Source organism: Nipponia nippon, unplaced genomic scaffold (assembly GCF_047370975.1).
Source record: "Nipponia nippon isolate SJK-2023a ecotype South Korea unplaced genomic scaffold, ASM4737097v1 scaffold_7, whole genome shotgun sequence".
Lineage (NCBI taxonomy): Eukaryota > Metazoa > Chordata > Aves > Pelecaniformes > Threskiornithidae > Nipponia > Nipponia nippon.
In genome coordinates, this window is record NW_028262391.1 from 50195968 (window position 1) to 50309306 (window position 113339).

Below are 113339 nucleotides of genomic sequence, written 5' to 3' on the forward strand. Positions count from 1 at the left end.
ATACCTCTGTTTGCTGAACACACTTTTCTGTTTAGCTTTTTATATATGGTTTTTGCATATGTTAGAACTCTCTTTTTTTCTGTCTTTTGTGGTGAATGTAGAGTATCCAGGCCAGCAGGGTGGAAGAATTTAAATATTTAGTATCATGAATATTTTAATATCGTCAGGATTATATTTGAGTTTGAAAGGAATGAAAAGGAACATGTACTTCTCATCTCTCAGACTGTTATGAGCCTGGGTCCAGCAGCTACGGGCTTGCTTAGCAAAATAATCAACATTTTAGAGATTATACTATGAAGGGATGTTTATTTAACTGTAAGCAGTTTTAGTCATGTAAGCCATAGTGTCTAAGATTATGTGACAATGTGTATGTCACATATGTGAATGTGTTACATATATGCGTGTTTTTTAAAGCGTAAGCCCAGTAAAGCCGATGGAAAACTTTTATTGACTTCAGGACCACTGAGAAACTGGAGGTGACTTTGTGGCGCTTCTTGGATGGGTTTCCCTGACCAGGGCACAGCCGCGCTTTGTACTGGTGTTCCTGCCATTTTTCACCCTGTTACCGAAAATGTGTGGAAGAAGGTATTTCACCTTCCAGACCTCCCTCCCACCACAGTTAGCAGTAGCCTAGGGCTTCACTAGGTTGAAGATACGCTTTTTGGGGTACTCCTCTTGCCCCATCCCTACCGGGGACCTCAGTGGAGGTGCTCTGAGCATGTTGTGGTGACCGCAGGTGTGAGCCAGCGCCTCCAGGACCCTGCGCTGCACCCGCGTTATCCAGCACCGATCAAGACAAAAAACATTTTGAGGCATTTTAAAACATTCCCCGTGGTTTTTATTATGTAGCTTTTGTAGCTGTCTCTCTTTAAGACACAGAACAAATTGGTCACAGGTTTTAAATTTTAAAACAAATTCAATAACTTCTTTATTAAAAAAAGTGTCATCTGGTATATTATCATTTTGAGGGTTAGAAGCGAGTTAATTGCGAGAAAATCTCTGCTCATCTAAAGCTGTTGTTCAACCCAAGAAGGACTGCAATAATGAGACACTTCAGAGCCAGGTTGTTGTTCCAAGCGTGGATATTCATCAAGCTGCCATCCTCTTAAGTGGGGTTGTCTAAGTATTCAGAGGAGAAACAAACTTTACTGGTGCATTTATTCTGATTTATAGTGCTCAGAGATTTCTAATGATGGTAGCAGTCTCAGGAACAGCAGAATAGTGAGCAAGGCAGAAGTTAATTAATGAAATTACTCTGTCAAGTTCATCAAACTGCTACAACTGCCATCTCTCTCTTACAATAAGTGACATAATGAAACACGGTTTCTGGTCTGAATTCAGAGTTCTGAGCAGCATTGCAGTCCATTTATGTGGTAGCTATAATACTAAAAAAAATGCTAAAAAATACTAAAATACTAAAAAAAGCCTTTGCGATAACTTAAGAATATGTTTTATTTCTTAGGGGTAATTTTTGTTTGCAGTTGGGAGAAGGGGGTATATTTTTAACTGTTACTGTCTGCTTAAGATCTGTAAAGGAAAAAGGAAAAGCAGATGTACAAGCAAACTCTAGCTTTCGAAGCAGGGAACAAGACAAGCTGTGACTGCACCGGTAAGTCCCACAGCTGCTCCGCTGCAGCCTGGCTTTACGGGGCAGGGAGCTGGCTTCACGTTGCTTGCTGCCTTCTGGTGACCCGCGTTGTGTGTGGAGCTGATCTCTAGATTGGTTTTCTGTATACCTGACACTGGCAACACAGCGCTCATTAAGCAAAAAGAAACTAACCGTTACCTTTCTCTATGTCTGACATGTTCTTCTGACAGTTCTCTGCCATAATTAAATACAAAAGCATTTGTTTCAATGACAAGGAATAATAAGGGTGCCCAGGCATTCATTTGCAGTTCCGTATATCCACAGGCAACGCTTACTGCAGGTTTTTGAATGGAGTTGTGTGACTACAGCTTACTCTAAGAAGTATAATTACATCTGATACCTGATTATGCCACTTTCTTACCTGTCAGCAGGCTTCTGCAGAGCATGATTCAGCCAACACTTTTCGTCTCAAGTACGTGGTGTTCTTGCAGCATACTAGGATTTAAGTACTTACAATACAGGGTATGTAACAGTCTCCCAGCACTATACTACTGCAAGCATCCATACTGCTCTGTCCTTAATAACTCTATTCTGAAAGACCAACTGAGAAACTTCAGCTTGCTCCGTTAACAGAACCGTGAAATACCCGTCTATGCCTCTGTGCATACATGGGTACCGGAGAGAGTTTTATAACCAAAGCCATCTGTAGCATCTCTTCTGATCCGTGTAACAGGGGCACAAAACTGGTTCCAGTGGTCTTGTGTCGATCCCACCAGCTTATGGCCACCCAAAGCATTCACTTCTCTCACGGCAAGTTTGCAGTGAGATTGGATTTTGTTGTGTCTGTTCATGTATTATATCAAGAGTAAATAATGAAATTGTAAAACAGAAAGAAAGAAGCAGGCAGATCAAAAGTACGTTGTCTGCTCCAGTAATGTGCTCCAAATAAAAAAAATAATTGGGTTTTTTTTTCCCCTCCTTCATTGGATGTCTTTCTAAAATAAGTGACATAATGGAGCAAAACGAAATACCTAGATTATAATTTCAGCCTAACGTGAGTACCTCAGAAGGACAGAACAGGGGGAATATGATAAATTTTGAAATGCCAGCAGTCTAGCAAGTACCTAGATCATAAGCTACACACTGGCAAAAAATACACAAGCTGGGGAAAAGTGTGCATGTACTGTAGTTGTTTTCATTAGGATGGGGGACAGTGTGACTGTGGAGGTTTATAAACATCAGGTGGGACTGAAAATTATTTGTGGATTGAAAGAAGTAGGAGATAAGTCTAATTGTAAAGCATTTTAGTTTTAGACTGTCCCACAGACCCCTGAGTACCTAACAGTTTGCTTTTACCACAGCCATTTTTATTAGGAAACGAAGGGAGGAGGTACTTAATGCTGCATTTTACATGAATTACTTCCTTGAGGAACACAGGAGTAGTTAACACAACCCATAGATCCGCTGTTGCTGGGTGAGACCCTCCTTGGGAGAAATACTGCTGCCTTTGAGCAGTCGCAGAATCATCGCTGCCTACAGGGACTGCAGAAATCTTCCAGCTATACTTAACACAGAGTAATAAAAAATAGGGAGGGAAAGAATTTCTAGAGGCCACATAAGCCTGATCTCAAAGCAGGCTTAAACTATTTCTATCCCATTCCTAACAGATGCTTGCCTAAGTTGATCCCCTTGCTGTCCATTCCCTCTCTTGCCATAATGGCAAATTGGGAACGTCCCATCTTGATCCATTCCTGTGCTGCCGGTGCTGAACTCACTCTAATAGCAGAAAGACAGGGTTTTTTTTCTAGTTTTCAAACTCCCTTCTGCAATTCAAGCCCGCTCTTTCTTGCCCATCACCAGTGGATATGGAAAACTGCAAAGAGAAGAGCAGTCAGCACAATCATAGCTTAAGGCTGTTATAACTTCTTTTAGTGTCCGGACTAAACATTCCCAGTTCCACTCTTTCCTTGTAAGTAGTGTTTTCCAGCTCTCCCATCAGCTTTATTGCTCTCCTCTTATTTCAAGAGACACGCTATAATATTCTTTACACCCCTGGGCTACAGATACCAAAATAGTTCAGCTTGTAAAGATGGGAACTTGTGGTGTTGTGCAGCACCTTGCATAGCAGTCTGATCGGGGGCCCACAACCACAAAAGTAGAGCTTTACCCTTCACTTTCAGAAATAATGGAAATTTTGGTACCAACTTAGGGAAGGATCAGACCCTTGAGGGCGTTTGCGTAGTGTTTGCCACAGTTCAGGCAAGCCAGCAATATGCTGAGTCTGCAAAGCAGGGATTGGCTTGCATAATACATAATAATGTATTATTGCGGTTAGGAATAGATGTAATAATTTCTGAACTCAGAGTAGCTGGCAGGAAAATGCCTGGATTGTAAATGATCCTTATAAAATTAACTGACCCCGGTCCTATTGAGAATGTGTGGTGTGACTGTATCTGGAAGCACTCTCAGGGGTACTCTTAATTCTCAATTTCCCAGCCTCAAAGGCATTAACCTGCATATTGTTGCCAAGTATTGTATATGGAAGACAACATAAAGCATCATTCATGCATTTCGTATGTCAACACAACTTTAATGTGAGCACTGGAGTCATCCTTTCTGGAAATATAGCAGAAAAACTTAACTTCTAAAGCTTTTCATTTAAAGTGTACAATTTTTAGAGTGAATATTTTCACACATGGCTGGCTCCTGTGGAGATAACTTGAACACCTGGGTAGTAACCTGTGGGACCTCAAGAAATGGCATTTTACGTTTCAGAACTGACATTTCTTCAACTGCATTTCTGTGCAGAGCACATGTTTACACGGGAGCCTGTGAACCTCAGAAACATGAAATCACCCTTTACAAGAAACATTGCTTGTGGTGTCTCCTAAAATAATCATTTTAGAAATTCATGTCCAATCTTTTCTCTGAATTACCACAATTTTATTGCTGCAGGTTTAAATATTAACTGTTGTAAAGTAATACGGGCTATCTGTATCTACTGCAGGATATTATTTCTAATAGTGCAAATTCGAAATGACTCATCACTTGCTTTACCTAAGGAGGTGCTCGTTCACATATATATTAAATGTTCATGTATATATATTAAATGTTGAGTTGAATTTTCTGCCTTTATTGTAGGAAAGTAGTTAAATACAGGCTTAATGTCCATTATATGAGTTGTTTCTTGGGCTTCGCTGCTACTACGCGTGTTTAAAACCAGCAGCTCGCTCACATGCTTTGCTGGATCCAGGCTAAGGCGCTCGGTGCCTTTGAAGACTGAACCCTCAGCGAGCAAGCCACAGATGGCAATTTGTGCCAGAATACATGGGTTTATTATTTAACATCTCAGATGGCTATTTAATTTGTTACCACTTTTGGCTGGAAAACTAGCTGTTAATGTAATCAAACGCCTGCTTTCTGTCAGGCCCAAGGCATTTATTTTCATTACTGCGATTGCCTCAAACAAACTAGAGGACGGGTGTTGGAATTAACATCTTCGGAGATCTGTATGTCCATCTGGTGTGTCAGTTTGGAATAAATAATTTCTTCATTGTGGAAACAGGGCCTGATGCATCCTTCAGGAGGTGTGCGAGCAGGATACTTAATAACAGTGGGAAGGTTGCCTGTCTGAGGACCACAAGATTTAACTCAATTTGAAAGGATCTTAAGGGAGCGAGGAGTCCAGGAGGCACTGAAATTAAATGGGAGTTTTCACCTTCAGCCCCCTCAGTTTCTCTGGTTATAAATTTTAGCTATGTTTTTGAATTACATGCACAGCGTGTTTGTTTCTCCAGGCTGTTGTCCCTCACAGTCCTCGGTCGGATTGCCCACCTCTGGCTCCTGGCTTCCCTCTTGCTTCCCAGCGCAGACTGCAGGACTCTCATCCCTCCTGCTTTTTTGCTGGCTGTGGCTGCAGGGATTTGAAAAACAAAAGCAGCTGGGAAGGACTGGGGGTATTGCAGGGCACCTGCAGCTCAAGACAAAGGAGAAAGATAAAGAAGACAGAAAATCAAAGGAAACAGAGTAAAATGAGAGCAAGAGGAGGGGAAAAATCACATGGGATAGAGAAAAATGAGGGGAAAAAAAAAAAAAAAAGAACATTGAAAGTGTTTGAGGGATGCGGTAACCTTTTTGCAACATCTTTTCCGTAAGGCACTGAGCAAGGTACTGCTGATCAGGGAATGAAAAACAAGACAAGGGAGACAAAATCTGTTAAAATATTTGTTATTTCTTAGCTGAAAAGGTAGTTCTGTGACATTATGCTAAGTAACCCAATTAAAAAGTATTAAAAAATCAGTTTGGATAGAAACAAGGGAGAGATCTGCTCATGTTTGCCTAAGGCTGCAAAAGTCTATAGCCGTGCAGGTTCAACAAGGCAACATTACAAAATAAAAGCCAAAAAGCAGGCAGGACATGGGGAGGAAGGTAGATGTTAGCACAAAGTCAGTGGTGGCCAGAAGAAAACATTTTCTATTTGTTTCTTTAGGGAACAGTGCCTATCAGGTGCCAAGCATCTGCTGCACAGGCGCGGACCTCCCTCTCAGTTCCTGGAGCACAGCTGGGGCCCGTGGTTTGTCACGAGATACTAAGGATCACACCTGTATCAGCATGTCCCAAGCCCTTGCACTGAAGATTGGTTGCCTTTTTTTTTTTTTTGCCTTTCCTTCCATCCAAACATGCTGGAGGCTTCGGACGGATGAGTGTGCTTTTCTCATGTAGAGCAGTGACTGTTAGGCAGGGGCGGACAGCATGACGAATGCCACTTTGTAGATGTGGACAGCAGAAGTATCTGCTCATCTATTATTGTTATTATTATTATTACTATTATTATAACTAGGAAAGTTACCTAGGTGAGTCCAGTCTGTTGGCTCTAATGGCTGAATGCTTTATCTGTGGGAAACTGTCTCTTGTTTACAAGTATTGCGGACAAATGTAATTGCCCTAGACTTGGAAAGCAGTGAGCTGGGATGAGATTTGGCTTCATTAAGCTCTTGAGAGCTTTGTTGCCTATTTCAGCAAAGTCGAGACTTGAGAGTCTTGGGCTGAAGTGCTCAGCAGGGATCGGTCTGCTAAGATCAGCTTCAATTCTTGTCTTGTGTGCATGACCAAGACGGGAGGCAGCTCCTCTGGGGACGGCCCCTGACTTCTGTGGAGAAGGAGATTGAATTGCACAACGTTACCATTCCTGTATTTAATCATCTACACAAGACAGATGTCTTCCATAGGGTTTGGGGAGCCTGTGCTAACTAACTCAGAGAGGATGTCTGTAAGGTGACATTTGAAACATATAAACACTGTGGTCTGGATTTCACTGTAATTAAGAGAAAGTATCTAGCAGGGAGCAGAGTCTCATCGCCATGGCTTCCTCAGTGGGAAGGGAGAGTGGTATCGAGACGCTGCAGCAGCCTTTCCCGGCACGGAGCTGCAGGCCTTGCCGGTGCTATGGATGTGCTAACTTCTGTGCCACGGGTCAGAGAGCTTAACATATGTAAACAGACCTTATTTTGAAAGGAATCAGCCTCTGAAAAACTAGAAGGAAAAATGTCTTCCTTCCACAACTGATCCCACTTAACTACCACAGTAATATACAATGAGAGATGAAATAGAGATGAAACGCATCTCTATTGCCCCCAAAATCTTTCTGCAAGACTCGTGCCAACTTCGCCTTTCCTTTTTGTCTGACCACAAAGATGAAAGATTAGACCTGAGCTGCACAAGCCAAGCACTGTGTTAGAATAGGGATCAGGCCATTCCCTGCCATAGTTCACTACATTATTGCTAGTTGTTGACATGTCCTGTGTAATTTAAGAAAATGACTGGTTTCTCTGGCAGTAAAGTCATATGGGTGTCTGGGATTTTCTATCCTGTACTTGATTATTTCTTCTGTCTGTACAGTAAGGGCCCAATCTGTCACTGAATTACGTAAATTTACTTAGCAGAGAGATTTTAAGACTGAAACAACTGTGTGAGAGCTGTCTGCCAAAATCCTAAGGCCCTTAGGTCCGTGCAAGTGAAATGTTGCTGGGGGGGGCTGAATAATATCTTCTGCACAACACAGCCCGTACACAAGCAGCCAAAGAGCGAAGGCAAGTGACTCGTTCCTTTCTCTCTTTTTCTATCACGCATGTGTGTTATTTTTAATTCAGTGTGTAGATAACGGGGGGTTTAGAAGACAATTTACTGAGGAGTTTCTCTGGGTTGTTTTTCTTTTTACAGTGTAATGCCCCTGATTACTTTTTGAGGTCTGTCATTGGCAAAAGTCGCAGGAAAATGAAAACACTGGGATCCAGAATGAATGTTTGAGGCTGAACTAAAATGCTGGGCAAAATCTTTGGCCAGTCAGGGCAAAGGGTCTTCCCTAACCCCAAAAGCGGTCTGTGTTGCTGCTTGCTGCTCTCGCCCATGAGTTTCGCTCAGGTTGGAGCCTGAGTGGGAAGGTCAGGAAATACTATGCATTCTCCAAATCCGTGATATTTATAACAGCAGAGCTGGAAGCAGCCAGAAAAAGCTGCTGATGGACCTCTTATAGTTTATTTTCTTTCAGAGTAGAAAAATAAGCAAGAAGATGACATGAACATACCGGTATATACAGCGACTGGGGTTGCTTTTATTCCTATTTCATAGTATGGATTCACAGTCAGTCTTCTCTCATCCCCCTCTTAGCTCAGGAAAGTCAGTTAGCTTCCCCCAAACGTGACCCATATCGCCATGATCCTTTGGAGGGGGAAGTGTCGCAAATCGCACAGATGTTTGTGGGATGACTCCGCAGCCAGCGCTTCTCCAAACACACTCGTGTGTTTATGTGGGAGTGCGTGGGTAGCTGTGAGTGACTGCATGGATGTTTTGACCTACCATGCAATGTGACATCTTCCACTGAGCTCTGGTCTCAGTCCTGCTCTGCCTCCGAGTCGTTCTATGGATTTGCTTGTTCTTGGAAGTTGTTAGTAGAGGCACAGAGGTTGGAAAGGGCAAGACCTTGGCAACAGATGGTGGCTTCTTCATTGCAATACACCCAGGAGTTTAGTAAAGCCAAACTAGATGGTGATGCAGCAGATGTTTATGGCTATTTCTCATTTTAAATCAGATTACGGTGAGGTAGTGATTCAGTCCATTAGGGATTGTCCTAAAGTAACAAAGGATATAGTATGTCATAGCTCGTTCAGACAGCACCGTAACAGCAAGAGTCGTGGCGTCTGCTTCCAGCCCTTCCCAGGCCAGGCTTGCTAAGCGGGCACTGATTGCACACCCGTAATCTCTTGCTGCATCTAATAATTGTTTGTTCCAGCCTTTATTCAAATGACATTAAATGCAAAGCATGGCAAAACGTTTTACTTGACCTTTCAAAATTAACCAAATGTTTTAAAAAACGCATGAGTTAAAAAAATGTCCAACTCTGTAATGTAGAGACAATCAAGGACAAAGCACACAGAGCAATCTCATTGCATTTAGCTGTGTGGCTATTCTGCGGTAGCTGGTACCTACATGCCATAGGTTTGAAATCTCTTGCAGTCATTGAAACATGGTAGTGACCAAGCCTGAACCTTCAAACAGAACCACAGAAGTTATGAAAAAAAATCTTAAATTAATCATCTAAAGAAAGGTTGAAGCACTGGTCTCGAAGGTCAAGAGATCAAGGTCAGTCTCCAGTCCTGCCAGAAACCTTTGTTGTATCTTTGCCCAAGTCCTATGAACTATCTGTGATGTAATTTTTAAAATGTGGATAAAAGTAAAATGAGGTTTTTTTCTGACTTAAAGAGTCAAAATAAAAAAAAGTTGTCACTGAGACCAAATTAAATCTAGAGGAAGTAGTTAAATCACTGAATGGACTATTTTCATCAAGCGATATTGCGTTTTCAGGATTTTCTGGTTTCCTAGGAAACACATTTTTGCAATCACCCGGTCTGTCTGTGCACCCTGGCTGGCTGCGTGAACCCAGCGACGGAGTCACGAAGCTTCCACAGCAGCTCCGGGTGGGCAGGGCACGTGTCAGCCTTCTGCAGGCTCTTTTCTGTGGCTGGCGTCAGCAAGGTGCAGGTCACTGCAGAAATACTTGCTATGGGAGAATGGGAAGGGAGGTGCGAAGGAAAGACATAGCATGGGTGTCGTCAAGAAATCACAGAAATGCTTTCCATTTTCAATTACAAAAGTCAAAACCAGATACACATATTTCATTAATGCTTTTGCTTGTGAAATCCCTTGGTTCTTACACTTCTGACTATCTATTGAGTGGGTGTTTTTTAAAAAAAAATCTTTTAGAAAGGTTGTAAAGATCCCACTTTTTTTTTAGATTGAGATTTTAAAGAGTAACAGGAAAAGCCAAAAACATTACAGTCAAGGGACAGCTTTCATCTCTGTAAACTTCCAGATTCCATAAAATAAAATCATGTAGCAGTATCTTCCTCAATTAAACCATGAGGAATATTTAATATTTTTAAGATTCTTGGGTAGAAACATATGTCTACTTCATTAAACAGATAACACAGCCAGCTGCCCTCCACTGTTCCCTGTCTTCCCCTGGACATTGCACTGGTAATACAGTGCCAAGGTTTAGTAGCTCTCTCTGGCTCTTATTCAAGTTAACTGTTTTAATTTGGACGCTATAATACAGGTAACTGAGTCCACAGACCTATTGATTCCTAAAGAAATAGTCACCCAGAGAAATTCCTACCTGAAGGTAATAGATTTTTTCCTGTGGTAAATGACAAATTTTTAAAGGAATTTCTTGGCTTAATTTTTAATGATTTTTAAAATATTTTTCAAAATAAGAAAATTGATGGTTTTCTAGAAGGCATTAGTTTTTCATTTCAATATTTTAGGTAATATCTCCAGCTCGAAAGATGTAAATGCTTCAAATAGGAACAAAATGTTTTCAAATTACAGGAATGAAAATTTTCGGCTGCACAGAACCGATGACAAGAAATCTGATTTCTGTTCCTTGAAGATTTTCAAAGTGTTGATAGATTGTCCTGATGCACAACGTGAAACATTTCCAAAATCTTACAGTTCTTCAGGGAACAAGAAAAATCTTCCCACTCAGTTCTTGTCGCAACGGAGGTATTTCATATCGAACTTTAAAAACATTGACAGATTTCTTCCTTCAGTCAAAGGAAGGCAGTGTGAGTTTATATGTGTCAAAGAAAATTGATATTCTGGCAGACAACATTAATGTCTGTGTGTGTATCCTTCAAAATGCAGTTGTCATCCGATGCAATTGCACAATGAATCATATCCTGAAGAGTTATATAAGGTTTGGGCTATGATTAAAATTTGGGGTTTTTTTCCAGGGAAAAATTGAATCTAGTGAAAAGTTAAATATATTTATTATTTGAGATTTAATTGCAACAATTATTGAAAAGCTGAAAGCCCTAGAATTAGGAGCCTGGTTATCTGAGCTCAGTATATTGCATTTATAACTGGATAAATACCAGGGTATAGTGGGTGAGTTTAGAGAACAGCTTTTCTGGCCTGAATTTGGAAAACACTCGATGGTGATGATAAATAAGAAAGGTCCCCTTGGTTATGTAAGAAGAAGAGGGAAGCGTCTCACTGAATAATCCCGACGGATTATACAGTCCCGGTGAAAGTCCAGTATTAGCCACCAGCCAATAGCTTCACATCTGGAATCAGGAGCCGAAAGTCAGATAGTGGGTAGCACTCATTAAAAATAGATCTGCTGAACGGTTAAGACGATTATTGGTCCTGATTTGCAGGATTAGACACAGGGAGCAGTCTGTCAGGCTATTTCTTCACTTGACTACACAAAAAGCTTCTCCAGGGCTCGGATGAAAATCGATTATATGGCCAGGGAGGGGAGAGGGCGGCGTTTGGGAGGAGGAGAGGAAAGACACCTTCCCTCTGCTCGGCTGGCTTTACGCTCCCTGGCATAGCAATGTTTGAAGCCAGAGCTGAGCACGTAATCAGTCCTGCAGAGATTTATACGGTTTAAACACTGCAGATGTAAATTATTAACGTGATCTCCCCGCCTGATGCTGTGAAATCTTTGCAGCTGGATTTATATTGAGTTTATTGAAATTGCAGGGTAACAGGGAATTTACAGGTTCATTTCTTGGACAATGAGGATGACTGAGGAGAAGGGCGATTTGGATACATGAGGCAGACTGAGAGCAGTGGATGCAATTCATAGTTTGAAATGAGATGTCTCAGCAGGACTACCCAGGATAGTGGCTAGCTGCACAGCAATAATAGTATGCAATAACCTGACTGGGAAACCCATGTTTTGCTTGTTGCTGTTTCTTCTATATGCTTATTTGCAAAAGTGTTCTGTTTTGCAAGAAAACACTTAGCAAATATTGCAGGGGAAGAACAGATTTCTATTCAGGAATGGAAAATTATGCACTTTTTGTGACTAAACATACAGATTGAATAACCGCAAGTATTTATTTCCTACCAAACCATTTCCCTTCGTTTGCTGAGACAAGGACAGAACAAACAATTTAAAATAATAAGCACATTCAGAAAAATTACGTGTGCTCTCTGCCAAGGAGGAGAAGTTTCATTCATCAAAGAAATTATTACAGGTAGTTTGCCCAGATCTTGCTAATTTCCATAGGTACAAGGAATTTCTCATTTAACTCCTGTTGTATGCATTTACTGATGGCAAATGAATATGCTCTTGAATCGTTTGGGCACTGAGCTTTCAACTGGCCATTAATTTAACTGCCGGACAGCCAGACCTGGACCTCAGAAATGCAGATTCAGGCGATTTATTTGGTAATTGTTTCATCAACAGTGCCTGCTGAATTGCTACATGAATTTTGTTTTACCTGGGGTTGTGTCATCCATACTTACAGTTCAGACTAATCTTTCAGCTCAAGTGAGAATCAAAAATGTACTTTTCTAATTGAGTTTTTAATGCTCCCATCGTGTGGCTCGGACAAAATATTTAAAGATCCTTTTCCACCTTCGTTCAGATACCCTCTTCTTACAGGTGAGCGTTGCTCAGAAAAACCTAGCCATCAACAACCGTCAGTTCCCCCATCGCAGAAGGGGGTGGATGCGAAGGGGATCCACATCTCAGCGGCACCGATAATAAAAGAGAAGCCCGCAAGCCCGGTTATTGAAGCCATTACAGGCAACACCGCTTCCTAAGCCTAGTGGCTGCGCTCAGCATGCGATTTGGAGACAATCTCACTCAGTGCTCTCCCTGTAAATAATAATAAGGTACAATGGATCTGTGGGAATTAAGTTCTTAGGAGGCGGTGATGTCATCTCCGCAGATTCAGGGCACTATTCACTTGCTTTTGGGAAACATTTTATAGTTATATAATATTCCTCAATCCATGTTCTCGATCAGCTTTGTTCCATCAGGCTTTTCCCATTACTCTAATAATTTCTGTCCCCAGCTTCACAAGTTTATTTGAAATATGCAGATGGATTTAAAAAAAAAAAAGAAAAAAAGCTGGGGAAGCCAGCATCTTCTAAACCACGAGTGTTGCTCAAATGGATATAAATAATAGGGGCTGTTTAACTGAGGGCAGCTTATTTCTTATCTGCAGTAATATTAATGCCCCCCCTGTTATCTAATTCAGCATAATGTAAGGGGATTTAGTGGAGATTAAGAGAGAAAGTGGGAGAAGGATTTATATTCTTTTGGGCCATGCTTCTGCTCCCAGGAGTTTTGGCACCACTTCCATTAGAAGAGGTGATTGCTCTCCGAGGAGTTAAAAAGAATTGGAAAGAGAGGCATGCTCTTACACTGGAGTGAAAAAGTCCTGCGGAAAAAAGAAGCAATTATTCAAGTTTCAGACTCCCTGCCCTGCTGCTGGAGGGGAAACATCTTTGTTCTCAGACCTGGATCCTGAGAAAAGGCCGGTACAGCAACGGCACTTAATCTTTAACAGCTCTGTTCCTCTGCTCGGAACAGAAATAGGCTCTGCAGATATTCACTCCCTCTGGATCATACAGCCCAGCCAGACAGTGACAGAGTACAATTCTATAATATAATATTATCAAATCAGTAAAATTATAGATATGGCTCCTTGGGGTGCTCCAGGTTCTGGGAAAGAGAAAGGCTGTCATACATACAGGCTATATATTCAGCGTTCCCTGGGTGAATGGATTAAGGTTTATGAATATGTATTGGTTTTATTCAGGAAGAAACCTTATAGATATGTGGGGGAGCTTTCTCAGAAGTATGTCTCTATTTGTCCCGAGCAGTTCGATGCGATTTGTGGCGTATCTAAGGATCAAGTCCCCAAATTTACCATTGCAGTCAAGAATTCAAGGAAGTCTGTGTACCAGGGTGTCTCTTTCTAGTAACAACATGAAATATTAGAATAACATTTTCTTAGCTGCTCAGCAGTCTCAGAGCATAAAGTATCACCTTGTTTTCTGAAGGTTGCATATTTCTAGGAGCATTTTGGAGAAGTGAGATGAGTCTTCTCATTGCAAGCTTACTCTTGATAAGTACTTCCTAAGCAGAAAAAGGCTTATGCAAGGTCAACCCCTGTTCTGTGGTTTTAGTGAGATTTCAGCTGATGCCAATAACAGACTCACGTAAATTGTATGGGAGCCTGATTGAGTTAAATAGCCTACACAGCGACAGAAGTTTTCTTTAGCGTCACTGACAGCATCTCAGATGGTGTGTAAAATGCAAACTCGACTCTTTTCCCTGTGGATGTGACATTGGTTGACGTGCACAATTATACCTTGATAAGGATGAAAGTATGATACCTTCAGGGCAGAATTAAGGCCCTGGGCTATTTATGACATTTGATCTTATGGTTATGCTGAATGTCATTGCTCATTTTGGTTTTAACTGAGCAAAAGCAGGTTAGAAACTCAATACTTCTTGTTCTAGGCTGTATAGTGGAACAAATACCACCTTTCCACACCCCCACAGATATAGCGAAGGATGTTTGAAGGGCAGGAACAATCTTAAAATGTGAATTTTCACTGAGGAAGACTACCTCTACAGTCATCCTTCTGCATCCTGTGAGTGTGGAAGTCCATGAGCGTCTGTCCTTCGGGACTGCAGCAGACTTCTGGCCACGGTCTGTTATCGCTGTCATTGTGACCAGGCATCATGAACATTAGCTGGTTTGAAGCAGGTTGGAGGTAAATCCATCCAGATCACTGGGTTTTACAGCCTACTCATTTTTATTGCCTATTATTCTAAGCAAAAGTAATAATCCTCTGGGAAGTGAAAGAAAAAATAGTCCTGGATAAAATAATACAGCTGTAACTATGCTGTTCACTCGTTTGCATTCACAAGTAGAAACTATTGTATTCTGTGAAAGTGAAGGTTGTAGCCATTCTCTGGTCAGCTTAATCCAGACAGTGATCCCATAATCCATGTTACATTTACTGGCTTCCCCTTCTAATCAGTTTGGAGTCAGCATGATTTCTTCCAAAGGTTAATGAAAACCAGGGAGCACTTACTCAGGAAAGCAAATGGAAATAAAATCCACAGTTCCAGCCATTAGTACAGCTAGTGTCTGACTCTGGTTTTATGTCGCAGTATTATGTCGAGCTCAGCTTCCAGTCTTTGTTCTTTTCTGACCTGGAATATTAAAGGAGTTTGACACGACCAAGAAAATACTTGCTTAGGAAATTAAAGATACAGCTTCCTATGGAATCCTCAAATATAAACAAACGAGTTTTGTTTGTATTTTCTTTCCAAGAAATATGAAAATTATGTGCCAGGTTTCTGAACTTCCTCTGTTTATTACCCCATTTTCCCTCTTCTTTGAATGTGTGCAACCTTCTTGTTGGGCTGATCCCATAAGCATCTTTTGTGCCAGGAATGCCACCCCACCCTGCTGTTATTTATTCCTTCCCTAGTGCGTGGACATCCCTGCATGGATCTGCGAAGCCATGAGGTGGATTCTCACCAGAATCCCTGTTCTGGCACAACCACTGCTGCAACTCCAGTGCAACATCTGCTTCTGGGTGTGTATTCGTACATTCTTATTGCAGCTCAGTGTCAGAAGATAAGTGAGATGCTGTCCTCTGTGCAGTTTCTAATAGCTGGAGGTCCTCAGAGGGGAGGTCTGGCAGACTCAGTAAATCAAATGGGAATTCAGTGTTGTGATAAATGAATATAAGGCTGAACTAGCCTCGCTATTAGGGCTAAGCCAGTCCATCATTTGGACTGAGCAGGCAGCGGTGTGGCATGGCATTGCAGAGTGGGTGTCACCACCTTGGCTTCTGTGGGTCCTGTCTTTAAGACCAGAGGGATGTTTCTGGTGTACTCCCAGCTGCGATTTTCTGAGGGGTGCTCACTTCCCAGGAGCACCGCCTCATTTGGTTTAGCTGAGGACACTGTTGGCAAGAAAAATGGTCTGTGTTCATTAACCTGATGGAAGAAAAGAGGTGTTTACTTTTTGACTAATTTCCTCTTGATTTATTTTCCATCTGAAGGCATGTTCTTGGATGACTTGTGGTTAATCTGTAATCTTCTGTGAAGTACCATGTGTGAAGTAATCTGACTTTCATCGAATCTGAAATGAGAACCCTAAATCAGGCCTCCGGTTCAGTAGGCTGCAGCAGGTTTCTTCAACACCACCTTACTTTAGTCATTCCTGACTGAATTATGTGTGGAGACGCTGAGTTTAATTGTGTTATTCCTGGCAAAGAAGGGGGAAAAAAGCAGAGGAAAACTAGTTCTAACAATCCAATTTGTGAATTATAACTGTACACTCTAATCTAATCACATTTCTCTTTCCCCAGATGTGGAGAATTTTAAGAGTGCCTCATTACCGACCACTAATTAAATCTAATGTGAAAGAAATGTTGGATGAAATCCTGCCAGTGTTGAAGTTTCTGGCAAAGCTCCCATTGGCTTCAGTGGAACTCAAATTTTGCTTTTTGGGTTTTGGGCTCTTCTGAAGATGATCGTGATAATTATTTATTATCTGGGAGCATCTGGGATCTCTAGTTAAAGCTCAGGCCTCATGGCACTGGGCAGGTAACGTGGCTATTTGTTTTTTAGATCATTGCAGTCAATGTGACAAGCAGAAGAAGCCAGGCAAGCTGGAAAGAGGTGGGGAGAGGGAGCTGACCCTGAGACTAACAAAGGTTGTCATAACAGTGAATAGTTTATTGGACAACATAACATAGTGCTTTCCTTTCACTGTGGGTAAAATGTTCAGAAGTGCCTGCTTATAACTAAATGATTTATTCCTGGGGCCAGCCAGCCCTCTTTGAAGACAGAGTCTTTTAAGAATGTGTGTTTGGGTTGAATGAGAAGAATTATCAGTCCCAAATAAGAAGGGCTCAGTGGTTCATGTAAAAGCCAGACATCCTGGGCAATCCTGGCTGGAGTTTCCTGTGTAGGTGTTATCCACAGATATGGATGTACGACAGGAATGGGGGCTCACACAAGAGGGATCGGTAATGACATCCATAACACACGAGAAAGCAGTAAAGAATGTGGGGTCTGGCTTGAGAGGGATGATCTGCACAGGCATCTGTAAGAGCTGTTGCCAGCAATATGTGAAAATCCATTATATTGTCGTACTCAGATCTGTGAGATTTATAACTGTGGCCTGGCTTGATTGCGACTTTCCTAATTCCTTCCTAAAACTCATTTAAATTCCTCACTGGTTTGTTTTTCTCTTCCCTGTAGCACTCCTTGATCTATGTAGTTCAATTAAAAGGCAGCATGAGGGCAGTATCTACAAGAAGTTGTTTATTTCTGCACTTTGTTCCGAACTGAAGTTCTCTTAAATGCTTAGCTTCTAAAGCAAGATATTTTCCACTTGTTTTTATTTCTCTCTCCCCTAAGCTGCTAAAACTTGGCTTTAAAACTGCAGCGTGGGTTAACAAATGTGTGCCCAAATGCCTGCCTGTTGGTATAAACTGCATTTTCCATTAGTGACAACTCACATGATGTGTCAGCCTCATAGGGCAGATACAGAGCGTATCAAATTTGGTTTCTTGATTTTCCACTTTGCTCATGGTAGCACTTCAAAGAAGGAAATTTTTCTAGCTGTGTTTTACTTTTCTCTTTCATCAGCACTTTTGGACTAGATACCTTCTTGTTTCATCTGTAAGGTTAATTGCAGATGAAAAAGGATATAATTAGGTCTCTTTCACGGCACCACAGTGTGCTTGCTGCATTTGTTGGTTTTTTGCATGCAGGTTTCAGTGTGTCCCTATCAGCTGCTCCCATGTTGACTCAGAGATGAAGGTCTCGGGCAGAGTCTCCTTGCTGGCCACGTAGGGCAATGAGGGAACCTGGGAGAAGCAGAGGAGCATTAGTCTGAAGAGCAGATATGTTAGGCTAGGACTACCTTTAAGAATACTCTTGGAAAGTCCCCACCAGCTCCAAGGAGCTTGTAAGAGGGTATTTCCTTGGTGGTGCTGGAAGTCAGACATCTCCCACCAGTAGGTTTCTCCGAGACTTAGTAAATATTTTGTTTTGTACAAGCTCTTTCTGAAGTGCTTTTCCTGTATTGAGTGTACATCATGATTTTTTTTCCGATTACGTTTTAAATATAATTAAGTGCTTATTTACATCATCAGTTGAAGGGATATGTGTGCCCTTTACCTGTAGTGCTTAGTTTGGCTAATCACAAACCTGTTCAGTAACTCCCTTTCATTTGTGCCGACTGTTTATATCTCTGAAGAAAGACTGCTTAACGTGACGATGTCTGCAACGCTCAGCTGTGGAGCATCACTGCATGATCATCAGAAGAACAGTCCTTTCATTTCAGCTGTAGTGTGACTGCTTCATGAGGCTGTTGCAGAAATTTATCCTAAGTAGTTTTCTATGATATTGTGTTAATGCGGCAGCTGTAACTACTATAGGTGTACTGCTGTGTCTGTCATTGAAATGTGGATAGATTTTTCGTTTAATGTAGGGGAGGCCATGTGAGTTTCTGGGAGAAGTCCTTTGTCTTAAGCAGTTCATATATCCAGCTGATGTTAAGAGGTCTCCTAATGTCTGCGTAGTGTCTTCTATTCTCAGATGGATATTCAGTGTTAAAAACGGCAGTACAGCAATATCAGGTTATACGTTTAGAAGAACCAGTATACGACAAAAATAAAAAATCCCATTGCCTTTCATCTGTCCCATTTTCTTCTGTAGAACATGTGATTTGTCTGTGGAGACAAATCTGAATCAGAGCTTGTCAATGGGATGTGAAAATCAGTGCAAAGCTTTTAGCTGACATTAATCAATGTTGTAAAAGGCAGAAAAATAGATGGTGTCCCAGGTACCTCATAGTGTCTATGCTAGCAAGTGGCGCAGCAAAACGGGAGGCAATCTGGAGAGCTGAGCTGCGGCTGAGGACCCAGATGTTGCTGAGGACCCAGTCTCCACGCCATGGCACTTTATGTATCAATTGCCATTTGGAAGCAGGCGTTCTCAGATAGCTCCTTAATCTCAGCTTGTGTATCCAGATGTTTTCACAAGTCATTACATGGTTAACTGTATTCAAGCAGCAAAGACCGTACATCATCTTCCTCCTATTAAGAAAGTGTCATAGGCATGAACATTGCAATATCTTCATTTAAAAAAAACTCTTTATTTTAAATCAGACAGTTGCATTCTTAAAAAAATGACTAAGACACTCTTAAATGCCTCAGCAAAGACATCTCCCAGTCTAATTCTGAAGTGGGTCTGAGCCTCCAGGCCAGTCCCAGGTTGCAGTGCCATGCTTTCAGAAGGTGGAGGGTCCTTGTATTCTGGAGCAAGACTGTTTCGATTGTGGCATTTTCTGCACAATAAAAACACTCATCCTTTCAAGTTAAATCAACAGTTGTAGCAAAATGGCTAACAGAATTGCAGTCAGATTCTCAATTGCCTTTAAAAGAAGAGAAAATGCTATGACATTTGAGGATGACACTAACAGCATCACTAAAATAAATTAAATGAATATTATCTATTTTTCTGAGTGGCTTTTAGAGTCTTTGGAATGCTTTTTGGATTGTTTCTGCTGAGTAGTATTAACAAAGTACCAAACGCCTATTTCCGCGTAATTCATCTTCGGCAATATTTGATAGTCCTGAAGTAATAGAAGAGTCAATTGTAACTGGAAATGGAAGAAATGAAGCATCAGAAAAGATAGGATGCTATCAAATAAGAAAGTAAACAAGTTTCTGATATTAGAAAATGTGAGTTTGCATCTTCCAGTACCTTACTGAAAAAGGTGCGATAATGCTGCGTGGGGTTACAAGAGATTTACCCGTAGCTGTTAAGCTGCAAAGAACTTGTGTAAACAGATTTCATTTCCAAACAAAATCGGACCTCACTCAAAATGAACACTTCCCTCTATGTTCATCCCCAAATGGCAAATTTCTCAAGAAAATTTGAGCCCTGACTTCTAGGCCCTCACTGCAAAAGCTTATGGTTGACATTGCACAAAGCAAGCCTGCTTTTGAGTTTAAAGCTAGAATCTCAGAGCAGGTGGATTTCAGGGAATTTAAGGATTTATTCTGAACTTTGTCTAACAATCTAGGGAACTCTGAAAAAAAGAGGAAAATATGTGTTTTGACTTATGAAAAGGATTAAAAGCTAGAAATGACATAAATCGTCGATAACTGTTTTGAGGAAGGGTTTGATTCTCCAGATATGCTGTTCTCCATCTGCAGTGGCAGAGAGTTAAAGAATTTCAGTGATCATCTTTGGCTAAAAAGGATACACAAGCCCTTGCCCTTGTTCATTTGTCAGACCGCGACACCATGGAGGTACCACGGCATCCACCTGGGATGGTGCAGGCCACATTTCTGTCTGTCTGGATGTGCCTTTTGTGTGTTCAGCAGCAATATGATCAGGAGCTCAAGCAAGCAGAGTCCGATGCTAAGATCCTGTCTCAGCTCACTGATCCAAACTGGAATGGTCGTTCTTGCCCCATTTTATATATGATAGTATAATGCAACACTTTTCAGCTTTTGAGAAGGTCTCAGAAATCCCTGAATGAAGTCCCAGTGAAGGACCAATCCAGCCCTTACAAGTAAGGCACAAGAGTCCCCAAAAAGAGCCTGTTCGTGGAATCGCTGCACTACAATTAGCTCAGCACAATCCTTCCATGAGGAATGACAGGGCCGTATTTGCAGCATCTGTCAGAATAATTGCACCTCTCACTGATTTTTATCCCTCTGTTCTTTGTTTTAAGTATATTCATTAATTAAATGGCTCAGCTTATTTCAACGTGGCCCTGAACTGAAATGAGCAGTACATCACGCTCATTATCCTCTGAGCATATTGCTTTGAACTCGCACAAATTAAAAGGCTTTCTGTCTGCTCATCCTCTTCCTTCGTGCCTTTTCTATTTCTTTGCTTGTTCTTGCATTGGAGACGATACTGTAAATTGAAAGGCTGAATGTTACCTGTTGAGTTGTAGGTGACAGGAAAGCACCAGCACACCAGAGGCCCAGAACTGCAGGGGTGTGGGCACACAAGGTGTCCGGAGGAATGGGGTTTGGAAATAGGTGCGGTTTTCCTTCTGGAGACAGAGGAATGGGATAGATCAGGGCGAGCTAGGGAGCGTTGGACTGGGGAACTGAGGTACTAAATGGAAGTGCCAGGCTCGTAGGCGAGAGGGGATGGAGGGAGCACGGAGTGACAGACCCTGTTGGAAGGGATGGTGTGGGGAGGGCCAGGATGGGAAGGGTTGGCCGGGGAGACGCGGGCGCGCACGGCAGGACAGCGGGACCTGCACACGGCGCTTCTCGGGTGCCGAAGCTCATCCCGTGCTGCTCCTCGGGCATCTCTGCTGAAACCGCTCAGCAGGAAAAGGCAGATGAGCAAAATTGAAATCATCTGCAAAGAAGCAGTAATTGAGGGATATTTTAACGCAGTAGTTTTAATGGCTTCCCATTTCCTGCTAGGGAAATGTGTAACTAATTAAGTCTATGACATTCATTTAACTCAAACAATAAAAAGCGCTTCATGTCATCAGAGGTATTTACTAAACATACATTCTCCTGATGGGTGGAGGGGAGAGTTTGTAAACGAAACATGAAAATATCTGTTTATCACCTTCCTGAATTCCAGATAAAGCTGTTGTTGACACTGCTTAGGACTAGTGGCATTGATTAGTATTAGTGTCTGCAGTAGCAGGGCTTCTTTGAGACTAGGAAGTAATACTTATTTTAAGGTGAGGACTCATGTTTAAAGCTAGTCAGAGGAATAAATCTTGTATCTCCCGTACCAGACGTTGGATAAATGTGTGCTTACTTGCTCTGTTGCTCACTTGTGCCATGAGAAGAGACCTCAACGTACTGCAGGACTGAGTGGGAGGATAGCTGGGATTACCCAGTGCTGTAAGGCAAGTAATCTGTTACTTATTCCTACAGTGACATTTTACGTGAGGGCTGAATACAAAATTACAGCAAAAAATACCCTGTAGTGTGAAGTCCTGGAAGTCTCAGAATAAACAGTCTCAACTGGTAATCTGAAAATTACAGCAGAGTCTAGGATTAAGAGGGGATTGTCCCATTAAACACTCGGAACAAAAAGGTCCTGCTCAGCTCTGTAAACCAGCCTCGGTTATGGATACATCATCCCTCCCCGCGTGCAGTAAGCACTGCTTTGAAGCCCCTTTGCAGCCAGAATAACTCACGACATCGTTTCTGTGCAGAGGAGCTGCTCTCAGATCTTGTTTTGCTTCGAACAAGCAGATGGTTCTGTGCCGCTTGTTGCCACCCAGTACTGATACTGCCAGTACCTCACCGAGGCAAGGAAATTGTGACTTCGCAGAAGGAGGCAGCTGTTTTCCACGGAGCCAGCAGAAAGCTGGGCCCTGCCGGTGTTTGCCCTTAAGACAGTCCCTGCCTTTGTACAAAGCTGAGGAATTTGCTTGGTGTCTCCTCGCGTTGCAAGGCAAGCGTGCCAAGAATTTGACACCTACGCTTCACTGCTGGCCCACATCGCATACCTGCCGGCAAATCTCATCACGCCTAGTCATGCAGAGTGGCAGGGGACCCTTGAGCATATGTTTTGCTTCGTCTGCCCATTTAGCTTCGGTGCTCGGCACTACCCAATTTATGTCTGGTTTCCCAGCAGAATCTGTTGTGTCTAATTGGAGATTATTCCAAGTGTCACAACAGCGACCAAATCTGACAGTTCAGCTGAGCACCGAAGTAATGAGTTAAATAACGCACCTTGGAAAAGTTAATCCTTAAAAATCCGTTAGACATATCTTGTTTTCCAGGTCAAAGCAGAACTACGTTTAACCTTTCAGAGGAATTCAGGAATTTGGGGATGGGGGACAAACAGAGGATAGAGCAGTTGTTCTGTGGAGTGTGCAATCTCATGGTGCAAAACAGACTTGCTCCTACTGTGGAAGATGCACCAAAAATTGGATTTTGTTTCACTTCTCCCAGATCTTGTCCCAGCAGATGACAGCCAGACACAGAAATAAAACAAAGTATCATACTGAAGAGATATTAAATCCTGCTGCCAACAATTGGCTTCATTTTTCTAGTTATTGATTGCTGCCAAGGTCCTGTCTGGGGAAGGATACAGAATCCTGGTTTATGACAGCTCACAGAAACACCGCATCTTCACGTTCTTGCTCTGAGCACATTTCAATCTTGCTGCTTAAATTCTCCCACAACACTGTTACTTTATTCCCTAGATCAAGCGGTCCAGGTAGGCACAAAGTTATACCCTATCTCCTCTGGGACAAGAAGGCAGGCTGATGGAAATGTCCTGCTGGTCAGGCCATGTCGTCTGGAGTTACGCTGGGAGAGCACGTGTCTGTGACTCCTTTCTGCGAGGAGCCATGCAGCATGTCACAGGCCTGCGGCAGAGACACTCCACGCAGATCAGAAGCCTCAAAGCCAGCTTTTTCCTTTACTCTTTGATTTCAACAGCGACCTCGGAGAGCCACACAACTTGTCACCTAATTCCCTAAGCCCTTTGGATTGTGCTATGCCATATATGCCATACAGATGTTGGGAATATAAAAGCCATCCCTTCCTCTCCCATCCGGAATCACTTCTGCCTAACCACTTCTCCCAGGAGGCTAAAAGAACCCGTTTTCTCCAAGGAGGTGAAAGAAGTTGGCAGCAAACTACTCAGACCAGTAGTTGTAGCAGTTCTGGGGGTTTGTCTGAAGCAGTCACAGGACAACAACAGAATTCCTGCATTCCCCAGTCCTCGCTACCAGCCAACAGGCAGAGTCTCTTTACCAAGTGTAGGAAACCTTTCATAATTTGAAACCCCATTCATTGTTTTCTTACATTTGTTCCATTTTTCTCCATCTATTTCACACATGGAGACACAAGCTAGTCCAGTCTACAACTGTTTCTTTGATCTGTGCACCAGAAAATCTGTATCAAGTCAGCTGCACATTTCTAAGGAGATTAAATCTGCCCTTGTGGTTCATCTGAAGCCTGGCAGATCTCCTTTGTGTGTTTTGTGGTCCAAGATCCCAAACCAGCAAAACCCTACAGCCCATCTGTGATTTTAAGCATATGAGCCCTCCTTCTATGGGACTTACTTATTTAAGGTTAAGCATACGTTTGAAGCCATGTGCAAATGAAATGCTCTGCTTTTATATGCTTATGAGTGACCTTCACCTGAAGATTACTGAAATGTTCTGGGCTTGTAATTTGATTTTTTTTCTTGGGACTGCTTTAGAAAAGTGAAAAATGCCTGATGTCTTCACATGGAGAGGTGGAAGCCCTTTGGCATTTATGTGTGATGGAGACATAAGGACCTAAGGTAGGACATTAGTTCCAAAGGCGAGACAAGGACATAGCTAAGAGTTTTTGAGAAAGTTGTAAGAAATTGCGTGTGGCAGAATATCTCTTCTTTGGGTCCATGAGGTTGCAGGTTCATTTTCTCTTTCCGTGGCTCAGCCAAAGTTCAACGGAAGGTTTGTAGCCAAGTGAGGGACCTGAGGTGCAGGAAAGTGCGAGGACTTAAAGGAGGATGTTGCCAAGGGTCAAAGTGAGGATGTTGCCAAGGGTCAAAGTGACGCGGGACTTGTGGCCGCGAGCAAAACAGACTGCTTTTCCCAACAGGAATTGGGGGAGGTCCGTTTTGGGGATCTAACACCTACCCCCAGGTTCCAGGAAGCAGCTTTACCACAAAAACAACTTTTGACAGAGGTAAAGGCTCTGAACCAACTCTAGGTCTACTGGGCTCAGCTCCCTCCCGTAATTAACAACAGAAATGCAGTGTTCTCTTCCAGATCTGAGCTATTTGCCCACATGGCAAAGAAAAGAACTAGAGAGACCATGTAACATTGCCATCCAGTGCTCAACATCATAAGAAAGTGTTTATCAACTAATTTGTCCAAACTTTTTCTTGATTGCAAAACAAAGCTGAAAGGCTGTCATGCCTGGTGAAACTGATGTCTTGGTACATTTTTATAAAAATAACCTTTTTCGCTTTAGGTTGCTATATTTAGCCAAGCGTATCCTGCAAGCTATATTTGAGTGTCATTCACAGTTGAAAATAGTCTTGTGAGGTCAGCAGCCAAACGCAGAAGGGAACCACCCTCAAAGGCGTTCTTCTGGACTGTGCACATCCTCTCTCATCAATGGAAATGTTCCCATTTTGGTGCACATCATTTATCTGTTAAATAGCAAATGTCAAGGTAAAATATTATGAAAGGAGTGGGAGCAAGAGGAAACTGTGGCTAGTTTTCCTCTCCTTTTGCACTGTTTTGTAGTCTTTTTGAAAGCTGAAAGTTTCCAAAATGTGTTTCCTCTGAATAAACTGCATGTTTATTTATGGTTTCTGATGAGAATCTAAGACACTGATAGCTTGGATTTGCATATTTATTTGTTTTTTGCAAGAAAAATAGAGCGCGGTTGCTTCTGTGAATCTGAAATCTATTACAAGCATGCCAGTTCTTGACTAGAAGGTGTTCGGTGAATACTTTATCTGAAAAATGAATTGCTCCTTCTCATCTTTTCAACCTACCAGGAAAAAAAGAAGAAAAAAAGAAAAAAAAAAAAGAAAAAAAAAAGAAATGAAAGGCAACAAACCAGTTTGATTCAAATGGGACTGAGGAACATGTAAACTGATGGGGGAAAAATCCTGGCTGGTGTTATTTGTGGGATCTGCAACCTGAGAAAGCTGAGAGAGATAATCTCAAGGGACATCTTTGATTTAGGTCCTAGGACTGAGGGGATAAAGGGATCTCTCTGCTAGCATAAAGTTAGGAATGAGCAGGGATTTTATATTATTTTGATTATATTGATAAAACCATTTTGACTTCTTGTGCCAGTGACTTTAATTGCTGGAGTAAGACAGCCCAGAGGGCTATGCTAACGCAGTGCCTTCAACATCGATCCAACCGTGATGCTTCAAAACCCAGGTCTAACCTCCCCGTCATCCCCTGTGCCTCCACTTCCATATTTATTCGTTGCACTGAAGTAAATGGCACTGTAGCTCTGAGGAATCAGGAGATTTGTGCTTGCTGCCATCAAGGGTACATTTGGTATTTAATCTTCAGCCCATAAAAGTTGCAATCCATACATCCAAAATACACTCACAGAAGCTGAACTGATCGAGCCATCGCTGCCGCACAAAGCTAGGAAGGAAGAGAGGCAAGTTGCCATGTTTTTTCAACCTTTCCTCGTAAATAGCCTTCGCTTTGATGTTTCAGATGGCCTTAACATCGATCAACAGTTACAGCCCTCGATGGCTTATTCAGTAAGCTGATGTTTGTAAATAAAGCAGAGGTTTTAATCCACCGTAGCAAAAGGTGAGCTTGAAAAGGAGGAATGATTTGCACATGGATCCCGTCTCTGCTCTCACAGAAGAACGGGGCAGCCCCTCAGGCTACAAAAGTCACAAACATTTTTTGCACAGAATCAGAAAAAAATTAATATAAGTAGATTGTGACATATTGCTATGATATCAAGGAACCAATGGTGGTGAGGAATTTCTGGCAATTTGGGTTCTCTTTTTAGTAAAGCGTCTTCTGTAAACCACTTCCATGGTCTCTATTCACAAGCCTTTAAAAGTCTGGGAGCCCTCCTCATCCCCGAACGTCTCTGCCCTTGCTCTCGATGACCTCCACATGGGAGCTAGCTCGTGCGCTGAAATGCCGTTCTTCCTCACTGATTCCCTGCCAGAGGTGGAGGTCACGGCAGGGGCCCCGCAGGGAGAGGTGCTCTCGGCAGCTGCCTTTTCTTTCCCTGAGCCACAAGCTCTTTCCTGACAGTTTTCTAGCTTTTGTGATCTCTGGAATTCATCACTTTCAGAAAAAAAAAAAACCAAAACAACAGCATCTGTGCAGGAAACAAGTCCTTGGTAGCTCAGCATTGAAGGACTGCGTACACATAAACCACGGATAACCGCAGTAAGCAGCCCAGAGCTTTCCTCCAGCTCTAGCACTGATGACGGGAAAGGGAAATCTCCCATAAATTACAGCTGTGCTTTTAGAAGTTTGTGAGCAAACAGCCATGAACCTCCTTTGTTCTTCACAAGGGCCTGCTCGCGCTGTGTGCTGGATGGCTGCTGTGTGGGGAGGGCAGCCCTCGAGCAATGGAGGATGCCCCATTCAGGGTCTTCCAAGAATGCCACAGCTATGGGGCAAACAGACGTCTCCCCAAAACCAAATATTGTGAGGAAAAGGGAAATGGCAAACTTTCTTAAACCAGGCTGTTTAAGAAAGAAGCCTGCGGTTTGCAAGAAGCTGGTTTGTGAGGATGAGCAGTGAGCCCAGTGTTTTGCTGGCAAATTCAGAAAGGTTTGCATTGGTTTGTAACGCAGCACAGGCCAGCTGAAGGAGCACCGGGCCCCCTGCGTGCCAGTGGCATCTGCCGGTACATCTGGCCTCACTACCAGAAGTTTTATGCTGATTATGTCTCCTCCAACGCTGAATGGCCGTAATGTCCTCAAAGCCCATGCGACTGCTGATGCTACGGGTACCCAGCACTGCCCCGTCGTTTCTTTCTTCTCGTACGTGTGTCAGCAGCCGCTTCACTGCTGGTTGTGAACGGCGAGGAGGAGCACGGAGCTGTCTTACTCCTGGAGACTCCTGCAAATGTGATTTAGCCAGCTCTGAAGCATGGGAACTGGAGGGCCAGATCCACACCATGCTGCCCGCGTGGATGTTACAACACATCCCTGCAGCTCTCTCCGCTCTCAAAGAGGAAACTGCTCTAGCACTGGCTGCTAAGCTCATTTAAAAAAAAAAAATCATTATTTTAAGCAGTGGTTATTTCATTACTGTGGTAAAAGAGATTGTGGCCATTTAAAGGACCATGATAGAGTCTGTAATATAATTAGATGATCCTGAAAAAGCAATACTGGAGTTCAATCACTCTGAGCAATCCGCATGCACTTCCTGAAGGTAATCAATCCCTCTGTCAAAGGAAGCCTATTGTTCTCCCTCCCCCAGGGTCTCCTTCTCCTACAAGGTACAAAGGGCTTTTTGGTCAGGACCAACAAATCTACTTCCCCAGCTTAGCTAAAGATAAGAAAACAATGCCTGACCTATCCAAACAATTTGTCTTTCTTTAGGCCCTTTGCTTTTCTCTTTCTAGGTTTCACTGTTTCCCTGTTTTGGAGATTGCTGACGTACAACTGATAGTACTTTCCCTGGGGTAAGGCTCTGCTGATCTTTACACCAGTGTAGAACTGAAAATCAGTGAAAATCATTCTGCGTTCAGAACAAGGTACTGAAGGGCAGCATTCACATCCCAAACTCCATGGCTCATATAAAATTGATAGAAAGTTATTAAAAATATAAGCCAGCATCCAAGCTCTTCCTTTGGTGGCCCTAATGTAGAATTGGGCTTTTTATTGTCCCTTCCCACCTGTGTACTGTCAGATTTGATTTGTAAACACTGGCCCAGGATTCGGCATTCATTCATTAATTCTACCAAGAATGTTCTGTTTTGTAACCAGAAAATTGAATTACTTCCTCTACTTAATTTTAGTACTTTCCACCATTTGGCTAGGAAATTGAATTATCCAGGTTGGTTTTCTTTTTCCACTGTGCAATAATACACAACTCTTCTGTGTTGAAATATATACGACGTCCTTCCAGCAGGTAAAATTCCACCTAATTCATCCCTGTCCGAGCTTGTTGAGGTTAATAGGAGTTACGTTAGTGAAACTGAAGCCAGAATTGAGTCAGTATCTATCTTCTGTGGAAGGCCTCGAGGGCTCAGACAACCTGGGAGAAGTAAAATGAAGTGTCTGACTCCATGAAGCTACCGTTAGCTAATGGTTCTCGATTGCAATTGATGCAGTTTTTCTAAAGGGAAAAATTTCCTTAAGAATCACAACTCCCCAGCAGCAGTGAGAACCCCAGTAGACGCCCTCCATAAACACGCAGTGCCGCAGCAGTCAGAAGAGATTAACGGCATTTCCCCAAGGCTTCCCAGTGGAATCAATGCTTGCTAATCTTTAGAAAATTACACTAACAAGCTCCAGGCCTGAACTGCAGGAGTTCAGCGCACCAGGCTCTGAAATCACGCACAGGCCATTAATGTATCAAGGCTTTAATGAACCAGAAAATCTCTACTAAGCAGAAGCCAGAGGGATGCTTTAAGGTTCCCACCTCTCCTAAGCTGGTTTTATGACAGACAGTCAACTCCAAAAGCAAAAATGCTACTTTTGGGACTGATCCAATCTGGGGAGCAGTGCCAGGTCCTCACAGGTATTTAGGCTTTGAAGTCCATGCAGGTGACGATCAGCAGCTCTTGAGAATTCCTGAACTTCAAAATCCTCGAATGGCAAGTTCAGGAGAGACTGCTGGTTGTTGTGCTATGGATGCTGCCTGTAGTTTCAGGAGAAAACCTTTTTTCTCCTCTTTCAAACCACCAGGCAGAACTAGAAGGTGTAGATGGCTAAAATGCGATTGCTAGAGAGGCTGGCAGCTTGAATGAAATCTTGCTATAGCCTGCACTAAAAAAAAAAGCTTTTTTTTCTATCAGTCATAAAATCTGCTTATTTCCTGAGCAATGTACTGATTTACTTGATGCTTATGAGATATATTGCCTGTTTTCTACTCTGTTTCCTATAGGGCAGTCTGCAAGGTTGTCTAATCTCTAAAAGAAATAAGCATCTGTTTCCTTCATGGTCTATGTCTGATTTAAGGTAATTATACTCCTATTACACTCCTACGCAACATATCCTAGAGAAAATAAGAACAACCGATGTTTTTTTTTCTCGAAAGATATTTTAACTTGCAGTCCAAGAGGAATGCACATTGGATTGTTCTTTAAAAGAAACAGCCTGCAAACTTTTGTCCCCAGTCCGGGGAAGAGTTTGGTGAGCCAGCTCCATATCATTGCCACGGAACAGGGGCTGATGTCTTTGCAGAATTGGCACCCAAGGGGTTCCTGCCTTTAAAGTTCTCACCACAGGCTCATCCTTCTCTGTCCTGATGCACCAGCAATTTGAGCAGCCCAGGGCTGTGAAGGTAGAGATAATAAAGCTCTTTTTTCAAGGGAGGGGAGAAAGAGTGACAAAAAAGCAGGAGGAAAAAGCAAAATGTTGGGAAAAGGACAGAGAGCAGGAGGCAAAGTCTTGGAGCTACTCACATCACCCTGTGGAGGCAGGCGAGGTATTTTCTCTCACTCCCCTGTATTTTGAAACACTGTGAGTACAGTTCTCTGGATGTGTTGGCACTGACAATGAATGGCCCATCCGAGGTTTTTGCGGAGCATCAGTAGGCAGGCTACCACGTCTCCTCATCAAGAAAGCCACGTGAATCTGCGTCTTTATGTGTGGTCCTTATATTTGCAGTAATTAAAAAAAGATAACATAACATCTTTATGTTTGTTCTTTGGGGTCAAGGATTTGACTTTCGAATCCCTAGGGGTCAGTTCCTCCCAAACAAAAGGCACTCGGTGTCTCCGCTGCCCTGAGGTGGAGTCTCAGTTCCACTTTTGTTCTCAGATGTGGGGCTTTTCTTCATCTCTATCAGCAGCCATGGTTTCCATTCTGCAAACCCTGTCACTTAAAAGGCTCAAACAAAGCAACTTTCCCATTCAGACAAAAACAACCAGACATGCATCTTAAGGATTTCTGTTTTCCAGAGCTCCTTAACCTCTGTGACCTCACTTCTCAGATTTTAACAAGAAATCTTTTGTCAGTTTTTTTTCATATTGCTGATTCTGACATGGGGAAAGGGTAAGTATTAACTTAAATTTGGCTCTGAATTAAAAATGTTGCAGAACCAGCATTTTTTTAATGCAGCCTTTGAACAATTGGAATGTTTCCTTGTATAAAATCCTCAATGAAAACTGCATCTGAAGCCAATACTTGCCCCCCTGCAGAGTGTGAAACCCACAATTTCAGCACAAATGCTGCAATCCCTGTACTATGAGAATCAATAGCAATTTCATTTGTAATGGGAACAGGATTTCATCCTAAAATACAATAGTCCCAGAGCAGTTCATCCCAGCTGAGGATCTGCTACTAAGTGCAAAAATTAAAGCAGGAGGGACATAACTTGAAACCTCGCCACTTGAAAAAATGAATTAGAAATAGTTTCAGGTTCTTCTCTCCCTGTTGTCAGTTTTCTGACTTTACGCTCCCCACATTCCTACTTTATAGCGTCAGGGTTTTTCTTTTCTCTGTTGTTTTCTCCAACATACACCAAAACAACAGGGGCAGTCAGTCTTAAATGAGAATCAATCCCAAAATATTCCCCATGTACGAAGAGGGAGGCCAAGCACAGACGGTTGAATGTAGAGCCCTCTGATGAAGTTCAGTTTCTATAAACTAGAATTTCACTCGTACCCTGCTGTAAACCCTTGCTCCCTATCCCAGTGGGATGGGGTGGGATTGTGTTACATTGCAGAGTATCCTGACCCAGAGAAGCCTTCCGAGCCTGTAAACACAACCCTTGCTCATCCCTGCCTCTTGGAAACACTCATCTGCTGTCAACACTGGTCTGCTGTCAACCATCACTGCTCTTCTAGCCTTTCAGTGCTTTCTACCAGTCCGTGACCCCACCAAGGGTCAAGACTTGCAGACTGGGGAGCACAGGATAACTGCAATTCCAAGTGTTAATTGTGCTTTGGGGTGGGGACCATCATGGTGTTCGTTTTGTACAGTAGCTGGAACAACAAAGTCTTGCTCTGCAACGGGACCTCCCCAGTGTCACACTCATACTTTCAATGTCAACAGATAAAACATTTTCACAGGGACACATTTTGGGGTGTACTTTGGCAGTGCCATCCATTAATTCTCAAGGTCCAGGCTGACTGAAACATAAAAACCATCTGCTTTGATTTGAATTGCTCACATATTAATGTTTTTCCTTGCCTCATTCTGGACCTAGTCATAAAATCCTCTCTTAGTTTTTCTTCTTTCCTTAAATAGGAGTTTCAGCCCCTCTGAGGATAGATGCAGATTCCAGGATTTGCCCTCATCTCCCGACCTTGGGCTCCCACTGCCTCCCGGCACGGTGAGAGGGAGGCAGCATGCACCGTACAAGGACAAACAGCAGCAGCAATGGGCCGGTCCACCCCTACTTCGTTCAATGGAAAGGCTCCAGCTGGCTCCAGTGGGAGCTGGATCAGTCCCATACCGGGAAGGGTAATGATCTAGCCATTTAGCCTGGCATTTGTTAGACCAGAGCAGCAGCAGAAGTGCAGACATTACTCATGTCCCAAGATATGCAGGGCTAAGGCCAAGATTTCGTGTGGATCTGTAGGCTCAGTGGGGCTCCTTGGGGCCCTTTCCACGTCTCAGTGGCTTTGCCAGTAACCCCTCGTCTTCTGGGCAGCGCATCAGGGCACTCGCTAATCTCTGATAAGCAAGTCCCTCTTTTCATGGTGGCCCCAAACCTCCAATCTGGAAGGAGCTAGTTTACAAAGGCCTCAGTCAAAAATATGCTGTTCATGTTTCAGAGAAACCAGAAATTATTCTCTACATCTGTTCTCCACTGAGTATGGAAATTTAAACCACTTTGAGCTACTATATAATGAGGAGAAGGCAAAACTGGCTGAAATGTCTCTCAGTGGAACTGGTCGGCATGCTCTCAGCCTTTCTATTTGAAATCCCCATTCCAGGCAAACAGAGTTCAAGTCCATAGGATTTTTTTTTTCTGAAAATTTGGAAACTGATGAAATGTATTGGCATTTGGGTTTGTGATATACCTGGCAAAAAGATTCTTATTGAGAGTGAGTATTACTACCTAAAGTATACATGTTTAGGTGGTCGCTTTATGAGTAGTGACAACTTACAATAATTGCTCCCCTTTTGGGGGGAAAAGCCATTAATTATTCCTGTGTCGAACATGGTTTTCCCATGTTTCCAGAAGCTGCTTTGTTTAATGAATCCCTGCTCCAGTAGATGTATTGTGTCTAATGCGTTTGCTTGTGCATTCCTGAGACTTCGCATTTGTCCCAGCAGCCGCTTGGAAATTGCTGACTGCGGCTCTCACTAACGGGCTGATCTTGCAAATATTCACTTGAAGGAAGTTGTTTATATTCTCAGTTATTATCTGTTCTAATCTCTTAGCAAACAATGACTTGCAAAGCAATCAGGATGACACCGTTACATGTAATTATAAATCTAAGTAGGTATTGAGGAGGGAGAGCAGCACGCTTTCTTCCTAAGAGAGAGAGGAAGACTGTGGGAGCTTGGCTGCTGTGCCAGGTCATGTGTGACCTGTGTCTAAGTTATGGAATTTCTGACCTAAATTCCAATGTTTTCTCATGGTGCCTTCCTAGAGCATAGACTGCAGGAGTGGTTTATTAGTCTTCATTCTCCCTTAATTTGAGTAACTTCCTTCTATTGATTCAAACAACGTTTAAATCTGTTTTCCTTGATAGTTCTTTGAGGATGAGGAATTGCTTTGTAATAACTCACAATTATTGTATATAAGCTGATTATTGAAATGTTTAAATATGCCATTTTAGGTTAATAACAACAGTGTGCCTCTCCTTGAGGCAGCTCAGCAACGAATCCTGAGCTATTAGTTGGGAAGAGCCTACTTCAGCCGAGTTTTGCGGCTTTGTCAATGTTGGCGCAGAGATGACTACGGAGAATGAAGGGTTCTCTGCTCAAGCAATTGCTGGGAAGATGTTTGAAGGAGGTAGAGAGCTGCCTTGGAGTTCCTAGAAGCAGGGCTATCCAGTCATCTAACTGGTAATTGTCCAATAAATATCTATGCAGAGGGTGCTAGTTGTTACTCACCCTTTAGAGCCTTATGTTCAGATTAAATAATACTTTGATTTGCAAAGGCTGCCTCAGACTTAGTGCCGGCAACAAGCTCCCGAAGGAAAGAGCTAGAGGAATGGGCACCTAGATGGAGCTACATAGGTTTTCTACACAGCTAATTTGTGAGAAGCGTGATTTCACCCCTTGAAACAAAGACAGAAGACCTCACATCTGAGGGACATGCACCCAGAGATGAAGAGACACAGCTAACCCTGCTGCTGTTACATTTGAGCTAAGAGTCTGGAAAAGCTCAACTGTAAATGCCATAGCTTTTCAGTTACAGTCTGAAACAGCTGTTTAAGTCTGCACAGAAAAGAAAATCTGCCCTGCTGCAAACAGCATGTCCTGGGTTTCTTTGGCAAAAGTGTTGAGTTAATTGAGACAGAAAGTCTGTAATAACTGCAGGTTCTGCTGAAATGAAACCTCAGATGAAAGGGGTTGTACAGCATTTGTCTCCATTACCTTGTCATGAGAAGGATTTTCCCTCTATATATGCATACATGCTCAGCAAAATATGAAGGTGGTGGGACTTGCAAACCTCAGTGCCCCCAAAATGTCGAGCAGGCCCATTGCTCCAGTGCTGACTTTTGACATTGCAGTGCATCCTCCTTACAGGGATCCTTCCCATGCCTACAGCTACTCCAGGGAGCCATGGGAGGTGTCCTTCAGCTGTCAGCTGAATTAGCCTTGCCATTTTAGCTCTGCGGGACTTGATGGAATAAGAAATGCTTTGAATCCTCTATTCCAATAGCTGAGTCTCCACTTACTCCCAACACATGGACTTTAGTCTGCATCACTCCTTTGACATAAAGTCTGAAGGGAAAAAACGTACAGTGGAAGAGGATTTCACTCTAAGTGGAAGAGATAAAGTTCAGAGCACCCAAATGTATGCAGATAATAAAAGAGCTGGTATTTAACCACACAAGAAGTTATTATTAAATTAATCCACCATTCTCCTTTTTGCAGCTCTTTGGGGGAATTAGATCGAGAAAATAACAAAGGAATGCCACAGTCTGCCAATAATGTAATTAAGGAGTCAAGCCTCATCTGAGCTTTCTCTTGCCAAAGAGCTTGCTGGATGCAAGTTGGAAAAAAAATCAAATTCAAGACTTTAAAGAGAAGATGGAGAGATATTGTGAAAAAGTATTTGGATATTCAGCTATTCACCTCCTCCAGTTCCCTTAATACTCTCAGAATGCAGAAAACATGAAAGATGAAATAATGCAGCTACTTTGGGAAGACTAGGCAGAAAAAAGTGATTTGTTGGGGCTCGTTACACTCAAGAATAGTTAATGGCTTTGAAAGACAGGTAGACTTGGAAGGGGATCTGGAACTCGTGCCAAATTAACTGCAAATGTTTATCCCACACTGTGAAAACGTGCTAAAAGAGTGGTCCAAACAAACTAGCTGTCCTAGTTTGGCCTGGACACTTCTGGAGTGTCCTGATAGTAATTTGGAGGGTCTTAGTTTTTCCCTCTCTTTTGCCTAGGATACAGCGTTTTCCCTTGCTCCCCATTTTGAGGCACACGAGTGGGAACTTCAGCAGACGAGGAGAAAGCAGAGACCTTGGCCTGTTTGATGCCTGAACAGACAGTGGGGCTTGAGTGCCACTCATCAGATGCCTCCATGGGCAGACATCTCTCAGGGCCTAATGCAAGGGGCAGGCCCCTCACCTCAGTGCCTGTCGCAGACCATTCAATGTAGACTGGCAAAACATTTATGATTCCACTGACAAAACCAGCACAAACTCCACCAAAACCTAATTGGCCCACGGGACTAGTGTGTTCAGAGGTCTCTATGATACTTCAAGAACGTTCTCCTACTCCTACTAATTCCGTACTTGGTCACAGAGAACTTAGGTTGTGAAGTTTCAGGCTGGACAAAATATACAACTACTTGCTCAGTAGAAATGATTTACATTGGAACATGTCCAGAATTGCTGAACACTGGAAATCTCAGATAAATGAACCCTGAAAAGGAAAAAAGTTACCAAGTGGGGCAAAACTTGGGTGTAAATCTGAACTCAAACTCTGGCAAGCCCTGCACCCGTGCTGCAGGTATTAAGCAGCCTGCATTAGGAAGAGCTATAATGTACCAAGCAGAGAGACTCGATGATGTTGCTCCGTTACTTTTTGAGGGGGCAGGCTGGGAGGTTATGAACAAACAAGAAACATGCTGGAGATTAAAGTTTTTATATATATGTAAACATAGATAATTATATAGAAATATATATAAAAATTATTTTTATATAACATATATAGTTACATGATATATAATATTTAACTAGGACATTGAACCAAAACTGAAATAAGCATTTTCCAGCATACAAAATCCACATGGTGAATGGCAGAAGCAGCTGTCTCCTGCAGAGCTGGGAGCGTGCCCTCACAAGCATTAGAGATGTGACCATCTTCTGTAGCCCGTCTGGTTTTTAGCACTGCTTTTAATCTCTGCCTGGTGCTAACAGGGTGTTCAGAGAGTTTTTGCTTTGTGCTTAGCTAACAACGTCCAGATTGTTTTGCTGCAGAAGTAGGGACGCCCATTGCTGAAGCCTCCGTGCAATGTGCAAAACATTAACTCTGTAATGGAGATGTCACCATTTCTCACGCTGTTGTTCTCCTATAACGTAAACAGACTTCCCTCTTCTCCTTTCTCTGCCTTGCCCAAATGGTTTTACTGCAGCTGCAGGAGAGCGGAGCGTGGAAGCGAACTGAACGTGGCAGCGAATGCAAAGCATCGATGGACTGCGGCTGAGGCACAGCGCATCCAAAGTACCTTCATGTTTCCCCTTTGTGTCAGAAATGGGAAACGTTGTAATAGGCAACATCTGTGGCAAAATGCAAGTTAGTGTCATCCTAAAAATGAGTGGCTCACTGGAGGACAATAACTTTCCCATTAAAGAGACTCTATTCAGATGGAAAGTTTTGTGCTGAGATAAAAGGTGGAAACTCTCCATGTGTCTCTCCCAGCCTGCTGAATGATTCAGAAGGAATTCAGCTGGAATACTAAACCTTGCTGTTCAGGACCTCACACGGAGACACAAGGGGAGGAAACCCCTTCTATTATACTTCTTCCAGCACCTTCAAAAAATTAAGTTATGTCTGACTGCTAAAAGAAGACCCTTGCTCAGCTGAGGAATGAAATCTGCCAAGATATAAGCTATGAGGTGCATCCTCTTAATTAGGGGTACGTAACCAAAAAAGGACACTAGCTGAGGGCTCTTGTGTTTTCCTGCCGTGTCAAAGCTTGTAAAAGCTGTCTGTCTGCCCAGAAGGCTTTTGGAGAAGGCTTATCCCCAGGTGTTCGTGTGAATATCGGCAAGCAGTTTTCAGAACTCTCTTGCAGGAATTTTTTGCTTTGCAATGCCAGTTTTGCATCTCTTGATTTCTGATTTTGAAATGACATCTAATTATATTCAACGCCCAAGCCAAGGGAGGATTCAAAACAATGCCTAGGGAGAGTGCAAGGCTGGAAGCCAGAGTCTGAGCTGCGTCTGGGCAGCAGGAGTCAGTGGTGAATGAGATCCAGCCCACTTAGCAGAGCTGTTGGACAGGAGAGAGCCTGCACGTCCCCTTCAAAGCAGGTAGATGATGGAAACACATGTACTGACTTCCAGACACTCTGCTGAAGGACATGAAAGGGAACAGCCTCAGATAAGCCCAGTCTGCAACAGCTCAAAATACTGCTGTCTATCTTCAACCAGCTTTAGATAAGACCTTTATCAAGAGGTCAAAGGCAAGTGGGATTTTCTATAGCTTGTTTAACCCTGCTCCTCGGATAAGAGAAGATGAGAAAAACTATCTGCCTTCTCATAGCGAACTCCTTAAGAGCAATGGGATGATACAGCAAATGTGACTCTCAGGCTCCAAAATCCTTGGATCTCTTCTAAGCAATTCTGAAGCAACATTACCGACTGCAAGTCTTAATATCCCGGTATGGCTGATGAGCTGCAATGATGCTCCCTGCCCTGCCAGGTCCCTGCACGGCTCCTGGCTCCCACAGAGCGCTGAGGCTGGGCTGTGGAAGAAGCACAGCTCAAGGTGCACATCACCAGCTATTCTGGAGAGAGCTGACATCCTCAGAGCTGACGTAAGGAGCCGTAGGTTTTTCAGAGCTTTTAAGACATTCGCCTTGTGGTTGGACCTGGGAAATCACTTAGTGTCCTTGCCAAAATACTCATTGCCTCAGAGCAGCCACAGCAAAGAGTGAGGGAGTTCACTTGTAACAGTATGTGGAAAGCGGAGGCTAAAGGTTTCGTAAAGGAAATCATATGCAAGCACAATGCTGATATACATCTGGCCCTTCATCTGCCTTGTTCAGTGTTTGCAGGTGCTACTGACAGCACTTTATCTATTAAATTGCTATTTCTGGATGTAGGCAGGACACTTGTGTTATGGGACACCATCTGTCTCTGCGGCTACAGGCAGGCAGATTCCAAACTCAGAGAGATGCAGCCCCCAAAACAAACTGCTTGGCCCTGGCCAAATCTTTGTGGGGCAGTGCAGGGAGTCAGCCACCAAATAACCCCTGTTTCAGTGTCATGTGTAAAATTGTGAATTTGCTAATGGCACGTGCCTTTTACATGGTTTTATTGGTGTCCGTGCTGACATGACTGCATGGTCCCTGGCTCTGCCTTACTGTGGTCCAAGCAAGATATCATGTGCCCCAGCCTTCTTTGGAGCCCGCAGAGCACAGCTCTGTTTTTTTAGGGCCGGGGGTCCCTGGGTGCAGCCTTGCTGCCCCCAGGGAATTCAGTCTGGCTGCTGTGCAGAGCAGGGTAAAGGGCTGCGGATCTGCTGTAAAATCCATGTGAATCCACAGAGACACTAACTGCCCATGTCTTTCATTTTAGGGTGAAATCTGTGCTCCAGGGAGATTTCTCTGAGGTTTCCAGTCCGTGACTCGGCTTCTGTCGGCAGTCACAGTGTGGGAGCTTCACGGTATGTCCCCCCATCCGAACCATGCAGCAATCCCCACTGGCCTGAGAGGGAAAGGGCCCCCACTCCCCGCCAGCCCCTCCGACCTCCTCTCCCGCCTCCCTGCAGACGCTAACTGCTCACAGGGGCGTCTTTGGAGACAAAAGACTTTGGGACAACAACGCCCCAGAGGGAACTGGCACAAGGGAGCATGTGGGCAAGAACCGCAGCTCTGGCGGTCCCACCCAGAGAAATTGTTTGGGCTTGGCAGCGGTCTCCCCGAGGCACGCAGCATCACAGCGGAGGCACGGCCGCACGCTGCACCCCACAGGCGAGCCTCTCCCCCAGACTAAGTACCTTTCTGCCTCGTAATTAATACAATGTTTTGATCATGTATTTGAAGACTTCCTGCTAATTTTGTTAGTGAGCTGTAGCACTCATGGGAGTGCTTCTCTAATAACATTCATCTGCTTAATTTATATCTCATATGCAATAAAGCTAGTTAAAAGTAGAGACACTTTATATTCTTCTTTATAGGCCTTTCCAAATGGATAGGGGCCACTTAACATTGACCTCTGCCAGGCTTTGCGAGGGCTTGAGGCCAGATGCTTGAAGAGAATCACCTGTCTATGTTTTTAATTGCTTTTGATCTTTTATTTCATCCTATAAATTCCCAGTGGAGTTCACTGGTAGCAAACATCTGGCACAGACACAGTAGCCACCTTTTCCTGCTCAAAGAAGGAGTGAATCCATACTGAAAACCCAGATTTGGTGTCTTCCTGTAGAGCTGGCCGTAAAATAGCTCCCTTGGTGGGGGGGGGTCATCTGCATTCAGTGTCACCCCTCAAGAGATGCTGCAGGTTCTTTTATTTGGTGATTATCACATTCGCCCGCCTAATGGGCACATGTAAGGGACTCCTTTTCCTGCTAGTCTGTGCAGTGAGCAATCCCAATCACTGGCTGGGCTCTTAGGCAAGAAAAAAAAGTAACAATTATAATATTGCTGCTTTAGGATATCTTACACAAAGCCCAGGTTGGAGGGGTGACCATACAGATAAAAACGATGCCATCTATCATTGCTGGGAGCCCAGGACTTCCCATAGGTTTCCCTGAATTTCACGTGGCAGGTTTAGCTGAGGGAAGCTGAATCAGGGCTATGGTTTTTCTGTGCTCATATTCACAACAAAAATATTCTGCATTTACTTGTTTTTGCTGATTTCCTAAAACTGAGTGGAAGTCTGATTGGTAAGCCCCCTGTGCTGAGCCTTCACAAGGCAGCTGGGAGTAGCAGGGAGGAGCGTTAGCTTGGATTTTTGTCACTGTGATCAGTGGAGTTGTTCTCCTGATGTATCTGACCCATGAGAAGCCCTGGGAAGTGCTCTATCACCCTTTGCTGATCCCAGCACACAGCTGCAGCTCTCCCCCAGGCCACATAAACCCCCTTCCCGAGTGGTACGTCAGGCAGGGCCCCCCGGCCAGCCACCCCATCTGGCCGTGCAGCAGACGGGGGGAGGCAGAGCAGCTGTAACCTTGCCTTCCCACTGGATCAGGTAATATCAACAGTCTCTAACCTGCTTAACTCCCAGAAAACCATTGTCCTTTGCTCTTGGCAACGGAACCTATGCAGAGCTGGCGAGGAAGCAGCAGGCCTGTAAGCGCCACGGATAAGGAATTGCAGCAGCCCCTGGCATGAAGGTACTGTGATTATATCAAGCTAAAATGAGTCACCTCATGCTGCTGGAGTTGTGTGCTCAGAGGAAACTCTCTCTTTGACATAATCTTTCCTTAAAAGTCAGATCTTTCCTCTGGGAAAGGGGAAGTCTTGGCTTAGGCTGACCTACCTCACTTGTTTTTGGCTGGAGAAAGACATTTTTCCTTGGCTGCACAAACACCCCGTGACTTTCACTCAGAACCTCCCTGAGAACATTTTTAAAACCCATTAGTTAATTCACTCTAATCAGGCAGCACGAATCCTGGTTCCAAAAGTGATTTCATTCTCCTAGCCTGATAAAATGCCCGTCCTTTTATTCAGATACATCTTCCTCGCTGTAACAAATGATGCTGAAGGTTTCACAGGTCCTGGGGAGATGCTCAAGTCTCGGCCACATTCTCCCGCTATCATCTGCCTGCAATTTATGTTACTGCAGAATTTGCCTTATTGAAACCATTTGTGGAATGGAAATTCGCACAGATTCATGCACAGGAGATGACTCTTTGCTCAGTGATGATGTATGAAGCAATCTCATTTAACATTCTTGAAGGCAGCAGGAATTTTGTGGGGGGAACTGCACCACAAATCTTGAAGCAGGGAAATCTTGACTTAGTGATGTTCTGCGTATTCCCTGGACAAGCATGTAGGACAAAAAACCATTTTATTATGAATGACACAACTGAGCACACTGTAAACTTTCACTAGTAGAAAATTTGCTTACTGCTTGGTTCACGCACGTTTTGCAGATGTGCTGGTTAGGTGCGTGGCTTTTCACTTTAATGCTTTCCCTGGGCAAATTGCTCAGCGTGGATACAGTTAGGTACGTTCCTATACTTGTTGCCTGCTGAATGCCCAAGATTTCGGACAAGCAGGAGCCAAATCTAGCCAAGACATTATAATAGCCCAAGGATGTCTTATACCAGCATCACTTACCCCACTTACCCCTGGATACCCTACTTACCCCTGGATAGCCAGACAGCAACTTTATATGGATGTAACCATCACCAGAGGGAGTTGCTCCACTTAGAATAAATGACAGTGGCCCAACTGTTGTGTGTAGATAAGATGTAGTTTAAGAGAAAATGACAGTTAATTTTCTCTCTTTCTTGTAATAGTAGTTTTAAAAACATCATACGTCACCAAATACCTAGCATTTAAAGTAACACAACTCAGAAATCTGCTTAGCAGTAAATTTTAAATTTCTAATTATTGCCAGTGGCTATGTTTGCTAAAGATTTGTGCCTGATTCCTATAATTACTTCACAAGCTGCTAAGAATGCTTTATACTAATAGTTGGAGCCATAAATCTGCTGAGAACTGCTTTGCTAAACAAGAAATTCTTCAGAAAGTCAAAGCTGCTGCTTTTTTTTTTCCTTTTTTTTTTCCTTTTTCTTTTTGAATGGGCCGTTCAAAAGTGAAGTTGATAAGACATGAACTGCTCTGTAGCAGGAGCAAGGAGCCTCTGTAACTGAGAGGACTGAAGTCTCTCTTGGTTTAGGTGTGCACCGGGCTCCAAATGGGAGGGCAACGTGGATATGAAATGGGCTAAAGATGGCCTGCATTTGGCCTGTGATGACACAGCCCTGCCAGGGATGACCAAGGAGAATATCCAGAAAAGGTGAGAAATATATTCTTTCCAATGTTGCCAGCTAAAGAAGTGTTTCTTAATCCTATAAAAAGTGTAAAATCCCTTGCCTAGTGTCCAAGAGAGGCTGGAGGTAGACGCATGTGAGGAATGGAAATGGGTGGCATGAAGAATTCCCTATTGAATGTGAGTATAGAGCACTGAAGCACAGAGCCCTGGCCTAGACTGAGCTGTTACAACTCTAGCAGTTTGGTTGTGCAGATGGAAGAAGGTCTAATTTCAGCAAATCACCCACCCTGTGCCTCAGTTTCCCCAGCTGATAGTAGGGATAATCCAGTCCAGGCATTGCATGCAGTACTTTGGGAAGTTAAGGTGAAATGGTTGTGTGCAGGAGGCCTAAGTGTTATAACATCAACGTTCATTTTTATGTGAAGACCATGACCAGCTGTTGAAGTTTGGTCCTGCAGGAGAATGCTCACTTCTTTGGTATACAATCCATGAACTGTAACACACAGACCCTAGTTTCTCCCGGATAAATGTCAAAGCTGTATATCTGCCAAAAGAAAGGTCAGTAAATGGTGTCTGAAGTAGCTAATTAATCTTTAGAATTAGTTGCTCCAATTCCAGATTGCAAGTATATGAAACAAACAACAAAAATGAAATTAAATTAGGGAGATTTGTTGTGAACAGTTGTTGTTTCACGCTGGTTTGGGTTTCAGCAAGAGCACAGACAAGTGAAATATCAGCAAAAAGACATAAATAAAGTAGGAATACTCTTAAGAAAAAATCTTGTTTGTTCTGTGCAGCCAGCCATGTCGTTTGTCACCTTAACAACACAGGAGTCAGGACATTGGTGGGAGCTCCCAGTTGTGCCTGAAAGGTGCTTTATCAAGGTGCAGATATTAATATTGCAAAAAACAGGGAAGATTTGTTTTTAAAAGGAATTGGAGGCATCCTGTTGTGTCAGACAAAGTTCTCTGAGCAATAAAAAAGAAAGCCACAAGTTGAAGTCTTATGGTAGTGATATATATATTCCTCTCTAGATGTACTGAAGATGTCTGAGTGTGCCTTTCACTGACTGCAGCACAGCTGCTGATTTCAGATGACATTTGGATGAGATTTGGGTGGAGATGACTGCGACCCGTTGGTGCTGAGCTCTGCTTTCATCTGAAGGTAGCACTTCAGTCATTAGGGTATATCATCACTTTGCGTAGCCATAGACTGACCTGTGGACATGAGTTATCCACAGTTAGCCTTATTAAATGCAGAAGAGAAGATAGCCTGAGGGAAATGACCTGTTTAAAGGAAAACTGGGATAAATACTGTTTTAAATGGGTGAGTACAGCTTTGGGAGAGAGGAGAACCGGCAGGATGGTGCGAAGCAGGTGACAAGGACCTGGAGCCATGCTTTCTGCTGAGACGGTCTTCTCAGTAGCCTGGTGGAGGGTGATGAAGCCTCTCTGCCGTGAAAGGCTCTCCAGCCCAAATGCACGCTCCTTGTCCCCATCCGTGCCTGAAACAACTGTGCCATGGCATCTCCCCAAATCCTGTCAGCCCCCCAAGACCCCGCTCACACCTTAGGGAGCGACCGTCATGTTATTGCAGGAGCAACCTATGGATCAAGCAGAGATGAAGATTATACAAACACAGAGCAATATACGGTCAGTGCATCTCCACAGAGATCCCCTCTAAGACACTTACCATCAGAGCTCCTTTGGGAGTCCATAGACTCCCCGCAGATACAAGGCAGCTTGCTCTGCCGGTCCCAGGAGGACCTCCTTACATTGCTGCAGCTGGCAGGGAGGTGACCCTTCCCAGTTTAACTCTTCATTCTCTTTCTCCGCCCTTCTTTCTCTACTTTCCTCCCATAACAGCAGTCCCTGCTTGCCTTTTCTTACCAACTAAATTCCCTGGTGTGAACTGAACAGGTTTTGTTGCTAGAAGCTTTCTACAGCAGTAGAGATATGGACAGGACTGTCCCAAAGCACAGTTACTGCTAGAAACCCTGTAACCCCCTTATCTCTGAATAAATCAAATATATTCCATTAAATACAGAGCTTTTAAAACCCACACCTCACTTGTTCTTCAGATTCCCATCACCATATTTTGGCAAGCTTGGAGGTGAAATCCTTTGGCTACCACCTACATGCAGCTGTTGACACTTAGGCATGGATCAAAGTGACTTGCCAACAGCTTTCAGGTATAAGGAAGAATCGGAAGATTTTTTTTTTATTTGTCCACGGAGTCTTAACACTCCTGTGCAGACCCATTTTACAGCAGATATAAAATAAATTCAGTGCATCCAGCAAGCCTCCCTCCGCTTTACCTCGGCTGTAGAGCAGGGCTGCAGTCAGGGTAAACTGAAGGCAAGCAGGGCTTAGTGCTTGTATCTGGACTAGCTTTGTGGTTCCATTTCTTCCTTCCTTCCAGGTGGAGGCTGGACAAGCTGCTGAGGAGAAGTTCATGGAGGATTATAAAATAAACAGCCCCCACATTTGGCTCAGGAAGTCCTGAACATCATTACTGAAGGCTGTGAAAGTATATGCATGCATACATATACATATGTATATATGTATCTATACTCATGTATATCTAACAGTTGCCCTGTTGTCATACTTTTTCTTTGGCACCTGCCTCTGTCCCCATCCTGGGCGGGATGCTGGGATGCTTTCAGCCTGATTTCATAAATCCATTCTTGACCTTCAGGCATCTGGGTGCCTGAACGTCCATCCAGGTGTCCAATACCCCACGTCCAGCCTCTCCGTCTCTCCCATTATGAGGCACAGCCTGACTCACATCCCCTTCCTTGCTTTCCATTTGGTCATATCATTTCTAAACCACCTTCCTTCCCTATTCCCCACCCATGCATATGGATTTATTTTTCCCCAATGGCCACGTCTTCCCTTTCTTCGAAATCATTTGCAGAAAGCTAACGTCAACTTAGTTTAATTAAAGCCCCTGCATGTTTATCATGTCTTGAAATCATTTCCTTCAAGCAATCTTCATATGAAGTTATCACTTTGTCAAAACATGATCCAAAACCACAGCTCAGGGCACAGTGGGAAGCACACAAAGGGAGAGCTGAGTAGCTTGGACAGTTTGGGTGAGCTGTTTGCTAGAAGCTGCCGAGCCCACCCCTCCAAGACCTTTATTTCCCCCTGCGGCAGCTGTCATCTGATCCCACGCTTTGGCTTTGAATGGGGCTCTCTGAGGATGCCAGATGTTGGGAACAAAGGTCTAAAAATAATCTTTCCAAATAATCTTCCCATCTATCATTCAAGGAGAGCATGTGCTTTGTGTGAACATGTGAGCCGAGAACCTGATCTAACTTTGAGTAAAGAAGTTCAACAGCAGCTCCTGGCTTCTGCTTGTGGGCTCCTTTGTTTTTTTTTCCCCCCTTTCCCTTCCCAGAAGCTGCGCAGCGAAAAGCGGCTCTCACCAGCGATCAGCCCTCGCTCTCCCTCCCTCCCCATCTCCCTCCCTCCTTGCCAAGACTCTGAATTGTCTGGATCCCGAAAGCTGGGCTCCTTATTTCATCTCTCTTTGGGAAAACGGATTCCAGGGTGCTGTCAGAGATGCATTTCTGTAAAAAGGTCTTCACTGCAGCCTTGTGTGTCTTAGTTTTGCTGCCAGATTCGGGCTGTGCAAGGAATCTCTGGAAGCGTGCTCTACATCTGAAAATGACGGAGAAATATGATGTGAGTAAACTGCAGCGGGGTGATTTTGGGGGAGCTGGGTATGCTCACCGTGAAAGGGGAGTTTTCTTTACGCATGTGTAGCATTTTAGAATAAGAAGTATTTGAATCTGCACGCTGTCTCTTTATAAAAGGGTTGCATTAAGTTTCCCAGGCTGTACTAAACTTTTGCCACCTAGCTGCTGCAATGGGAAGCTTGTAAAGCACGCTTGGAACAGTGAGAAGACGTTGGTACAGCAGCCGTCGCTGCTTTTCCTGGAAGCTTCATAGGGCAGCGAGGGAAGCGTGAATGGGGAGAGAGGGAATGCAAAACCTATGTGTCTGGGGATAGATTTAGTGAAAAGAAGATAATGGTGTTATTCATTGCTTAGAGCAGGGAGGAGGGTTCCCTGCCCAGTTCCCCCACCGCCTTTGGGGGTAAATGGGGACATATCTCCAGCTCCTAGTGACAGCGTGTACTAGAGGGATGGTGACATTGCCTAGGGTTTTGTAAATCACTGGAGCACAGAGACCTCCAGATCCATGGTGTCAGAGTAGCGTCCCAATCACACGTTAAGCTGCCTTCTTATCCTCAAGCCATCCCAAGTAAGAACAAACCGGGGAAGGCAGGAGACTCTGTGCAAGAAAACACAGCATGGAGCTGCAGAGGCTCCCGTGTCCCCTGTGCACCCAGGGAGCACTGGAGCACTTGCTGTGTCTGCCCAGGGCGTTACAGGGGATAAAGAGCCGTGTGGTGGTTCACCGGTGGGGTACTGAGCACAACCACCATTTCCAAATCTGTGGCGGTACTTAGAGCACTAGGTACTTACTGGAATTGAAACTGAAGCAGCAACAGGTTACTGTGAGTGGATAAAAGGATGGTGCTAGGTCTTGTTCTGGTGTGTCTGGGCCAAAAGACTGTTAGAAGTGGCCATGGAGGAAATTTAAAAAAAAAAAAAAAAAAGGAAAATAATGTGATAGCTTGACTTTTAGGACCTGCTGTTTAGGAAGAAAAACAATATGAATTTGAAATTTTTACTTACTCTATTCAAGTCCCCTTAGAAACCAGCACTGACCCAAGGCTTCTGCCCCTTGGATTGCTTAGGTGGAAGCCCCAGCCAGTCTGTTCTCTCACGCTCGGGTCTGATTGCATCTTTCAGCCATTGCATGTGCATAAACAGCTCCTTGGTGTCACAGAGGGATCCCTCCACCTGTTTTCTGTAGCCACATACAAAAACTTTTAATTTGAAGTGGATGCTTTTTTGCCCATGACATCTAGAGTGATGTCTGGGGACAGCTACATCTGGTTTGTGCGATTGCTGACTCAGAATGTGCCACACGTCTTTTGCCCGTGCTGAATGAACTGAAATAAGGTGCTCTTGTCTCCTGGAAACTTTGCAGAAAACCTTGTGCTAATATTTGAAAGGCACCCCAGTATTTTAAAATAAGAAATTTTCTTCACTGTAGCCTCCCTTGGGACAGGGTGTCATCTAGTTTGCACTTTAATTGGAAAATGGTGATGTGAAGAGCTGTGTTCCCTGCAAAATCACTCACTGGAGCGTGTATTTATTAGCATGTTTTTCTGTCATATTTCAATGCAAAGCCCAAATGCAATAGGAGCAGTGAAGTAAATGACCCAGAGAGATAGGACAGGAGTAGAACAGGAATTTACATGTTGAACTTCCGATAATGTGCTCTGTAGAAGCACGGAGCCCACTCCCCTGAGGATATATCCTCTTCTTTCAATCTGCGGTTCTTCAAAGGACTGTTTTTTTCTGGCAGCCGTGAATCCAGGTGCTACTGATCTGGCAAGCTCAGCTAGAATTGCTCATATTGACGGAAACATCTTATCTAGGAAAAACAGAAAATGCATTTCTTTTTCCTTCTCCTCAAAGCCTTGTAAGGAGGAAGGTGTCTGCTCTCCATCCTCTTATCCACCAAGAGACTGTTTTGGCAGCCCCTCTTGTTTCTCAGAGAGATGCTTTCTTTTCTACCAACTGCTGTGTGTTCCCTACAATTTGAAAATCACAGGCTGTGGGTGGAACAGCTGATTTGTGAGTCACTCGGATAGAGGGGTAACAGATGGAGGTGCTCACGGCAACATGGAGCCATACAAGAGATGGGCCATAGACATCCCTGTGGGACCCCCCAGAAGGACACAGGCAAGGTCTCTAGGGCAGAGAGGCGGTGAGGGGTAGGGAGTTGGCTGAGAGTGATGTTGTCTGAGTCCAAAAAGTCTGAGTCCGCAGCAGGAGCAATGCATCCACCAAACAGCTGGCTGCAGAACGCCGAGCAGGTGTTACGATGAGGAACTGGCTTGAGGTCTGGCCAGGAGTTTTTCATGATGGACTCTGAGGAAGGGTGTTGGTTGGCAAGGAGGGGTCAAGTGGGAACAGAGAAGGGAGAAAGAGGAGAGGGGATGCAGTGAGAAGAAAAAATTGGCAGTCACAGTGGGATGGAGGAGCTGGGCTTGCACCTTTTAGCAATTCCATGTATTTTGTAGCCAGAGGGACACTCCACTCATCAAGTTTAGTGATTTGCAGCTGGTGTTCTGCAGCCCCCGCAGAGGCTGTGGACTGTTCCCAAAGGGCAGAGGGAGGGAGCTACCTGGGGGTGCTCTTCAGTTCATTATCGAGACACCCACATGTCTATTGGAAGAACCTGGGGCAGTCTTGATTTTATTCCAGTGTCAACTGCATCAAGCATTTTAGAAAAAAATCCAGCCTTCTTTTAAAGATTTCCAGAAATGAAGAATTCCTCACAGCTGCTGTAATGTTCTTCCAACAATTTATTTACCCTCCAGCCAGCTGTCATAAATCAACACTGAGATACCCTCTCCGTCTACCAGATCAGCACACACCTCCCATGAGACGTCTGTTCCGCATGTGCCTTAGAGTAACGTATGAGCAGAGCTGCCTTCAGCCCCCGCATTGAAACCTGCATACGCACATACGAGCCTTGCACTGTATTCCCTGCTTTCCAGTCCTCTAATCGCTGTCGTGCATCTTCTTTGAGCCCACCCGAATTTTGCAACAATCTTCCAGTGCTACAGACACCAGAACCAAAACTACTAACCCAGAGTCAATAGCAGGAGAATATTATTCCTATTGTTTTGGTCTTGTCCTTCAGATTATTTAACCCTCCTTCAGTCTGATATTTGCAACTTTGATCTGTGTTTTTCCAGGTCTTTGATAGAAATATTGGAGGGCTCTAAATTCCTCCTAAGTGTGTATTGTTTCAGAGATATGGTGGTTTATGTTTGGAAATACCTGCCAGGGACAGAACTGGTGACTGGAGGCTGGGAATAAACCTCACGCGTGATCTCAGGGGCGGCCATGCAGAATATGAATTAGCAGAGAATTGTGCTTTGACACAAGGCCAGGGTCCAGTTTCAGGCACAAATAATGGAACAGATCTGGGATTTTTTGGAGGCAGACTGCATCCCACAGTTACTGTTGAAAATAGGGATTGAGAGTGAGTGAGTGCATTCAGGTTTTTCCTAGTCATCTTTACTGACCTCCAGGGCTCCTCAGCTGAACTCTGAACTTTTCCCCTTACTTTGTTTCTGGATATGTCTAAGGCAGATATTGTAATTTAAGTGATTTACTAAGTCTCCATGGGAAACAGCAGTTTGCCTCCTGCATTGAAAAATATTCTTAAAGGAAGAAATTTCGACTGTTGTCACAATCTGTAAAAATAATAAATCTGAGCTATGCTCAGAGCCAAACTGTGAATCTTGGGAGAGCTTTTAAAAAGACCTTGTAACCCGTACCTGGAGACATCCTTAACCCGGCTATTTTGGGAATGAGGGAATCTTGTTTCCCACTGGAATGGTTTATGCATACATAAAGCAGTGGCAATGGTTTTATTAGATCAAATGCGCAAAAAATATTTTTTTGACCGTGAGGTTTTGAAAGAAAGGGGTTCAGAGCAATAGGTGAATAGAGAAAATGGGCAGAGAGGTCATGAGGTACAAAGTTAATTGGCTAAAAATGTTATATTGTTCCCAAAAGGAAATCTCATTCATTGAGCCAACTGTTCATTGCAATGTTGGCTTCTTGGTTTCTGAATCATCTGTGAAGCAACGGCAGTAATTGTTTGGGGTTTGGTTTTTTTTTCATGTATCCATGAGTTGCCGGTATTATTTTGGTCACATTTCAGTCTGCAGCTGACATTTCAAATAATCGAGTAGTAAACTGTGACCTTCCAGGAAGAACGCTCCCTCCAGCAAGGAGACCTGCTAAACGTTTGGAACTGCATCGTTTTACTGTTAAATGCTCTCTTATATCCCAAAGTTATACTTGGTCCAAGCATTTTCTCTATTTAAAATCCAACAACAGCAAAAAAAGTTGAACTTGCAATATCTTCGATTCAAAAGCATGTTATTTCAAAGCTGGAGTGTTTTCAGCTTTTGAGGAATGGGGTGATGTGATAGCTTACACATTGTTTTACACTTTAACATTGAAAACATCATCAAAATTAGGAAATATTTTTTTTCAAACTTATTTTATGGTTCAAACAGCCTATCAATTCATGGGAAAACAACCTCATGGAAGGGTTTTTGAGCAGTTTCTTGTTCACTTAATGGAAACAGCTAAGGAAAAAGCAGAAGGAAATTGGTTTTTGATATTGAGAACAGGGCAGGCTGATACTGGGAACAGGGCAGGAGGCTGTCATTTGTGGAAATACTAGGAATTCACTGTCTCTCACACACAGACACACATACACATTATTTAACCAATTATAGATATAACCAGGATATGGATTTTCTTTAATGTACATCTTCTAACAGAAATTAAAACTTTTAATCATCCTGACTTTTCTCTGTATTTCTACATGGGCTGACACTCAATCGCTGTGCAGCCAGGCAGCAGAGAAACTTCGCTGCTCTCCGTTTCGCCCTAGCTATGGCTCAAAGAAAGGAGGTCAGCTTTGGTGTAGAAACCACCACCTTATCGATATGATTCTCTGCTATGTGCAATATGGAAGTAAACTTTCTGACATCAGTACCACATCGATGTGCATTGTTATTTCTTTTGGTGTCCCTTGGGATTGCCTTCATTCCCTACATTACAAATTATCCCAAGGGAGTGAGGATGATGTTGTTTCCACCGTTACTGATGCTTGCTGCTCAGTCACACACAGCAGCAGAGGCCGTGCGGGCCAGCGGTCAGTCCGCGGGGCAAGGGACCTCCTGGGGCCTCTCCTAGGACATTTTTTTGGACAGTGCATGTGGGGACATGGTGTTTCGCAAAAGGCACACGTGCTCCACAGAAGCTGTTGGGAGGTTTCAACAATGAGGATGTAGCAGATGTAGCTAAAGAGGGATATTAGTCTCACCTCAAATTTCTCCATAGCCTGATGGTGAAATTTCCTAGAGACCCCCTCAGGGACAGTTGCACCATGCTGTTTCTTGGAATAACAACCCCAGTTGTTCGTCACTGATTTCATAACACAACAGTGATCAGGCCAAGTATATGTAGGACTCTTAAACTCAACAGCCTGCTAGCGAGCGCATGGCAGCGCTCACTTCATACCTCTGGCTAGATGCTAGTCTCTTTTAAAAGTGCAAATCCAGAATCCATCTTTTGATGTGATTAGAGCTTATTAATGTTTGTTAATAAATCTGAGAACTGATTGCCCTTCCTGAGTATTTTATGCTGCTCTGGGGAGCGGAGCTCAAGCCCAGAGATGAGTAGTTCAGCCACAGGTGAGAAAGGAGTGGGCTTGGGTGATTCACCTCTCTGTTGGAGGGAGTTGGCTTCTTGCTAAAATGCCACCAGCGTGAATAACAACCTGAATGCTGCCTCTTATAAATGGTTCTGGTAAAATCCTGTGCCTGTTAATCCACTTCAGATCTCCCTTGTCCTTTCAGTGTGCAATGAGCAGCTGGGCTCCTTTCTGCTGTAGTCAAACACAGCCTCATTTTCTTCAGGATTAAACTGACATCACCTACACAGATCTCACCCAGATCATCTCATGTTTTCAAAATGGTCTCTAATGTAACAAGCCAGTGGATAAGCTTGAAAGACTCCCCTGTAAGTTCTGGTGCAGAAGGAGGTGATGAAAGTAGAAGGAGCCTATTGAGGAGACAGGTGCTACCTGGGACATTAGTTCCAGGTCCCATTTGGGGACATAACCTCAAAACAAAACAGTGCCATCATTTCCACTGCTTTACTATGAAAGTGTTTTGGCGTGCTCGTCGTGAGGATGCCTGGAGTGTTTCTCTCTGTTTCCCAGACAAGTATAAAAGACCTGAAAGGATTTTTTTTTTCTTTGCCTCCTCATTGTCATTACAATAAGCTTAATTATAAAATGAGTTCCACACAATAATTTGGTGGTTTGGTGTTTCCAAAGCAGTGGGCTAAGGTGATCATACAGCTCTCTCTTCAGTGTGCTGAAGACAGGGCTGGGGGAGCTGAATGGTTAATTCTCCTCTCTAATGAATATTTGAAAACCACTTTGAAATTCCCTCTTCTGTTTCAACTGATGGGATGTTTGGTATTCACCTTATGCCAAACCTTTGTTTCCTTTTCTTTTCTTTGCAAGGATTATGAGTACCCTCTTCATTCTCACAGTTCCCACTACCAGAAGAACGACCGCTGCCCCCCACCGCCCCAGACTCTGCCTGACCGAGCCTGTGAGGTGCCCAGCTGCCGGTCGGATTCAGAGTGCGAAAGGCACAAGCGCTGCTGCTACAACGGGTGCATCTACGCCTGCCTGGAGTCTGTACAGCCACCGCCAGGTAGAGTAGACCCAGTGATCAAATTACGGTAGAGAGAAGCATGCACAAGTCACGGTAGTCATCCCCATGTGCATTGGGTCTCAGGAGCGAGGCATGGTTTGAGTGTGAGTTGAGGATAAAGCTTCGGTTCCACACTTCTGATTTCTGGGATGACTGCTGAATCCAGGAATTATCCAAGGTCAGCTGGTGTTGCAAAATTTCTACCAGCACAAATGATAGAAATCGTTTGAGGCCAGTTCTTTTCCTGGGATTACATGTTCAGGAAAAGAAGTAATCCCAATCTGAATTAGTGCTCACAGAAGCCAGGCAGCCATCTCATCTGATCCATGCCATGGGATCAGAGGATGGGAAACAACAGCTGGTTTGGCCTTTATCACAGCAGGTTCTTGGGGCCCTGGATAACATCCATGGCTCTCTTGCCACTGCGACAACAATAGCATGAATATAAGTATCTTGCTGAAAACTCAAATCCATCTTTCAGGAGCCGGGCAGCCTCGTCACTGGCTGTTAGAGGAAGTCTGTGACTTTTCCATAACTGTATGCCCTATGGCTACTCCACCTTCACTCTGTGGTTTCTTGTTCCTGTCTTTTACAGTTTTAGACTGGTTGGTTCAGCCCAAACCCCGCTGGCTGGGAGGAAATGGGTGGCTTTTGGATGGCCCAGAGGAAGTCTTACAAGGTACAGTACCTTTCACTGTCTTCTCTGTGAGATCAGTAATTATACAAAAGGCACTAAATAATATATTCACCAAACACAGGGCTTGGCAAGGTTGTTGGGATGCTGGGGCTGCTGGTATTTGTCTGGAGGTTCCTTAAGAATAACGCTGTATTGTGCAGCAGGCTAGTTTCTGGTGCAGTAAATTGGTTGCTTTTTATGGATATGGCTTATCCAGCAGAGCACTAGGAGTACTCCAGAGAACTGGATTTGTATCCATTCTTGAAATAAGTAGAAATGTATAATTTTTTAGAAAAAGGCTTTGTCAGCATACACAGATTTTCTGCCAGCTGCCTGAAAGACTGTGGGCGGACTTGGATTAGGAGACCTCTTAATCCAGAGTGGCCTCACCACACAGATGCCTTGGGCTGGGGCTCTGGCTCTTGGGTCTGAAGGCTTCTTTGAACGAGAGCCCTGGCAAACTGCTGCAGACTTGTGTCGAGCTGACATGGAGCTGGGAGCATCTAAGCTTGGGGACTGCTAATGAGACTGGGCTTCTCAGGTTAATTCCACAGAGAAAGGTCTTTTCATTAATTTTTTCCAATACCTCAAAGTCAAACAAGGAGGGAGTGGGGAGGTGGGAAGAGAAGTTTTCTTCTACGAGACATCCCCAGATGTATGTATGCCTGAAGTTCTTAATTTCCTCATGGAAAGGCTATTCCAGCTTTTGATCAGCTTTAGTCAGACACAGGTAGTGCCAATAAATTACCCTCTTTGGTCTTACACAGATGGTATCAGACTTGCCGAATTCTCATCTATTATGAAAATTCCTAGTTCGTCAAGAGAAAATTCTGCCTCCAGCTCATTGGAGTTGCACTGCTAGAAATAAGATAAAATAGGTTCCTCCTCATCTGTCCCTGTCATGCTAATATTATTTGTTCTTATCTTAACACCTTCATCTCAGCTTGAGGGAGTAATTAGTGAAATAAGAACCATCAGTCATGGCATGAGAATTACAGCAGGGGTCCTTGAAATTAAAATCCTGGCAAATGAAAGGGTGGAGTGTCCCTGCATAGCCTGTACATTGAATGGACACAAACACCGCCTGTGAGTCCTGCTTCACTTTCTTATTCTGCTCTGCACTTGTTGAAAATCCAGGGTCAAGGTTAAAGCCTCCGTTTGTAACAGGGAGTAGTACTGCCTTACTCCATAGTGAGTCACATCTGAGGTTGAAATTCATCAGCAAGTTAATGGGTGTGGAGCAAAGAACAAAGCAGCAAACTGCCGGCTTCTTGGTTACGTTTCCCTGATTCCTCACCCAGCCTGAAACACTGGCTGGAACAGACTTATGGCTGCTCGGAGGAAAAAGATGCATGGAGCGACCACCTATCAGTGCAAGCATGGTGGTCAGTGGTGGTCTGTCTTCACCACTCTCCAGCCCTCACACAGACCCTGCGCAACAGGCTGTGGGCGGAGTGTCGTTACAGGTAATCGGGCTGACCTGCACTCCCCATACCATGCTAGACACGTCAGTTTTTTGTCTAAGGTGTGAAGTGGATCACGGGCTCTGCCAGGCTTCTTTGGAGGTGTTAGCTCCTGGATACCCTTGCATGGGAAGTAGTCTGAGATGCTGTCTGGGAGGAGATACAGAAGAAGGTGGACGTGTTGTCATATTTGGGTTACCTGTGGGTGTTAAAGCCATGATTTGTGACCTGCAGGCTTCTTTTGCAGCTGAGGCCTGCAGTACCACTGAGGATGGAGATGAGCCTCTGCATTGCCCCACAGGCTATGAATGCCATATCATCAACCCAGGTAACACAGCTGAAGGAATCCCTAACAGGGGCCAGTGCATCAAGCTCCGTGGAAATCCAGGTTAGTTGACTGGAAATCTCCTTTCCTTTCTTGTTCTGTCCTGCAAACACCAGCAAGGGACGGTATGCGCTCACTGGCTTTGAAGGACATCTGGCAGTACATCTGCTCTCATGGGCTTCCTGGGTTTTCTGGGCAGCCCAAGGCCCCAGGGCAGTGCGTGACAGCTGGGCTGGGCGGCAGTCCGCGCTCCGCAGCGATCTCAAGTCTCTATTGCCCTTGATGTTGGCTGAGCTATGTAGAATACCCAAAGCAGGGGACACACTTCTTGTTTGCTCTGTATGCCAGTGTCCTCTGGGATTGTGTAAGCAGAGCAGGCAGTAACCTGCACGTGCCATTATTACGCAGCACAAAAAATAGCACTACACACTTAACTAAGAGCTATGAGTTTCAAATGCCAGATTTCACTTCTGACTCTGCTTTCTGCATCCAAAACATAGTTTCCTTTATTCTGCTGACACATTTGCCCAACCAAGGAACTTATATAGGCCAAACTATTTTCCAGGAAAGCTCGTAACATGTCTAGGTATATGTAACTTCATTGAACAGTAGGATATGTATGTCTCCACTGGGCTACAAATCAGCTTGGTGTAGAGACATGAGACATCAGTTTTGCCATTTGGTCACTGCAAAAGCCAGGGGAAGCGTCAATCCACATCTCTGAACTGCTTCCAGAAAAGACTAAGATTTTTTCCAGGGCTTTTTGATCATCTCTTTTATTCTTTTATAACTTTTTCTTTAGTAACATCCATAGTAACTAATGTAATGTATAGCTGTATGGCTCTTAGACACAAGGTATTTCTAAGAGCTTAAATAATTATATAAATGGCAAACAGAAAAACCTGGCTGGAACTTGAATTATGTAAAACACTAATAGATAGTCTGAAATTTTACCCAAATTTTCTTTCATTTGAGAAAGTCTGCGATTCCTTGACTCACAGCTACTGAAAAGAATATAACATGCTAGTGGCCAGCAGTTAACCACTCTCAGGGAAAGTCCACATAGTTCAATAATCTCAACAGTTTTATAAGAGGTTTATAGCTGCCTACACTACTTCAGCTACAGAGATCTTTTATTTTCCTGTTTGTGAGGTTCTTATTTCCGTATCTATAATTTCTCTGTGCTGTACACAGAAGGCCGGAGTTTCACACAAAGAATGAAGGCTGCCTGGGTATGTTCTCATTACGTGCCTTCTTTTGCAGATGGACGCAACCTGAGGCATAAGTATTACAAGGAATATTTTGGTAAGCCATTGGCACGAAGTGTTTGCTATTATTAAGCTTTATAGTTATTGCCTTGCTTGCAAGAAATTTGCTGCTTATGAAATGAAGGTTTGTACATAGCAAAAAGAGATTCTTTAGCCTCAACTGTCTATGTTTTGGTCAAAAGATCTTATTTTAAGATCTGCAATGCCCCGACTAGGGACTCTTGAGTGCCTCCAGCTGTTACACAATGTGTTAAATGGTGCAGCCTTCTGCCAGGGGTTCCCACCCAAGGGATGAGAAACACCCAATCCAATAACCTTTAGTTATTTTTAAGTATATTTTTGAAGCTTTCCTCATGGCCCAGGACTCCTTGCAGATGAACACAGAACTTTGTCAAAAGCAGGGTCTTTTGCCAAGAGCTTGTATTGTGGTACGTGATAAGAGATGACTGGAGCCTGAGGAATCAGTCCCTTCTTGTTATCTGCAACCACAAGAGGTGTCAGGTCCCTTGCACAAATTGATAAATACGTGTCGCAAAGAAAGCAGGAGGATCTTCCAGAAGATCGCTTTTCTCATGGCTTCAAAGCTCCTGGTTTCTGCTAACTCTTGGATCTAGAGGGGGACAGTCAGATCAGATTGGAAGTGATATTCAGATATAACATCTTTGATATGATAAGATTTACAAGCAGCCAAATTTGGCCAGTTTAGCTGAAAAAACTATGAAAGGATCAACTTTCCTCTGTCCAGCAGGCTATCGCAGCTCTCCCAGAGAACTGCTAAATAATGAGACCAGGAAAACTGTACTGCTTAGAGAATCTTGGGAAAACATTTGCCACAGACTAACTTGAAATCTAACTTTGCTGCTATTTGTTTTACAGGAAGCAACTCCAACAATGTCGTCGGCTATGTGAAAAACCAGCAGAAGCATTTAGGCTAGTCAATGGTGCGTCTGGGTAAGTGTCCTGTGAAGAAAGGGAAAGCTGGGTGAAGATAGATGGTGCTTAGTATGCAATTATTTAAAGAAATGGTTGGTTGAGGGTGAAATTACCTCTCTTACACCAGCATAAGGACAGCACCTTAAAACTACGTACAGGTGCATACCTCAGGCTCCATGAATTGAGCTGAAACACCTATGCCGACAAACAGATGGTGCTGTAAAAGTATCCCAAGAACCTGTGGCATTGGAGATTGAACTCTGCAAACTGTCCATGGAGAAGTTAATGTCCTTCCCAGCTCTCGCTATACCCCTCCCACTTTTTACTCTAATTTCACAAGATGCACCTGATTGCTTTGAAGAACCTTTGCCTTGTAGGTGTTGAGAGGATGGAGTGATTTTCAGGATGAAAAATAAATACTGCAAAACTTTGTGAGCCTTAAGAGTTTAAACTTTCTGTTTAGGGGCTTCTTCTAGGCTCCTGCAAGACAAATTAAAAAGCTCTTTATTTTGGACTGATTGCAGTAAGCGTCAGTCTTGCAAATACTTAGGCATATGGGTGATTTTGTGGGGTAACTTTATGTGTGCCAACAGTTGCACTGAACAGTATGAGCCACTCGTGGGAGTAAATGTATCTGGCCAGAGCGAAGCCAACTGAAAAAGCTCCAATCATTTTATCAGGCTTTGAATTAGGCAAGAGTGAAAATATTTATTATACCAAAGGTCTGTCCCAAGATGGTTTTCTCAACACCTTCAGCTTCACTTTAAAACTAACTTGAGCTTAACTGGCAGTTATGAAAACAAAGCAGTTCAGTGTGTCTTTTATGTACCTGCGTCAGACTGACTGTTAAGATTACACAGCTACATAAGGACAAGTTCTGTGCAAACATCCCAGGAAGGATAAATATTTTAATTCCTTTTTTTTGTTTGATTTTCACGCAGCTGGACCACTCTGTTAAGCAGCTGTCAAGGAATGCTTTACCCAACAGTTTTCTGGTTTGGAAGAATTCTGGTCCCAAATCATCACGAGCACATCTCCAGCTTTACCCCGATCCCTGCCCACCAGTGATAAAAAGATTTTGCTATTCAAGGAACAGGATGAGTCTAGATGTTAAGCCTATCAACAGGGGGAGAAATGTGATCCACTGAAAGAAACCCCACCATTTATCTGCTGCCCTTCGACCGGTGAAATGTAAATACCTCCGAGCGGATCCCTATAAGCCACGGCACCATTCTCAGGCCGCTGGAACAGAGCCTGCCCTTTATGTGCGTGTTATGTGACCGATGCGGATTTCACGACCATGAACATAACTCAGTATTATAAAAATGAAGTGACGTCAGAATTGTACCTAAATATATCTAAGTTGCATTAGAATAGGCAAGAATGTAAGACTAAAGGGGCTCTCTGGATCAAATCCAGTGCCTGCCTATCTCGAACAACTACTTTAAATAAGCCTTTTCATAAGTTACAGTTCGAAGAAACCTGCAGGTTTCTTCTTTTCCTATTTATACCTCGGGTTCACCATGTTTGACACCCAGTCTACAAGCCTAAGCCTGAAATCTTAAGAATTTGAAGAACTCTGAGCTAGGAGCAAAACAGGTTTTATAAATGTTTTTTTTTTTAAGTTACTTTCCTTTAGCTTCTCAGTCTGGTGAGCTGCAGATTGAGAGCTGATGACGGAATAGATTTCTTTCTGCAATATTTAAGGAGACACACATGCGTGCCAGTCTTTTTAAGTTGGTTTTTTTTAGCCAGAACAGTTAATACTCACAGAATGTACATCTGCGTTTTTGTACCTGCAAAACCTCAGCAAGAAGGCTGAAGTCTGGATTATTTGTTGCGCGTATTAGAAAAGAAAAAGCAGGATAAATTTGTGTGATTAAAAGGATTGTCTGGCAGATGGGCAACTGCTTTTTAGAAGTCCTGTACCCTTAGGCTGACTTTCATAAATCCTTAAGGTCAAGTTATTTGTGTTTGGGCCTTACAGCTTCTTTTGGCTGTTTAGCATTATAAAATGGAAAACACATTTTCTATGAATGTTTCCTTTTCTGTGGCAGTCCTAAAGGGACAGTTGCATTTCATTTTGACAAATCTGCCAGAATTGCTAGGCAAAAGAAGCCATGTTTGGTCCCCTGTTCAGTGCGTGTCCCCATCTGCATGCATAAAATTAGCATTTTAATCTGCAGAGTAGTAGCAGTGCATATAAATACCCAATTCACAAATACAAGTGCCTGCTTCCACCCACGAGCCATGGGACTTTTTCCACTCACCAAATGTTTTAAGCCAAAGCTCAGACGCCTATAAAACACTTGATACTTTGCGTATGACATTTGCAGCTGGAGAGGTGAAAGATGCCAAACTGCTCTTCTGTTTCCTATCATAAACAGGCACACTCCTCCGTGCTTTAGAGAGCAAGGGAACAGATGAAGGGCTCCACGTTTTCCTAAAGGTCTTCATTTGTTGAACTCCATTCACTTCTTTGTGCCTTTATTCCAAGTTTTAGCTATTAAATGCAACACCATACTTGGACAGATCTATTTCTAAAATTTTATCATATACAACTTCATACCATGATATCTTAGCTCCTGCGGAGAAACAGGAGTCCATCCATATATATATATCCATCCATCCATAGTTCCAATCTCAGTTTAGGCCAGAAACTTGCCGCTTTGCCACTGACATTACTTGACAACTTAAAGCAACACAGCTCATAATGAAAGTCTTAATGCAGCCTTGCTCCTAGGTGCTGCTCGGTGAAATGGGCTGATTTTTTTTCAGCATTACTTTTTGCAGAAAAATCAAATTCTGATTAAATGAGCAAAGCGCTTCAATGGCTACAGCTAAGTCCCAAAGAGTAAATGCCAAATTTTTCTATTTTAAAATAAAAAATTCAGTGCCTAAAAACATCAGAGGATCCAGTTGAAAAACATGTCTTTGAGTATTAACAAATTTGCAAGATTAAAACTTCAGATCTCAGCCTAATCATGCAAAGCATCAGCAAATATGCTTAATTTGAATGGACACATTCACTTCAGTGGCTGCTTTTTTGTGGCTACGAAAGCACGTACCGGCCCCCCTTGCTGGATGGGATGGTAAAGGTATTTTCTGCTTGCAAAAAGAATTTTTAAATAAGAAAATTGACAAATTAATAATTTGTTGATGAATTTCTGTTTACTGGGTGTTATCAAAGACATCACCCTTCCTCATGGTGCTATAATGCTTGAACTTTTTTCAAGTTCATTCTTTTAAAGTTATTAATTGTCAAATTCGGAAACAAAAGCCACAGAAGAGACTTGTCTATGTGCTGTGTTTTCAACGCCGACGTCCATCACATGCTGAAAAGAAAACACAGACCAAATGAGTTGTCCTCGGCTTATCTTCTCTCCAAAGACACATGGCTCGACAACAGTCTTGTGAAGCACAGTAGGAAATCACTAATGTAGGTTGTTTTTAATGTTCCCATGTACACTTTAAAGCATGTTTGGTGCTATAATAACCTTTACGTGTATCACTGTGTGCTAGCAATACTCATGGCCTTCGGGATCCTCAAGCACTGCCGGCGGTGCCGGGGGAGCTGCTCTGCCTTGCAGCGGCTGAGGATCTGCGGCAGCTCCAGGCAGAGCCGTCCTGGTTTGTGCCCCTGGTGCTTAGGCGTGTACAGGTTCTGCTACTTCGGTGCTCAATAAAAAGTGACCAGTATATTTTTCAACTCTGCCTAGTTTCAGTTGTGTGTTCTTGACGTGCGCTTGGCTTCGAATGATGAAAAAAAGGACAAATCTTTTAAATTTTAGTTGCTGGGAGAGCTCAGAAAACATAGGCGCAGGGAGACGAGAGTCGTTTTGTCCACTGGAAGGGAGGTGACAGACCCCCAAAACACATCGACCACCAGTGTCCCCTTTCAGAGGGCCACCTTGGTGAGTCAGACGCTCACTCAGCTCTTGGCGCCTTCATTTCTATTGCTCAAAAGGGAGCTGATGGACAGCACCGTAAAGAGGATGGTGATGGTGACCCAAGTAGAAGGTGACCGTTTTATTTGACCAGGCATTTTCCTTGTTGATTCAGAGCTGTTGTTCGCTGCCAGCTGGGTTTCAGCTGCCAGGTCAGGCTGCACAAGCAGCTGCTCAGACAGCTTTGCAGGAGGCCAAGGCTTCCTTGAAGGGTGGAAAAGTAAACCAAGTCAGAGGCCAGCGCTGGGCTGGTGCCCACTGCGGGATACCGGAGCTGAAAGAGGAGCCTGGCGCTGAGAGGCTGGGCTGCTGGACACTGCGTTTCCAGGAGCAGGCAAAACTTCACCATCCCACCAGCTCCACCCACACCGGTCTTGCTCTACCTGCTCGTCAGGAGTGGGCAGGAGTCCTTCTGCATTGCTTGCCTTCTGCCCTGAAACCATAACAGAGGAGTCACAGAGAGAGAAACTGCCTGTAATTTAGCCAAGGAGGGAATAGCAGTGGGTTTCATTGCTTCGGAAAGGTTTTCTGTGGGTTTTGAGAAGATGCCGGCTAGCACTAGGTGTCAGGGTAGCTCTTCAGTCTGGCAGTGAAGTCATCCTTGGGATCACTTGAAGTTCTCATGGCAATGGTCATATGGCCTGTTTGGATGGGGAGGTTACGGGATGTGCGTACGTAACTCGGGTGTCCTGCTGTGAAGTGTGAGGTGGACTAAGTACCTTGGCTTTCAAGAGAAGGATCAATTTGGTGAGCACCACAAAATTAGGTTTTGATTTCAACTTGTTTCCATGTTAATGCAAGCAAATGTAGTTTCTGTTGATGTAGCTGGCTAACGGTCTTTGTGGAAAAAACATTGTGTGTCCTAAGGCATCATCTGCAGGTGACACTGAAGTCCTATCGATGCATCCATGAACCCAACAGCTGGAATCAACAGACGGACAACCGTTATAATAGATCTTCAAGAAGTCAGGGGTCTGCCTGAAAACCACAGCGTGCACCTCTAGGTCAGCAACCTGCAGAAGTTGTAAATATGAGAATAAAAAAAAAAAATGCTGTAATTTTGACATGCCTAGTTCAGAGCTCCATTAAGCTTTATGGTGCAGAAGTGTTTTGGTTACCTTCAGGAAGCTGTTCCATAGTTTCATGAGCAGTGAAGAAGCCTACGAGGTTGAGACAATCCATGGAAGAGGCTTTGGAGACTGACAGTTTCTCTTTACCCACTGCATAGCAGGGATTTGCTCGCCCAGGGGGTTGTTTACTTCTCCCACCTCACGCTGTCTACGCAGGCTGGATTTTTCTCTGGAGGTGGTGTCAGGCGAGCACCGATTGTCTGTCTGTGGCAAAAGGATTTACAGCATCTTTTAGCGTCTTTTAAAGATAAATAAAAAAACCACCTTTTGCTGGTGAGTCTACAGAGGTAAGTCCCGTTTCTTCCTATTATTTTCTCCTTCTTGTTACCTTTCTATGTAAGCAAAGTAGCAAGAACCATGGGAGAAGCTGTGCAAAACGAAGACGACCTTTTGACAGTTTCCGAGACGGAGACGTGGCTGGTGGGGCTCATTCCACCCAGCCTGAGCCGCCCCGCCAGATGAGTCTCCCAATTGAAGCAGCGGAGGCTGTGCAAACAGAACCAAGAGATTTAATTAAATTCCCCCTTCCTTCCTGGTGGCACACCTAGGGACAGACCTAAGGCTTTACCTGGCCTTTATCAGTAGCATTGAGAAGATGGAAAGGAGCCCTGGCCCAAAACTGTTCTTTGCTTTTATAACCAGGCGCAGCCGATGTTCCGCCCAGGGGCGTAGGAAAAACCCAACCTGAAAGCAGAGGATTTGGATTTCTGGGTAGCAGAAAACTCAGTAACTAATTTCACCCATGCACCAGAGATTTTTTCCCTCAAGGTGGCACAAGAGGAACAAAAGTGGGACGAGCCCTGGTTACGGCAGGGCAGCAGGTGAAGGAGCTGTGGGTTTTGAACCGAAAGCAGCACCCTGCCCTCACAGCGGCAACCTCTTGGGCCCACGCAAGCTCAGATCTCGGATGCTTTGCTGTATGCGGCTTCATAACAGATATTCAAAAAAACAAAAAAGGTTTCCCAAATAACCTACTTAGAACTGGAGTCTGACCCTGAGCCTTATTATCCAATTAAATAGGAAATACTATAAAGGTACTGTAATTGGGCCGCGTGTTATATATTTATAGTGTGAAAATTATGTTTTATACCAGAATGAAGAAATTCAACTTGTATTAGTGTTGTTTTCTTTACATTATAGTCTTGATTCAGTTTATTCCCAGCATTTTCTGAGCCATGAGATCACAAAATACATGAATTTTCCATTAGATTTCCTAACAGGCAGAAATGAAAAGCAGCAAGAAAATGAAACTCCAGTCCGTTCAGCAATTTTGCAGAATGTGTGGCGAATAGTCAGCAACAACTACTTTTTCTTTCTGCATTTATTCAATTTCATTGGTGCTAAAATTTGATTTCACGTTACAGAAATGTATAAACATAAAGGTGACAGACAGGGCCGTGGTCCTGAGCCCAAACACTGCCGTTTCTCCCGAGCTGCGGGTCTGCTGGATAATAAACCAAAACACACCAATTATTGCGGTGCGTTATCATGCTCATCAACTCGTGTTTCTCCTTTTCTATGTCCTGTTTGTCTCGGTATTTTTGTCGTACCCCTCGCTGTATCGTTCCTCCCTGCAGCCGAGGCTGGGAGAGGGGGAAGGTGACTGCAACGCCGGAGCACAGCGGGTGCCTCCACGCCGAGCCGGGATGTGGCATCTTGGCCCGTGTCCACATTGTCTAGATTCTGGATTTTGTTCTTCTTCGGATTGTGTACACAGCAGCGAGCTACATGTGTTTCCACAAGCAGCAGCTTTTTGTCAAGAGGAGGAAGTTAAATAAGGAAACTGGCAGTGCGAGCCTGTTGCTCAATTAGCCGCGTTGTCAGCAGCGCTTGGCTAACGAGAGCCGCGCTCGGGACGGCACGGTCCACGGAGACGCTGCGCAGCAGAGCCCCAGGAGGACGCCCGGGCTCCTCGCGGGTGGCAGCTCCCTTGCCGGGTGCCGGTTGCATGGATGATGGGCGAGGTTTTGGGATGAGAAAAGCAAGAACAAAACCAAGGAATCTTTTTTCCTACCTGCCTAGAGAGGGGGAAGATATTTTTCTATCAGAGACACAAGGCACGACTCCATATGATCCCAAGGCTACGACTGCTACAAACACACTCAGATGAGCAGAAGAATGTATTTCCTTGCCAGGCGGTGCCTGCTCTGCCTTACCCGGAGCAGGGCAGAGCCAGCTGGCTGTGCTCCAGGTCCTTACAAAAGCTACAGAAGGAGGGGACCAGTTGGAAAGCCTGTGCGAGCTCAGAGATGGTTTGCCACCTAATTCCCATACAGTTTGATAAGGTCTAAATTTCTATATAGCTGCCTTCGAGCCCTGGCTAAGCACCTTACCTAAACCCTGGGCAGGGCCTGGATGTGAGCTGCTTGAAAATCAGCGCCCAGCATTATCCCTGGATATTTTCCCATGGGAAGGAGGGCTGTTGCAGCGATGCAGGAACTTCCTTCACCTGCCTGACGCATCCAGTTCAGGTCATTAAGAAAGCATTTCTCAATCAGGAGCCAAGGGAGTTAGGAAGCCCCAGCTGTGTTTTACGAGAGCCCGGCTACTTGCGGGGTGTTTCCCAATCGCTTCGCTTTCCGCTCGGTCTTTGGAAAGAAGCCCTCCCTCCAGCCCCCTTTGGTGGGACACAGCTTGGGACAACGTGTGTTATCTGTAGCTGCTGGCAGCATCACGCTGGTGGGGTGTCCCACGGGGCTCCGCAGCTTTTGCTAGAGCTGGTGGGACCTGGGAGAAGCAGATAGGCAACACTGAAACGCTCCCTGGGAAAACACCAGTTTGATGGAAGTTGGTCAGGTTTTGGGTACCTTGGCCAGGTTTTGGGTACTGTGGGCTGTCACACAGGTGAGAGTCTGGGGTCTTGGCCCCATCGTGGTCCGGGTGCCACCCCCTCCACTCACTGCCCCAGAGGTAGGAGGCGGCACCTGGAAGTCCTAGGAGAAAACTATTCTCCTGCAGAAAATTGCACATATGTTTTTCTCTGACTGGGAATGACATTTATTCCCTCAATGCAGTTTTTACTGTCAAAGGAGGATCTTAATCTCATATTTTACACCTTAGAGACAATTTAAGCCTAAGTGAATCCTGTAGTCATGATGCCTGGGGGAGGACGTAGGTGTCCCGGTGCAAACCAGAGCACCATGCTCCCTGACAGGCAGCTATGAATCCTCAGAAAGGAGGATTAACCTGTTAACTACAGCCATATGTTGGGATCCTCCATGCAAGCACTCCCCTCTGCCGAATGAAAGACTGTGGGTTTTAATAAAAACATCACAAATATCACAACAAAATAAAAGCATCACAAATTCACACATCACGCATTTATGCCCTCTCCCTGATGTAAATACTTATAAATACCGGCGTTATGCTGACTGGAGCATTTCTCAAGGAGAATTTCCCCAGCCTGGAAGCTTACAAACAGGCTCGGCAGTGTGTGTAACCTGTCTTGCCTCTGCACGCAGCAGCCTCGGCAAAACAACCTCCCTATCTGCCTGCCCGCGGTGCGGCACCCGCCAACGCTCCTCCCGCAACATTTTTTCAGAGGGCAGAGGAAAACACGGAGCTGCAAGACCTCAGCCCGCTCTTCGGGTGCCGGCCGTGCACGCACGTAGGGCCACCTCACTCCTCTATCAGCCACGGTCTTAAACACAGACAGGCTACCCCCGGCAGGGTTTTATGGGCGAAGCACCCTGCGTCGCTGCTGGAAGGGTGCGCAGCCTCCCTCCGGCACCTGCGGCCGAAGGCGTGACTTGGCGGCAGGTAAACGCTGCCTCTCCCTGCCCGTAACCATAGCCCCGCGCTTGCAGGGGAATTCGAGCCAGCGCTGCCGGCAGCGGGTGGCACCGTCCCGGTGGCCCCCGGGGCGCTTCCCACCGCTGCGCAGCAAAGATGGTAGAAGGAGGTTTCGCCAAACTCTTCCAGAAAAGGTCGTTTTTCCGCTTCGCACAGAAATATCAGCCCCTTGGAAGCGGCGAGCCGGAAGAGGAGGTGAGGATTGCCTGTGCCTCTTGCCTGGACCTGCTGAAATAGTTCGTGTAATTGGGGTTAAATTTATCTACTTTGTCTGCTTTGTCCCACCGGTAACTTGATATTGCTGCTGCTTCTCTCTCTGTGCCGAGTCGCTCCCTGTGCAACAGGGACGAGATTAATGCTGTTTACCAGGCAGCAGGGTGAGATGGGGATACTTGTTTCTATGCGATACTCCCAGGACGTATAGCTCAGGCCAAAGTCCCGGCCAGGAACATTGTTCTCTGCACTGAAGAGGTTCAAAATTAACAAAACTCGTAGCAGAGCGACTGCCGTGAGGCCCATGGGCGCTGTGTGAGGCTTTCTGGCGTGCTTGCACAAAATGCAAACGCTGTCTCAGCAGAAGGGTAGATGAGGAGCGGGGCAGACCCTGGCCCCGGGCATACCCCCTGCCACCGGTGCCGGCGCGGGTGGACGGGCTGCGACCCCTCCTGTGTCTTGTTGCTGCAGTCAGTACCGGTAACGAACAGCCGAGAAGAGCTTTAGCTCAGACCTGCAGAGTCCACTCCAAAATAATGCTTTCTTTTCTTGAAAAATGCTGATGTATGAACATTGATTTTGTTTTTCCCCTCCTCCCTTCACTACCTCTCCTCGGTGCACATGGACCAGTGGCCAGTGGTGGTTTAGGTGTCACATTTGCTGTTCTTGTTTTTTCACCACAAAACTGGGATTATTTTATTATCACGTTTGCTCATCCCAGGAATTTCCATTGCTCAAGCCCCATTTTTTTCTCCCACGCGTCAGCTTGGTCGGGTGCCCTCCCACGTAAGCCTGATTTGCACAATTCCTTCAGCATGCAGGCTTAGCCCTTAGTCCTATCCCAACAAGCACCATCCACACACTTTCGAGATAGTCCTGTTCTTTTCCATGACTGTCCGACTGAGGTCTTTTCTCAGATGTTATTTCATCTAATCCTCTGCTCTCTTCTGACCCTCGTCTTTCCAGTATAGGGGTTGGCCAGTCCTACAGGGAGAAGAAAATAAGACATTGAGCAGCGCGTTGTGCAATGTTGCTCTGCACTACTTAAACACAGCTAAAAATCCCAGGAAAGGGAGACCTTGTTGACGTTACAGAAAGCTTCTGTAATCTTGCTTTGATGGGAAACTGAGATTCCTGATCGTACGTGGGCAGGAGGCCACCAGCAATTAGTCTGGCTTGTTCTTTGGCAGTACCATTTCTGTTGTGCCAAAATAAATAATGATACATATTTACTTCCAAATATAAACCCTTTTTGAATTTCAGCTCTGGTCCATGCAGTGTGATACCTCTATAACCGGTCAGGGAAATGACCAGCGTTTTGGCTGCAGGCGTAGGAAGTAGGCAGCAATGCGAAATGACAACAGGGACTTGATAAATGAAGAACATATTCTCAGGTTATGATTTAGGCTGGTAAATGACTCACATTTCCTCTAAGGATGGTATTTGGCTTCTTTATGTGAAAACAGAGCACTTTCAATCTTATAGATCTTAAGTATTTTGGTCAAAGGGTCGTCCTGGGCCTTAAAGATGTGAGTCCGGGTGATCTGACAGGACACAAGCCAGGATAAATACACAAATTGTGGGTTGTGACGGAAGAGCCCCAGCGCTGGTAGCCATGAGGCGATGCCCAGCTCAGAGGCTCTGGCGATGGTGTTACCTGGCGAGGGCAGAACGGTGAACTTTCACAGCACAGCACAGCACAGCCTGTATCTAGGCTCTGCCGTATGCAGTTTCAACCCTTTTTCTACAGTGGCCCATTCAGAATCACAGGGAATTTTTGTGGTGCCAATTTACGGTTTGTGAGAACCATGTGTTTCCTGCAGAAATCTGAAGAACTTCCAAAGATTTTTCTTCTGAGCATCCACGTGCGTGCGCGCGCACGTGCACGAGCACATGTACCTCTCTGCGTATGTGTGTTTGAAAGTGAAAAAACCCCTGTGCGGGGCACATCTCCTTTTCCCTTTGACCATGTACCAGAGTCACCCCCGTGGCACCCAGGGCACCCAATGGATATGGTCATGGGCAGCTTTCCCAGGAGCCTGCAGCCCTCTGCTCCTAATAGTTTTTAACCTGATGAGATGGGTTGGTTTTGTAACACCATCCAGGGCAACGTGTCCATCTCCATGCTGTGCGTGGCCTCCATTTCCACACCCGGTGCTGCTGGGACTGGCGATGCTCAGCCCCGTCCCGCGGGAGCCGCAGGCGGGTGCCAGCGGGAGGGAGCCGTATGTGCAGGCACAGGCCTCCCTCTGCCTCCTTCATCCCAAAATAACTGAATCCCAGGGCAAAATGGAAACATTTAAGGTCTTGGAGTGCATCAGGATGGGAGAAGAGTTCATCGTGGAGATCTGCTGCCAACCCACCAGGGACCTGCTGTGATTTAGGGGGTTTTTCTCTTGTTAGCTTTAGAAAGAGCTGGCTCCTACCCCAGGCATGCCTGGGTAGGAGATTTTAGTGCATTAAGATCTTCAGAGTTTCTTCGGAGCTGCTAGGACTTTTCCTTTGCAATTGTTCCATTTCTCCTCACTAAAACCCAACAACAATGGATCCATTCAAGATCCAGTAGCCATGAGATGGAGTCCGGGTATTTCCCAGCCCTATCCTACGTTTGGGGCTAAATTACTATTCCAATTTGGGTCAAGGCTTTTTTCCATTTCAGTTTTCACACCAATGAACATTTATCTCCTGGAGACTTTCAGAGGCTCCATATCCTCCTGGATATGCAGAGCAACCTTATCAGAATAGTTTTATTATCATGCAGGTGCCTATCTTTTTATATGCCCTCAAAATAAACTAACTAGTGCAGCTTTCCTGCCAGGTGAAAAAAGGAAGACCGTGGGATTGCCTCTGCACAGCAGCCACACAGACCTCTCACACACACACACGTTTTCAGCCCCTTAGAAGTGTCGAGCCCAATTCTTTGCTTCTAAAAAGCTTCCAGCAGGCAAGAAGTTAACTCCCTCCCTCCAGCTTCTGCAGGTTTTTGGGCTGAGGGCTGCAGCACCTCCCTCCCAGGAGACCTTGTATACGAAGTTGCCTTAAACTCTTGGGTTTGGGGGTTTTTTGAGGCCTGGGTGGGACTGGTTTGGGTGGGTGAGGAGGCTCCTCAACTGGGATCGCTGTGGAGCTGCAGTGATGGGGTTGTCCTGCAGGGATGGCAATGCCATCTTTCAGCTCAAGGGGCTTTGCTTTACATTAAAGGGAGCTGGAAGATCTTTTTTTTTTTAATTAAGGGGGGAAAAAAAAAAGCCAAGTTTGAGCAGGAGCAAGAGAGCAGTGCGGGGGGCAGGGTGGGGGGACGTGCAGCTGGGGGCAATGAGCCCATGGTTTGGGCACTGCCCACCCGGCTGGAGTCAGCCCACCAATAGCCCTGGGAGCAACTTAAAATCCAGGGAATAGTTTTCAAGCAGCTTTTCTGGAAAACCCATGGCTTTTTGAACCATCAAAATGTCTATTTTGAGGCTTATTTCTGCAAGCGGGGAGACGAGAGGCTTTATTTCACGTAGAAAGTCTGCAATTCTGAGATCGACATGCGATGGGGGAGCAAGAAACTGTGCGAGAGGAGCTGAAACCAGGGCGGTGGGTGGGAGACGGCTGGGGCCTGGATAACGAAGCCCAGCGAGGCAGCCCCTCGCTTGCAGGGCTGTGGTTTGCTCCTGGTTGGGTTCTGCGTGCTGCCTGCGCCCCTGCCACGCAGCTCCTCCGCCTGCCATGGGCGCCAAAAAATACAATGCAAAGGGCTTCTGGGGGAATGGTTTGATTTATTTATTTTAGTAAGGATGAAGAATACACAAGAAAAGGGTTTCCGCTTAATGTTTTAAAGGGCTTCTTGTTAGACTAAACCTGGCCCACTTTTGACCAGGTTACAATATATTAGCTGGTCTAAAGTAATCTAAGACAGGGGGAAAAGTATGCAACACCTCAGTAAAGGCGGAGGCGGGTGGGAAATCCTGAGAACTCATCGTTTGGGCTGTTTGCCAGAGTATACAGCAAGGGCTCTGTGCTCTGCAGAAAGCCCCACGCTCGCTTCCTTCCCGCCTGGGCCCCACAACTGATGGATGGTATCGGGGCGAGGGATGCGGAGCAGCGGCGCGGGTCCGGCCGTGACGGGCATGCTCCGAGCTGCACTGGGGCAGGCTGCTGCATGGCTCCCAGCCACGGCCAGCTGCTCTTTACAGCCTCCAATATCTCCTGATCTTGCAAAGCAATAGATAAACTAATAATTTTTTTTTTTTACTTCTTCCTGCCCTCTGTATGGAGTCGTGCACTGTTGTGCTTGAGTTATGCCTAAAGGATAAAGGTTAAAAATGTAAATGGATAACGTTGATAAGCCCACATCTGTTTTACAATGTAAATAGAAAAGAAAGTAATGCACGACGAGAGGTTAGCTTATGGAGAGGTTTGCTCAGGCTTGCCTGGTGCCTAACAGACACGGGGTGGGATGTGTTTAGGGGCAAAGGGGCCCTGCACTGGCAGCGCTTTGCAGAGGAGGAGGGAGATGGGCTCTACTGATACATTCCCAACTTGTGCATCTCTGGAGCCGTTCATCTGGCAGGAAAAACTGTGCCACGTTTGTCAAGGGGAAATCACTTACAGGTGTAAGCTAATCAATGCAAATGAACTCCTCCCCATAAAGCTGTTCATTTCACAACAGCCCCCAGCTGTAAGGAGTGGGGAGCTGCCAGGGTCTCTGTTGAGCTGCAGCCAGCGCTGGCTGTGTGCGGCTGGGGCACATCCATACGCTTCTGTCATTTGTTTCCTCCACGCCTTTCAAAGGTAAATATTGGTGATGGAGCTGGGCTCTGGCTTCCCCAGGGGACTGGAGGCATGTCACCCTTGTCCCTGGGTCACTTCCCACCCTGCACCTCCTTTAATTAAAATTTAAACTCCTTCGAGACAAGGCAGTACCTTGATACCTGTGTGTGCCACCGGCAGCACAGAGGAGCCTGTAGAAACTGTGTTAATCAAACTAGCTCAGTAATGAATGTAAGGTATGTTTCTGTATGCGACAGCGCTTTATCTTCTTCCCAGCAAGTCCTTCCATCTCCTTAGATGCATGGGTGGATTTTGGTCTTTAAGTGTCTGGCAGTCAACAAAGTTACAGGGACCTGATGAATTTGTACAAGTAGGACATGCAAGTGGGAATAAATTGTTGGTATTAAACATGGAAGGACATTTTTGTCACTCCCAGGGATGTCTGTTAAGGAAATGGTGAAATAAGGGTGCTGCCCGGTGCTAGTACGCCTCAAAACACTAGAGAAATACTGCGGCTTCTTTGGGCAAAACGTGTTCACCAGTGTGAGGGACTCGTAGAAGAAAGAAAATCCTTGGAAATCTTGGGCGAATTGCTGGGGTTTTGGAAAGGCAGCTTGTCCTGGGGCAAAATGGTTTCTAAATGAGCACTGCATAGACCAAGGGATCACAGCAAACTCTTCTGCGTTTCTGCTGGGAGCAGGTCGGTGCCAGCATCTCACGTGTTAGCAGCTGTACTGTGGGTCAGTAAACAGCGATAAAAAGGGGGCTGCAACGTATGGGAGAGGCAAAAGCCTTTTTAAGGAGCAGGGCTTAGAGGTGCTCCTATCTCATCTGCTACGAGCTCTCCAGAAGGCACAGGACAGAAACCAATTCTGTGTACCGGCATGAGCGAACAGCCGAAGAGGTTTTCTGCATTTATCTCAGGCTTTAGATTGCAAAACACTGGGTGTTCATCGCGTGCCTGGCTGAGATTTCAGGGGATGCTGCCGCTTTGGAAAGAGCGTTTTGGAAAAGGGGACAAGGGATCTCAAAAGGGAAAAGAGGTCAGGGTGCTGAGCCCCTGGGTGCTGGGAGCTCGGCACAGCCCTCAGGCTGCCTGGATGGGGCAGGAGGGGTTTGTCCTGCTCGGAGGCGTTTGCGGAGCCAGCGGTGGAGGAAAACAGCCGTGGAGATGCGAGAGGAGACTTTTGCTTTCTCCCACTGGCTCAGAGATTTTTCTAGCTCACATTTTCTGTTCATTTATTACGTTTTTAATAAGGGGAAAGGTTTTTTTTCTTTCTTCTGAGCATTGAGCGTGCAGTGGGCTGTGAGACATGGAAAAATGTTCACCTCGGGCAGGATACCTGCAAACAGCGGAGCCTGGGACGCTTTTTTCAGCACTGTGGTGGTGTGCACTTGTCTTTTTGGTGATCCAGCTCCTAATAGTCTTTCTTTCCACTACAAGAACGTGCACCTGGCTTGGAGGCTGTAATAAAGATTAATTTGTGAACATTATAAAGTGCTGTGATTTAGGAAGTGTTTTAGCTAACTGAAGTCACACGGCTGGCAAGGTGAGGGAAGGGAATGGGATTAAGGGAAGAAGCAAAAAGATGCTGAAATGCTTTTGTGAACTGTGCTCTTGCCTAACGACTCCTTTATTTCATTTATTTAGACCCATGAGGAGTGTGAGCTGAAAATAATTGAGAAGGAGAAGGAGGTGACAGTTCTGCCCCCAAAAGATGCATGTAAATGCCATAAAGAAGACTTGGCAAAAGCTTTAAATGTAAGGGTTTGTAGAGGTGTTTGTGAACACAGCAACACAGCCTGTGTAATCTGACTCTGGGAAGAGACGGAGCAGCAAAATTGGTCTTTGGTTTCATGTGCAAACTTCTGGACTACCCAAGGCCTCTGCCTCTACGTGGGACAAATCCTCGTGTTGGCCGTGTTCGAGGCTCAGCATTGGGCATTTGTGGTTCGCTTTGTCCTGGCGAAGGATTTCACTGATGTGAGAGGCTCTGTGAGCTGCAGGTGAAAGGGTTCAATTGTCCGGCCTGGAAAACGAAGCACTCGCAGGTCTCTGCCAAGGCTGGCAGAGGAGCCCCGGGTGCAGGCTGCACAGGTTACCCACGCAAATTACAGCAGCTCCTTGGAAAACGCTGTGCAAATGCACACAGCACTTTTCCCCCTGCCTTTCGTAGCAGGTTTCATTTCAGAGGCAAAACTCATCACGTTTATTGTCCTAGATGACTTCTCAAAGGCTTGCTTGCAGCTTGAATTGTTAGATGTAAATTCACCTCACCATCCCTGCCCCAAGCAAACGGCGAAGCCGTAGCCATCGCCTGCCTCGGCTCGTGCTGAGACCCATTTGCCCACGCGGAGCGGGGAGATCAGCGGTGGCGGGGGTGCCTGCGGTGGCGGGGCCACTCTGCCCCAGCCCCACTCGAGCTTCCCCGCAGCCGCAGCAGGGACGTAGCTGGAGGGATGGAGGGACGGAGGGACACTGGGGCTCAGGAAGGAAACTCCGGTTTTTCTGTCTGCACTGGAGTTTGCCTTTGGGAAAAGAAACAATCTGATGGTCTAACTCATGCTTAACCCCATGTATGAAAAATAGATGGCAATTTAGAAAGGCTGAGTCCCCACAATCAGGGAAAGTTATATTGCTATATTTAAAATATATATATATAATGATATTTTGGTGTCTGACCTTGCTATTTTTTTTTAAATCCAGGCAAAATAGATGTTATTCCTTCCCCATTTGTTCTCTTTGAATTTTGCCAGGGTGTATTTATTTTTTCTTTAAATGTACAGTGAAACCAGAAATCAGTTCTTACCTTTACTATTTTAAATTTCTAATTTGTCATCTATTATATGGTTTCTCACTAGTGGAAATATTTTTTAATTAACTTGTGCTTAATTTATGGGTTTCTGTGATGGCTGATGGTAAAGTTTTATAGTTGAACAAAAACAAATACCTAAACAGAAAAACAGTGGATAGATTTATGGTTTTGTGAGGGACTGAACCATGAACATCTTGCCCAGTCTACTTATAGGTTTTTAACATAACTTTGCCTTAAGAAGTTTTCTATAACTATTCTACAATATGTAATGTTTGGTTTGGGTTTTTTTCTTTTCAAATTTCCCTCCAGGTTGACTTACAAACTGGACTGTCTGAGTTTTCTGTGCTACAGCGCAGGTTAAAACACGGCTGGAATGAATTTTCAGTAGAGAACACAGAACCGATATGGAAGAAATACCTAGACCAGGTAAGGAGTTTCTGCACAGATTCTCATTTCGTGGCAAAAAGCCCTGGCTGGGTTGGCCTGAGTGTGTCTCTAGATTGAAATATTCAGGATTTCTGCTTCCATGGATTCAGCCTTGGAACAGGCTGTGCCCGGGATACAGAAACTGTCTGTTCCCTGGGAAAGCCATTCTGAGATTCAGCTGCAGCGTCATTTAATGTGAAGATAACATCTTAAAATAAAAATAAACCTTTTTATCTCCACACAGCCCACAAATCAAAAGCCATAGATCAGTGACCTGATTTCTGGAGCACACTTATTCCCTTTTAGGCAAGTGATAAATCATGAAAGGTTTGAGGAAAACCAGTAGTAGCTGGAAGCCGCTCTGGTTTTGGTTACCTCAGTGAAGGAAAGCCCTAAACCTCCAGCAAAAGCAGAGGCAGTTGTAGAGCTCGGGTGGGTGTTAGTGTCTCTATTAGCGATACATCCGTAACGGGTACACTCATACACGGTGCCACGAGTGGTGAAGAGCCACGATTTCAAACCAGCGGCCCCCAAAAAGCCAGGCAGAAGGTGGTATTTGCTGTCTTGTTTTTCACCAGCTGAGTTATCCCTGAGTTTTGCTTTTATTAACTCGTTCTCAGTATTTAATGCATCTGTCACCTCTCTTTTTAGCATTTTTAACCAAACAAGAATGGTCTTGGTGGTGTTGTTTATTTTCAACCAGCAATTTGACTGATTTTTCTTCTTGCTTAGCTGGATCATGAAGATTTTAGTTGCTTTGAAAGATGTTATTTTTATTTCATGGATTATCCCTTTTTTCCTATGTGATCAATATTCTTTAAGCACTTTGTAATCATCACTAAGTCTCTTCAAGGATTGTTTTATTCTTAGTAAAAAGTGAGATGGTGGGGTTTTTTTCTTGCTTGTCCTTCACAAGCTGTTTCCCCTATGGGGACACCAAACAAACTCCTTAGTGCATCTCTGATCCTTCCACAACCTGTTGGTCTCTGGAAGAGCTGCTGGCAGTCCCATGCCATTCACACCTCTGCCCTTGAGCCTCGTCCCTCAGCAGACATTTGGCGTGGCTTCTTCCAGCTGCTGTTTTTGTAAAGCATCCCCTTCAGCCCAGTGTTTCTAAAGAGAAATGAAGGGACTTCCAGCTTTGGCTTCAGCAAGGAATAAATTTACACCTTGGCTTTCCTGCTGTGCATCACCACATATCTGTTACCCAAAACAGGCAGCCTTGTCTTTACCTGACTTAATTCCCTTACATCAATTCCCACATTAGCTAAATGGAGCTGTAACTTTCTCAGGTAGGAGAAAGGTCCTTAAAATCTGTGTTTAAAAGTGAAAAAAGGGAGGACCTGACTTCTGCAGCCCTGGGCCCAGCACAGAGTTTAGCAGATGAATTAAAGAGGAGGAGAAAAAGAAAGAGGATTTCTGGTTTCAAATTCTAAAAAGACAATAAAGTTTTTGTTTGTATCTATCGTGCCTCCAAGGAGCTTTTAGAGTCAGTCCTGCGCTGTATGTCTGCAAAGGCGAGCCTCCCCTGTGCAAGCAGGGGAAAAGAGGAAACTCGTGTCTTGCGGTGTGAGCCTCTGCCTTGTCCTGCTGGTCCCCGACGCCGCCTGCCCCCAGCACGGGCGCAGGAGCCAGCTTCAGCCCAGCCGCAGGGGCTGCACCCTCTTTGTCTGGGCAGAGCGATGCTGCTGTCATGAGCAAGGAGGGTCTCTGCAGCAAAACCACCTGTCTAATCCTTTCTGAAGAGATCCGAGGCCTGCTCAGCTGCAGCAGTGCCATGTTTAACTTTATATTGCAATTCGTTTATTTTTTTCAGTTCAAAAATCCCCTCATTCTCTTGTTGCTGGCTTCCGCTTTAGTAAGCGTCATCACGAAAGAATACGAGGACGCCGCGAGCATCGCCATGGTAGGTGGTACCTCTCCTGCAACCCAACCTTTCACGCTCTGAAGCTGGTGTGCCCACGCCTGTAACGCCTCTTTGTTCACAGGCGGTGCTCATCGTGGTCACCGTGGCCTTCATCCAGGTACGTCAGCTGGAGCTCGGCTCCGCTGCCGGGGCTGTCATGAGCGAGCCTGCTCGTGTAACTTGGCTTTCTTCTTTCTTGTTTAAAAGGAATATCGCTCGGAAAAATCTCTGGAAGAACTTAACAAGCTGGTGCCCCCCGAGTGCAACTGGTGAGGCACGCCTGGTTCGGTGGGTTTTAGCAGGGTTTGGGTTACGAGGGCAGAACCGACTGGTGAAGAAAATGACTTCAGGTTGTCATGCACGTAATGAGACCCCGGTGCCTGGAGGGGCGGCACCGTGTATGGGTGCAGCTGTAAGGCATGGTGAAAGGGGGTGGAATAACTCTGATATTTAAAGTAGGCACCCAATGGAACTGAATAAATGCTGAGAGACAGCAGGGTCCCAGAAATGTCCCCTCCACACCTGCATAAGTGTCCCTGCAGCCTCTTGCGTGTCGCTGACTCCCTGTGCAGGAAAAACCTCACCTGCATATTTTTTTTGGCTTTAGGGTAGTTTTGCCCTTGGGAGATTGGCACGAAACAGCTTATGATCGGAGGCGCGCGTGGGCTGGCTTTCCTCGCCCACACCTGCCCGTCGCTGTACGTGCGTGCCAGGCACGGGCACGCCAGGCGTTTCGGTGCCCATCAGCCACACGCGAGCGCAGTCACGGCGTTGCCTGTGGAGCAGTGGTAGGGCGTATCAGAAACTGCTTCCCTGACTGCTTTGATGTTCAGTATCAGTGCTTTAGATTACGGGAAACACGTTTCCTATTTATGTCTTTGCAAATCAGTTTTGTCACAGCCAACATAAATAAGCTGTGAGGCTCAGAGAAACCTTGCACTGCAAAAGCAGCGTAGGGTTTTCTGCTGGCCCAAAGTTCACCCAGGTTTGGATCTTACAAACACCACTGTTTGTTCTTTCTTTATTTACTTATTTATGACATGACACCATAAGCATCTAAGCGCTTGAAAGGCTGTACGTTTAATACAATAGTGAAATGCCAGTGGTAATTCTAGCTTGAAAAAAGCTTCTTTTTAGGTTAAAGAATCTGCATTTCATTATTTAAAGCATGAGCCACAGGAAAGCACATCATCTTGTCACTCCTATCTGCTGTATAAGTACTGCTTAAGTCACTTAGTGCTGAAATGCAAGTCTTCCATAACCTGCCCATCTGATTATGAATTAAAACTGAGCCCAAACTGAGCATAATCATCTCTCCTCGTTGCTATGAAGATTTTACGTTCTTATTTACTGTGGAAGCTCTTTGGGGCAGGGCTCTTGCTTTCTTGCCAGTCACATTCCCAAGCCTGTAGCGGGAATAAAAACCTCACAGCCTGGTTTCCTTTCTTCTTTTTCCATTTGCCTAACGTAGCCTAAGGGAAGGAAAACTGCAGCATCTTCTAGCACGAGAGCTTGTGCCTGGAGATATCGTATATCTGTCTGTTGGCGACAGGGTTCCTGCAGACCTCAGGCTGATAGAGGTAAGTACAGCTACACGTACAAGAGCCTGTTTTGGAAAGTTCTTGTCTTAACAGTGCCAGAAATGTGCCTTTTTAATTAGGTTACAGATCTGCTGGTGGATGAATCCAGTTTTACCGGAGAAGCTGAGCCTTGCAACAAGACTGACAGCGTCTTACTGGAAGCTGGAGACATAACCACGCTGAGCAACATTGTTTTCATGGGGACTCTGGTGCGATACGGGAAGGGAAAAGTGAGTCCTGTCAGCCTCGATCTTCTCCTCGACATTACTTACAGAATCTCTAGATTTTTTTTTTCATCTCCCCCTCTCTTTTTTCCTTCTTTTCAGGGCGTAGTTATTGGGACGGGTGAAAATTCACAGTTTGGAGAGGTGTTCAAAATGATGCAAGCTGAAGAGGTAAAGTCATCTCTGTGTCTTCTTGGAAGTGGTGGGTGTTCTGGATGAAAGTTTGTGAGGAGGAGCAGTTCCAAGAGTTATCGCGCTGGGTCCGTTTCTGTTTCTGCTACAAAACGCCTGTGTGACTGAGGGATGCCAAAGTGCTGTAGCCAAAAAAGGAGGTTATAAGCAGGATTTAGGTTTCCAAATCCAGACTTGCGATGCTCAGCTTGTGCCTAACCTGGTAGTCACCCAAACATCATGGTTTCTTCTCCCACTCTCACCCCGCTTTCCACTACATATATAAAATTTTACTTCTGCACATGCCAAAGTTTCATGGGCCAGAGCTCTGAGCTAACACAGATGAGGGTCTAGAAACTAGTTAACTCTCAATCCACTAATGCAAGAAATCACAGCAAAGCAGAAGTAGACGCTTCTGGGTAATGTGTGCAAAGGCTCTGGGACAGGGATGGGGGTCTGGACTCTTTATCCCTGTCCCAGAGGCTTTGCACACACATTATCCAGTCCTGGACTCAATTGCTAAGGCCCCTTTCTGATTTAGCCCTTAGTCTGTCTCTACTGTGGCTCCCCAGCTATAATTGAATATAATTCTTCTTTTTCTCCCACTTTTTGCTTGTCTTGAGTGCACTGAGGGAGAGACTCTCTCCCTGTGGGATGGTCTGTGCCCAGCAGACCCTGGTGGGGGTTTGGGATGGGTAAGCGCTAGGGTACTGGGCAGCTGTAGGGACCGCCGTCATGAGAACCAGGACTGTGTGGGTTGCTTGTTCTGGGCTGAGTGTCATCTTATCTTATGAAACAAGCAAAGAAAATCAGCTATGCTTTGATGTTTCCAGACCCCTAAAACACCTCTTCAGAAAAGCATGGACAGACTGGGGAAGCAACTCACTCTTTTCTCCTTCGCCATCATCGGTGAGTCGGACGCAATATTCACGCTTGCACGGTCAGCTGTGAAAGCCTCTGTGCTCCAGGGCCACTCTTTCTCAAAAGCACTTGTTGATGTAGGTTACCTGGACTTTGGGGGTTCAAGAAGAGACACCTCATTGCATACTCAGTTTTCCAACAACAGTTAAAGCGGGTTAGATATTTATAAATTTCTTGAAGTTTTTTAATCAGATGGTTTTCCCCCACCAGGTTTAATAATGCTTATTGGCTGGTTACAAGGGAAGCACCTCCTCAGCATGTTCACGATTGGAGTTAGGTGAGGACTGGAGAGCACCTTCCCCTTTGATTGCTAATGAAACATGCTCCAGGGAATCCCCTGTTCAAAACAATGGACACTTTACAAAAGGGAACTTCATCAATATGTAGTGATCTTGCACTGGTGAAATTAATGCGAGCTTTACAACAGAGTTTAGTAGAAAAAAAAAAAAAACACCACAAGTTTGAGGGTTTATTTAATTCTGCAAATCAGTATTTTGAAAGTCTTCGCTGGCTTTTCCACCTCAACCTGCTGCGAATGTCCTTTCCTATCTGTAGTATGAATTTAGTGGGAGTGTAGCAACAGCAAATATTAGTCTTTGCTGTTCTTACTGGATTTACGTCTAAAGATAGGAATGCGCATTTTATGCGGCATAAAAAGCATGCACAACCTCTTAATCAAGCATAATAAACCATCTGGTTTTAGTAGTACCCATAAAACCTGTTGTTTGGTGTTGTCATGGCTCTAAAATCAAACCTTTAAAAAAGTTTTCTATGGAAATAGAAACAAAACCATGGATGAGGAGACAAGAGAGAAGCCAAACTGTCTCGGTGCCCACCTTCCTGTCTCCTGGGGGGATGTGGTGGCAAAGAAAAGTGGTTAAGCCTGAGTTTTGGAGAACAGCCTATGGTTTTGAAAGTCCTCCTTGATTACTTTTTGCACATACCTAGAAGTGTTGAGAGTTACCCAAGGAATAACAACTAAGGGACAGATACAGACTGTGTCTGGATTTTTCTAGCATGTCAGGTGTTGCAGGTTTTGATATTGCTCCAATGCAGCATGTGCAGCATGGGGACATCTGGGGAGCTGATTCTGTCCCGGCATAGCTTGTACCTGCACGTAAGAGAGGAGAGGAGGGGCTGCATGTGGCCAGGAGCCAGTAGCTAACCTGTGAGCCACGATGCCAAGGGATATTCAACTTCTATCCTCAGAAAGTTAAATAAATGAAATGAAATCCAACCCCTAAATCCTTATTAGCCAGAGATTAATGCTCTTTGGCAATGTAAAGAAGAAAAGTAATTGCTCTGTCAAAATCATCCAGAAAAAGGTTGGAGGGTTGGATAAATATCCTGCTTTTGTATTTACAGTGTGCCAGGAGTCCCAGTGGTTAGCACTGCACGCTCCCGTTCAGATACGCACATATAAGCAGGAAAACTCCCCCCATGGAAATGTCCCTCTGACACGTTTTCATCCGTACTTGTAGTTTGATCCCTGTGTTGAAGCTGTTTTCTCTCTGCTGTCCCCAGCCTGGCAGTGGCTGCCATCCCAGAGGGCCTTCCTATCGTGGTCACTGTAACGCTGGTGCTGGGCATTCTCCGGATGGCCAAGAAAAGGGTGATTGTGAAGAAGCTTCCTATAGTAGAAACCTTAGGTAAGGCTGCAAAGGGGCCACACAGCTTGGTCATCTGCCAGGCTTTGAAATCTGAACTGGATAGCAACGGGCTGGCCAAGTGAGCCTTGGTCTGATTAAAAAAATTAAATTTGTAATATGCTTACTGGGCCAAAGCAACCCACTCAGACTTAAATATACTTTCTACCCCATGTTTCTCACCCTTTTCCCTTATTTTAGTGATATTAACACAGGCAGGTGCTAGGAATGGTGCAACTCAACCCATGGCATTGGCCCATGGGGAGCAGAGCCTCTCTGCAGACATGCGTGCCCTGCTTGGGTTGAAAGGCTTGGTTTCTCCTTCCTCCCCATTCTGTGGGATCATCCTGCAGGTCCATCCTGTCCGCTTCTTCAGTATCTGGCTAAAAAATCTTGCAGCCCCTCAAGTTGAGCCTGGTGGCATGAAGAAACCCATTTGTCCTTCTGCAGCCTGTGTGGCCATCTCCCTGCTACCCAAAGAGTCATGGAAAAGAGGGACAGAGAGGATCTTGAGAAGGTGTCCAGCCCATCCTCACAACCGTAGGGCAGAATGAACTGTAATGAAATTATTCTTCCACCTCCCCTTATCTTCAAATTGGCCCTTATTCCCAGGTCACTGTGTTCCAGGCTTTGCTGCTCTGACCTTGGTCAGTATGGCAATTATATGAAGGAGAAGACTTGTGTGTTTAGTACCATTCATTAAACAGTACACTAAACGCCAAGCCTGGCCCGTGCAGTCACAAATATCTGCTGCACAGCCGGATCCTTCAGCTAAAATCTGTCTTCCTTGGAAATGTTACTATTGTTTGAACTGCCCTTGTTTGTTCTGCAGTTAAGGAATCTTATCACCCTTATTTTATTGTATTTGCCCTGACCCAGGACATCTGAAACGGCCTTATCTCATGAAGAATTTCGTTCTGGTAGGGCTGCACCCAAGTAGGTGTAGCTGCCAGATGCCCGGCTACTCTGCAATACAGTCTAAGCACGGCAAAAACTGTACTCTCCCACACATTAATTGTGCCGTGTTTGTTAAACTTCTGAAAAGGAGAAAAATAATCCTTCTTTATCTGATTCTTTAATTGTAAATAACTAAAACTATCGGAGGCAACAGCTTTGCTCTGTGCTAATCCTTTAAAACTGCAATTAATTTAATTGCAGCCCGATCTGCTTTATTCTCTCCAGGCTTTTCCCTGGTGATCATCATGCTCATGGGGTCTATGCCTAAGCAGTGTGGTCATCTCCAGAGCCAGGGAAGAGATTCAGACTTAGAAGGGAGCTGAAGTCTGATTCTTTTTTGCATTAAAGTAATTTTTCCCCTTCTTGGGAGCGGAAACTAGCCTGAATGTGATGATTCTGTTAATTTACTCCTTTGCTGTATTGTGGTGTAAATGGGCCCTGGAAGAAATGTGCTTTACTGAAGCAGGATTGTCAGAGCAGAGCAGGAGCAGGGCAGCTCCTGCTCTTAGCTGTAGATTTTTAAGTATTTTTTGTAGCAGTCTTTAACACACCTGCCCTCAGAATCCCTTGGTGAGGCAGGGCAAGGCTGTTATTCCTGATTTAGAGAAGCCTGTCTGAGGAAGCATGTGGCAGCGTGGGAATTTGATAGGTCTTTTCAGACTATAACGGCTGTTCTGTTGAGGGATATTGCAGCTCAGAAACATTGATCCACTCCCTGGAGATCAGTGCCTTCTCTGACTGCCCACCATATGATGCTCAGGATGACGTGTCCCTCTTCCAATGTCTCCTACTACATCTCGCATCCAAATTATGTGCACAATACCCTGATATGCACTCAAATCCTTTCCTTGCAGCCGCCGTTAGGGAACTCATCCATTTCTTGGTGTTTTCTCCCTTTTCTCACTGGTGCAGTCTGAGTAACATTAGGGAAACAAGTTCTCCCTCTTCTGGGGCCCTGAATCTCATTGTTCAGTTGCATTATTTATTAGTTCTGATTAAAAACTTTCCTGCATCAGGTTGCTGCAATGTCATCTGCTCAGATAAGACAGGCACTCTGACAGCCAACGAGATGACGGTGACTTGGCTCGTGACCTCGGATGGGTTCCAGGCAGAGGTATGGCCGAGGCGGTAATATGGACTTTCCTGTTCAGGCTCAGCAGGGCCAATTTGCTTTTAGTTCAATTAGGTCCAAATCAGGGATGCTGAGTCTGTCCTGAAACGAGCAGTTTCTTGCACACCACTGGTTCCATTAAGAGAAGGGACTTTCGGCGGTGCTGGAGACAGGCAGAGGTGGGGCTGAGCATACAAAAGCTGCTCAGATGCCATAAAGATGTTCATTGACATTATCTGCCTTTTTCTCTGCAATTATTGTAAATACTGAAACCTGCCACTGACCCTCGTGGGCCCATCTTCTGTAGGAATATTTATTATATGAGTGACCTGATCCTTCCACTTGGTTCATTTACCTGCATGCAAAGTGGGTGAAAAATGCAGGCATGCAAAATGTAAGGCAGTGGAGACACAGGCCAGTCATCAGTAGGGTAAAACCAGTGAAGCTACTGCTACCAAAGGCCTGGATGTCTTGACTGAGCTGCAAGAGACTTCTGAACTCATGGTGAACAAGTTCTGTATAAGACAAGCTGATTCTTTTTGTTCCTATGCGGCTATTGTAATATTATACTTCCATTATCCGCAGTCTTTCCTGTAAGCATTGCTTTGAGCTAGGCAGAATAATCCCAGCATGCCTTCAAAATCAGAAATTTGCATGGTACAGTCCTGCCTGGCACTGGGAAATTTGCTCCTTCTGTCCTTCCCTTCCTCAGGTCAGTGGGGTGGGCTACAACGGAGAAGGAAATGTTTATCTTCTGCCATCAAAGGAGATTCTTAAAGAATTTTCCAACGTCTCAGTTGGGAAACTAGTGGAGGTAAGTATAAATTATGAACCAGCTTGTCCTATTTACAGGCAATTTTCATTTGCACAAATCACTTTGGGTTATGAGCGTGGAAAAAAGCCACTTTTGCACCTCTAGAATGAACTGGCCTGCTAGAGCATTCTTGTGGAAAGGCTCTGAGTAATTGTAACATAATACCTGAAGCTTATGGGTGAAAGTTAGCAATCATAAGACATGTAAAGAGAGACCAGAGTCATCAGCTTAAATGGTCAATGACATTTTGGATAAAAATACAGTTCTGGCAGAGGAGAGACTGCTCAATTTTATCATGTTCGGATTTTTAATGTGGACAGATTCTAGACTTTAGCTAGCTTCATAGTCAATATATAAATGTACTGTGATAGTCTCTGGGTTTTGTATTAGCATTAAATAAACTCTTGCCTGTTCAACTATAGGCTAAAGCGGAGTGTTTGGGTAGCGAAAAGAGCTGAGCTGGAATCTCAAATGGAGGTTAGGTCTTATTCTACCTATACCGCATGTTAGAAGCACTAGTAGGAGAGACCAAGTTTTCATTTTCATGATTTATCAGGCTGGTTAGATATATATTATGTTTTGCTTGATCTTAATTTATCCAAAATGTAACATTTTACCAAAATATTGGTGTATCTATGGATTAAGCGGGTTTAGAAAGCAGAAGAACTGATTTCAAGAGATGCTGCTATGGGGAATAGCACATCCTTTGGGATGTGGCTGCTTTCATTCTCCAGTCTCTCGTTATTTCACTTGAAGAGATGAAAAAGCTATGAATTTAGTTATGAAAAAATAAACCACGTAAATATGTCCCTTCCTCTAGGCTGGCTGTGTAGTCAATAATGCCATTATTAGGAAAAATACCATGATAGGACAGCCCACAGAAGGAGCTCTCATTGCCCTTGCAATGAAGGTAAGACTGTTAAGATTTAAAATTTTCCAGAAATTTTAAAAAAAAAAAAAGAAAAAAAAAATGGAATTGTTAGGTCTGAGAACAGTGATCGGAGTTCTTTAAAGTCCCCAGACTGGTTTTAGTCTTTCCTTGTCTCTTCTCCCCGAGGTGATAGATGTACACCTCTCCCATGTAGACCTCTTGTCATGGACAAATACCTTCCCTGAGCTTCTGTGCTAACAGCAATAATTGTTTTCCTTGGTTAATCTGTGCAATTACGCTACTTAATGGATTTCTTTCAGGCTCAGACCAGACTGCCTTTTTTATATTTTCTGCATGTGCCAATTAAGAGTTCTGGAGGAAAAGAGAGCGAAAAATGAGCAAGAACAGGCCCTATGAGAAAGCATGGCAGAGGGTCATCATCACTTTGGGTCATCGGCTAGCTTCTTACTTTTTTTCTAGTCACAGTTATGTAAAACAAGAATTTTTGATGAATATTGCATTCGTACTCATAGGCAGAGGACCATAAAACACCTCAAGGTATCATCTAATCAGCATTACGCAGCCCGTGATCCAGGGACCTCAGGTGGGCTGTAAAGCACAGAAGGAGCCTGATGAAATGATGCACATGCAAACACCGATTCTTACCTCCTGTTTTTAAAGCTTGTGACTCTAACAGTGAAACAACGATTTTTTTTTTTTTTTTTTTTTTTTTTTTTGTAAAACAATGACATTTTATTTCCCTAAATGCTAAATTAAAATCTCCCTTCTGCTCCACCGTTCGGTAGCCAAGCAATAGCAGAATACGAGGGGGGTTGTCTCTTCTATTTTTTTTATTTATTTATTTATTTATTAGTTTGGTGAGAGAGACTGGAAGCTACTTCTGATGGCTCCCACCGCGCCTAGAGCACCACGTGTGCTGCTAAAGCAGGCGTGTGTTGATTTGCACTGTCGTACTTCATAGCTGAAGGGTCTTCTTGTGGTGACTCGCTTTTTGAGTTTAACCCATCAGGAAATAATTTGAAGCCACATCCATGATTGACCATTCATTTTTTTGCAATTTCTCTCTTTCTTCCAAGTGGGGTGGCTGGGAAATAACAGCAGTGGGGGAGGCTGAGCTTGGGCTGGAAGAAAGCTGCTCTGCCCATCCCTTAGCCATGGGTTTAGGGAAAGGACTTGAGCCTCCTTTGCCCCGAAGCCCCACCGAGACAGCAGTGCAGCTCCCTAGTTCTTGCAAAAGTCAACAAGGATCAAGCTTCAAACTCCAGTTTAATTTATCCCACATCAAACACCAGAAGGAAAAGATGGGTTTGAAAAATGAGTTTTACTCTCCCCATGCTTTCTCTTGAGCTCTGTGGTATATGACTGCCTGGAAGCACATAGTCAACAGTCAGTGCTTGTCATATGGAAAATACACGCAAGCTTTGGCATTGTTCAGCATTACAGTGCTCTTTTTGTTTTACCTTACTTTAGATGGAATTGGCTGACATAAAAGATATTTATGTAAGAAAGAAGGAAATCCCGTTTAGCTCTGAACAAAAGTGGATGGCTGTGAAATGCACGCTGAAAAATCAGGTAAAGCAAACAGTGGTGTTGGCTGGTTTCACGTTTCTAATTGTGCACTTCAACAATAAGCATGAAATGGTATCTCTTTAGCAAATAATGTTTTCAGAAGTTAACTGTGTCAGGAGGAAAACTGAACAAACCTCAAAATTCCCAGCTTGGGCGTAATTTTAGCTTGTAAAGCTGTGTTTGAATGGGAGAAGATAATACTTTTCATATAGTGGTTTGAGCAGGGAAACAAAAGCTGTCCCCAGGTAACTGACAGGGGAAGAAAGGTATGATGTTTGCAAGAAAATGTTGGCTTTTTTTCCCTTACTGGGTTAAGGAGCTCGTTTTGGCTGATATTGTACTCTGGCTTAAAAACTCACCAACCTTTTTAGTACCATTCTGTCTGTGATGGCTGAACATGAAAAATGGCTAGAGCAAAAATATCGCATCCTATAAATAATACCTGCACCTGGGCATTTTATAAAACAGGTAAAAGAGCAAACAGAAGATCTTTTTTACCTGGGGATGTAAAGCCTTACGCATTATCAGTATTTTTAAAATGTGCTCTTTTCTTTTTGATGAAGTATATTATCTCCTTACTTTAAAGGATCAGGAAGATATTTACTTTATGAAAGGAGCATTTGAAGAAGTTATTCGGTATTGCACTCTGTATAACAGCGGTGGCATCTCGTTACCACTTACGCCCCAGCAGAAAGCCTTCTACCAGCAGGAAGAAAAACGCATGGGCTCCTCAGGCCTACGGGGTCAGTCCTTACCGTCCGTGTCACTTCAGTCATGCCCTAATGCTTCCCTGCCCTGTTTTGGTCAGGACGGACAGAGGCTCAGTCCTCGGCATCACTTGCGTGATCTCTTCATAATACTTGTGCGAGTTTGCCAAGCGGCCTGTCTTAGGTCTGCTGGATGCTTGCTTTCCACTAATCTTTTTTTTGCTGGGTTTAAATTAGTGAGATTGAAAGGAGCTGAAAATAAGCACGGGAAACGGTGAATGTTTTTGCTCCGTGGGGTGTTGTGATTGCCTGGGATACGGTCTGAATGTTGCATTGAAAATCTCTGTGCTGAACCCGATCTAAGCGCCGCTTTGCCAAGTTTTGCTTTTAGAGAAGCTGTTTCAAGAGCAACAAAAAGCAACTTTGAAAGGGGATCAAAACATGGATTTGGGCACTGTGATTTTTATTTGAAGTTTGGTTCAATTCTTTATTAGGACCAAATCTAATGATCTCCTTTTGATCCTGACTGCGTGTCAGTGCACAGCCCACAGAAGTTTTTGTGCACACGTCGTTTCCTTCATCACTCGAAGCACCCTTTCAGAAACGTCTTAGACTTTCACACAATAAAAAAGACACCGTCTCCTGTGCGTGTTCCCAGGGTGGAAGTAGATGAGAATAAGTCTTGGCAGCCGGGTCTGGAAGATGGTATAGTTAATGTACATATTCTCCAGCCCTGTGTCTTGCGGTTAGTAACTCATGTACGGAGCTTGCTTTATAATATCTGAATCATCTGCCTTGTGAGTGGCAAATTACCGCTCTGAAGAAAAGCGATTAGCTCAGGCAGCTGCTGCGAGCTTGTGGTTCAGTCATCAAAGCAACACTGACATCAACCCCTGGCAAAATATCCTTGAGTGATTTAAGAATGATTGAATGATACGGTTAGGCACCAAGAACAGAAACAAAATGTTCAGAGCCGTGATGTTTACGCGATGGAAGTTTCACTGGTTAAACTTTGTTTACGTTTCACATTTTTAGATTAACAAAAAAAGTTTAAGTTTTTACAGGAGCGCTATTGTTTGACACAGTAGTTTAATAGTGTCTGGTCTAACACTGCACTGTCCCAATTTAATCCATCTGCATTTAGGCAAGACTTGGTAGACGGATTTAAATTAGAAAGAAATAAATCCTAAGAGAAACATGTGAAACAGAAATGCTCTGATTCAGAGAAACTGGTACTATTTGAGTGGGCCAATTTTTTTGTGTGTAAACAAGATCTGAATATAATGACTAAAGATCTGGTTTTAACAACTACTTCTGCTGGAAAACTGGCAATTTAATATCTCCTCTAAATGTTCATTTTAATGTATGGAAACACATTATTAATAACTTAGTATTTTCTTCCCCCCCCCTCTGTTTCTAGTACTTGCTTTGGCTTCAGGTCCAGAACTTGGCAAACTAACGTTTTTAGGTCTGGTTGGAATAATTGACCCCCCGAGAGCTGGAGTGAGAGAAGCTGTTCAAGTCCTTTTTGAGTCTGGTGTATCCGTAAAGATGATAACTGGAGATGCCCTGGAAACTGCTGCGGCTATAGGTAGCAAACTTAGCTTCTTTCCTGCACGTCTATATTATGTCTGTCAGATCAGTCAAATGTTACATCACTTGGTAACCAACTTTATCATTCTTTTTGTGTGTGCAATAGAAGTTTTAAATGCCACCAAGTTCTTGCTTTTCCATTGAAACAAATCGTATTAAATGCAGTGATAGAACAGCTATGGACTATGGGCCAAATTCCAGTAACTTAATTCCATTATTTTAGCGCCAGAAATGGCAAAATCTCAGTGTAAGACCCTTCAGTGAGACAGATGGCGTTGCTGGGATTATAGACTCCACTGGTGTCTGGAGTGCAAGTATCTCTGCGCTTCCCATTTTTTAATTTTGCCATTAGAAATACGCAGAGCAAGCAGCAAAGAGGAGCGCAACAGATTTAGTATCAGCTCCTGTTCTGGGTATTGTATTGCTTCCATAATCCAGCTGAGTAAGGACAGGGTGACCAGCCCAGCGCAGAGCCGGAGAGCTGTGTGCCTTGTCAGATGCCCCACGTTCAGAAGTATTTCCCCGTGAATTCTTTAATTGCTGCCTCTATCCTTTGAGTTAGGAAATAGTTGGCTTTTTCCAGAGCTGACGGACAGATCTCATTTTGGGCTTTTCTTTGCAGGACAGAATATTGGGCTCTGCAACGGGAAGCTAAAAGCCATGTCTGGGGAAGAGCTGGACCAGTTGGCAGAGGCAGAGCTATCATCCGCTGTTAAAAATGTAATGGTTTTGATTACAAAAACAAGGCCTGGTTCCATTTCCAATAGCATCCATCTAACACAAGATTGTATTTTTTTTTTTTTTCAGGTTTCCATTTTCTTCAGAACAAGTCCAAAGCACAAACTAAAAATCATAAAGGTACTAAGAGCCTCTCAAATCCATTGTATGTCTCTCAAAAGCAAGATGTAAGGGGTGCCCCTCAGTTCTCTAGACCACCTGATCTTCCAAGACAGGATCAGCTCAAACTGAAGGACCATAAAAGCTACATCATTTGCACTATTTACAGTGAAGACTTTAGCATTTCTCTTGCAGACCTGGCTTGGGTCATTTGATAAACACTAGCAAGATACTAGCAAGCATAATATCAAGAGAATGATTTCTGAGGACTTTGCTCCCGTCTTCTAACTCCTGCTGGAGCCGAGATTCTCTGTACTCCTGAAAATCCAGTCTCTTAATTCTTGGTCTAAGTTTTGTCCTCAGTGGGCTGCTGAGTCTGTTTTACTCTAAGTCACATAGCACTTCTGCTCTTTCAGTATTACGTGCAAATCCTGTGATTGCCAACAGGACTTGCTTATCTTCTCCTGGCTTCAGAGCCTCTCATCTCTCCACTCTCGCAGGCTTTGCAGAGGTCTGGTGCTGTTGTGTCAATGACAGGAGATGGTGTCAACGATGCCGTGGCCCTTAAATCTGCCGATATCGGGATTGCAATGGGACAAGCCGGTACAGACGTCAGCAAAGAGGCTGCCAACATGATTCTCGTGGATGATGACTTCTCAACAGTAATGTAGGTTTAGTGACTTTCTTACTATCAGATGCTTTTTTCCTTCAGATACTTTCTGGCTATCCATTGCAACAAGTCTGTTATGTTGATTAGCCCTGGAAATGATGCAAGACGCAGGACGTTTAAGTCAACAGGCAGTAAGTGGAGATACCTAGTGTGGGTCTGGCTCATTTTCAGTTGCATACCCGGCAATGGCTTTTTGTTTCAAGTGGTGGTGACAAAGCTGCCTTTCATCCGAAAGCCCTGGTTTCTCATTGCTGTAGCTAATTGGGGATTTGAAAGCGCCTAGAAGTCTGGGTAGATCATAACTTGTGCTCTCTGCCTCATCCAGGAAGCTCAGAGGAAAGACGTAATTTGCAATGCTCTGTTGCTTCACTACAGCAGAGAAAGTAGGCAGAGTAGAGGAGTAGAGTGAAGATATAAATGGGTCACATGCTGGCCCTATGAACCAAGACCTGGCCATAAGAACCAGGGTTTTCAGATCTACTGGTCCTGATAAAGTCATTTTCACTGAGATGCTGTGTTGATGTCCTTCTCCCAAGCTGGGGTCTGAATTTCATCTGAAATAAGTGCTAGAGAAGAGAACTTGTATTTTGAGTGTCACAGGGAGCTCAATGTAAAATAGTGTGAGTACTAGTTATTTAATAAACTTTGCTCTCCCTTCCAGGAATGCAATAGAAGAGGGAAAAGGAATATTTTACAACATAAAAAATTTTGTCCGGTTCCAGTTGAGCACGTAAGTTGCTGTTTGCTTCGATTCCAGCGAAGGCACCTTTTAGGCGAGGCCGTGCAGAATAATGTTCTTCTGTGCTTTGCAGGAGCATTTCAGCTCTGAGCCTAATTACTCTGTCAACAGTGCTCAACCTACCAAATCCACTCAATGCTATGCAGATCTTATGGATCAACATCATCATGGATGGGCCGCCAGCCCAGAGGTATGGAAGAGTCAAATGAGCAAAATAATCTTGGTTTTACTATGTCTGAATTTGGCTTAGGAACACAAGCTGTTATGATTTCTTATCAATGCGCCAATCATTTGGTGGTTAGATAAGACAAGTTGTACTTTTGTTCCCTCCTGTTCCCTCCAAAAGCATTTACTTCAGGTTTACTTGAGGTTTTACGTACTCCTGTTTTGTGGTGGAATCACTTAACTATTCCACTTTTTTCCTATGAATGGTCTGTTGTCCTGAGTGCATCACCTGCTAGTAGCCCTGCAGATCGGACTGGCAAGGGAATACTGGGTACACGTGGGGGTATGCACCCCAAAATCACAAGACTTAGGAACCTCGTCCACCTGCTAATTACACCTACTGCTAATTACAATTACTACTTCCACAACGTGGAAGAGATGGTTGTCCACAATCTCACAGCCAGCTCTCCCTCTGGGATGGGATACTGGTACGATGCACTATGGTAGTCTAATATACCATTTTAGCAGCTCATTATGCATAAAAGACCTTTGGGGTAGGGGTCTCGGACAAATCTGGGGCCTTACATATCCCTGCCAGAATGCTGATATCTCTCATGCTGTACTTCAAAGAATTTCATCCTCCAGAGCCATCCCGTTTTATCAACAGTACCATCTTGGGACCATCCACTTTAACTAAACACATCCCTCTGCTTCTCTTGGAGGCAGCTTGGGGGTTGAACCTGTTGATCAGGATGCTATCAAACAGCCACCCCGATGTATCACGGATACTATACTCAGCAAATCGTTGATCCTGAAAATCTTCATGTCAGCTCTAATTATCATCAGTGGAACCCTCTTTGTCTTCTGGAAGGAGGTGAGGAAAATCTGCAATCGAATCTTGTTTTCATGAGGGTGGAGAACAAAGTGAAGGGCGATTTCCGAAGTGCGTGGGAAGGACTCTGAAATACAGCCAGTGGGGAAGGACCAGTACGGGCAGAGGGTTAAGAAGCCAGGGTCGGCTCCTAGCGCTGCTTCTGCCTTCCTGCGTTGCCTCCAATTTGGAGCTTCCGATCTAGAATGGGAAAACCATTACTTGACAGGATTTCAGTGCTTTACGGTACTTTTCACCTCTAACTTTCCATGTAAGTAGAAAATGCCAAGTACCCAAGTACTGTGAATTGCTGTTAGTAAATAGTGACTGTTACTATAGCAGCTTAAGTAATTTAATTTAGAATATTCTTTACTCAAATTCCACATCAGTTTAAGAATTTAAAACAGAGTTAAGATCATAAACTCAACAATTGGCAGAGAGAAATTAACGCTATCTCTAATGGTTAGAACTAGATTTATTCCTTCGGTTTACTACCCTTCGAATTGACTGGGGTCGTTAAAGGGAATATTTAATTCATCTGTTGAAATGACATATTTTTTTAAGGCTTAACTAACCCCTCAATTTTTACATGTGCTTTCAGAATCCAAAAAGTGGTATAACTCCTCGAACCACAACAATGACTTTTACCTGTTTTGTGTTTTTTGACCTCTTCAATGCCCTGACATGCCGCTCTCAGGTGAGATCGCTCTGTCAGCAACAATCTCGTCTCAAAACATTAGAATACTAGTATGTTGCATAGGATGGGGTTTTTTAATGTCATTTAAAGCCATGTGATTTTTATCATTTTTATTTATAAAGTTATCCATCATAGTTCAGCTGCAACTACACTTTTAACTACGTAGCTCTGCCTAAGTTAGCATTCATGTAATTTCAAAACGTAATGGAGTTTGCATGCAAAGACACTGCGTGACATTCGAGTACCAGCAGGAGACTGGGAAATTTTACATGTCTCTTTTTTTTTTCTTCCCTCCCCCCCCCCCCCCCTTCTCTAGACAAAGCTGATATTTGAAATAGGCTTTTTTCGAAACCGCATGTTCTTGTATTCTGTGCTTGGGTCATTTTTGGGACAGCTGGCTGTTATATACATCCCTCCATTACAAAAGATCTTCCAGACAGAGAATTTAAGAGTCCTAGGTAAGTTGCAAAATAAATAATGATGTGGGTTTTTAATTAAAGTTATTTTAAAAAGCAGAAGCAATTGCCAAATTAGTACATGATAGCTCACAACAGATTGCTGGTAGGGGAAATCAATCAACAGCTCCTATACCTCTATACATACACACTGCTATACAGAAATAGTAGTAGTTAATGATACTATCCCAGTCTAGGTTTGGAATTTTGATTTACTGCACATAAATGCATGTAAATGGAGGGATGCCAAGATTTTCCACAAGCTCTGTATGATATTTCTCTACGTAAATATATCTAGGATCATTATGCAGTCACTCCATTTTGGAAAAGCAGGGGGAATGTTTCCTAGCGGAAATGCAATGCATATTTTACCATTTGAATCAGTCTAAACAAATTCTACCATTTTATTGATCTACATCAGGCATGTCGTTAGAAGCAGGGTTCAATGATCCCAAATGATTAACGCAGAGGTTACCACCCATCAGGTGGACTACACCAACTGGCTGTATGGGTATTCCTTGTCTACCACAGTCATTTCTCTAATTCTACAGCTAGGAAAAGCACAGCTAGGCCATACATCTATGGAGTTACACCAGCACAAATACCTACTGCAGGAAGGCTGGAATTCCTGCCCAGCACAAAATCCAGCTGGCCGCTATGTTCATCTCCGCTCTGTTTCCTCTCGGCAGACCTGTTGTTCCTGACCGGACTGGCTTCCTCAGTTTTCATTGTGTCCGAGTTCGTCAAACTCTGTGAAAAACGCTGCTGCCGACTGAAGCACACAAAGGGATGTCATAACTGATGCACACTTCCTCTAAAGCTATACTTGGAACAGAGCTGTGACGCTGGATAATCCAAATGCGCCGTTTTCTGACACCACGCATCCTTTCTGAAGATACTCAAGTCGATCTGTACTGACAGCCCTTCCTACTCCAGAGTCTGTTCCTTCTGCACACTCTACCTGAGCTGTGTGAGCTGTCTACAGAAACCTCCGGAGCGGCTCCTGTTTTAAACCAAGACCAGGTATATTTTTATAACATTGATCTATATGTCAAGAATGCTGTGACAGTCCCAGACAAAATAACGTGGTTTCACACCTGTACAGAAAAATCTATTGTGCATATTTATTTAAATCAAAATGATTTTTATTAATAAAATCTACATTTTAAAATGTTACAGGTAAGTTTCTGAACAAGACTCTTGATTTAGACCCATCCTTTTATATTAAATTAGAAGAATGGAAAAGACCTGCCTTCACTAGCACTTCTTTTCCTATAGTCAATCTATAGTGTTTCTAGATTCCCAGATATCTAGCCTTGATTCAGCAAGACTCTCAAGGAAAACTGTGGGGAGATGTGAAACAAAGAGTAGAGAGCTAACGTGCCAACCCTCGGCTGCCGGCTTTTGCCGAACACTGCAGTGATTTTTTTTTTGTACCTATATGACTAATAGGAGCAAAGGGGAAGGCTGATCTGATGTGCAGGAGTGGATGGATTTAATGGGGAAGGGACTCACTTGCACAAGCGCATGAGAATAGAGATGACTCGCATACATAGCAGGGATGGTAAACTTTGCAGTTGGATTAACAGCTGCATAAAAGTGACTGAGAGATGTTTAGATCATAGCTAAAGCCCACTGCTGACAAATGCTTTCTGGACAGTTTTAGATGCATATGAAGCACAGATTGCTTAATCATTAGGTTCAGCAAAAAAAAAAGTTGAGTATCTTCCAAGCCAATCTTTTAAAGAAAAATTTTGAGTAATCCCATCTGCTGGTCGGATCAGTAGTTTCCTCGTAAATAATGCTTCTCTGATACATTTGGTAAAAGTGTCAAAACGTCAGTTTTCTTCTTGCCCCAGCTTAACACCTTCACTTCAAAGTGAAGATGAAGAGTCTCAAATACAAATTTGTCATAAAACACAATTTCACAGGTCAAAATGCTATGCTGATCTTCACAAGATGATGTTTAAACAGGATTACATTTTGGATTCATAGCCTAGAAAGAACCAGCTATACTGATACTTACTTTAAATCAAAGAAAACTTGCCCACTGAAATATTTTTGGTGAAGAGTAGCTTTGTGCAATTCACCTTCCCCAGATACAGTCTGCAAAGGTGTCTGCTCACTGTTTTGTTTTTTTTAAAAAATCCTTGCAAATGGTTTCAGTCCTCAAAGAAAAGTCTCTGCCTTGTAATGGAAAGAAAAGAAAGTCTAGTTGTTTATTTTATGTGTAACTGCAGAAATTCAACTATGTCTGCTTCCTGTATGCCATCCACTTCAGGCATTCAGTGTGCTTAGTCAGTGCCTAAGTGAAGAATACCTCTGGGACTTATGGTGGGAGAATGTTAAAACAAAAGCCAGCATCACCACAGTTAGAGAGCATCATGTACTTACTTGCTGTCTATATAGCACTCCCCACTTTGTACCATTTAAAATTCTTATTAAAATATACAGAGAAGAAAACTATACAAAAGTATTACTGTAATTGTTTTAATGCTTACATTTTTTCCTATGTGTTACAAACTTGGGAGACTATCTGGTTTGTTTAAGCTAACACAAGATAAGAGAACTTTAGTGCAGGCCTTTCACAGCATACTTTGTACTGGGCCAAATAGCATATATGCCCCAATCATGAGGGCAGGTAGTGTACAGAAGGCATAGTTGAGTTCTAAGATGTCTGGCTGGAGCGATTTCTTCATGCTCTCCTTTCAAGGTTAAATTCATATTGTTTAATAAAATTTTAAAATGTGGGATCTACATTAAGGCACAAGTGCAGATTATTCAGAATATTCAAATTTGGCTCCCTATGATAAACATTGGGCGGGGAAGAAACAAGAAAATGCTAAAGGAAAGAATTTGAAGGAAGGCCACATGATCAGGAATCACAGTAATTTTATAGAGTGTTACAGCACATTTTTTGCTCTAAGTTGCATGGAAGACGAACTCATGCTAGGACAAAGGGGACTTGATACAGTCCTCCTCCTTAGGAGGAGAATAATCGTACATACTAATAACCAAACACGATTTGCTGAGTTAGAAATGACAGTCCCTGGTAGAAAATAGGGTTATTTTTGACAAGTTAATTACACACAGAATTAGCAAGGTCAAACTAATAATTAGGGATAGATGTGAATGGATTCAAGTGGAAAAAAGCCCTGAGTATGAGAGACCTGACAAAACTGGTGTTGACTGGTGAACAGCCAACAAGACAGAGCAAAACCCCCAACCCAACTAGGTCATTTCATATTGTGGGTATTTTTTTCCCTAAAACAGTAATGATTAATTCTGTGGAAATAAAGTGTACAGCAGTCTTCCTTAAACATATTACAGACATAACCCTGATTTTTTTAATTTTTTTTTTACAAGGTATCTGCAGATAGTATTCCCAATTAACTGTGGATGCTTCTTAATCCTTTTTACAGCCTGATCTTTTACTCCAGTCACAATTGAGGCTACTAAAGAAGGTACCTCCCCTAGAGAACTTCTGCTGGAGGTATGGCCCATTCTTAGGATAAATACGGCCAAATGACTCCAATTCTGTTCTACTAAGTTTAAAAAGCAATAGACAAATTTCTGAAGAAGCATCTTAAGTGAAATGCACTAAGGAGTAGTGTAGTAGTATAAAACTGGATGGTGTATACATAGCATTCTGGACATTTTACAGCCACTTAGAGTCACTTGCTGAAAATCTGACTTAGAAAACATGAAATTTAATGCTTTAACTGGAGCAATGCAAATTAATAGCATCCTTCATATGGAATCACATGGACGATTCTATGTTTACCAATGTAAGACATCGTTACAATTTGCAAGCTTTGCTGACTGATTTCATTGCATGCAAATAAATATGTGCAGTTGAGGTATAAGAGCCTTAATCAGTGTCTTGAGCAGTCTTTATATAAATACATATCAATTCTCTAAGTCAGTAAGCCATACTGTCAATAACTCCATCTTTTGTTTTTAATTCTGTATGCAGATAGGATCTATTAGGAATGCTAGCAAATTCATATTCAGCTAGAACTTAGAGATATCTAATGATTAAGTACCTAGCTAATTTTTCTGTCCTCCCCAAACAAAACCCTTCAGGCAGGATATTGTATTGGACCTAAATATTACCTAAGTATGAGGCTTAAGCTTCATCCCAGATAATTAAGTAAATGTAAGGAAAAAAAAATGAGTGAAAAAATATCCTGTGCAAAGAACATCAACATTCAGGAGCAAAAAAAAAAAGAAAAAAAGGGGTTTTGCGTTACTGTGATTCTTTTAGTTATCATCATCATCATCATCCTCTTCAATGGGTTCTCGTAGACCTTCACTCTGACGACTTTTTCCAGTCATTTCTAATAAGGCCTGAGCCTCAGGATCTACATCCAGGATACTCTTCTTACCTTTTGCCTTCAAAACAAAATAAAATATAGTCAATTTAAAATGTCATTATGAATGAATCAATATCAGGTTACAAGAAAGAGACATACTCAAAAGTCCACAAGAAATCTGGTTTGCAAGCTTGTCACAATGAAGCATATATACTTCCCAAGTAAGGCATTTCAGAATCACTGGGATACATCAAATTATTTTTATTGCTGCAGTTACACAAAATAGTCATAAACTTTTCCTAAGATGCCAGTGAACTATTTCAAGTTTATTCAGGTTACAAGCCAGCCAGAACATCCTGGTTAACTTGACCTCAGTTTGAAGTGCAGACGTGAACTTTTCTTACAAGAAGAGATTCAAGTACAATTCAATGTTTTTTGTAAACAATTTGTTCTGTTTCTATTTAGAGCTGTGTGTCCTCCGAACAGACCGAGCACATGAATTTTGTATGAAAAGAAATAAAAATTTAAAAAAAAGAAAGAGCACCAAAATGTGCAGACCAGACAGTTTAATAAGAGAATAAATTACAGGGACAGAGGAGACTGGAAAGAGGTCTCCTACTCATTCCCAGAAATAAACCAGGTACGGAAAGACTAGCATAGATCTATTGACTTAAATTTATTGTAAAAAAAAAAAAAGTAAATTTAGAGTTACTGATAAAGAAATCATTTGGATTCTCTTCCTGAACTATAGATTAGGCTTTACTTGTGAGCTTCCAGTGCATTCCTTCTGTTTTACAAATACCGAGTTTTAATGAACCCCTCCAAGGAGGTTCCTTCTGGAGACCTCAATATCAGAAAGGCCTTTTGAAATTCAGAGCAAAGTGCGGCTCTTCTGACTCTATCATTTCATGGCTCCTGATGTTATTTCCTGTTGGCACCCTCAACAATTCCACTCCTGTTTAGCCGTTTACTTGCTATGAAATACATGGCATCACGGGGCCAGCTAAAGAAAACAGTATTCATTACAATGGAGAGAGGTTAATCAGAAAACTGTAACTGCAAGTTTTGCCTTTGCATCTCTCGTTCCAGTCAGGACACAATTTCACAGGTTCACCTACCCCTGCGCTTTCAGGGAGGTCTCCCACTGCCCAAACTTCCATGGCATCCAGTGTAAAGTCCTCTTTAGCTGACAGCTGGGGACTGTTGTAGGTGGTACATCGCGGTTTTGCTTTACTGTGCCCCTTCCCATAGTCACTGTCTATCCAGAGTCCGAAGTAACCATGTTGTCCACCCATACCCTGTGAACCAAAGCAGCACACGAAAGACTTGCTGCGCATGTAAAACAGGCCGGGCAAGTTATGAAACCTAGAGTGTAAATTGCTATTTTCAGTATTTATGCCACACTTCTATGGGTAGGTGAAAAAGGGTATTCTGAGTGAACCTGGGCTTCTGTACCAAAATTCAGTATTCCTGAAGACAAACAAGAATTTACCTGAGTGATACTGCCCTTCCTCTACACTTTACAGAATACCAGTATCTGCGAGCACTTCAGCTGTGTCTCATGCCAGAAATTTAGCTCACTGGCTTTTGTTTATTGACTAACAGTTCTATTTTAAACAGGGTGAAAGTGCTTGGTTTTGCTGCCTCTCTTCTGTTTAGAAAAGTATCTACAGAAACAAATAATGTAATTTGACGTTGTTTCCTTTCTTTAGAGCAAATTTAATCCAGACTGCTGCAGTTCCCAAAGTTATGGGCATATAACACCACAAAGCTGAAATGCACTTTTCAAAATAGGCAATGTGTCGTAGCTATGTAGAAACTCCTCTGCATCTGGAGAGCTCATTTGTGGACTTGAGTAAAAGGAGCTTCTGCCACTGTAATTATACAGCAGCAGCCTACATGCAACTCTTGTACTCTAATTCTGTTGGGCTTTCTCAGCCTTCCATAATTTAAAAAGCAGTTAGTGTGGCAGTGAGAACAGCCGGTGGAAGGATCCTCAATTACATAGATCAGCTAGCTTGTGCTGCTTCAGTGATGCGGATACATGCAGCCAATTCTTCCAGACAACAGGGAGGACCTGCTAGAAGGGCTTCTGTGATAACTGAACTTGGCAAAAAGATTTCTTCCCAGAAGCTCCATAAATCTAACCTACATAAAGCCCACCTACTTGGGTCAGACGAAAATAAATTCCATTTTAGTTGATTCAGTACTTCAATATACATATCGACTGTAAAGAAAAGTATAGACTCTATCAGTACTGTAAGCGGTTCTCCATCATTATCCATAGCTCACCCTTTACACTGATGCTTTAATGCAAAAAAAGAAAAAAATCCTCCTACTAAAAGTGTGGCACAAATAGCACAGAGAAGGGATTAAAACTTCCTCAGAGAATACAAGTCAAATAAATCAGCTCACAGTAACAGAAGCAAAAAACATTAAACACTTCCGAACATAAGCCACAAATCCAAATTGTCATTTCTTAATACTTACAAGTCCATTTGGCATTGTTTGTTGGCCATGGTTCAAATACATGTAGTGGTCGTTATACCCTGTGTATGTGTATACAGCAAGAGAGGGGAAAACTGAAAACAGAAAGCATCTGTTGTCACCTGTAAACGGAAAAGCATCTGAGGTCAGACAACTGGCCAAGCGGTAACTTGCCTACAAATAGGATAAGAAAAAAAATATTGAAGAAGTGCAGCTGAATAAATCAAATCCCAGAAAGCCAATACCTATCTCTCAAGATCTAGGCCTATTGTTTATTCTCAGTTAACTCTGTGCAGAGTCACAGAAATCAATGTGATTACATGGCTGTGACCAAGGGCAGAGTCAGAGGCATGACTAGTACATTACATTGCTACGTGAGGGTAAACCTGTCACAGGCTTGCATTGTATCATCTAAAACTGGCCAACCGCTAGACCCGTACAAACTGATAGGAGTGCTGACGCATCTAGTGCTGACTATATTGATATATAGATCAGTTTAGGGTCAGTGATTTAGAGTACAATTTTCATTGTGCCCAGTTTGGTATTCAGAGGGACCTGTGGTGCGATTGCCTAGTACGCTACATGTGTTATTCTATCAGGAAAAAATACAAGGCAAGTGTTGTGTAATCAATGTAATATAATATTATATTAACTGACTGAAATGGTAATTATCAAATACTAATTAAGTATAGGAATGGGGTTTTTAATGTAGCAAAAGTGAGAATTCCCAGCAGGACAGATTATCTGGAATCCATAATTTTTTTTTTGGAAAGCCATCACTAGTTCATCATAAGTTATCGTAAGTTATTTCCAAAGAGTTACAAAAAACCCCTCTCTTCTCCCCAGACGTTTCAAGGGAACAAAAAGTTTAGCTTGTCCAAAGGACCCTTTTGCTGCTGGATTTTAAAAGGGAAACAAAGACAGACAGTGCACAAATGGCAACAGGCGGCTTAACCTGGTGTTTTCTGAGATGGAACATTGCCATCTGCTGGACATCCTATTTAAACGCTAATTCATCGTCTATGCTGTATTTCCTTCATTTTCATTTCATTTTCAACCTATGCAGCTACAGGGGTTGATAGATTTCACTGAAAAGAAAACTTGTTCCATGATCAGTAAGTCCTGCAATTTTAAAAGTCTTATCAAATAACAGACAAACTATAGACATTAATCAGTAATATGCCTCACTGGGTACAAAGCAGGAATAACTTGGCATGTATTTTATATTTTTCAAAAATTAGTGTTATTTTTGCCACAGAAAAATACACTTGAAAGCACAAGAAATACTGCGTGTCATAAAAGTAAAATGACAGTATCCATTAAGTGGACAGGATTCTTGTACCTGTACAGAATAGGCAATGTTTACCAGAGCCATGAGATACTAGAAAAGGAAAAGTGAGTTTTACCTTGAAACTGTGGCTTCACCTCCCAGGAGTGAGATGCAAACCCACCAAAGATATAACCATCTAAGTCCTTTAAGATCACTATGCAAGGACCTTTGTTCACTATATGCCCACATAACTGTGAAAAGCTTTCGCCATGAAGCCTAGAAGAAAATAAAAGCTGCCACTTGTGCTGTAGCTCTGCAGGCAGATGGGAGTTGATGTATATGATGGATGGGATGTCAAAGAGACTGACAAGTCCTCTTCCTTTGATGCCTTTGCAGCTTGGAACCAGGTTGAGTATGTCTTTGGTTTGGTCTGGGAGAGAATGCAGAACATGGAGGCCTTGCCTGATAACAACACTGAGGAAAACTGAGATCTGAGGAACTCGATACACCCAATCCTCAATGACACTTTGATCAAAAGTTGTCTCCATCAGCTCAGGACCCACAGGTTTTGTCCCATCTAAATAGTAAGACACACAGGAACAGCAGTAAGTCCCCCAGTCTGGAAAATAACCAGTTGATTTTCAAGTGTAAACACAATATTCCATTATTTTAATGGACATGAAACCACATGTGAAAGGAGCCAGTGACACTAAAGTGTCAACTGCGTTAAGCAGATGCACCCACAGAAGTGAGAAACATTCGCCTGTGACATCCATTGGTTGGGCTGTCGTGATTAAGAAACGTGGACTCCTAGTTACAACTTGTGAGATGTTCTTTGCAAGACAGCAAAATCTATTATTACAACAGTGCAAAGGGAAACTTAGGCTTTGCAAAAGGACACGCAGCCATAAATATATGCACATGCATCCAAATGCCTGTCACCTGCAAGGCAGGTATTTGTAAAACAGACATGTTCCATGACAAATAGTTTTGCATGCCCACTTAAACCAGGACTTCAAACCAAAGCTCTCCTGAATTTAGGAAAAAAAGATGGGAAAGTAAAAAAATAAAATTCCCAAGTCATTTGCAAAGCACTAGGTTTGAAACACTGGTCTCACCATTTCAATTCAAAGATGGGCTCCAAAGTGAAAAATTGTTGTGATATCAGTGACTAGGTGAGCTCTGTGCCATTCTGGGATATACTACATTAGTGCTACTCACCTGCAAGCTTCAATTCTGATAGCAGCTGAGAAGCCAGAGCCTTTACTCCACTTGCAGAATCCCCAGTATTCTCCAAATTCCAACCTTTCAGTTCCTTCCTGTAGCTCAGTACATGGACTACAGACATGATCAGATCCTCTGCGAACTTAGAAGGTTAAAACATCACCATTTTGGCATTTCTTAAATAAAATTGCCAAGAGCTTCAAAGGACTTTCTGAAAATAAAGTCAAGTAGTACTGATGCTGTAATCCCAAGGCAGAAACGCCTCTTCTCACGACGGGTCAGAAATAACAGAAATGCTACTTCAGTGTCATAGGACTTGGAAAATATCCTTTTTCAAGACATTTTGTAAATGTTACTTCACAAAGCACCTCCATAAAATACGGCACGAAAGAGGGAGGGGAGGTCCCAATTATGCAGTGGTAGGAGCTGCCAGAGAATTACTGTTTTGTGAGATCCCACTCTTCCACCTTGCAAGCTACGTATTTGATTCACACATCTATCCTGCACCTAAAGCTCAAGAAAGCATTTTGCTCAGTTCCCAGAAGCACCAGCAACACCACCACCCTTGCTGGCTCTTAAATACAGCCAGTCTCTGCACCCTTCAGAGTAAGCCTGTGAACCATCAAGACAAATCAGTCGGTGTGCTCCCCAAAATCCAGATCCTGGTTCTCAAAGTAGGCAAGTCAGCACAGAAAAGCCCACCACAGCTGAAACGGTCATCCCATATAACCTGGTTTGCCTACACTGTTTGTCCCAGATCAGGAAGTCAGTGGCAAAGAGAATAAAAAATTACAAAAGTCAGGAATCCGTGTTCTGATTCTTGTCCTCTAAAGATTACCTGCAAATTACCTACCCATCTCTGTTCTCTTACTGTCCCCCCAACACATATTTAACTGCCTGTTTACCTCTTGGATTTGTTTGCCTTTCACAGGCCCTTCTGTCTTGGAGATCATTCTCATTATTATGGTAATCTTCTCATCTGCATTCCCTTTTAAGAGGTTTGACATAAAAATTACAAACTGCTCCTTAGCAATCTGTTCACTCAGCCCAGATGATTTCCCAGTCAGGTCAATACTTTTCATTCCGTTGTATAACCGAACAGTCATCTGCTCTGGTAATGGCTCCCGCACATAGGCCTACAATGAGAAAAAGAGCAAAGAACATGTTTTAAAAATTAAGAATAACTAATATATTCCAGCTAATCTGTGCTGAGACATACTGCTATGAATGAAGGATTTCAATACCGAGTATCTACTATCAGCAACAAACTTTTGTCAAAGGTCTGGTTTTCCAAGAGAAAAAAATTGTCTATTTTTACAGTATCTCCTTTCCAATATAATTTAGTGATTTAAGTTGATACTGGTTTTCTACAAATGCAATCTGTTTTTCTACAAATGCAATGCACTTAAAAAAACCCAACACTGCAAAGTGTTAACAGGATATTAGCAAAGGATTTCTATATGATAATTCTGTTGTAAAGGTTTACAACTCTGCCAGTCCAACATTTAGAACTGTGTTTTAACCCTGCTTTTAATAGTGGAACTCACAGATACTTAAAAACACAGTATTTTCCATATGTCAGTTTTGGCCTCAAGACAACGCAGGCAACATGTTTAAACCCTCCATGCACACACAGAAACAATTCTGAGAAGTTTCGCTCTGCATAGCAACATCTAATTCAAGCACGGAACAAAACTGAGATCACCTGATTTTTATAAGGCACCCCTGATGTTAAGACAGTCGAAATCAAAACTTATTCATCTAAATTGCATGACTGGCCCTTTGAATTGAAATCTAAGTGGTGTACATCAGCATACATCACAACACTGCGGGAAAGAGCTGACTCGGGATTCAAGAAACTTTCACAGCATTCGAGATAATTACACGGTTTAAAAATAAATCATCCAAAATACATCCATACACTAGGACATGATTACACAGTGTCTTCGCTGCGCAAAGCACTGTGCATAACATGCTGAACACCTGACTTGACTCTTATATACAGGGTGTAGCCCAGTGGGGACTATGCTGAAGTCAATGGAGCTCCACCTGCATAAAAGCACTCCAGCTCTATTCAGCGGAGCTGCTATTACCAATCTATTGCTGGCGCAATAGCACTCCTACGAAGCCACCAGGGCTGTTCCTATTTGATGTTAACGGCTGTTGCTGTGCATATAGGGTGAGATCCAATATGCCCAGCTCTACCCTGCTTTTGTTGACGTCAGTGGTAAAACTCCCATTGATTTCAGTAGAAGCAGAATTAGAGTGCACATGAGTGCTTCATATTGAGGGAGGGATGGTCACAGGGGGTACAGCTGCCTTTAAGAGGCTTTCTGAAAGTGCTACGTGAGTCTGAAGTGAGACAAGCAGCAGGGAACATAATTAAAAACACTGTACTGGAGGCCTTTTTGCTTCCCACTGCAGTACTACCTACCTACTCCCCACCCTTTCCCACCCACCACTAACTTTGTTGCACTGTTTTGTTATGCTTATAGCTATTCCAATGAGTCGACCTGCGGTGCAAAAGAGGAGGACTGCAAAAAGTGAATCTTTTAATAAACGTCTAACAAACTCACTCACACCCGTGACAGTTTAGAATCCTCATCTTAAATGGCTTCAAGAAAGTATCTAGAGATACCTGCTCCACCTGCTTTCCAAGCTACGCAGTCAGTGCAGCCTGTTCTGGTCCAGAAGCCATGTAGTTTCCTTCCAGTAAAGCACTGAGCCTAAGCAGAGTACACGAGGTTATGCTTGGGGCCTCGTCAATGTTACCAGACTGTTGCTAGATCATATCTGCCAGGTATCAGTCTAGGTCAGGCACGAGCACAGACACCTACGAGGCAGGCATGCCACTGCAATAGTTCCCGCACTAAGGAATTAGGCACCTACAGGCAGCCTTTCAAGAGATTTTAATTTCAGTTGGCAAACAAAAAGGCAGGAAGGCAAAAGACAAACGTTCATCAAACGTCACATTGATCTAGGGGCAAAGCTTGAAAGAGAACTTCTTCCAGGTCCCAATCAAATAACAGACACCAAGGACCAGGTGCTTGGTCGTATTAGGGTTGAAAGGCTGGGCAGCAGCAACACTGCTTCCAAATTGGTGATAGCTCATAACCAGCCAGGCTGGAGGAAGGCTAAAGCTGGTCTGTATGCAGAGCCATTGCTAATTACCTTAAAATACCCTGCTTCTTTCCTGGAGTTCTGATTTGATTCCATTAACTGTGTAGCATATATAAAAATGCACTTTTAATACTACATTCATTTGGCCACTTGGTTCCTGCCTAACTGAAGTTATCAAGTACTGCAACGAACCATTTTCGTCTTTTTTCTTGATTAGAAAATGAATGCAAAGTTAATCAGAAAGTATAATGTATGCTAATTAGTTAAAACAGGGAGCCACAGCTTAATCAACCAAAATTGAATTCTCTTCTTCTAATGCAAGTGAAAAGATTAGAGACGGTGATGCAATTGAGGAGTAAAGATATAACCAAATACAAACTGACTTTGTGACAGCTTCTCAAGAAAAATCTGTAAATAATCACATACTATAGACTCCAGGGGGAAGAATATTCTTCCCATTTTTCAGGTTTCTGTAGAAATATTTTCATACGTCCCAACTTCCTTCAGAATCAGGAGAGCTGCAAATTGACCCAACAGTGCAATATAAGAGATAAACACAAACTCGAAATTCACTACTCATGTTAAACTGTAAGAAAAAGTTAAATATCCATCCTGCCCCAAAACATTAAGTATTAAATTGAGACAAGCAATCCTTAAAAAGTAACTATTGCCACATCTTTAGTTTCTTTCTGGAATTACGTTCAATGCATTATATCCTAGATATATCAGGAATAATAGATTGTCTTACCTGTAGTGCTGCCAGAGTGACAGTTTTCTTTGTAGCTTTGCCATTTTTTGCTCCAGCTGAGCCACCCGATCCTGCTAAGGTATCAAATACCCCATCAATGTCAGACTGCTCCTCAGGAAGAAATCTGGAAAGGTGATTCCGATAGGCATTGCTTTCTGCATTTCCCATCTTTTCAACCTGAAGCAAAGAAAAAGGATAAAAAAAAACCCAGTAAACACAGAAAGGTATCACAATAGCCATCAAAGACATATCAAACAGACTAACGTACCAGTGCAAGTTTTACAAGAGGAGCAAATTACAAGCCTTCCAGGAAACTATTATTAAAACTACTGTTTAGTCTCCCTAGTCACTGAGACCTAATGAACTTGAAGAACATCCGTGAACAGTAACCATGCTTTAAAAAAATGACAGTCTGTCAGCTCTTTGCTAAGACCACCCCGTCTACCAATTCAAACCTCATTCAAGTCTCATCAAGTGGAAAAACCAATATGATTTAATGATTAAATTAGCTTGTAGAAAGTGACCACGAGTCTGTCAGCTGGAATACATCAGTAACATGAAGGGAATAGCCTGTTATGGATTATTTATGACAGATTATGCTACATCTTTCTGATGCATTAATGGGCTGAAGCTAAGTCTGCCAATAATATGTGGCAATAAAACACCATCACTGTGAAGTCTCTGAGGATGACATGAGAATGTTTTTTCTAAGGACGCAATAGAAAAATCTTTCCAAAAGCTGCCAAGAAACACAGTAACAAAAACATTTAGGAAGATGACTCAAGACCCATCAAAAACACACAGCTTCATATGAAGTCAATAAATTGTTGAGAGCTGGTACCCACAGAATTAAGGTTGGCGGGGGGGGTGGTGGTTTGGGTTTTGTTTGTTTGTTTGTTTTACACATTAATGGTACAACTATGATTTCTGTCACTGTCCCAGGATTCACCTGCATTATAGAGACTAATATTTTAGTGTTGTCTGGGCCACGTGCTCTGGCTTTCTCCCTGGAGCAGCACGGCACAGACCTAACAGTGCCACAGCAGGGCTTGAAACCCCAAATTCCACCATGACCGCAATGACAGTCACCACTGTAAACGGCCTTCCCATCTATCTGGGGTAGACACAGTCCTGAGGTGACAATATAAAAAAAGATGAGAAGCAGAATAAAACATCCCTTTGTGGTTTTCTTTCCACAAATTCCAGGTCCTTTCTGGCACCTCACTTTTGGTTTGGGATTCCCCGTTCTACAGAAATCTTTTTTCAGACAAGCCCATCACATAGCCCTTCAGCAGCCTCAGAAGGACTCTTTGTTTATCCTAATCCAATCTTTCTGTCGTTAACTGATGCTGACTTTGATAAACAACTGTGCGTAAGAGGCTGGGTTGGGCTTCTTTACCTTCGCTGAACAGTTCAGGCCCAAAATGCTTGTTTGCCTGTCAGGAAGATGTCGATCGTGGGGTAAACCCCAAAGGGTTAATGGAAACGACTGTAACCTGGAAGACAAACCGTGAAGACGTTATTAATTTAACCGGGGGCCTTTCACCGCTCTCCCTCAGCCTGGGGAAGCACCAGCGGGGGAGGTTCCCGCCCTGCCAGGCCCTGCCCGGCGCCCTCCTCGGCAGCAGCCCGGCAGCGGGGCCGAGGCCCGGCGCTGCCACACCGCTCTCCCCGCACCGGTGCGAAGGCGGGATCGGTACAGGGCCGGGAAAAAGGCTTCGCGATTTGCCATTCTGCCGGTTTATTTCCCGGTATGCTCAATCCGTCCCTCCCCACCCGGCTGGCAACAGCCCTGGCGTGCCCGCCTCCCCATCCCGGCGATGGGCGTGAGGCCAGAGGCCCCTGCTGCGGAGCGGGGGGGGCACCGCGGGCCCACCTCTCTGCTTACCGGCAGGGCACCCCCGGCCCCTCTCCGCCCCCCTGGATCGGCCCCTGGACTTTTACACACGCCCCGGCAGCCGGGGCCGCCGCCCTCCGGCGCCTGCAGCCCGCCCGGCTGGGGCGGAGCGCGGCGGGGGGCGGGCGCCGGGCCGCGGCCGGGGATGGCGCCGCGCGGTGCCGCCCCTGGGGCGGTGGCGGGGAGGGACCGAAGGGGAAGAGGCGGAGGGGAGAGGCGGAGAGGCGGGCGGTGTCGGAGCCCGCTGCGGGAAGCGGTGAGGCCGGGGCCTGCGCGCTCCGGAGCCGAGCGAGGCCGCGGGGGCCCTTCTCCCCGCGGGGGCCCTTCTCCCCGCGGGGGCCCTCCTCCCTGAGGCGACCCTCCTCCCTGAGGGAGCCCTCCTCCCTGAGGGGGCCCTCCTCCCTGAGGCGGCCCTCCTCCCAGAGGCAGCCCTCCTCCCTGAGGCAGCCCTCCTCCCCGAGGCCCGCTGGCCCTAAAAACTGGTTCAAAAAGAAGGTGAAGGTTCACAGTTGTAGCTGGGGCAGACCGACCACCCCCGGCGGCCCCTGTCAGGGAGAGCTAAAGTGCCCTGGTGCCCGGTGCAGAAGCGGTTTTAAAAAGTGTCCAGGGCAGATCTCAGGAGGGTCTGTGGGAGAAGGCGTTGCTGGCCCTGATCGTGCTGGAAACAGCCCTTGGCTTTTGGGAAGGAAAAAGCTGTGTGTGCCTGTGTGTAATACACACACACGTGTCATTTTCAAGGTATAGAGTCAGGCTCTGGGGAATTTCCATAGCAATAGGGAGTGGAGAGCAAACACAAGAACTTCTCAATGAATAGGTTAAACTTGGCTCTCATGGCTGGCAAAATCACGGCGGTCTGCAGGCTGAGAAGTAAAAAGGCTGTACAAGGGCTGAGGGACAAACACAAGATTATAGGGACAGCGCTTAGGCATCTGCCGTGCCTTCGGTCAGAGACATGAATGCTTAGGAGAAAAATTACAGCCTCAGTGGCTGCAAAACTGGTCCCAGAACTCGCTCGTTTCAGATCAACAGCTTCCCATCTCAGGTTGCTCAGCAGCACTCCCCTTGTACTTTCAGCCACAGGGTTTGGTTCCCGTAATATATCAAGGCCTTTGCCTTCACAGCGGCGACGCCTCGTTTGTCCGTGGTTCGTCTAACTGCGGTTGGTTTGTTTGCAGCCAGACAGAGCTCAGAGTGAGGCCTCCTTCCAGGCAGGGGGACAACGTGCACATTCTTACAAAGCTGGTGGTGCTTGCGTTCCTGCAACCAGATACCTTGGAACAGGTTAGCAGCTTTGGCATTTAACTTTCAGTAATAGTCTGATCAGTGTGTTTTCAACAGAAAGCATCTATGTTCCTTTATATGTACAAAAGAAAGAAAATTATCTGTACTAACCATGGCAGAGCTCCCATTTTTTGTTCCATTGCACCAAGGAAAAATCCTGATAAAGTTAAGTTCCAAAAATACCTGGTTTGGTTGTTTTTGTTTTTGTTTTTTTAAATCTTCATGGTATGCAAAACTTCATAAAACCCTGTAGAATATTCTTCTTGTTGCCAGCTCAGAGTTAGAAACACATTGCCCAGAATTCCAAGATTGTCACGTTTGAATAAATGGATGCTGATGGTCTGTTATGGTCATCGCTAGAGCCACGGAGGTTAACCAGCTTGTATCAGCAGGATCAGGACGTAGCAAGCAAAACCTGAGGAAATGAATGGGAAGTTCATGTAATGTGAGCACAAATTCAGCAAAGCTCATCTGGAAACTGCTTGAGACTTATTTGTCCACACGGTGGCAGCGTATGTTTAAAAAGTTAGCTCTGTCACCTACACGGCGTGCTTCAGCACTGTTGAAAGTGTGTTTAGATTCCCACGTTTAAAGACGGCATGTGTGTAGAAGTAAAAGCTCCTATAAGGAATTATTTTCATCATCTCTTTCCCATTAACTCTGCAAACATAGTATGGACCATGAGGGCAAAACTCTGTTCCTGGTGAAGCTCCGTTCCTGAGCTACGTAAGCAGGTCCTGGAAAGTCTGTTGTGATGGTTTGGTTTACATCAGTATTAATGAATTTCCAGTTGATGCCTAAGGAGAAAAATGAAACATACAGAATAAGAAAAAAACCGCTTTAAAATTCAAGTTAGGTTTTTCTTCTTTTCTTTATTTTTAAAGGCTAACATTTCTGTGGGCGTATTTTTTCACATGCAAGTGGATGGTTTTTTGGATTTTTTTAAGGGTTGTGTTTCATATTGTAGCTCTGTCTGTAGGACATCTTTTCAGTCTGGAAATACAGGACTAGAGATTCCAGTCTAACTGACTTTGTGCTGAGACTGACTGACCAGTATCATCTTCACAAACACATGGTGACTTCATGACCTCTCTTCTCTAACTGTTAAGCTTAGAACCAGTCAAAAGCTACTGAGGTACCTGGCCTTCCTTAGCTCCAAGCAGCCACTTTTTTTTTTGTGCTGCTTTGCCCTCTTTCATTCAAGTCTTGCCCATTTGTACCAGAGATGACTCTATGAACTGTGGGTTTATTTGCCCTGTCAGTCAATCTAAACTAAGCTTCCTGCCGCTACTGGATGGTGGTTTGTCACTTGCCTATAACACTAGGCTGTAATCTGCAGGGTAGACATACTCTTAAAGCCACAAGATACTAACACTAAATCGCATAGATTATGCTCCTACTGTGGGAGACTTTCCAGGTCACAGGCTGACACTCTTTCATAGCCTTTTTGCACCTAGTGTCAACCTAGAAACCTGGTCCATAAGGATAATAGTTTGCAACACTCTTTAAATGACTAGCCACTTCCTCACATGTATTTTCAGATCCTCTAGCTGAGCTAGTTAGGTGTCTCAAGTCACTTTGTTTCTGCCAGTAAGAAAGACAGAACACACTAAGAAGCCTTTTAAGGACATTCAAGAATATACTGGTATATAAAAAAGAGGAAGAAGACACAAGAGGGTTCTGGAAACAATTGTGGCTAATTTTGTGACCTAGCGATAGATGTGTATTTGTTTGCAGAGTGAAAAAACAAACCCACAAAACCCCAAACTTTTATTTAAAACACTGTATACTTTTGACTTGCATAAAATGGAGTAGGTTTGGTTTTATTGGTTTGCCAAGACTATAGAAAATCTAAATGGCTTTAGTTCCAGGTAGTTCTAATAATACTGTCTTTCAGTTAAAGGAAATTATTGCAAGGTAACAACCCAGAATGTAAATGATGAGCTGAGCAGCTGTGTGTTTATATCAAGCACATCTGTTTTACCTAGATTATCTTTTAGTTTCTTTAACATTATTTTTTTCCTATCTTGAGTTAGAACAGAGAGAAATTTTACTGCTCCTCAGTCTTACATACATATGTTAAGGTTGTTACCCTCTGGTGGCAGTGATGCAGGGAATTGTTCTGATTTGCCTTCGATATGATGCATACCTTCCACTGTGTTCTTATTAAAGACCAGCTGAGAATGGGATCCCTTTGTGCCAAAGACTAGGCAGACAGAGAGATACAGATGATTTCTGTTCCAAAGAGCTTATAATTCGCTGCATTCACACATGCATTGCGCACAAAACCAGACCTCTCAAGCCACAGGCATCAGAGAGTTTGGTGAACTCCAAAGAATGGTGATATCGCAACAGTGGCACTTTTCAGCAGGGTATTTTGGGGGTACGTTACCTTTTGGGGTATATTCCCTTTTTGGGAAGGGGAGATTGGGACTATACTTCTGAACAAGCCATTGGGCTTCAAAACTTTCTTCCAGCCCGTAGTCTAAATAACCAGTATTTTAAGTCACATGGAGGGAACACATTTGATACTTTTAACTTCCCAGTTATTACTCAGCATTTTAGTTATGTTATATTGCAGAACTCTGACCTTTGCAAAAGAGGTCAAACTTGACCTCGTGGAGACAGTGGAGCTAAATTATAAAAGATCCTAGTTCATATTTTAGGGTTTAGTAAACAGCAAAGTCATTGTACCTCTTTTTAATGCCATTAGGCACTGTGTGTCCTGTTTTTATTGTAGACTTGAATTTTTACAAGCAACCTACAGTCACAGTAAGTGAAATGCTGCAAAAATGTTGATATTCGATGAAACTAGTTGTAGGCTCAGCCCACTGGTCATGTTGTAGCGTGACCTCAGCACAAAATTCCTTTGACTTTAAAAGGTATAGTCCAAACCTACACACCGATGCCCTTTTATATACGTATTATTCAGCTCTGCATTTAATTGGCTGCTGCGACAGCTATAACCTTGCAGTTACTTACCTGATTTGTCTTCTGGTTTTTTATGGGATTGCCTTATATGGCTAAAAGAAAGAGTCTGACTGCAACCAGAACTGCGTCCTTCAGTAGTCACAAAGGAAGTTCTGGGTTTTGCAAGTCTTTGCACTTCCCTTTACAAAAAACTCTGCCTGCTAGTAACCAACTCCCTTCTATAAAAGGAGAAAGAAAGGGTGCAGTGAAGAGGTGAATCTGTTTGTCGGTAAAGATGGTAATATGCAGTATCTTAGAAAATGTACTTACAGGTAGGATAAAAGCCTCCTGTCATAGCCTATTAACTGAGAAGAAACATGTTGTCGCCAAGATACAGCCTCTATGTCTACAGCAAAACTGCAATGCCTAACTTCACAAAAATAAATTGTAGTATGTCTTGCATGTGTATAGATCATAAAGATTACTCTGGGCTGTGGACTAGATCCTGGTGTCTGAAAGAAATGTATGAGCCATAGTGAGGGGAGCATATGAATATGAAGTTCTCCTAGGCTGCCCTAGCCTTGTCTTCCTTGAAATACTGTAGCACGTGTTTCGAGTGGGGGTTGAATCCAGAGATCCTTTCCATCCTGTATTATTCTATGATTCAGAGCTGTTTCACAGGAAGAGCTGGGTGGAATTATTACATGGCTCGATCAAAGAGTTGAAAGGTGGGATAATTTATGTGTGAAAACATTCTAGGGCTTATGTATGGAGCACTATTGAAGATATGAGATGTTGGCCATGTTGACTTCTGGACTCCACAGAACTAAAAGAAATGAAAAACAAGCTCTCTGGATTGAGGAGAAGAGAAACTTTTGTTGTTTCCACTTTGGGAGAATTTGGAGCAAGACATTACTCTTTTGTTATACAGATTTTCTTTATAAAAAATACTGCAAATTATCAGTTACCCTAAATACATATATAGTTTAACAATCAAAAAAGTTGAAGTAGGACTTACTTTGTTGTTCTTAGAAGATATTTACATAAAGAAAAAGCTGATTCCAATGTCTTTTACAAGTCAGCTTGCTCTCAGTTTATTGAATGTAGGAAGTGCAGGGCAGCTGAAATATGACAGAATATAGTTTGGGTCAGATGTTCACCAGATATATGCATAAGCAGTATAGCTGTTTATATAGCTGCTCCTGCTGTGCATACAATCGTGATTGTTCATGCAACTGAGAAATATGATTGTGCATCAAACTGGAAGAATATCCATCTACTTCAGACTGAAGGGAGATTCGCTTGGCAGAGAGAATTTAGCCAGGACACACGTCTGAGGTCCTCTCCACTTCTGCAGGCTGTATGGTGGAACCTATAAGGCCTTCGCGTGCCCCAGGTGTCAGGCTTGTGCTGCTCTGAAGCTGTACCTGTTGAAACCGAGGAAGAGAGGTCCTGGTTCATCCAGTGATAAGACCAGCTGGCAAGCTGTCCTGAGCTCTGGCATTTCCCGGTTTTGGGATGCTTATGTTG

General features: G+C 43.8%; 3 protein-coding genes across 4 annotated transcripts; 2 read left to right on the forward strand and 1 right to left on the reverse strand.

Moving 5' to 3' along the window:
- The first annotated feature begins 45059 nt into the window (after positions 1 to 45059).
- Positions 45060 to 60666, forward strand: WFDC1 (WAP four-disulfide core domain 1). Its single transcript, XM_009477440.2, has 7 exons — positions 45060 to 45566; positions 52092 to 52287; positions 52883 to 52966; positions 54674 to 54814; positions 56015 to 56056; positions 56896 to 56970; positions 57894 to 60666. Exons 1-6 carry the CDS (start codon positions 45444 to 45446, stop codon positions 56952 to 56954), a joined length of 645 nt encoding a protein of 214 aa, XP_009475715.1. The 5' UTR covers positions 45060 to 45443; the 3' UTR covers positions 56955 to 56970; positions 57894 to 60666.
- A 4747-nt stretch (positions 60667 to 65413) lies between these two features.
- On the forward strand, positions 65414 to 93734 carry ATP2C2 (ATPase secretory pathway Ca2+ transporting 2). Of its 2 annotated transcripts, none has more exons than XM_087739897.1 (27): positions 65414 to 65788; positions 72441 to 72551; positions 73915 to 74031; positions 75848 to 75937; positions 76020 to 76055; positions 76145 to 76206; positions 77409 to 77517; positions 77598 to 77747; positions 77844 to 77912; positions 78746 to 78821; positions 79044 to 79110; positions 80358 to 80482; positions 82453 to 82550; positions 83260 to 83361; positions 84182 to 84271; positions 85724 to 85825; positions 86409 to 86565; positions 87950 to 88120; positions 88745 to 88842; positions 88930 to 88980; positions 89460 to 89626; positions 90291 to 90359; positions 90442 to 90558; positions 91260 to 91407; positions 92006 to 92101; positions 92418 to 92559; positions 93246 to 93734. In XM_087739897.1, exons 1-27 carry the CDS (start codon positions 65705 to 65707, stop codon positions 93356 to 93358), a joined length of 2817 nt encoding a protein of 938 aa, XP_087596023.1. In that variant the 5' UTR covers positions 65414 to 65704; the 3' UTR covers positions 93359 to 93734. The 2 variants fall into 2 exon arrangements, with proteins under 2 accessions (XP_087596023.1, XP_009475714.2); XM_009477439.2 differs by having other exon boundaries at positions 65657 to 66016.
- Positions 93735 to 93886: 152 nt separating this feature from the next.
- Positions 93887 to 107697, reverse strand: MEAK7 (MTOR associated protein MEAK7). Its single transcript, XM_087739898.1, has 9 exons — positions 107610 to 107697; positions 107121 to 107217; positions 105722 to 105898; positions 102759 to 102989; positions 101851 to 101995; positions 100766 to 101206; positions 99363 to 99481; positions 97991 to 98170; positions 93887 to 96951 (listed from the first exon to the last, which is right to left on the reverse strand). The coding sequence occupies exons 3-9, from the start codon at positions 105887 to 105889 to the stop codon at positions 96820 to 96822; spliced, it is 1416 nt and encodes a 471-aa protein (XP_087596024.1). The 5' UTR covers positions 105890 to 105898; positions 107121 to 107217; positions 107610 to 107697; the 3' UTR covers positions 93887 to 96819.
- Between the last annotated feature and the right edge of the window lie 5642 nt (positions 107698 to 113339).

Bases quoted from the DNA above. Each gene is read 5' to 3' on its own strand.
- WFDC1 (XM_009477440.2), top strand. From the start codon at position 45,444: ATGCATTTCTGTAAAAAGGTCTTCACTGCAGCCTTGTGTGTCTTAGTT. The intron at 52,967-54,673 runs GTACAGTACCTT...CTTCTTTTGCAG, and splicing joins CCCAGAGGAAGTCTTACAAG to CTGAGGCCTGCAGTACCACT. The intron at 54,815-56,014 runs GTTAGTTGACTG...CTTCTTTTGCAG, and splicing joins CAAGCTCCGTGGAAATCCAG to ATGGACGCAACCTGAGGCAT.
- ATP2C2 (XM_009477439.2), top strand. From the start codon at position 65,918: ATGGTAGAAGGAGGTTTCGCCAAACTCTTCCAGAAAAGGTCGTTTTTC. The intron at 84,272-85,723 runs GTAAGACTGTTA...ACCTTACTTTAG, and splicing joins TCATTGCCCTTGCAATGAAG to ATGGAATTGGCTGACATAAA. The intron at 92,560-93,245 runs GTAAGTTGCAAA...TCCTCTCGGCAG, and splicing joins AGAGAATTTAAGAGTCCTAG to ACCTGTTGTTCCTGACCGGA.
- MEAK7 (XM_087739898.1), bottom strand. From the start codon at position 105,889: ATGGGAAATGCAGAAAGCAATGCCTATCGGAATCACCTTTCCAGATTT. The intron at 101,996-102,758 runs GTAAACAGGCAG...TAACCTTCTAAG, and splicing joins AAGGCAAACAAATCCAAGAG to TTCGCAGAGGATCTGATCAT. The intron at 96,952-97,990 runs GTAGGTGAACCT...TTTGTTTTGAAG, and splicing joins ACCTCCCTGAAAGCGCAGGG to GCAAAAGGTAAGAAGAGTAT.